The sequence below is a fragment of the Dipodomys merriami genome, unplaced genomic scaffold, assembly GCF_024711535.1.
Source record: "Dipodomys merriami isolate MVZ:Mamm:240054 unplaced genomic scaffold, mDipMer1.0.p SCAF_4, whole genome shotgun sequence".
Classification (NCBI taxonomy): Eukaryota; Metazoa; Chordata; class Mammalia; order Rodentia; family Heteromyidae; genus Dipodomys; species Dipodomys merriami.
In genome coordinates, this window is record NW_027205603.1 from 14,120,078 (window position 1) to 14,264,256 (window position 144,179).

General features: G+C 45.0%; 2 protein-coding genes across 3 annotated transcripts; one reads left to right on the forward strand and one right to left on the reverse strand.

Moving 5' to 3' along the window:
* The first annotated feature begins 7,401 nt into the window (after positions 1 to 7,401).
* On the forward strand, positions 7,402 to 35,971 carry Pitrm1 (pitrilysin metallopeptidase 1). Of its 2 annotated transcripts, none has more exons than XM_069990574.1 (27): positions 7,402 to 7,490; positions 9,296 to 9,398; positions 12,307 to 12,413; positions 12,691 to 12,842; positions 13,753 to 13,867; positions 13,950 to 14,046; positions 14,461 to 14,621; positions 17,204 to 17,330; positions 17,880 to 17,968; positions 18,710 to 18,838; positions 19,467 to 19,580; positions 19,794 to 19,890; positions 20,625 to 20,759; positions 21,972 to 22,110; positions 22,626 to 22,742; positions 24,977 to 25,109; positions 26,478 to 26,598; positions 26,716 to 26,792; positions 27,058 to 27,223; positions 27,545 to 27,645; positions 29,222 to 29,342; positions 30,426 to 30,497; positions 31,534 to 31,646; positions 33,063 to 33,188; positions 34,242 to 34,387; positions 35,232 to 35,334; positions 35,569 to 35,971. In XM_069990574.1, the coding sequence occupies exons 1-27, from the start codon at positions 7,435 to 7,437 to the stop codon at positions 35,660 to 35,662; spliced, it is 3,111 nt and encodes a 1,036-aa protein (XP_069846675.1). In that variant the 5' UTR covers positions 7,402 to 7,434; the 3' UTR covers positions 35,663 to 35,971. The 2 variants fall into 2 exon arrangements, with proteins under 2 accessions (XP_069846675.1, XP_069846676.1); XM_069990575.1 differs by having other exon boundaries at positions 9,299 to 9,398.
* Pfkp (phosphofructokinase, platelet) lies at positions 35,916 to 98,127 on the reverse strand. The gene is made up of 22 exons (XM_069990576.1): positions 97,942 to 98,127; positions 82,522 to 82,595; positions 72,468 to 72,545; positions 70,146 to 70,335; positions 68,033 to 68,198; positions 66,875 to 66,919; positions 66,541 to 66,649; positions 65,585 to 65,680; positions 63,512 to 63,604; positions 62,744 to 62,869; positions 61,201 to 61,265; positions 60,608 to 60,677; positions 60,255 to 60,401; positions 57,657 to 57,727; positions 56,461 to 56,548; positions 55,539 to 55,691; positions 44,937 to 45,101; positions 43,735 to 43,796; positions 42,939 to 43,050; positions 41,447 to 41,546; positions 38,926 to 39,028; positions 35,916 to 37,987 (listed from the first exon to the last, which is right to left on the reverse strand). Exons 1-22 carry the CDS (start codon positions 98,051 to 98,053, stop codon positions 37,831 to 37,833), a joined length of 2,382 nt encoding a protein of 793 aa, XP_069846677.1. The 5' UTR covers positions 98,054 to 98,127; the 3' UTR covers positions 35,916 to 37,830.
* Positions 98,128 to 144,179: the final 46,052 nt, after the last annotated feature.

Here is a 144,179-nt window from a genome sequence, read left to right on the forward strand (position 1 = left end):
GACTGTCCATCCCAGACTCCACATCCAGGACTTTTCCACTGTGGAGCACAGGCCCTGGGCGGTTTATTTACCTATGGGATGAGAGCAAGCAGTGAAGCCCAGCAGATGCTCCCGGTCTTTTAAAAACCCACCTTTTCTTTGCCATTTATTTACAGCGACATTTACTTTGTTTCACTTATCCCTTTCAAAGTGCCAGCCCAGCAGTCTGAAACGGTTGTAAGTCTGAATAGCTGTCATGAAAGCAATTTGGGGAAAAAATAAATCAGCTTCATAAAGGGCACAGAATGCCTGCCAAAGACATCCTAAAGAGCAAGAGGCAGCCATGCAGTGGTCCCACCCTTTTGTGTCACTGCTAAAAATAAATACAACTGCACTTAAAGGAAAATTATTTCCCCCAGTGAGAGGACAGGAAATGACTCAAGGATATACATACTTGCTCCTGTAATAAAAAGCTAAGATCTCACGGGAAATTCATCAATGGGATAAGTACACAGACAGTGCTTGGATTTTCTCAGCTCCTCCCTTCCAGGCTGAAGCTGAGATTTCTCCTGTGTCATTAGAAACATTTTCCTGCTGCTACATTTCACTAAACCTAGGTGTGCATGTGCTTAATTTACATTCATATGAGCCAATAATACTATTGGTTGGCCATCCAGCCATGTGAATACATTTTAATTATATAATCAACTGAAAATGTTTTAGGAAACAGGTGACATGTATGATACATGAACAGATTAGTTTTCCTTATGAATATTTCCACATAGAGATCTAGACTGTCTATATTAGATTTTTGTATAAACTGTCATTAGCGATAACAATATCTACAAATATTCACCAGTGAACTATGGCAAAAAAAAACCTCTTCAGAAAAGAGATAAAACAAACCTATCATACTTAGTTTTTTATGGGAAATAAAATATCATTCTGAACATAGAGAAGTATATATCATGTGATCAATATCAAGGTTGACTTGGCATTTATGTTTTTTAAAAGTATTAGATTACCAGGGCTCACGCCTGTCATCATAGAGGCTGAGATCTGAGGATCAAGGTTCAAAATCAGCCCAGGAGGCTGGGCATGTGGCTTAGTGGTAGAGTGCTTGCCTAGCATGCATGAAGCCCTAGGTTCAACTCCTCAGTACCACATACACAGAAAAAGCCTGAAGTGGTGCTGTGGCTCAAGTGGTAGAGTGTTAGCCTTGAGCAAAAGAAGGTCAGGGACAGCGTCCAGGCCCTGAGTTCAAGCCCTATGACCAACAAAGAGAGAGAAAGAGAAAGAGAGAGACAGAGACAGAGACAGAGACAGAGAGACAGAGACAGACAGAGACAGAGACAGAGAGAGACAGAGAGAGACAGAGAGACAGAGAGAGAAAGTGAGTGAGTGATCACAATTTCTCTCTGGCTCGCACCTATAATCCTAGCTACTCAAGAGGCTGAGATCTGAGGATCTCAGTTAAAAGCCAGCCCAGGCAGGAAAGGCCATGAAACTCTTTTCTCCAATTACCACCAGAAAACTGGAAGTGGAGCTGCGGCTCAAGTTGTAGAGCACTTGCCTTGAGGTAAAGAGCTGAGGGACAGTGCCAAGGCCCCACAACTGACAAAAAAAAAAAAAAAAAAAAAAAGGCCAGAAGTAGAACTATGGTTCAACTGGTAGAGCACTAGCCTTGAGTACAAAAGCTCAAGGGCAGAGCCCAGACCCTGAGTTCAAGCCCCAGGGCCTATACACACAAAAAGCAAAGAAAAAAGCATTAGATTCAATCTTTTGTTATCACTAGCATACATAGATTTCATCATAGAAGTAACTGGTGATTTTTACAGCTTAGTTTTGAACAACCTTCTACACTTTTCATTAAGTACACGAATGACCCAAGTTGATTGGGCCACCATGAGTTGGCACTAACCTTGCTGGCTGGTTCAATTTGCTCCCGCTGATGGCAGAGAATGAAGAGCCACTCAGCTAGGTCGGGGCAAAGGGGTCCATCATGAGACATGTGTGAAGCAAGGAAGAGATTGAATCTTGGGAACATTTTACAAAATCATAGGAGAGCCAGCCTTTATGAAAATTTAGTATACAGTGGTATAGCTAAGTTATCTCTGACAACCAGAAAGATAGATCCTAAGGCCCCATGATTAACAGATCCCAACTCCTCTATATTTTGGTATAAATTTACTCATTTCCTGAGCTCTGACTTTCTTTGATGTCCAAGAGAAATTACTGGAGAAGGTTTCTGCTTGGCTCAGCTAATAAGAACTTGTTAAAAAGTATTTGCACTGCTGGGTGCTGGTGGCTTACATCTGAAATCCTAGCCATCTGAGGATCACGGTTCAAAGCCAGCGCTGCCAGGAAAGACCATGAGACTCTTATCTCCAATTAACCACCAAAACGCCAGAAGGGGAACTGTGGCTCAAGTGGTAGAGTGATAGACTTGAGCACAAAAAAAAAGCCCGGGGACAGTGCCTGAGCCCTGAGTTCAAGCCCCAGAACCAGAGCACACACACACACACACACACACACACACACACACACACACACACACACACACACATACACAAGCCCCAGAACCAGAGCGCACACACACACACACACACACACACACACACACACACACACACACACACACACACACACACACACACACACACACAACTGGGCAGAGCTTATGAGATTCAACCAGATCACAGACTTCAGTGGTTCAGCAGCTTGTTTCTAACTCATTCTGAGCCAGAATGACTATGGTCCCAAGTTGGATATGGTTATTAACAAAGACTAGCCATGCCAGGAGAGACTGTGGTGTCTGTATTTTGGGAAAGGATTGAAGGCTGATGCACTAGAAACCATAATTGACTTGTCTAAGGTGCAGTGATTTAAGGAAGTGCATTTCAGCATCTGACCTTTCCTTATGGTAAACCAGAAAATGGAGTCAGTCCTATGCAGCCCAGAGGTGAGACACCTCTGTCCAATGACACAGGTACAGCTGGCCCCCACAGAGGGAGAGCCACTGACCTGTCCTCTTGTGTTTTCATTTACATTATGTATCTCATCACAGACCAGCTCCATTGAGTAAGAATAAATCGAATAAATCATAATGTTGAAACCCAGCCTCATCTCACAGAATGATTGATCATGGACAAGAAACTGCATCCTAAAAACCAGGTTTTCTAATTAAGTAAATGAATCTATAAATCCACCGTATATGCATCTGCAAGCTAAATTTCATACTGTACAATGAGTGAACCCTGTTGGAATTAATTCAGAGGAACATGGCCCTAATGAGGAAATTAATCAGATCACTAATTAGTTGGTCCAGATTAATTGCAATGACAATCAAGACAGCATCACTAGGTTTACTGATGGCATTGATGTTTCTCTTAAGGTTAGACTTACAGTTCCCTTGCACAGTTTTCTAAGGACTCATACACTCAAAATGTCTCCTAAAAACCAGGTGGAAATCTGGCTGCCAGTGTCTCATGCCCATAATTCTCACTACTCAGACTTCTAGTTCTTATTTCAGGATAAAAGCCTGAAAGGGATGTCAGAGTCTTCCAGCCAGAATGGAGAGACAATGTCATGCTCTCTTATAACTTAAGTCTCCTTTTATAAGGCAAATAGAGTGAAGATAGGCCAGGCAGTGGTCTGGGGTAGTTTGTCATGGGAGGGAGCATGGGATGGGAACAGAGGAAGGGGCTTTTGGTGCAAAGATGGAATCTTAACTTGAGTTATAGGGAAAGGGTTATTTACAGCATTTGTTTTTAGCCAATTTGTCAACAAAAGGTTTGGCTCTCAATTGACAGGTCATCTCTTGACAGCCTACAGTTGCAGGGTATGTTTGGGGAGGAGGAAGCGGAAATGATTCAGGGAGGTACAGCAAGAACAGCCTTAAGATATGGCTGTCATGGGGAAAAGGGAGTGTTTTTTAAAAGTCATTTTCCATCTCTCAGGAGGCTGAGATCATTGCTCAAAGCCAGCTGGGGCAGGAACAATGAGGAGACTCTTATCTTCAATTATCTATCCAAAAGCCAGAAGTAGGGCTGTGGCTCAAGTGGTAGAAAGCTAGCCTTGAGCAAAACAGCTAAGAGACTGTGACAAACCCTGAGTTCAAGACCTAGTATTGACACAAAAACAAAAGACTGAAATGAAGAGCTGGGAGAGTGACTCATGTCCACTCACATAGTAGGGCATTTGTCTCATTTGTAGCTAGGCCTTGGGTTCAATTCCCATACTGGAGAAGTAACAAAAATTGAGAAGTAACAAAAATGGTATTATTCCCATTGAGCTTTCTGTTCTATTAAAATGTTACTGCCTCTGGCTTGTTTCCACCGAAAAGACATTTTACTGATGAATATTATTCACTGGCACAGATAATAATGCACAAAAACAGTGAATAAATGCTATCATGGGTATTCCCTTCCTTCCAACATTCTCTGATTTGTTACCACTTATTCTTTCTATAACAGGCAGATGTCTGTTTCAAAGCTCAAAAAAATGTCAAAAAACTCAATTATACTGTTCATTTCCTTCTTTGTCAAGGACATCAACATTCCTCATTCCTACAAGTAAGGTAGAAAGTTGTAGAATGTCTTCCTGATGATACCAATAATTTGCAACAGAAACTTCACATTTAATCTATGCAGTAAAGATATAGAGAACTAAATGTAATCGAAGGAAGAAGTTTGGAAAGAATAACCTAAAGAGAAAAAATAAATATAAATGGTATATAAATGGACCTCAAAAGATGGCCTATCTTTTGAGGAATGCAAATCTGATCACTTCGTTCATGATAACAGTAGATTAGTAAGATATTAATTTTGTTATATGTACAATTACATATTTTAGATTTTGAAGATTGTTCTAGAATTTTATATGACTTTAACATTGTGGTAGACATAGAGTAGGTGCCCAAATATGTCTGTGTGTTGATCCTTTAAACTTGTGAGTAGGTAATGAGAAGCTATGAAAAGTTAAGATTGCAGATAGAGGGTTGTGGCAGCAGCTCAGTGGAGGAGCTCACACACTTTCCTGGCACATGCAAGGCCGTACACTCAATTTTCAGTACCACAAGGAAGTTGCAGGTGAAATTACAGTTGCTGATTAGATGACCTCAAAATATGATTCCCCTATTAAAGTAGCAGAAGCATTGTTAAACACATGTGAATAATGACAGAAGGCCAGAGGTCTTTTTTAGGCTTAAACTTCATCTGAACAAGGTTACTTGAAGATGAGGGTCCAAAGAAATGACTTGTTCTGAGGACATTCAAATCTTACAGTTGTTTGTTTGTTTTTCCTATAAAAAGAAGCAGAAACAACATTCAAACTGTGTATATTTAAGGCATGAGCAAGAACAGTAAAACTGCCCAGTGCCAGTGGCTCACACCTGTAATAGCTACTCAGGAAGTTAAGACCTAGAGGATTGTGGTTCCAAGTAAACCCAGATTGAAAAGACTGTGAGACTCTGTTTCCAATTAACCAGCACAATGTGGGACTGCAAGTGATGTGGTTCAGGTGGTAGAGCACCAGTCCCACTACACAAGGTCTTGAGTTGAAACACCATATCAGGAGGAAAAAAAAGAGTAAATGAGTCTGTTTTCTGTTGCTACATCAATATACCTAAGGCTATGAACTTCATGGAGAAAAGAGGTTTGTGTCACTCACAGTTCTAGAGGCTGAAACCCCAAGATAAGCTGGCCCCTCTGTTCTGCTCTAGTGAAAAACTGATTGGCTATGTCACAATGGGGAAGCAGGAAGGAAAATTGCCACATACAGAAGGGGTCACATGGTGAGAAAGGAAGATAAGAGAGTGGGAGAGGCAGCCTTCAAAACAAATTGTCTCTGCATCCAAATTCTCCTAATATTAGAGTAGAAGTCACCTGGATGACCTCATGTTAGCTTGATCACTTCTGTAAAAAAATCTCCAAACGCATTTACATTATGAAGTAGGGGAAATCAAGTCTCCAAAATCTTTTAGGGGAGATATCAAGCCCTAACACCTCAATAGTCACTTCATTACCTCTGTAAAGGCCAAATACCATCTAACCTGTTAAAAAAAAAAAAAGACATGTGCTAATCTTGCCAAAACAGTGATTTCTTTCATTACCACATAGGGATCTGCTCTCAGAACATAGCCAATCACCTTATTTCTGAGTTTTCACTTCTGAATTGAATTGTGTTAGCATACATTGAGATTATTTATAAACCTTAAAACGAGGTCAAGTGCTACTCAAGGTACTTATAAATTGTTGTTGTGTGTATCTAGTTTAACCATCAGTAAGACTGTACACTATGAGAACCTACCAGTAAGGGGTAATTACTGGGTTTATATGGCATCTATCATCTATTCTTCAGAGAGAGGGAGAAATACCGTGACATCCCCCACCCCAGTGCTTGATTTCCTGCTTTCTCAAAGTAGGTTTAATAACACCCAGCTGTCTCCCCAAGATCACAGAGATGTGATGAGACGTTTGCGTGTACTCCGAATCCTCTTTAGAACAAGGGCACTCGCGGACACGGAGCTTGTACGCCTTGCTTCGCACGATCGCCGGCCTTTCGGGTTCATTTGGATCCATCCATAGAAGGAACTCAGTGAACGACACATCCGACTCCACTGTGGGGACGTTTGGTGGCTCTTCCTTGGGATAGGGCCCCAAGTCTTTACATGGATTGCAAGCATCATTCGGCGGGAGGAGGAGGGCCACGTAGGTGGGCCTGTCCCACAGAAGGAAGACAGAGCAGAAACGGGCAGGGAAGGCACGAACGCCTGGAGAAACTGAGTCAGAAGGACAATCCCTGTGTCCCTCCAGGCCCAACCCCGGGGTGCTGGGGCCTCCTGGAGCCTCACCCCGGCCTCCAGCAGGGGGCCCAGAGCTACTCTGGAAGTCTTGCAGGCCACAGGTGCAGACAGCAGGCTCCCAGCCTGGCCTGATCATCACCTGGCGGGGTTGCAGGCCTCCTGCACAGCGCGCCCCGCCCCTCAGCTGCTACGCCCCGCCCCTTGCCGACACAGGCCACGCCCACCCGACGATGCTCCGCCCCTACCCACACAAGTCAGATCCTTCTTCCATGCCCTCACTTGTAAATGCATCCTGCACCTTCCTGTGGGATCCCTCGTCTCACCGCACCTCACCTTCTCGCCTCGGGCTCCGTATTCCTCTACAGGCCTTTCGTCCACCACTGCGACCGCTCCACGCAGAGCCCCGCCGCGGTCCAGCACTCGCCCACCGGCCCCGCCCCCCGCCCTCCAGCCCCGCCCCTTCAAGCCCTGTCCCTCCCGCGAGGCTGAGCTCCCAGCAGGGTAACCCGCCCTTTTCATCGCCAGCCAATCGGAGAGCAAGCTTCTGTTTCGGCTGACCAATGGGAGCTCTGGCTGTCGTGCTCCGCCCCCGCGCCGTGCGTCGCTTTAAGGACTGAACCCCTGGGTAGCCTAGCATTGACCACCAAGCCATGTGGCGCTGCGGCGGGAGACAGAGTCTTGGGGTGCTACGGAGGCTGAACGGCGGGTGAGACAGGCTGGCAGTGACTGGGGCGCTGGGACCGGGGAGGTGGGTGGCGGGGCGCGGCTCCCTGGGCCTGGGGGGACAGCTGCCAGGGCTGGGGGCTCCGGATCCCCTGGGCCCCTGTCGGGAATCCAGCACCGTGACACCGCTGTCTGAGACTTCTAGCCCAAACTCGTCCTTCGCCCTGTCCCCCCTCCCCCATGAAAATCCAGAACCTCAGATCTCAGCTTGAGGACCCCGGCAGGGCCTGCGGGGAGGGATGGCAGGGCGGTCCCCACCCCCGAGAGGTCTGTCCCACTTTCTAGGGTTGGGGTGCTGCCCCTGGAACCCTGTGATCTGAAGGGGAACCAGGCCTGAGGAGCTGGCCTGACCCACTTTCCCCGGGGCATCCCTGTGTGGGGGTGTCAGGGCTTTTTGAAGTGATGTGGATTTTCACATGTGTAATAAAAGTAATTAGAGTTTATGGCGCTCATTAATAGAGGGCCTCCAATTTCATTATTGAGGGGCGGCCGAGAGGCCCCAGGCTTCCACAGATGCTGCTTAATAACTTCGGACTACTATGAACTACTCCTGAACTTGAACTTCTTTTAAGTGACTCTGGTTATGGGAAAATAAAGACCATGAAGTCTTTGGTTTTCATATTGATGCACAAAATCTTCGTTTATAGTGCAGTTTAGCTAATCCCAACAGGTGTAGAAGTGTGGGGTATTAGTCAGAGGCGGGAGGGTCCCTAATGGAGGGCTTGAATTTGGCATTGGGAATGTTATTCAGGTGTGTAGGAGGGAAAAAAACACCTATGTTTCTCAGGGTTTTCATACATTTCGTACTCTTAATGATAAATACTTCAATTTGGAGTAGTTCATAATGTAGAATTTGCTAAATCAGTAAGGAAATGTGGGTGGATGTTAGCATACTTTGCTAAATTGCTAATAGCCAAATCTGTGGGGATTTTTCCCTGTACATGTAAAATATTAAAATAAACATTTCTGAATTACAATGTTAATTTTATAGAAAATCTTATAATTTAAAAGAATAATTATTTTAACATTAAGTTATAGCTCACCTGAGGATGGATTTTGGTTCAAATCCAATCCAGGCAGGAGGGTCTGTGAGATTATCTACAATTTGAAACACCAAAAAACTGAAAGTGGTAGCTGTGACATAAGTGGTAGAACACTAGCCTTGGAGCACAAAAGCTCAGGGACAGCACCCGGGCCCTGAATCTAAGCTCCGGGACTGGCACCAAAAAGAAAAAAAAAAAAGTTAAATCACCATCACTAATTGTTACCTATTTGAATTATATCTGTGCAGAATAATACTGTAAAAAGTAAAACATTGCCTTTTGTTGTTACTCAACATTAAGTGACCCACATTTTTTGTTTTATTTTGCTGGTGTCTGAGTTTGAACTCAGAGCCTTACCTCCCTGTAACTTGCTTCTGTGGCTGCTCACTACCCCTTGAGCACCACTTGGCTGTTTTTACTAGTTGTTTTAGAGACTGAATCTCATGGACTTTTCTGCCTGGGCTGACTTTGATTGTATAGATCTTAGCCTCCTGAGATACTTCAGATTATAGTCTTAAACCATTGATGCCCAGAAAACCCACATCTTACATAATATAATTGTAGGCCCCTTAAAAGGTTGAAATGGAAATTTTGCTGGGGCTTATTTCTGTAATGTCCACAGTTTTTGAAAATGCAAACTTTTTTTCTCCAATCATCTCTTCACACAGCAATAATTCCATGTGTTTCCTAATTACACGACCCTGTCTGAAAATCAACTCACTTTAATGACTTTTCTTAAATACAGCAGTGCACAACCCAGAATATGGAGAGAGAAGAGCATCAACGCTTGTGAGAAAGCGCTGCAATATAAAGTGGGGGAAAAGATCCACGGGTTCACCGTAAACCAGGTAGGGGCTGTCATGGTGTGCACTTTGTAACTCAAGGTAGGTAACACAGGGGCCTTCTACTGACATCAGAGGTCTCTTTAAAGCCAGGTTACAGTTCTGTATCCCCAGGCCCTGGCATAGTCCTGACTCATAGTTGATGCTTACCTGAGCAGAGTTTGCAAATAAAATGATCCCCAGGCCCTTTGCAGATCTCAGCTTCATTTTTGTAATCAAATACACTTATGTTCTGGCAGCCTAAACTGTGGCTTACTCTTAAATATGATCAGTAATATCTCAGTTCCCTGGTGAAATCCCTATTTTATTGTCAAATAGTTGGCTATAAATTTATGTAGGGGTGTGTGTGTGTATTTACCTCCCTGAGCAATTTGGGTTTCAGAATTATAGGTAAAAGATTACAGACTAGTTTTTACTTGGTTTATATGAAAATGGATTTTTGTTAGTTCTTAGTTTGGGTTTTTTTTGGGGGGGGCAGTAAAGAGGGGTTGTTGTAATTCTGTCTTTGCTTAAACCTTACACCTTGCTTTTAATTTACTGTGATAACTGGAAAGTATCCACTTTTCCGCTCTGTGCTGTGCTTGATGTTAGTAACAAATGCATTGTCACATAGTTGCCCTTCTAGACAGCCTGCTATGACAGCCTTCAGATGCTGCAGGCAAGGAAGGAGAGGAAGAGAGAGGAGGGCCGGTTGTTGCAGCTGGTAGTGGAAGAGGAAGTGAAGGTGGCATTTAAGAAAGCCATCTGGAGTGCACTGGTGGCTCATGCCTGTAATCTTATCTAGTCAGGCAGTTGAGATCTGAGCATCACGGTTCAAAGCCAGCTCAGGTAGGACTCTTAATTAACCAGTTAACCACCAAAAACCTGGAAGTGCATCTGTGGCTCAAAATGGTAGACCACTAGCCTTGAGCAAAAGAGCTCAGAGATAGCACCCAGGCCCTGAATTCAAGCCCCATGACTGCTTAAAAAAAAGAGAGAAAGAAAGAAAGCCACCTGCCTGGATGCCAGTAGCTCACATACTTAATCTTAGCTACTCAAGAGGCTGAGATCTAAGGACTGCAGTTCAAAGCCAGCTTGAGCAGGAAAATCAGTGGGACTCTTATCTCCATTTAGTCGCCCCAAAGCTAGAAGTGGAGCTGTAGCACAGGTAGTAGAGTGCTAGTCTTGAGCAAAAAAGCTCAGGGACAGCCCACAGGCCTTGAGTTCAAGCCCCAGGACAGGTACCAATGAAAGAAAGAAAGAGAGAGAGAAAGAGAGAGGAAGGGAGGAAGAAAGAAAGAAGAAAAGGAAGGAAGGAAGGGAGGGAGGGAAGGAGGGAGGGAGGGAGGGAGGGAGGGAAGAAGGAAGGAAGGAAGGGATAGAGGGAGGGAGGGAAAAAGGAAGGAAGGAAGGGATGGAGGGAGGGAGGGAAAAAGGAAGGAAGGAAGGAATGGAGGGAGGGAGGGAAGGAAGGAAGGAATGGAGGGAGGGAAAGAAGGAAGGAAGGAATGGAGGGAGGGAAGGAAGGAAGGAAGGAAGGAAAAAAGAGAGAAGGAAAGATAATTATCTCTCAATATGAGTATAAGAGCAAGGCCAATTACTTGAAGGAATTGCACTCAAGGTCTGGAAAGCATGAGTCACAAGAACAAGGCTATTTGCAAAGGTCTTCACAGGCCATGCTACATAGTTTGGATACATACACAAGTTGCTGCTAATGAGAATTCAGAATGGTGAATTCTTTCCCTTTACAAATTAAAAAAAAATTGATGATAGACTGATTGATAATGAAAAGGCAATTATTAGAGAGATCTCTCACGGGGTCCACTGATTTCAAACGTATTGATCCCCTATGTCGAGGATGGTTTGCTTGGAAAGCAAGGTGGCCGTTTTCCAGTGTATGGTATGTGTCCTTTGTGTGTCAGAGGCCCCTATATCAGGCTGAGACTCCTGTGATCACAGCTCTGCCAGTCACTTCCAGTGAGAAAATGTCCAAGTTGCTCTCACGGTCCCTGAGCAAAGGGGATGACGCTGAGAGGTTGCAGGAGAGCTGGCTAGGGTGCTTGGAAGACAGGACTCTGCTTTCATCAAACTAAAGAGAAGACAGCACCCACCCTTTTCTCTTGTCTGCCTCCCAGGGAAGTAAGGCTTCATTCTGTGGGGTGTGTGTGTGGGTGTGTGTGGGTGTGTGTGGGTATAGCAGAGGGTTGTTGAGACAGGGTCTTATTTGTAGCCTAGGTTGGCTTTAAATTCACAATCTTCCTTCCTGCCTCAGCTTTCAGAGGGCTGAGATTATAGGCATGCACCACCATGCCCAGACACTCTTTCATCAACCTTTATTGAGGCCATTTATATCTTCCTGGCCCTTCAGGGTGTGCGAGGCCCTGGCTGTGTATACAGTGACCCTCCTGCTAGCACAGCTGATAACAACCCTGGCTCCACTTAAGAAATGAAGCAAAGTTGATTCCTAGGGCGAAAGCCCCTTCCTGGGTTTGCCTTCCCTACAGGGCTATTCCAAGCTTCAATGCTGTGTGAAAGCTAGAGATGCAGCAGGTGTGCAGGGAATGTGACACTGAAGTGTGACACAGAGTCCTAGAAAGAGCGAGGCCTGGCTCTGTGAGCCAAGTAGTTTTCTTTTCATCTCCTTGAGGCTCAGCTCTCTTCATCCAGAAATGAGATTGAGTATATTTTCCACACAGGGACGCACCATGGCCCCTTTAGAAAATGCCTGGCAAATAGTAAACTTTTTTAAACTGTGTTGTCAAGAGCTTTGATTGGGTCTAAGTTTCCTGACTTATAAGATCAAGGGTTTGGGCAGGATGACCTGTGCCTTCCTGCTGTGTTGGGCTGGCTTCCAGGCGGTGGCTGATGGCAGGTAGAAAAGCCAGATCTCTTGTGTTAAAGGAAACCACTCTATCCTTTTTTCTTCCTGCCAAAGGTCACCTCCGTTCCCGAGCTCTTCCTCACTGCCGTGAAGCTCAGCCATGACACCACAGGAGCCAGATACCTGCACCTGGCACGGGAAGACACCAACAACCTGTTCAGGTATGTGGTGCACAGTTTCCATTCAGAACATCTATCCTGCCTTGAGTACTGTAAATGAATGTCTGTCTCATTCATATGTTATGTTTATGGATGGAATGCCCCGAAAAGATTGAGTAAAGAGCTCCTGAATATATTACAACTCCTGTAAGTAGGTTAACATGGTATAGTGTGAATCAGCGACTTCAGGTATTAGAACTTAGAGAAATCCCAGGTGGTCGAAGGCCCCAGAGCTGTGCGACAGTCTTCATTGTCTCATCCTTTCTCCCCTGTGCCTCAGTGTACAGTTTCGAACAACACCCATGGACAGCACCGGTGTCCCGCACATTCTAGAGCACACGGTCCTGTGTGGGTCTGAGAAGTATCCGTGTCGAGACCCGTTCTTCAAAATGCTGAATAGGTCGTTATCCACATTCATGAACGCCTTTACAGGTAAGAGTGACGTCCACCACCAGAATCACTGCGGGGCTCACCAGCCACCAGCACTTTCATTTTCTAAGGAAAAAGAGGAATCAGTGAAGGAGATACAAAGGCTTTACCAAGCCCTCACCTAGTGGACAGGTGCTGGAAATTCAATCATTTAAGAATGTCACATCAAGCCGGGTGCTGGTGGCTCACGCCTGTAATCCTAGCTACTCAAAAGGTTGAGATCTGAGGATCATGGTTCAAAGCCAGCCCGGGCAGGAAAGTCTATGAGACTCTTGTCTCCAGTAAACCACCAGAAAACCAGAAGTGGCGCTATGACACAAGTGGTAGAGTGCTAGCCTTGAGCTGAAGAGCTCAGGGACAGTGCCCTGTCCCAGAGTTCAAGACCCACAACCAACCAAAAAAAAAAGAATGTCACATCACAGCCAGGTCACAAAAACTGAAATTTAGAATAAAAAAAAAGGTTTTTTGTGACTTTTTTTTTCCCTCAAAAAAGTTCAGAGTGATTTTCTTTTGGGCCTATTGCCGCTCAAGGCATCTGTCACATTGTCACGCGAGTGGGTGTTGGATGTGAGTTTACTCCTGGTAAATGTGAGGATGGGGAGCAGGCTCCTGGCAAGAAGCGATCAGTTGGGAGGAAAGAGACAACAGGGTAGAGACCAGTGCTCACAGGACCCAGGTCCTCCTCCCAGGCTGCGGAGTTCATGTGAGAACTCCTCTGCATCACAGGAAGGTTGAGGCCTGGGGTAGTGAGCAGAGATGGGCAAGGAAGCATGGATCTGCAGCAGCGGTCATTGGTACCTCTGGTCCACTCGTAGTTTAAACCTTACTGTGGGAGGGAATCAAGGTGGGAAAGTAGTTCATTGCCATGGGAATCTCCCTAGTATTTAAAATCTCACGTCTCATTTGTCTGCAGCGAGTGACTACACCATGTACCCATTCTCCACCCAAAACCCCAAGGATTTTCAGAACCTCCTCTCCGTGTATTTGGATGCCACCTTTTTTCCATGCTTGCGGGAACTGGATTTCTGGTATGTAATGATCTGCTCACTGGTTTAGACGTTAGTTATGCGCTTGACCATCTTCTTCACTGATCTGTTTATCATGATGTAGGCAGGAAGGATGGCGACTAGAACACGAGAATCCGAGTGACCCCCAGACACCCCTGACCTTCAAAGGTGTCGTCTTTAATGAGATGAAGGGAGCATTTGTAAGTATTTCCGCCCTTGTGTTAAAATTAGCTGTGTCAAACTGTGGGATAGAGACACGTGTGGGAAAGAGATGGCACGTAGGTCTCATTGTACTCTTTCTCATCTTATGTAATGACTTCTTGAATCAGCAAGGGTCAGTGCTATGAGAAGTGGCCATCAGTGTTTGTAGACGGCCCAGGCCTGTACAAGGTCTCATCCTGTGTGCACTTGACCATGCAGGCCAACACACCTAGATGGTTTAGCCACTACATACCTAGATCATGTTCCTATATTCTGGGACCTTCGTTGTGTGTCATGTATACAGTCTGTGGTTGGCAGTAATATTTTTTAGTGTATGACTATATTTTATGTATTTTTTCTTTTTTTCTCTTTCTCTCTTCCTCTCTCTCTCTTTTTCTCTTCCAAAATTTAAGACAGATAATGAGAGGATATTCTCGCAGCACCTTCAGAACAAACTCCTCCCTGACCATACATACTCCGTGATCTCGGGGGGCGATCCCCTGTGCATCCCAGAGCTCTCTTGGGAACAACTGAAACAGTTCCATGCTACTCACTATCACCCAAGTAACGCCAGGTAATACTTTGGGTTAAAGGTGTCATGGCATATCAAGACCCACTTGCTTATATTCATACCCAAAAGGACCCAGCCTCTCTTGATTAAAATTCTTTGCTTTAGTTTGCCTCTCTAACTTCCCCTGACATTCACTTCAGACATGCTCGGTGGTAATAGTTGGTGCAGTATGCTGATGGCACACAGGTTGAGGGACTGTCCGGCTGGACAGTCCAGTCCCCGTCCCGGCCTGTGCCACAGCCGCATCATGTGGAACGGGAAGGCCAGCCACGGTCCAGTCTGTGGGACGAATTCACACGGCACCTGTGGCTTTGAGTCCATGTGGCACAGCTCCATGCTCCATAAATGGCATTCACCAATGCCACAGAGGAAACTTGGAGAGGCCTTGATGAGCTGCTGGTTTTTGTATGACTCATAATAAAACACAAATAATTACGTGTGAAAAAATCAATCCCAGTGTGAATTCACATCTTCAAGACTTAAATACAACACCTTTTAAATTGAGCTATGAAAATGTGTGAGAATATAGACAAGTAGAATGGAATCCTTAACCTCTGTGCACATATTTTTTTTTCTTTTTCGTTTCTTTTGTTGTTGTGCCAATCCTGGGGCTTGAACTCAGCGCCTAGCTGCTCTCCCTGAGCTTCATTTTGCTCAAGGCTAGATCTCTACCATTTGAGCCACAGCTCAGCTTTTATCTTTTTCAGAGTAGATCAATGGAGATCAAGGTCTCACAGGTTTTCCTGGCTGGGCCGGCTTTGAACCACCTCAGACTCCTGAGTAGCTAGGATTATAGACTTGAGTCACCAGGCCTGGATCTATACACATTTCTTTGCTGGTATTTTGTTTCAAGTAAATCATTCTGTACTGGCAGTTTTGGAGGTAAATTACAGACATGCTTTCTCACTTCCAGTTTTTGTGTGACCCTAAACCATGAAGAACATTTTCATATATAGATACTATTTATCAGACTTAATAATGTAAAGACAACTGTTTCTATTCTATATTCAAGTTCTGCATCTGTGCCTCAGATATTTGTCAGGCACCTTGTCATTCAATGTGTCCTGCATTCCTTCCCCTGGAGGACAATCTCAACAGAAGATCCACAGGCCAGATCTCCTCTGAGCCCTTTTACTTTCCAGCCAGTCTGACTGCTTTGTGGCCTTGATGGAAGTGTCCTTGGTTTTTCCAGAACTGTTGTGTATATCCAGAGACTTGGTTAGCGACAGATTAAAATTAATTTTTAACTGAGTCTGTCCTCAGTGATGCCCTGTATTCCCCGCCACATGCCCTCAGACCCTGGGATGTCTCTCCACACACCAGTAGGCATGCTAGAGTCAGAGGATCAGATGGGGACCACCAGCCTTGGCACTGACAGCTTCCAGCTTTGTCTATGGAACCTCAGGCCAGCTGTTTGGGATAAATCTCGTGGTACCTGATACCACGTGGTACCTGATGTTGATGGAGCTTACTTCTATAATGAATGTCATCGTACTTTGAGTTTGTGAAGTTATCTGATTCTGTGATTGCTTCTACCTTTACTTGCTGTGCTTCTGGTGAGGTAGGGGAGGGGGAAGACCTTGGGTCACTCTGAAATATAGTCTGGAAAAAGCAGGGACCAGTGTCTTCTCAAGTTTAGTGCAAGAATTGTGGCACAAACTTTTCTCTAGTGATGATAAAGGTGGTTATTTTTTTCTCTTCTCTCTCTTTCCTATCTTCTTTGATTTTTGCTTTTTAAAAAAAAATACCAGCATGATGTCATGGAAAGTATTAGTATGTATTTGTAGCTACACGATACAATGGAACCAAGGTATTTACGCTCACACCGTCTCAGCAGATCCCCTGCCATTTCTTGGTGTTCAAGGACTTCTTCAGTTTCCCCTCCTCCACTCCCCCTGCTCCTTCTTCCCCAGCCTAGTCTGGCTCAGATATTTAGTTGATTGTTTCCCAATAGAGTTCTGTACCTATGTACACAAAGCTAGATACTAGGGAAAATTGAATACCATTGTATTATCCACAGCAGTGCAGGGCAACATTCATCTCCAGGCCCTTGATGGAAACTTTCAAATGGATCTTTAAAAATCTAGGTCCCCAAATTCTAACCACCACTCACACAACTTTAAATATAGTGGAGAAAAGGCTCAACTCTGGCACTGAAACCTTTGTCCTCTGGTTGAATACGTGTTATCTTTGAAACCTCGAATCTGCAGTTTGTAGCCTAAGGTTGAGTTGTATGAAATTCTTTATTTGTTTTTTCCTCCCAGTTTTAGATGGATTATTGTTATTGCTGTCACTCATGGCAAAGAATGATTTTAAAATAGCTCATGGCTTTTTACTGAATTAGCATTTAACAAAGCCCTGCATACTTTGTGGTTGGTTTAAACCACTTGTCGCATTAACAAAGCAAACACTTCTCTCTGGTGTTTTTCATTAAAGCAAGTGCAAACAAGTGCGTTACTCTGTAAAGTGTGCTTCCCTGTGGGGGTGGTCTGGTGGACACTACCAGGTACCGCAGCCTCATTGTGTTTAAAAAGCCCTGATCATTTAAGCCAAAATAGTCTTACTATTTTCCTTCCTATTTTTAGGTTCTTCACTTATGGCAACTTCCCATTAGAACAGCATCTGAAACAAATTCACGAAGAGGCACTGAGTAGATTTCAGAAAATTGAGCCAAGCACGACAGTGCCAGCCCAGAAGCGCTGGGATCAGCCGGTGAGTGCCTCGTCCCAGTGCAACATCCTGTTCGAGCACTAGGTTGAACCGAGGTGTTGGTCGTGTCCTGCCAGTCATAGTTGGAAGTGTCCTTTGGGCCTAGGCAAGTGTGCGTGAGAGCTTACCAAGATTAAACACTGCCAGGTGAGAACGTTGAAATGATCAAGATGCCTTTGTAAGTCCTTTGTACAACTACTTAAAGTCATGTATAAAAAATTAAAAAAAACAGTGGGGCACCAGTGACTCATGCCTGTGATCCTGTAGCTACTGAGGAGGCTGACATCTGAGGATCACAGTTCAAAGCCAGCCTGGGCAGGAAAATCTTTGAGACTTTTATCTCCTATTAATCACCCACAAGCTGGAAGTAGGACTGTGGCTCAAGGTGGTAGAACACTAGCCAGGAGCAAAAGGAACTCAGGGACAGCACCCAGGCCATTTCATATGTTGGCCATTTCATATCTTGGGCCATTTCATAGATCCGAGTGACCTATGACCCCTTGCAGGCAGTCACAGTCTTCGCCTACATAAAGTATCTCGTCATTTTTGCAGAGGGAGTTCCACGTCACATGTGGCCCCGATTCCCTTGCCACCAATGCTGCTAAGCAAACAACAGTCAGCGTCAGCTTCCTCCTACCCGAGTGAGTATTTGGCATTCAAGTTCTGGCTAGCTGAAGACAGCAGGAAAGTATCCCCCTTAGGTGGTTGAAATAATGAATATACTGCTAGGATGCAGAGATCAAGCAGGTTTTAGGCACAGAGAACAAAAATGTCAGAATTTTAAACACACCAAAAATGGATGTGGAAGGAAGATCATTCTTTGTTGTCCTCCACAAGGAAAATCATTTGTTTAGTATACTTAAAATTTCCATGTCTCTGGAGAAAGGACTTTGTAGAAGAGCAGATGTTAAGAGTTGAGGTCCTTTGTGTGTGAGGCGAATACCATGAATACTGGTTTCAGAGGAAATCTGCCACACAGGAAACCTTGTCATTCTAGAGATGGGCTGGACAGCGTGGTACAGAAAGGGGGACCCAGGCTCTACCCACCCCACCCAGGAACTGGCTGTGACTTGAAGCTGTGCACCTCAGCTGCCATTTCTTTCTCACCAACTTTATGTTGTTGACATGACTCTCGGTCGTGTGACAGCATTTGCTACATAATGATATTTTATGATTTTGTGCCCCCTCCCCTTCCAAAAAAAAAATCCTAGTCTATAGGGAATAAAACAATCTTTTGCACCAGTAATTATTCAAATACATGTCAAATGCAAGCATTTCTAGAAGAACTTTTGGTGGTTTGGAGATAAAAGTGTGATCATTTAAAATGATTTATAACTAACAATTATGTTCCCATTTGCCTCCCCCTTTCTTCTCCGTTGAAGGATCACGGATACCTCTGAAGCCTTCGCGTTGAGTTTCCTGTCTTCCCTTTTGATTTCTGGGCCCAATTCCCCCTTCTACAAAGCTTTAATTGAGTCTGGATTGGGCACAGACTTTTCCCCTGATGTTGGGTATGTTTTATTGTCCGTTCAGATCAGTAGCTCTCAGTGGGGGTGGTTTGGTCCTGTGGGTACCCCTGTCCCTTTAATGACACTGGACAGTGTCTAGGACATTTTTGGTTGGGACATTTTTGGTTGTTCCATGGAGAAGAGCTGTTAGCATCTCAAAGTGCACCGGGCAGCTCTTAGTTAGATTATGGTTCCAGGATAAGCTATTTATGTCTCCTGAAGTCAGACTTTGGGCAAAGATAAGTGAATAAGTAAATTCACTTTTCTAAGATCTTAGGATGTCATTCTGCTTGCTGTCCTGTTTTAAAAATCACTTCCTGAAGTATTCTTTAAGGTTTAGAGATGTGGTAAAAACCCAGCAGTTCCCTACATCTAGAATACTTTTACTGTAACAGAAGCTGCATGTGTTATTGATTTTTAGTAACACATGTATGTAAAAAGACATGCTGTGCCTCTGACCATGTAGAAATGAGAAGGCAGTGTCTAGGAATGCTTTCAGTGAGCTTTCTTTAGTAGGAGCTGGGATTGGAAGTTCTTAGTCCAGATCTTTAAGTAAAGCACCTTACAGATAAATGGTGGGAGTGGGTGGATTTTAATGTATTGTGTGTGTGTGTTTGTGGTTGTATACTAGTTATAATGGCTACACAAAGGATGCCTACTTCAGCATCGGCCTTCAAGGAATTGAGGAGAAAGACATTCCGACAGTCAGAGACCTTGTGGACAAAACCATTGATGAAGTAGTGGAGTAAGTGTGGCCTGTGGTAAAGACATGCTTCCTTCCACCTGAATGGTCTGTGGGGGTCACAGGGGCGGGGCCTCCTCCACCCTGGGCCTTCTGTGTGTAGCAAAAGTGTGTCTAGTTCACTTTTGCCGCTTACATGTTACCTCAGCTACTTTGTGTTTCTTCAGAGAACTTCTATTTCTTTTCCACATTGCAATTATTCATTGTATTCTTTAGGAAAGGATTTGAAGATGACTGCATTGAAGCTTTGCTTCATAAATTGGAAATACAAATGAAGCACCAGTCTACCCGCTTCGGTCTTGACCTGACATCAGTATGTGGTTTATTTTTGGAGTTAGTCACACCTGATGCTGAAAATGTAGATTAATATTGGCAGTGCTTTTCATTTGGGCCCTGAAAGCTCACTGTTTGGGAGCTTTTATCTAAGTGCACTCATAATTTTATTTTTCCCTATCTTACTTAATTGGCTTTTAGATGTACTATTGTGTGAGCTAGATTTGCACAGCATGCTTTAAATGGATGGTGGGTTTCTGTATTTTTGTTTTTCTTTTCCTTTTTTTTTTTTTTTCTGGTCCTGAGGCTTGAACTTAGGGTCTGGGTGCAGTCCCTGAGCTCTTTTTGCTCAAGTCTAGTGCTCTACCACTTGAGCCACAGCTCCACTTCTGTCTTTTTCTGTGACTTAATTGAAAATAAGAGTCTTCCCAGGCTGGCTTTAAACCGTGATCCTCAGGTCTTAGCCTCCTGAGTAGCTAGGCTTATAGGCATGAGTCATTGGTGCCGGCTAAATGGTTAGTAATATACAGTAACCAGTATGCTATTGGTAATTGTTATATTTTCTGAAGATACTTTTAACTATACTTAAAAAAAAAATAGAGCATAGTAGTTTAAGATGAGATTTTCAACCAAATGACCAATTTTGTTCCTAATGCAGAAATTAGGGTCTTAGTAGAGTGCCATGGCTTTGGTGATTGCTGGGGTAACTGAGTGTTTGTGTGTGCAGTGGTATGTGATGTGGTCTGCAACTGGGTTTCCATTTCCTCATCCCAGTACATAGCGGCATGCTGGAACCATGACGGAGACCCCGTGGAGCTCCTGCAGATGGGCAATCAGCTGTCTAAGTTCAGACAGTGTCTCAAGGAAAATCCCAGATATTTGCAAGAAAAAATGAAGCAGTATTTTCAGGTAAGGAAACTGCAGCATGTATGTATGTCTGTACCTTCAAAGGCTGCCTTTCCAAATATCACACACGACCTCCAGCTCCTAACCTGTACCTGTAAGTCCATTTCTGTTCCTGAATGGATGAGCATTTTGTTTTTAGAGCCGAACTCTGTTTTCCACAATATAATCGAGGTGGTCGTCTTTGATTGGACGGAACGCACTTGGTGCTTGCTCATTCGCTTTGCTAGAATCCCAGGCGTCTGTGAGGGGTTGCGTGGCTCCTGCTTTTTCTTCATTAGTGCGGTGGAGCATTTTGAAAAATGTTCCTGCCAAATCACTGTTGCCTGTTTTAAAGGACAACTCTGTTCATGTGTGCTGCTAGATCAAACGTGGGCCATGGTTTAGTTCTGTGTGATTCACAGTTTCTCTGTTATAAGCTTTCGTATACTCTCAGACTCCGCACTCTCTTGGTACTATTACAAGTGAGCATTTTGTGCATGGCTTAACAGTCAAAATGATAAGAGAAGTAGGTAAAGCCCTCTAACATTTAGTTTTACACTAGATCAACATCCGTTTTGTCCAAGTAATAAAGTGGTCAATCACAAACTTAGTTTCAGCCTGTAAATATTTAATAGGTAATGAAAATGAGTTTGATTTTAAACTCATATCAGAAATTGATAATATTAGAGCCAGTCGCTGGTGGCTCATGCCTATATTTCTAGTTACTCAGGAGGCTAAGATCTGAGGATTGAAGTTCTAAGCCAGCCCAGGCAGGAAAGGCCTTGAGACTCTTATCTCCAATTAACTAACAAAAGCTGGAAGTAGAGCTGTGGCTCGAAGTGGTAGAGAGCTTAGCCTTCAGCAGAAGAGTTCAGGGACAGCATCCAGACCCTGAGTTCAAGCCCCAGAAGCAGCACACACAAAACAGAATTGTTAATATTAAAAAGTGGTATTTTACAACATTATATAAAGAAAATCCTGAATACTCGTAAATTTATAAGAGAGATAAGAACTTCAATGTGAGCTTATACTTATGACACAGTGGGTGTGGCTGTAAGGATTTTGTATGGCTTGAGGACTTTAATCTGCAAACCAGGACCTGAGAAATAAGGTTTTGTTTTGTTTTACTATTTTTAAAAGATAAAAACAGTGCACTAGCACCAAGAACACACCACCATAGGCTGATATAATATGTTAACATTTAATTGTCTCAACTTTTTGTTGTGGTGGTTGCAGAATAATCGGCATAAACTGACTTTGTCAATGAAGCCAGATGAGAAGTATTATGAGAAACAGACACAAATGGAAACAGAAAAACTCCAGCAGAAGGTCAAATCTCTCTCCCAGGAAGACAAAAAAAAGATCTATGAGAAAGGCAGGTACTTCTTTGGATACTTAGTAATTCACAATGCTCAGCCAGTCTTGGTGAACTTTTGAGTTAATGGTTGGTGGTAACAATAAGTATGACACAAGCTAGTGCATGGAGTGGTTACTTCTGGTTAGTAACTCTCAAAATGTGGACTTGAGTGTGAGAAGTCACAGTGAACGAGAGTACAATCAGAAGGTGAATATCAAGAGAAAAAAAAAGGCAAATGAGAGAATATTTTGAATCCTCCAAATTTTTGTCTTCTGTGTGTCTGGGAAGGAATATTGTCCTTACTGCTAGTAACTTGTGATTTGGGAAAAGAGAAAAGAAGACATTGGATATGTTCAGTGGTGACCATGATTAAGTTAGGGAAGGAGCAATGAGGGTGGCAGAGTGATTTCAGGATGCTTAGAAGTTGGCAGCTCCTTCCACCCATCAGTGACACCTGGCCACACCTGGGGTAATTTTGAATCTCAGACAAAGGACAGAAGAGATGAAGTGTGTTCTCCTTCTTTCCTCTCCAGGTTTAGAGTTGCTCAATCAGCAGAGTAACCCTACAGACACCTCCTGCCTCCCGGCCTTGAAAGTCTCTGACATCGAGCCCACCATGCCGTTCACTGAGCTGGAGGTGGCCACCGCAGGTCACTGTCTCTCTCATTTTGTGGGTGCCTTGGTTCCCTGAATGACTTAAAAATGCCAGCTTCATGCCAGGGTCATGTTTGGGATATTTCTCAAAAAAGTTCACGCATCTCCATAGCCTTGCAAATTTGTTTCATCATTTTTCCTATCAGCTCTATTAGACCCCAAGGACCAAGAAAGCCTGTTGGGTAAATATTCAGTCTGTACCAGATGATAGAAATCTAGAATTGGGAGCAGGGTTTCTTTCTTCCCTTCTTCTTGGTTCTACAAAGCTGTAGAAACTGGTTTCTTTAGTCTGAATGTGTTGTCCACCTATTTTCACCTCTCATGTGTTCCTGAGTTTCCTCTCAGCAGACACCATTCCTCCTGTGCTTTTGGTGAAGAAATGGTCTGCACTTCAACACTTGGTCAGCCCTAGGTTTCTTTCATTCAAATATACATATATATGTATATATAATATATATTATATAATATATATAATCACGAATTTACTGTACTGTTATTTAACCAGTAAAACTATTTCAGCTTCTTTGAAAAGCAATTTTCAATGTCTTTCTAGTAAATGAAACTGTTTTAGAAAATTTACATTTTTTTACATCTTCCACTAGAGTCATATTCTTAATGAGATGAAGGATGGACTAAAGGAAATTCTGTTTTTTAATCCTTTGTTTTAAGATCCCATTCCATCTGTTTCCATTATGGTGTTTTGGGATATCATGAATCCTACAAGTGATATATTAGCACTTAGACTTGTTTGCTCTGTAAGCACTTGTGTTTATTTTCTTGCGTGGAGGGATAAATGGGACTTCACAAAGCCTAGGTATCGATGAGTTCTGGATAATGGAGAGAGGTGGAAGGCTGTTCTTCACCCAGTGTCTGTTGTGTTTGGCTCTGTGCTCCAGTGGTGTGCTTGACTTCTCACAGTTGCTTCTTTTCCCGTTGGCTTTTGCGGGGATAGCAAAAGAGACTTTCTTGACTCTGGAGTATGGTGACACAGAAGTGGGGGACCTTAAACATTGGTGACTGCAGTCCATGGATCTGACCCTAGGATTTTCTGAGAACGGGTCGATTTGGTTTGATTTGATTTCAGAATCCAGTGACAGCCTTGAATACAATCTAGACCCTGAGCATCCCTATCCTTGGTTTTATGTTTTAACAGTACTTATTTATTCCTGCAGATTTTAATTAATTAATTACATTTTGTGTGTATGTGTCAATTTTGGGGCTTGAGCTCAGGGCCTGGATGCTGTCCATGAGCCAATTTGTGCTCAAGACCAGCACTCTCCCACTTGAGCCACAGCACCAACTTGTGGTTTTTTGAGTGGTTAATTGAAGATAAGAATTTCACGGGGACTTTTCTGCTGGGGCTGGCTTTGAACTGAGATGTTCAGCTCTCAGCCTGCTGAGAAGCTAGGATTACAGGCGTGAGTCACTGGTGACTGGTGCCCAGCTTACTCCTGCAGATTTGATTCTATAGACCTCTGTGAGTAAGTGAGTGACCGAGAGACTGATAGATGGGGAACAAGAGGATTTCTTCCTTCTGGGAATTAAGGATCATGTCCGTCCCAGTGATCATGTAATTCCTTATAGGTTTTACTTAATCTGTGAGTCCCATTAAAATAATTACTAAAAATTAATTAATAACTAAATTTATTAAAATAATTAGTTCAGCTAAATTTATCATCAGCACGTGCGTTAGTCCTGGTGTAGGGTGTTATGGTAGGGAAGACTTTGCAACAGAGTCGTCGTGCCTGCCCTGGAGAGACTCGAAGTGCCAAGCACATTCCAGAACATCTTGTTTGAGGCAACTGGGATACCCCTGGGCCCACAGCAGTAAGCCCTGCGCACCTGTGGAAGGGGCGGGACTCTGGTTGAGGCGTGGCATTGGAAGCAAGTAGAATGGATGCTGTAGAATGACCTGGTCAGGCCCACGGCCAGTAAAGTGAGGGCTTCAACTCAAAGTAGAGACGAGGCAGGACCGGCTGGAATGCTGATATATTTCTGAAACCAGAAGAACACGACTGTTCGTGTTGAAGACTCTTTCCATTGTCTCTCATAATGAACATCGCATCGGGGCATTTAGGTACAGCTTTTCACACACGAGTACTGGCTTTTGCTCATGCAAGTTGTAAAGTTCTAGCCTTGAGGAACAATCACATTATGTCTTACATATTAAACGTGATTACGTTTTTTGCTGGTTGAATTTTCATGTCAATCCACCCCTTTTGCGTTCTAGCTGGAGAGGTCCCCGTGCAGTACTGCGCCCAGCCCACCAATGGCATAGTGTACTTCCGGGCTTTCTCCAGCCTGAACACACTTCCCGAGGAGCTGCGGCCATACGTGCCTCTCTTCTGCAGCGTGCTCACCAAGTGAGTCTCAAGTTTGCCACAGATGCATCCATGCCATTCGGGTTATGAATAGAAGGTTCTGGGTATGTAACTGTGTTGTTTTAGCACATGAACAGCAGTCACCATTCAGTCAACCGTTTCAGCCTTAAAACCTTAGTGTTAGAAGATAACAAGTATCCAGTGCACAAGGTATTTATTTAGAACTGGCTTTCTTATGCAAACTATGTTTTCTTACTATGCCATTTTGTGTTACAATATTCACGAATCTGGAGAATGAGGTAATAACCTGTAGCTGTACATGTCTAAAGGATATCAATCCATGAACCTTTTGGAAAGGAATAGTGTTTGATCAGGAAGTGTAAACCTATTCGTGCCAGACTCGGGTCTCAGTGAACCAGTGAGCCCACTCCTTTCTTCCTCTGCTTCCCTGCCGAGCTAACGGCAGCTGTCCTCCACAGAGACATGTCTGCACACATTCGGAGCACACGCATGAGTGCACACACAGTGTATGTCCTCTCTCTGTTCCTTGTCAGTAGCTGAGGTAGCAGGATATGCAGTAGACAGGGCTACAGCCTTGCTTTTTCTAAAGAAATTGAGGGAACCCACACCATGGAACACACTGGGCAAGACCTGGGCCCAATCTAAAGTGCTCTTTGTAGAGTTGAAGTCCATCCACACTGGGCACTGGCGGAGTGGGGTCTACACCCTGGCTGAGCATTGAGTCACATGCAAAATGGTGTTTGCTTTTGGGAAGCTTCCTCCCTCCCTCCCTCCCTCCCTCCCTCCCTCCCTCCCTCCCTTCCTTCCTTCCTTCCTGCTTTCCTTCCCGTTTTCCTTCTTCTTTAAAAATTAAATAGCTTCCACTGCTTGTCCTTTCATAGCAGTTTTAGAGAACACTCCCATCACCCCCTTGGCTCAAGTCATTTCTTCTATCAGAAGCATCAGTGATGTTTCTCCCAGAGCATGAATACCAAGAGAGTATCTGCCTCACTTAAAAGAGACTTACAAAGTCTTATTTTTCCCCCTTCATGACCACCACACATTTGAGCAAAATGTAGTTGGTGTCAGAATATTTTCAAAGAAGGAAAGAAAGCATTTGTAAGCAAAGGCCTTTATTTAGTGCTAGTTGTTGGGTGTCTAAGTGTCTAGTGGCCTAGACATTGGAAGTGAGTTCGCTGGAGAGGAGACACTGACCTTGGGATTGGCGAGAGGGCTGGGGTCATCCACACTGTTTCTGCCTAAATACCTTTGGGCTCTGTAGCCTTTCAAGTATAGGGGAGGTTTGTAAGGCTAGAGCTGACAGTCTCTCATCATTCAAGATGCACAGTTTTACACACAATCTGGTAATTCAGGAGTTGTTTTTGTTTTTGTTTTTGTTTTCCATATCAGGCTGGGCTGTGGCATTCTTGACTACAGAAAGCAAGCTCAGCAAATAGAACTGAAAACCGGAGGCATGACCGTGTCTCCCCAGGTGCTCTGTGACGACTCACACCTGGACGCCTATGAGCAGGTAGTCAGTCCTGTCTTTTCTACAGCATGCTTACCATCACGCTGTTTTGACAGTGCCTTTGGTTTAGGTTAAACCATAATTAATTTCTTCTTTTGTATTATTTTTTTCATGATTCAGGGTGTTCTCTTTTCATCTCTCTGCCTGGATCGAAACCTACCGGACATGATGCATCTATGGAGTGAAATATTTAACAAGTAACTCGTTATAAAAAGATGTGCATCCGTGGCACCTGCCAGAGACTGAGCTCTAACTGTCCTGACACGTTTGAAGTAGAAGAGTTTAAATTTATTTGTCACGTGTTCACATCCTAGCCTGATTTTACTTGTAATTCTTATAGACTCATAACATTTCTGATGATGGTAAAAATACTCAGAAACCTTAGATGTGATGAGATGTCCGGGATAGTAGAAGAGGCACGTTTCATCTCCAGGAATTTATTGTGTTTTTCTTTTACCTTAGCCCGAACTTCGAAGAAGAAGAACACTTCAAAGTGTTAGTTAAGATGGCAGCGCAGGAGCTCTCCAATGGAATCCCGGACTCGGGCCATCAGTATGCATCCGTCCGAGCCAGCAGGACACTCACACCTGCCGGGGACTTAGAGGAGACCTTCAGCGGGATGGATCAGGTGGGGAGCAGGAGGAAAGGCTGCTGGTTCTGGTTTTGCAAGAACTTCCAGAGCTGGCAGTGTTCTCTGGTAATGTGCATCTTAAGTGTCAGAAAACAGAGCTTTCTAATCAGCCCTCTAATTTCCAGATGTTAAGGGGGAAATTGTGCCACTTGCCTTCCCCTTGTGCCAAACTCTTCCCCAGGCTGTGAGGGCACATGGGCACAAGCTGGGCACAGGTCCCGTTGCTCAAGCAGGATTCTGGGGTCCAGGATGCTTGATTTCGTAGCAGGAGGGTGGATGTGTGATCTCCTTCTCAGTGTGTGGATTCCTCTGGCTCAGGTGAAGCTGATGAAGAGAATCGCAGAGATGTCAGATATCAAGCCGGTCCTGAGAAAGCTGCCACGGATCAAGAAGCATCTGCTGACTTGTGATCATATGAGGTGGGCTCAGGCTTTGTGTCCACATAGAAGTTGTGCCATTCATTCCTGCCACTTGCAGTGTTTACATCTGTTTCATGTGACAGTAAACTTATGGAAATGTATCTTGTGGATGTAAATGAGGAATTGATTCTAGACTTGGCAGTGTTCAGTTACGCTAAAACTGTTTTCTATGGGAGGGGAAAAGAATAGCATTTTAAATTTAATAACGGTGGGGGGGGAGGTGAGGAGGAAAGCAAACTAGTACAATCCTAGAACTGTGAAGTAGATTTAGAACACAGGGTTAACATGGATATATTGCTTCCAAAATGAAAGTTTCATAAACATGTTCAAAGTCAGACTAAAAGTGCAGTTTCTTTCCAGAATGAAATTATATAAGGGCTAGAGCTATGGCTCTATGGCTACTCAAGAGACTGAGATCTGAGGACTGCAGTTTGAAACCCAAGGACAGGAAAGTCTGGGAAACTCTTCTCTCCAGTTAACCAGCAAAGTGCTGGACTTGAGTTGTGGCTCAAGTGGTAGAGCACCAGCAGTGAACAAGAAAGCCTCACGGAGTGCAAGGCCCTGTATTCAAGCCTTGGTACTGGCACAAGAAAATAGATAAATGATATAATAAAGCAGTTCAATCATATACATAAACTTGGCTTTACCACCTCAGATTTGTGCATTTACGTTTTTCTAAAATGATTAATCATCTTATTTATAAAAATCTGATTACTAGTAGCACTAGACTAGCATCTGCTGGTAGGTTTTGCAAAGAGAAGGCTGGTAATGAAGAATCAGTGGCAGATACCACAGCACAGTCTGGGTGGCGAGAATACGTCAGTGCTCCATCCGCGAGTCTGGCGGGCCTGGCTTGATCTCTCCCTAGTCCAGTACCTACCTCTGTACCCAAAGCATCCTGGGTAACTTAACTCCAGGAATCTTCTGCCTCCCTCACAAAATGCAAAGCAGTGAGTACAGGGCCTAAAGTATAGTTAGTATTAGCTTAATTGTGTCTCCTGTTAAAGTCAGGATTTAGGAACAGGGAGGGGGAGATACACTGTCAGTAATTAGAGTTGAAATAATTTTATATTCTAGTACTAGGTAGTAGGACTAGTTATAAAAGTGAGCAGGGTAAGTTTTGACATCCTCTAATATATCGACCTTAGCGATCAGTTGACATTTTTATCTTGTTGATCTCTGGGCAGCATTTTTGCCGCTGCTATTGTTGTTTGGTTTTGCCTTTAATTTTCAGTCTTCGCATGTTGGGAATCTGAAGGGATTGCTGGCAGTCCCTGGTAAGCCTCTCATTCCCTTTGTGCCTGGGAAGCCACAGCATGTAGACAAACACACCATCTGCCCATGCTGGCCATGTTTTCAGTGTTGACCAGCTGTGACACGGAATTAATGTGCAGACAATGGGAGCATTGGAAAGCACTGATTCCCACACCTGTTCACCGTTTCTTCTGAACATCTCAGAGGATTAGTTTATACAGAAACACTGCTATATTCACTTCTAAGTTTTGTGTCCTTGATACCATTGATAGTAGGATCGCTATGAGTTTTATTTTCACTCACGATGGCTTCCTTCATGCAGATGCTCAGTGAATGCCGCCCCTCAGCAGATGGCTCAGGCAGCGAAGGAGCTGGAAAACTTCCTCCAAAACGTGGGGCGAAGTAAGAAGGAGCGGAGGCCTGTGCGCCCCCATGTGGTCGAGGTAATAACAAGATGCAGGGCTGGTGGCTGAGCCCTGCCAAAACCAGCTCTGGTTCTCTCTCCAAAGGCATCAAAACCCCCAGTGGGGCAGCAGTAATCTCCCCGTTGTTAGAGATGGGGAACCCCTTTGTTAGAGTCACTAACCTGTGTGGAAGAGAATTCAGACCCCCTTTCGGCTTCAATTTTTGTTGTTTATCCTTCAAAATGATTAGTTTCTTGATAAGGAAACAGAGTTTGGTTTGGGATGTGGCACATGTTACATTCAGATTGTTTTCCAGTCTGAAATGATGATCCAAGGAGATCCATTTCCTGTTCTTTCAGGCTTTGGGAGACACGAGGTGTTTGTAAAATCTTTTTGCTGTGACTCACCAATGCATGGGTTCTTCACTAGAATAATATCCTAGGTGTATCCATTTGATTAACTTGAGACACTAGTTATCCTCAGGAGTGAATGCAAATTGGATCAATTGGATTGACTTAGGATATTAGTCTCACTCTCTACTTCCCTCTCACTGGAGAATGCTGACAGATTGCTGATTTGGGGAAATCTTTCTTTGTCTTCCCTACTGACATTTTCTTGCCCTTGCCTCATTGCTGGCCTGCTCTCCCAGTCTCCCAGCTATCTCTTCATCTCCTCACTTCCCCTGTGAGTCAGAAATGTGTGAAGGTGGCCTTCTGCCCTCTGACTAGAGTTGTTACATCATCTCCTGTTCTGGATGCAGTGTGTGTGTGTGTGTGTGTGTGTGTGTGTGTGTGTCTGTCTGTCTGTGTCTGTGTCTGTGTGCACATCAGCACCCTGGCTTGATACAGTTTTAAGATCAGAAAGTACCCAAGAAGTAAAGCTTGAAGTATTTTTCTTTATGTTGTACTACAAGCTCTTGTTTGGCTATCAGAAAATCTACTAAAAATTTTTACTTCTTTAAAGCACCAAAACATTCATTTTAAACAGTGAAGCAAATCTTCCCTAATAATATTTGAGCCAAAGTTTTCATAAAATCCATAATCCATACCTTGCTGGTGATTTAGAGGTGTGGGTTGGGGGTTTGGGTGTTTTCCTCATGTGTGCTGGCAATTTTGCTTTCAGAAGCCTGTGCCGGGTGGCTCTGTTGGAAGTTCTCGAGAAAACAGCTCCCCCATGATAAGGAAGCTGATCACGGTGAGTGACACGGGCACGGGGACCTGCCGTGTGTACGAGGTGGCTTCCTGCCTGCTCCTGTGCGGGTAGATTGCTGGCTCAGCCTCCTGCTGCCTGGAGCACTGACAACTCACTACAGCACTTGATTCTCACATTCTGTGACCGATTCATCTAGATGCAGTTTATGACTGGGCAGTGCAGAAGAGGGAAAGGGAGCCTAACCCTTGTCTAAGGTGGGGTAGTTGTATCTTGCAATGTACCCTGAGTCCTTTTGAGATGGTGCTGAGTAAGCACCCTGCTCTGATGATTAGGACATTTGTCACTGTAGCCTCGCCAGCTTGCAGTTGATTCTCATCTTAATTGTTTGAGTCAGGTCTCCTCAGATCACCTTGAATTAAGCAGTGGGATTAATTTTGGGGAGAGAGGAGGAGAAAAGGGAGAATCTCAGAGCCTGTACTTGTTAGGCAGGTACTCTCTCTTTTGAGCCATGCCTCCTTGCCCATGTTTGCTTTGGTTATTTTTTTATTTTGGCCAGTCCTGGGGCTTGAGCTCAGGGTCTGGGCACTGTCCCTGAGCTTCTTTTGCTCAAGGCTAGCACTTTACCACTTGAGCCACAGCCTTTTCTGTTTGTGTGGTATTAAAGAATCAAACTCAGAGCCTCATGCATGCTAGGCAAGCACTCTACCACTGAGCCACCTTCCCAGCTCTGCTTTGGTTATCTTTGAGGGGGGGTCCAGCCTCATGCTCAGGCTGCTGTCCTGCTTGGGCTTTCCTGTGTCACTGAGGATGATGGATGCGGGTCACTGCCTCCAGCCACCGCGTTTCCACCATCGCTGGGGTAGCAGGCACACTTCACCGTGCCCAGCCATTAGTTGAGATGGAGCCTCATGAACCTTTATGCTGGGAAGGTGTTGAACTCATATCCAGCCGTTAGAGAGGAGTGCCCAGCTAGTGACCCACAGGGGAGAGCCCGCAGGGAGCGCCCACCAGTTCTAGCACCTGGAAGCTGAGTCTGGTTCATGCAGCCTGGTGTGATCCATGCCCTTCCATGCCTCAGGACCCCACGTTCAAGCCGTGCCAGATGAAGACGCACTTCCAGCTACCCTTCCCCGTGAATTACGTCGCCGAATGTGTCAGGACCGTCCCCTACACAGACCCAGATCATGCCAGGTAGGAGGGGTGGCCAGCGACCTCTCTCCCAGCTCTCAGCCTCAATAAAAAATAAAGTTGATCCAGCATGCTACAAAGTAAAAAGCAGGCTGTGCGACCCGGAAAGGTTCTGTGTTCCCTTCGAGCACCAGCCACAGTGCCACTCAATGCCACTTTCACCGGCGGAGGTCTTCCTCTACCCAGACTGTACCCCACCAGCCAGACTCACATGGAAATGCTCAAAGCACACACCCTGGATAGCTATAGACAGCTAAGCCTTTGTGAGCAGAAAGCCCTCCACTATGCCGAGCTACTTGGTGTTTAACTGTATTTTTTTTTCCGGTTCCGGAGCTTGAACTCAGGACCTGTGTGCTGTCCCTAAGATCTTCTGCTCAAGGCTAGTGCTCGACCACTGTGAGCCACAGCACCACTTCCAATTTTTCAGTGGCTAATTGCAGATAAGAGTTTCATGGACTTTCCTTCCCGGTCTGGCTCTGAACTGCAATCCTCATACCTAAGCCTCCTCAGTAGCTAGGATTACAGGCATGAGCCACTAGTGCACAACTTAACTGTATTATTTTTATATATTTTTTTCCTATTCTGGTACTGGAGATCAAACATAGGACATTGCACTTGCTAGACAAGAGCTTTGTCACTCAGCTACATTCCAGCCCAGGAATAGCTACTTTCTAACCCTCATACAGTCCTGTGAGCCACACAGACCCTAGGAACCCAGAAAATGACACTTTATAGATGTGAATTTGCTTGCTTTGGAGTACTAGTGTTTTCTAAGAGAAAGATCAGTTCAGAGTTTCCGTATTTCTTTTGCCACATTCTGATGTGGAGCATTTAAATCAATACTCAGTGTACAAGCCCCTGTGGTGTAAATTAGCTATTGGAAAACTGTACTTTCTCACATTCTTTTCTTGGCTATTTTGGTTTTATTACCAAAAAAAGAGAAAGAAAAACTGACTATGAGATACAGTCATCATCCAGTATCCCTGGGGATTCTTTTTAGAGACTCCTGAAAATACCAAATCTGCAAATACTAAATTCCTTATGTACAGTGTCATAGTATATTCACAGAACCTATACACATGCCCCATTCATCTCTACACTACTTACAATTACAACTATTTGCACAGTCCTTATACTGTGACAGCATGTTGTTTTGACAAGGAAAAGTTCATACATGTTCATACCAGTGCATTTAACAATATTTTCAATTTGTGAATGGCTTTCGATCAAATATTTCTGATTGGTGATTGATTATGATGTTTGTTAGGGTATATTTAGTATTGATATGTTCCATGTTGATTTTATTTTCGTTTTCATTTCATTCTATTCACATGTTTCTTGGGATGATGTGATTTGCAGTGCTTTCTTATCAGCCATGTTGTTTTTGACTTCTTTTTTGTTTTTAATCCTTAATTTCAGTCTTAAGATCCTTGCGAGGTTGATGACTTCAAAGTTCTTGCACACAGAAATTCGAGAAAAAGGGGGCGCTTACGGTGGAGGTGCCAAACTCAGCTACAATGGGATTTTTACTCTCTACTCCTACAGGCAAGTTGTCTCTTCACTCTCTCACCTGTGGGAACACACAGCATCTCACCGTCACTGGCTGTATTAATTATCACAGGGCCATTTCCTATGTGGGGGGTGACGTGAGGAAAAGAGGAGACATTTCTCCTGCTTGCTGGTTTCACTTGAGCCCCTAGCCACACCCCCCGTCAGGACAGCACCATCGTGTTCAGGACTATTACTTGTTCTCAGTCCCAGCTGGTTTGGTACACACAGAGAGGGGTCTCAATAGGCCACTGCTTTGTTGCCGTTTCATAGGCCTAAGATGGTTACCATTCACTGTAGGGTGAATATTTATTTATTATTGTGGTACCAGGGGTTGAACTCAGAGCCCTTGCCCTTAGCACTCTGCCCTTTGATCTGCACCCCAGCACTGGAGTGAATCTTTAATTGGTTGAGACTCTTCTGCCTCACATACGTGCATCTAGCTGATGCTCTAGTGCGAGAGCTTGCCACTGAGGGAGTTCTCCTTGTCCCAAGTGCTTCCTGTTCCGTCATACCCACCCACCACCCTGGCTGTGCCTTCGACGAGGAGGACCAAGGAGACCACAGGTCCTCCTCGCACTGGCAGGAGCAGCATAGGCACAGCAGGCACACAGAGTTGGGTCTTCGCAAGGGATGTATGCAAGGGAAGGGCCTGAGAGGCTGGGTAATTTCCTGCCTATTCTGAGTGTGTCCTATAAGAATGAAGAGTCTTTGCTAACATCCTCGAACTCCTGACTCTCCTCTACCCATGTGGCTTCCACCCCTGAGGAAATCAGGGCGCGAGTCATGTATGGTGTCTGGCAGTTGGGGCCAGCACTGTAGACATACTTCTTCACAAGTGTAGAAAGTAAATCCTGAGGTTTCTGTGGTTTGTGATGTAATTTCTGCAGAGCGATTGCTTCTGTCTGCAGGCAGTTTGGAGTATGGAGTGTTCACTTTAGAGCTTCTAACAAACAGAATATGTTGCAGAGTTAAGTCAACATGTCAATGTTATAACTCCTTCTGTTGGTTACAAAAAAAAATGTTTCACCATTTCCTTGGATTTCCTAGGGATCCAAACTCAATAGAAACACTCCAGTCTTTTGGGAAGGCTGTGGACTGGGCTAAATCTGGAAAGTTCACACAGCAGGACATTGACGAAGCCAAACTGTCTGTGTTCTCCGTGGTGGATGGGCCTGTTGCTCCTTCTAACAAAGGTATCATGAGCCATGAAAAGCTCAGTACATGGTGTTCACAAACAGCTCCCCCACAGCTTTCTGAGTCGCTTGGTTCCTGGCTTCTATAGACCACAGATAGCAAGTTGGCCACTTTACTTTCTCCCATCTGTGTCCTTCTTGATAAGACTGTCACTGACAGCCTCAGCTCGGGCCTTAAAAACATGTTTCTTGACATGCAATCAAGAGCCTCTTGCTAGGCACCAGTGGCTCACGTCTGTAATCCTAGCTTCTCAGGAGGCTGAGATGCGAGGATCATGATTTAAAGCCAGCCCAGGAAGGGAAAAGTCCGTGTGACTTTTATCAACTAGCAAAAGGCTGGAAGTGGAGCCATAGCTCAAGTAGTAGAGGGCTAGCTTTGAGCAAAAAAAAAAAGCAAGGGATAGCACCCAGGCCCTGAGTTCAAGCCCAGGTACCCACACAAAAACAAAAAAATCTCCCAGTGTTTGCCTAACAAAGGAATTAAATCCTTTTATTTCAGAACCTGAATAATATAATTCCCAGCAAAGCCAGGCAGTGGTCCACAATAATGTACTCGCAGGGTAGAGATGAAGAGCTTTGTGATGTACCAGGACAGTGCCCCTGTCCCCAACACTGTTAGCCTTATGTGACCCTTACCTACTATTCTTGGCCATATACCAAAAATGGGAGTCTGGGGCAGGGGTCCACAGAGCCCAGTGCTAGGTGTTAGATTGGTGGTATATCTCTAGGCCATAAGAATGCTTTGACTGAAACATACCATGCCAACCATGTCCCCACTGTGTATGAGCGCAGAACCCAGAGCATCTCCCCACAATCTACTGTGCACCTGTGCTTTATCTTTTAGGAATGAATCACTTCTTGTTTGGTCTCTCTGATGAGATGAAGCAGGCACACAGGGAACAGCTCTTCGCCGTGAGCCACAACCAACTCACAGCCGTGAGCCAGAAGTGAGTGTGTGGGTGGCTTCCGGTGTTCAGTCAGGATAGAATTCAGAAATGGGAGGACTTCCTGTGGAGCTTTTCAAAATGCTTGGGGTTGGGGGTGTGGCTCAGGTCATAGTGCCAACCAATGAGCAAAAGCTAGCCTCAGACACCGAGTTCCAGCCCCAGTATTGGGAGGGGAATGAAAAGAAACAAAAAAGCTTCATGGGGGAACAGTCTAATTTGCCATTTCCCTTTCAGGTACCTTGGCGTTGGGAAGAGCACACATGGACTGGCCATTCTTGGACCAGAGAATGCGAAAATTTCCAAGGATCCATCGTGGCTAATAAGATAGCGGCCACAAGTATTTGTGACCCATCATGGTTAATAAGATAGCAGACCACTCAGGCTGGACTCAAACTCAGGACAGGTCTCCATTGCAAAGGAAGAAAACATAACTGCAGCACAATGTCATTCTTAAAATGTGGCCAAAGGTATCTGTGGACTGGCAAGTTAGACAAGAACTTTTAACAAAGGCAATATCATGACGCTGAAGAAATTAACGGACATGATCACGTCTTAAATGCCAAATATGAATAAATTATCAATTTAAAACTTTGTAATCTTAGAACATTTATTTTAAAAATAAAAGACAACTGCTGTACCTGTGCTTCAGTCACTATGTTTTACTAAATAAGTGATATATTTTTTTTGGGGGGGGGAAGGAGGGTTGGTCCTGAGGCTTGAAGTCTGGGCCCGAGTGCTATCCCTGAGCTCTTCAGCTCAAGGTAAGCGCTCTACCACTTGACCCATTAGTGCCACTTCCAGTTTTCAGGTGGATAATTGGAGATAAGTTTCATGGACTTTCCTGGCTAGGCTGGCTTTGAACTGCGATCCTCAGAGCTCAGCCTCCTGAGTAATTAGGGTTACAGGCGTGAGTGAAGCACCAGTACCCGGCTGGTAGCAAGTTCTTAAAAACTCCTTGATGTTTTTTAATGTGAAATTGGACTGGAATCAAGAGAGTATAAGATGCCTACTTTTGTGGTACTTGAGGTTCGAATATAGAGACCTGCACTTGCTGGGTTAAGTGCTCTACCACCTGTTCCATGCCTCGAGCCTGTTTTGTGACGGGTCTTGTTTTCCACCTGGGTGCACACCTGAGCCACAGTTATCCTACTTCAGCCTCAGTTAACTGGGACGTGTCTGGCTTCCCTCCCGTGGAAAGTCTGATTTTCTTCTCACACTGGCCTGGCCTGCAAGGCCTCCCAAGCTCTGCTCCCCTTTAGTTAAGATGGGGGACATGCACCACTGTACTCAGCTATGGGTTAAGAAAGGGTCTTGCAATTCTTCTGCCCAAGCGAGTCTAAAGCCTCAACCCTCCCAAGTAGCCAGGATGACAGGTGTGAACCGCTGGTACCTGGCTCACACTTTTTTCATGATTGAATTGTACGCCTTGTCTCACTTTTAGAAGCAGAGTATGGAGCCTTTGTGATCAATAACTATGTGCATGTGATCATATAAAATATTTACCGAAATGAGCTCCAGAAAATGGGATGAGGGGTTTTGTTGCTGTTTCGTTTTCCTTCCTTTGTTGTGGTTTTTGTTTACTGTACCTGTTGTCTTGCTTGTGAGCTTATCTGTTTGGGGGAGGATAAGGGGGAGCACAGAAATGGTGGGACAAAGAGTGAACAAATGCAGCAGTGATACTTTTTAGATATTTCACTGAAAATGAACTGGGGGCGGGGGATGAACTAGGAGGGAAAAACTGGGAGAGTGCCACTATTTAAAAAGAAATATACTCCTTACCTGACTTAGATAACTGTGACATCCCCCACCCCTGCACATCACCTGCATAATAACAAACAAATAAATAAATGGAGAGTGTGAGCCTGCAGTCCCATAAGCTCAGCCACCTGCATCATCAACAGTGTCACATGACCTGACCCAGGGCAAGTCTCCTCCTCCTCAGCTCTTACCAGGCCAGCCTGGAGTTCATGTCTGCCTACTGTCTGCCTGCTACAGTTGCTATTTTATCCAGCCACTGTCTTTTTTCCTCCTTTTATGAATTTGTACTTGCATACTTTGATGTTTTGCTGACCTCTGCCCACAAAACTGGTGAGAGGTCTTTCAGTGACCACCGAGAAGCAGCCTTGGAAGAATCACATTCCCTTAAAACAAAATCCCAGGTAGCGTGGGAGTTTTAGGCAAATGTTTAATTCCACTAGATACACACATTATAAAGCACGAGACAGTACACGGTAGGCGACCGACTCTGGATCGAGTGCGTGAAGGATGGGGTTTCCTCACGGGGCTGTGGCGGAGGTGTCAAGAATGACATTGGTGACGGGACTGGTGACCGGTGCTTTCTGGTTAGGTATTACTGCCGACGGTACATGGTCAACGATACTTGCATAAAGTGCTGATAAATAACTTAAACATTACAAAACAGGAATGGTCCCTGGAACGTTGCAGGCCGCCCAGATGCAATGCGTGTGGGGGTCCAGAGGTTGGTGCACGTGAAACTCAGATGGCCGCAGGCTCCCCGTGGCCGTGGCCGCTCCGGGGACGCAGGGGCTCGAGCTTGCCTGAGTCAGACACGTCATAGCTCGCTTCGTACTTGGCCAGGATCTTCATGACGGGCCGCAGTTTCAGCCACCACTGCTCTTTGGGGATTCTGTGCCTGGCAGGGAGAGAAGACGGCAGTAATGACCACACGGGCCACTTATAAACGTTGATTCCGAGTGTCCCGGGAACAACAGACTTCTTACTTGTGAAGCTGCCTGGATAAGGCAGTTCATTTTTAGTCAAGTGAAACTTTTTTTTTTTTTTTAACATCTGAAAACCCAAAAGGCTGGGTATGATGGTGCATGACTGTAATCCCAACCACACAGGAAGGTGAAATGAGAAGATTATGGTTTCATGGCCAGACCCAGCAAAAACTTAGCAAGACCTTATGTTAAAAGTGCTGGCTACGATGGTGCACCTCTGTAATGCTAGTGACATGGGAAGAGGAGATAGGAGCATTACTGTCTGGCTGGGCTCAGGAAGAAATGAGGCTCTTCCTCAAAAATAAGAGGGGAAAGGGCTGGGGCATGACTCAAGTGGTATAGCTCATAGCTACAGGAATGTGGTCCCGAATTCAAACCTCGGCACACGTACCACCAAAAAACAGAAAAAAAAATCCACCCCACATCTCCAAAGTGTAAAAGCGTACTATTTTTTATCCTCACTTGAAAAAAGTTAATGTATGTAGAATGGGAGCTTCTTTGTACAACTACTTAAAGATAATTTTAAAAAACTATAGTTACATGTTAGCTGTTCCTGGTATTTATATAGCCCTTTGGATAAGCCAATCAATCCTCCTGAGTGTTTTTATTTCTAATTAATAAACCTAGCCTCTAGATTTTCCATGATTCAATGAAACAAAACACTCAAAAAAAAAAAAAACCTCCAAATTCAGCCTTAAAAAAAAAAAAGAAAAAAAGTAAAAAGTTAATATATTCCTAAAAACAGGTGATTACGGTACTACCTACAGTACAGTAACTGAACCCACAACTCCTAGCGTTCTTTCCCTTTAATGGCAATGAGATGTGCACATGCAGCATCTCATGGACTTACTCAAAATCTGTCTTCTGCCGCAGCTCAGCCACAGGCTGGAAGACAAGGTTTCTTTTACATATTCCCAGCACACAAATGGAATCGTCACTAGTGAATTTCTTTCCTGCAAAACAGGAACAAAAGAAAGTCCTAAGAACCATGAAGTCTTCCATTGAGTGGGCAGATGAAAGGTCTAGGAAGTAAGGAACCACGAGAGAAAGAGAAGTTTGCTGACTTCAGGGTGCAAAGTGACAGGGTGAGGTAAGAATTCAGAGTCCTCAGCGCTCAGGGTGGAGTTCAGAAGGGGTGGCATAGCTTACACTGGAGGCAGCTCTATAGCCACTGGGGACACACACTATACTGTGACTAGGGTCCTTCCTGGTCTCCCTAGCACAGCTCTGCTGGCTCCACAGAGCATCCTCATAGACCCTCCAGGACTGGGAGGAGAGAGGCCCATAAAGGGATGGGCCTCTTTCACACGCCTGGAGAGGAGCCAGTCACCTAGCACCTCAGTACAAAGGCCAGCGCAGGGATGCGATTCCTGGAAAGCAGCTTTCTTTACAGTGGTGGGGAATAAAGGCTTCTTGAACCCTCTAGCAAGGAAATGGCCAACACTCAAAGATAAGCATTCATAGACTGAAAAGAAATCTAAAAAAAAGGAGGACATGAGATACAAAAGCAGGAATAAACAGCCAATAATGGAGTGAACAGCAACCAGAAATGTACCAGGCTTTCTGACAAGACAATGAAAGGTTTTACGTCAGGGGTTATGAATGTTTCAATGAGTTCAGTTTCCTACAAAGTGTAACTTTATAAGCATGATACAAATCTACTTAGTAAACAAATCTTCCCACAAAGCAAACTTAAAGGTCTGGTGGGCAACTTCACCAGGAGATGCGGCCAAATTTGCTTTTAAAAGGCAAAAAACACAGAAAGCCTACCCTTGACCCAGAGCCCCCAATATCAAACTAACCAACTGCCTGACAGGACAGAACTAAAGGGAAGATGCTGGCAAATATTCACAATCATTAAAACACAGTGACTATAGAAAACAGCTACAAATTTAATTCAGCAGTAAATAAATAATACACTGTAACCATGAAATTAAAGGTTGTTCTTAACACTGGAAGTCAGTAATTAGCATATCAACATGCCAACATATTAACAATAGCATAGAAATATAAATATATTGCTTCAGTTATTTAGCTTATTAACTGATGATATGGTTTGGTATAAGAACTTTATAAAGTACACTAACTTTTAATAATGAAAAATCTAGCAAGTGATGAATCATATTGACAACAAATGTTGAGTTACAGAGATACTTCATTACGATTATGAATTCTTGGCCTGGCTCGGTGCCGGTGGCTCACACCTGTCATCCTAGCTATTCAGGAGGCTGAGATCTGAGGATCACAGTCCAAAACCAGCCCAGGCAGGAAAGTCCGTGAGACTCTTTATCTCCAATAAACCACTAGAAAACCAGAAGTAGTGCTGTGGCTCAAGCGGTAGAGCGCTTGCCTTGAGCTGAAAAGCTGAGGGATAGTGCCCAAGCCCAAAGTTCAAGCCCCATGACTGACCAAAAAAACAAAAACAAAAAAAACAAAAATAAGAATTCTTGACCTGTTAACACTGAGCAAGAATGCTGCCATGGCCTGTATTCAGTTTATTGGAGTGAATAGCTGGTGATAACACACAAAGATTCATATGCAAACATAAAACCATAAATAATAATTAGCCTTCAGAATATACAAAAGTTGTTGATGGCCAAAATATTATTTTTGTATTTCTATACACTATAAAAATAGTAAATATTACTTGATATACCTTTAAAATAGGAACAAACCCACCAAAATAAAAGTGATGTTTTTATGGAGAAAAACAATGCTTTGACATAGGCAACCAAGGGCTTAAACTCCATGGAGAGAGAGGCAACATGCATTCATGAATTAGAAAGTTCAATACTGTATATAAAGTCAAGCTAAGTCCCCTCACTGGTTTTGAAGACATATTCCTGCACAATACAATTCTGAAAGAACTCAAGGTAAAGATTATCTCAAAAGTCTGAGGTTACTTCTGGTGGGGAGGGTGTACAATAATGGAGGACACATTTGGGTTTTGAAAAGAAGGAAAACTCTTGTTTCCTAGTTCATTTATTTTGGGGTCCCCTGCTTTCTCTCTCCCCCATCTCAAAAAAAAATATGAATCAACTGGTAAGTCTTAAAACAGCTTAAATGAAAGTCAGTTGTTCCATAAACCTTGTGCTTTATGGTGTTGCTAACAGAGTCCAGCCATCTGTCGCATCAGAATGCTACTAAACTATATGACCACCACCACTAAAAGCAGGAATAAAACATCCTATTTCGTTCATTAAACCTAATTATATTGCTAACTAGCTATACTCAGGGGACTAGCAGGAATACGATTTACCACAGGCAGTTCAATGGGAAGATGGAACGGGAAAAGGGCCTACTTCCTTCCCATCACCAACAATCCTTCCAAGGTAGCAGCCTGAGCCTTGGTGCTGCTCCTGTTTGCTCACCTTTGCCCGCAGACTCCTTCAATTTCACGGTGATCCACTCCATTGCTCTGGCAGAGATTTTGGTTCCAAAGTTTCTATCAAATGGAGAAGGTGATCCGCCCTGTTGGTGAAGTGATAGGGACTATTAATTACACAACTTTCTGCATTTTATTGAGCAAATAAAAAATTCCACTGTTAGGTTTTTAAAAAGAGGTAGCCGAGTAAGAACAGCACCACGCACGTGGTATTCAGGTAAGGGGTAGGTTTATTCAGTAGACCTGCTGGGACCAGGCAAGGTTGGCACTCCACACGGCTGGGAAAGGCCTGGGAATGAGAGAGCTGGGAAAGAGAGTGGAAAGAGAGAGAAAAGAGCTAGACAAGAGCAGAGAGAGCTAGAAAAGAGCAGAGAGAAAGCTAGAAAAGAGAAGGGAGCTGGGAAAGAGAAGAGAAGGAAAAAGCTGAGAGCTAGAAAAGAGCAGAGAGAGCAGAGAGAGCAGAGAGAGCATCTGGGCCTGGGCTAGGCCTTATCTAGGGTACGGGTGGAAAAAGGTGTGGCCACATCAAATTCAGATGTGACCTCAGCAGATGCAGATGTGACCTCTTCCAGGTGTCCCAGTTGCCTAGGTAATGCAGGTATTGGGTGGAGACTTTGCTGTGAAGAGGGTGGAGTCTGCTCACCATGCAGGAGTGGACCTTACATCCACCATCTTACAAGATCCTTAGATTTTTTTTAAGAGATGAAAACATGATTTGGTTTTGTACATTCCTAGCTTCTATAATGTTAGGACCAAGGAAAAAAAAGGGGGAGGAGGGCCTCATCTCTGCTAAGATGAAGATTTCTGTGAGTGGGACAAGTCGGCTTCATTGTTGAGAGATTTGCAAGTTTAATAAACAAACGAAGTTTGTGCAACTTGTTCTGAGATGGGATGTTTCGCCATTTCCTAGAAGCATGTGATAAGCTGAACCGTGAAAGTGTACATATGCCGACTACTAATTCGATCATATAACTTTAAGGCATTTGTGAATCGAAAATAAATGGGCAGACCCTTGTTAAAAGCTCACTGAAGCACAATGCATGGTCTGGGAGTATGTAACTAACTGGCTTGTCCTACTATATACCTGAGCTGCAGCTGCATCATTTGGAACGAACTTACAGTCACAAAAGGCAATTCCAAGCCATTCGCATTGTGTGTAAGTACCAGTGGTCTGAGACTCCACATTAAATCTTAAGCTCCATCTGTACTTGAACAGAGTATTTCATTTGAGTAGCCATTTCTAATGAAACAGTCTCCCAGTTAAATGCAAGTTGGTAGGCTTTTTCCAGAACAATCACCATTCACTCAACACAACTGAAAGAATCCTAAAGCTTCTTTTGTCCTAAAAGCTAGCATCCAAAAAGCTTCTTTTTGTCCTAAAACTCCGATGTTCTTAATTAACTAGAGATGGGTGCTCTTCCCCTCCCAAGATGGCTCAAAGTACAGCCGGGTAAGAGGGGTCTGGAGATGGGCCCCACCTGCTGCATGTGACCCAGCACATTCTTCCTACAGTCAAACACTCCTTTGCCTTCTTCTGAGTACAGCTGGTAGATGAAGTCCGTGGTGTAATTTACATTGCAGCTTTCGTTTCTGAAACAAATTCAGCACAGCTGGCGTTAGTCACCAAGTGATGGGCGTGGAGCTATGTGGGGTCATGCTGTACCTCGAACCGCCTGTGGAGGGCCCCAGAGTGCACAGCCACACCTCTGGCTGGCCTGGTGGGCCCTTAATTTCTACACGACTCTATTCATGATTTTCTCCTCTCTCCATAAAGAAGGGGCATAATTAAACAAGTAGTATGCCAGGCACCAGAGGCTCACAATCCTAGTTACTCAGGAGGCTGAAGTCTGAGGACTGAGGTTTGAAGCCAGCCAGGGCAAGAATGTCCACAAGACTCTTATCTCCAACTAACCACCAAAAAGTCAAAGGCCAAGCGCCAGTATTGAGTGAAAAAGCCATTTGGGCCTGAGTTCAAGCCTCAAGTACCAGCACCAAAAGCAAAAATGGAACAAAAATGTAGACATCCTGGGGGTAAAAACAGACTACAAAGCAATAATATATGTGTATGTGTGTATGTGTGTATACATATATTTTTTAATCACCTTTTATTTAAATGCAGGTGTGTTTTTAACAATTCAGTTTCTGTCCTATGATTCCTCAGTATCCAGACTAAAAGCCAGTAACAAAGGAACGTTGCTGGCTCCTTCTGGATAGAAAGATAGATTAGGTCAAGAAGCTAGGTTTAAAATGGAATACTGGAAGTATTTCCTGTACCTGAGCACAAGACCCCTCTGGATAGTGGTCTTCATTTTCTCTGTCAGGTGCTCCACGTTGGACTAGAAAAAGAAATGTCTTGTTAACTGATGAAACATAAACTCTTAAGGACCTACTACGTGCCGTACCTACTGTGTGCCACAAACTGTGAGGCTGCGAGCACTAGGGAAAGCCAGCCACTTGTATACCTTACTCCGAGAGGACAAGACACACTATCAGATGACGCTAAATGCAAATATAACAATAGGAAACTGTTGTAATACATGGGACTATTATTATACGTTTGCCAATGGAACTCAACTTCCCCCCCAAAAAAACTTCCTAGAATAAATTGGATGTTTCTGTTATTCCATGTTTGTCCAAATCTTGTACATTGTCTATTTTGTAACATATTTTCTTAAAGCTCTCAGATATATCTGCTTCCTGACTTTCTATACAATCTCAGACAGAGTTAGCCATCCATGGTCTCCATCCTAGCCACCCCAGTGGGCACTTTAAAGCTTTGCCTAACACAATTCAGTCTCTCACAGTGGACAACAGAGGGCTTCTTGTGAGGAGGCTACAGGCCTGGGAAACAACATTCCCTCAGCCCTGACAAAACTGCCCACCCTCCGATCCACAAAACAGCAGAGGTCTCAGACAGCGGTCAGTCCTATTTGAAAAGACCTGACAGAAGATGGATCCTTAAAGTATCAGATCCCACCAAGTAAGTACCACCATCAGACGCCTTCTGATCTATTGAATAGAGGCGATCATTTATGTGCAAGCTGTTTTCACACACCTAGCCACTCAGTCACCCACCAAAGAGCTCCTGATACTCAGGCACTCGAGTTGAATAAGGTGCTGCCTAAAGAGCACTCAACTTGCATTGTGCCGCTCCTGAGGCTTCAAACTCAGCCCCTGGGTGCTGTCCCTGAGCCTCTTTTGCTCAAGGCTAATGTTCTACCACTTTGAGCCACAGTACCACTTCTGGTTTGTAGTTAACTGAAGTTAAGAGTCTCACAGACCTTCCAGCCTGGGCTTGGCTTCAAAGTGCATTCCTCAGACCTCAGACCCCTGAGTTGCTAGGACTACAGGTAAGCCACCAGCACCTGGCTTCAACTTGCAGGGTTTAATAATACCAGGCTGACATAAAATACCATTACTCATTTGGCCAGGTTGAACAGAGTCCAAGGCGAGCAGGGACCAACCCCGTGACACACCTGCAGGTCTCGGATGTCGAAGGGTTCCTCGTAGATGTAGGCGGCGTCAGCTCCGGCTGCCAGGCCCCCCATGTTGGCCAGGTAGCCACAGAAGCCCCCCATGGTCTCGATGATGAACACACGGCGCTTGGTCCCGCTGGCCGACTGTTTGATCCGGTCACATGTCTGCTCACAGATAAGGAGATAAGCATTCCAACCAGGCCCTGGAATCTGGCCTGTGCTGGCCAGGCACTGGCCCAGAGCCTCCCCTCCCCTCCCCCACTCAACCCCTCCACCCCCACCCCCCCTCCACAGGCTGCAGCGAGTCCTGTCACCAAGCCTGAGCGCACAGAGCATGAGCAGAGAGCAGTGGGCAGGCCTGCCAGGACGCTGCTGAGAATTGGAATGGCCCCATGACTGCTACAATTACCCACCATGGGGCCCACTGCCCTTCTCCTAGGCACCCCAATGGTGATCATAAAGGTGGGCGGTCACTCAGGGCAGCCCACAGTCCCCTGTCCTCACTGAAACTTAGGCACAGCCCCCAGGGAATAACATTGGGCCAGTGCAAACTTAGATCCTAGGGCAATGTTGACTCTTCTTATAAAGAGCTTTCTGATTTTCTGATGCCACCAAGAGTTTACTCATCTTCAATTTATCCACGGATGTTTTCATCCTGAGCGGGGTACCTCTATCAGACCAACAGGAGCTTCTTCAACGAACGCATCAGGACGAACCTGGCTGACCCGCAGGTACCACACCTCATCAATGTCCTGTCTGTCCTCCATGAGGGCCTGGACTGAGGTAGGCAAGCCAACAGAGAAATCTACCTACCACCTTACCACTCATGGGTCCACCCTGGGCCCCGTTCGTCTCCTCAGGACTCTGCAGAGGCCTCGAGCTCAGCTCTTAGCATCTACTCAATCCACACAGAACAGATCGGTTAGTAAGAAAGCAAAGCTGGCTGGGCACCAGTGGCTCATGCTTATAATTCTGGCTACATGGAAGGAAGGCTGAGAACAAGAGGATCAAAGTTCAAAGCCAGCATGCACAGAAAAGTTAAGGGATCCTTCACTCTCTCCACAACGGCAAGCTGCGCACGTTTGAGCAATCCTGCTGTCCTAGCTACAATGGGAAGCTGAACACAGGCAAATGGCACCCAAGGAGATACATGCCGCAGGCGGAGACAAGTCTCAATCAATAATGATCAAGAGCAGGTGGGGCTCTGCCTATCAAGTATGAGATCATCAGTTCAAACCCTGATATGGGGTGGGGGGAAGTGCCTGCCTAGGCTCAAAATCTTCCACTAGCTACTTTGAGTACCCACAAAGCCTGGACATGGAATCCTTGGAGGGCTGCAGGACAGCTAATCCACAACCTGTGAATTCTTTTATGTGGCGATACATTTAATGATCGTAGGTAGGAGAGGGGTATCCTAGATTGTCCATGTAGGACCTGAATGCCATCACGGGAAGGCAAGGCATCAGGCAGGTGACTAGGCTCAAGAGCAAGATGCTGTGTGCCAGCCCGCAGGATGGAAGAGAGGCCAGGGAGCCTGCAAGAAATCCAGCTCTAGGACAACAAATGCCTCTCCTCTGGATCTTAGCTCCCCAACTTCTGCCCTTTCAGGGTTGGTGGAGAATAAGTCACCGAGTTTGTGTTCCCTTGTTAGGGCCACAGGGAAACACACAGGATCCTTCCTGCCTGCTCAGCTGTGACTCCATTAAAGGTCATTTCCTCAGGAAAACCACCTGCTGGCTAGGGCAACTTCCAAGAGGGGTCCTGGCTCTGTACATCCTTTCTTCATCCCAGCACATATACACTGGACAATGACTGTGTAGTGGTTTTGGGTAGGTCCTGTCCTGGATGCAAATCCCTCTGGGGTGGGAAGCCCTGGGCTGCTCAGCAGCCAGCTGTACCTCCCACACTGGAGGCACTCAGTACCTGCCGCTGACCGCCCTGCCCGAGCAGCTGGTCCACAGGACCACCTAGTCTTGGTGGTGCTGAGTGCAGTCACAATATAGAGGCAGATGCAGGCCTAGGCTTAAGACCGAAAGTCATGGATCCTTAGAAGACATGCCACGAAACTGTGCCCCAAAGTTAACAACTGGACATTTTCGCTGTGTACTTTGGATAATTTTTTTTTAATCTCTTGGACTTGACAGAGCAATTGTGAAACTGCTAAGTGAAACATCCTAAGCTAAAAAAAAAAACAAATAAGCAGACAAGATATATTATAAAAGCAATTAATACAGTGTCATGTGCATGAGATGTTTGCTTCAATTAAGGATAGAAATCTGTAAGTGCCATTGGATGACACTTTCTAATTGGTCCATGTTTTCCAATATTGTGAATTCTTTAAAAAAAGTTAAAAAAATTCAAAACTGATGTCCAGAATTAATATTATTTCTCTAGAAAACAGCCTTTATGCATACTAAAAGAGAATATGCAAGGGGCCCAGTTCTATTTTTTCATGCTACTACAAATTTAACACACTGTATATAAAAAATAATAAATATTGATATCTTATAGACCTATTATAATAAAATACAGGCTTATCATGAGAGAACTGTATGTTACTTCAAGGCCAAAGTACCAAAAAATACAGCAAGATTATAACATTACTTTAATTCTTAGTCATCTCATCATGAATACTACCATCATATTAATGACAAAGTATATATTTTCTTATAATATCAGCATGGTCTGAACATAGTTTGATGTTTAATTATTATGCTAAATTTGTCTACTTCTAAAACCTGCTAGCTATTAAGTGTGGACAGGGAACATTAAAACATGTTTCCCTAAGAACTGGTTTGTACTTCGAAATTTGTGCTATAATTTCATTCTATACGCTTATTTCAATAATCCTTTGGGGATTTAAAAAAATCACTTTGATTAACAAAGACAGGTTCTATTAAAATCATTCCAATGTGATTCTAATCTGGGTAGATTTTGGTAGGAGCTAATCTACCCAAAATAATTAGGTTATCTAGTCAACATTCATTATTTCTTGAGTAGGCAGCTTCAAGATCGATTAGGTTATTAATTCAAGAGTGGGCAGCTCTGCCCTCTAAAAGCTGCAAAGAAGAGTTCTGGCACTGTATTCATAGTGGTTATCTCTATTGCACGTTTGAGGATGTAAGGTCTTGCCCCTAGCCTGTCTAGGAGACTGGAGAGCAGATTTGGCTGTGCTGGGGGTGGGGCATATATATATACCAAGTTCCCAGAAGTGCAAACCCTACACACCACTCCAAAGAGAATTATTATCACAGATTCAAAGAATACCAGCAAGTCGTCAGAGATGAAATCACTGCTGGAAAAGCAGCTCAATGGTAAAGCCAATTGGTAAATACTGATCTAGACAAGCTTCAGTAAAAATATGAAGGAAACTATACACATGCCGGGTGGCATATGCCTGTAATCGCAGCTACTTGAAATGGCAGAGGTAGGAGGATTGCAGTCTATGGCCAGCCAAGGCAAAAATCATCAGACCCTGGCTGGAAAAAAACACAGTAACTAAAATCAAAAAGGACTGGGTTGTACATAGCTCGAGTTGCAGAGCACTTGCCTAGATTGAACTAGTTCAATCTCCAGTAGTGGAGGAAAAAATAAAATAAAATAAAAATAAACCCCTACTGACTAAACCTGACAACTGAGCAAAGGCCTAGATTTTCTGTGTGCTGTGGGTTACAGAAACAATGTCGGCTGGGCTGGAAACCATCTGTCTTTGCCTGAAGCTGGCACACGGCCTTCCTCATTACCTAGATCGTATCTGAAAGGCTTCAATTAGTTTCTTCTAAAATTAGCAGGCTGTACTAGCCACGTTCTGGGCTGTTATTAACCTAAGTAATGAGGAGGGAAGGATCGGCAGTGTGGATGCACACAGGGCCTCCCTGACTGCTGAGCGGGAGGAAGAATCCTGCGGGGACATTGACTCCTGTGCAGTATGGAGAGAAGAGGAGCGGTGAGCTGGGCCTGGTGCCCAAAGCCACCTGCTCTCCCTGCTCATTGGGCGGTGGTGCCCTTTTGCGGGCCGATCATCCCCGAAGATTCTTGGAAGACTCACACTGAAGGAACCACTTCGCCTGGTCAAAACTAAACTCAAACATGGAATCAGTAAAATGGTATTAAGAGAAACAAAAAAGCTGGGCACTGGGTGGCTCACATCTCTAATAATCCTAGTTACGTAGGAGGCTGAGAGATGAGGATCGAGATTCGATGCCAGTGTGGGCAGCAAACTTTGAGAGACTCTTCTCTCCAGTGAACCAACAGAAAATTGGAAGTGGAGCTGTGGCTCAAAGAGGTAGGGCACTGGTCTTGAGTAGAAAAACTCAGAGACACACCCAGGTCCTGAGTTCAAGCCCCATAACTGATATGAATGAACAATACCAATGAACCTGAACAGTTCAGGAGGGTGGGATTTTCCTGATTTTTCCATCAACGACTGCAGAATTCAGGTGACCAGATGGAGCAGGACCTGGGGCAGTAGGCAGGCAGTTGCTTAACAGGGGCTTCCAGGGAAACCCGAGGGAAGCTTTGCCCTGGTCAGGGACAGTGAGGCTGTCCTATGGGACATTCAAGCAAGCAGGTGCATCTAGGAAGTGACAGAAGAGAGGGCCAGCCTGCAGGGGGCCGGGGACTGTTGCTCAGGCTCCTCAGTGGGTCTCATTTAACACATGAACTGCAAGATCACCGGGGGCACCTGTGCATCTGGTTATGTGTCATGTGCTGAGAATCTAATGGAGAGGTAAGATGCTGGGCCTAATTGGAGACCCTCTGTTCTCTTTTTCCTGCCTTAGAAATTCAACTCAAAAGAAAGAACCTGCTTACTTTCTGAGGCTCTGTGCCAGCATGAAACAAGAAAGCTCCATCAGGTATGAGTTTCCATCGCAAACACTGGTGGCACCCCACACATGAAGGACTAAAGAGACCAGTGGCTGCCCCTCTAGGGGGCGCTGGGTGTAGTGAGACATCACCCCATCTACTCCACCACTGTCTAATTTTCTCTGGACGGGGTGTGGGCCCTGTGGCCCTGGAGCTTCTGCCACCTTTCCTATATTGATGACTTGGCCCAAGACCTGCTGCACAGCCTCTATCCAGAGGATGTGGGGTTCTCAGCCTGCCACGGCCTGACCTTGGCTCAGGGTGCAGGGCCTGAGCCTGAGGAGCTTGGCTCAAGTTCCTGAGTCTTCCTTGCCTCCGTCCTTGTCCTTGTCTCTCGTCCCTCAGGAAGGATGCGCTTCTAAGCACAGGCCCCAGGCTCTTCACATGGAACAGATGGGCACTGCTCTTGGAGGTGTCCATACTCACCAGGCATCCTGGTAATGCCCAAGACTGGCTCCTCAACCTAACTTCCTACCTTTGGCTATTCTACCTGGGACTGCTGCAGCAGGTCTGACAGAGGTCACGCCCACAGCTCACCTTGCCCCAGTGGTGTGGAAATAGTAGGCAGACGTCTGTATATAAGACTTTATTTTCAGTCAGTAAGGACAGGCTCTCCCAGGAGAAAACTAGGACACATTATCCTGTTTTCCCAAGCATGGGACAAAGTTAAGCTAACAGGAAATAAGAAAAGGGGCGGGGGGAGGGGATTTGGCTCACTGGATCTCAAAGACTGAGTGGATTGCCCATTTTGAGTTCTACTTGGCATTGGCCAGGTACAGGATCCAGAGGCCAGGAGAGAGTCTGTCATGCCAGCAGGCAGCTATTGGGGGTAGAACCAGCAGATCGGAAAACAAAACCAAGCAAGCGTAAGACACATTTCTCTTACCTCAGCAATCACATTGGTGGAAGTATGACAACCAATACTTAGCTCTATGCCTGGGACATTGTTGCTAATAGAGGCAGGCAGGATGCAGACCGGGATGCAAACCTCCTTGTGGCTGCCTCAAGTGTCAGCAGGGCCACGGCAGTGAGGGGGTTACAGGCATACCACCTGCCCATCACTGGGCCTGTGTGGGCTGTGGCTATGAAGGGTGGGGGGGTCGGACAGGGGGGAACTGAGTCTCCTCCAGTGGGCAGGTGTCTCATGTGCCAGCCTAATGCATAAGGGGAAGCCCCCGTGCCCTTGTCCCCCTCATCCTGGTCCCTCAGGAGGAAGCCACAAGCAGTGGGTGCGAAGCAGGCTGCGAAACAGGCGTCAGGCAGAAGGGACAGAGGCGGTATCAATGCGTTAGTCATTAGGAGGAACAGGTGCTCATTTCTTGGCATCTCAGAGGGGGGTGGGCATAGCCAATTCGGTTGGGAAGTTTAAGTGCCCTGCCAGACCTGTACGTTCTGCAGGAGGGGAGAGCACACGGCCGTAAAGACGGCATCCCATGACTGGCATCACCAGTACTGGGCAGGGCTGCCTGCCCAGGACAGATATGGAAGGAGGCATGCAAATACGTTACCCGCAGGCCCACTCGTCCCGAGGCCCCGTGGCTTCCATGTCTCTCAGGTCCCCAGAAAGAGAACCCGCTGCCCTCTCCGGGCACACGGCAATGCTCATGCGAAAGATCGCCAAGAACCAGGCCGATGGCTTTGGGGCTCCAATGAACATGACTTGGCTCCGCCGCCCAAAAGAGGTGAGAGGTTTTGAACCGCCTCGGGTGTTAGCCGGGTTAGTGATAGGCTACACAGGTCCACTCATCCACCATTCCTGAATCCACGCAGGTAACCACAGAGCGTGGTGGCCCAATGACCTATGCATCAGCTTCTCTCAATGGAAACATTAGCGCAGCCCGGTGGGCAGGAGTCGCACAGGTGGGGACAGCAGATTGTGGACTTGTGGGAGTTAGTCCATGGGTGCGGGGGTGGGGTTAGTCAGGTCAGATAGGACAGTCAGCACTGGGTGATGGTAAGGTGCACTGTCATGGGGTATTCCCCCCACACGCACTGCAGCCAGCTCCCTGACTCCACGTGAGCTTGGCACCCGGCCCCTTGGCTGGGATCATCCGGTTCTGCCTTATGAACTCAGATTGTGGCTTTTCTTGAAGATCTTTCTTCCAAAGGCCAAATCCCAGGCTGGGGAATGAATCTATACTGGAATGAATCTCAGCACTGGCTACTCTCAGGGGAAAGGCTGAGCTCAGCATTGTGACAGATACCCCTCTGGGAATCGGCTGTCTTTGGTGAAGCTCCTGCTGGGAGTTTGGGGGCACGGGAGATGAGCCGTGGGGACCAGAGGGTGCTGCCTGTGCCAGATGGAGCATGGAGGGGGGGGGTGTGGAGGAGGGCAGGTGGAAGTCGGGAGGGATGGTTAGTGCCCTAACTCTACTCTGACATCTCTCGTGAAAGTTGCTTTGCTGCAAGAACCATCTACCTTTTGGATGTTTCTCTTTTGTTTCCTTCCATTTCTAAGCAAATGGGAAGGAAAGTCTGGCTGATGAGCACTGCCCAGGAAAGGGGGAAGACAATGATAAAGACTCCACACATCCTGACTCATCGTCCTGCAGGGGGCAAATCACTTGACCTGCTCTTGGCTCCTCTGGTGGACATCGAATGCATGCACCACCAAGTTACCTGGACACTTGTTGCTGTCCACACTGAGAAAAGCAATGGCACAGGCTATTAGAAGGATAATGGCAGCTAATTCAGAGCTCGGGTCATTCTGGTGAATGTGGATTTCACTGGCAGCTCACCCTACTCAGCGTGCCTTGGTTATGGTTTTGGCTAGAACCAAGTACTGTTGCCAAAAGAAGCCAAAGTCCTACAGGTACATCACGAGACTTTACTAATAAACATCAGCTCAGAGAAACGGTATAGGTTTTCCTCTGACTCACTTCCTCTATATTGTACCTCTATTGGGGCCAACTTTGGGGGTGCACCTGCCAGAGAAGCCCTTCTACTGGCAAGAACAAAATGGGTAGTGCAGACGATGAATAAACAGGCAAATGCTGATGACTGATGAGACTAGTTCAAGGTTTCTCAACCTCAACAGTGTTGATATTCTGAGCCAGAGGAATTCCTCATGGTGGAAACAGTCCTGGTATGTGGCAGCCCGTGGATCTGCATCCTACGTAATGCCAGGAGCACCCCAAAAAATGTCCCTCAACATTGTCAATGTGCCTTAATCGTACAATTGCCTCCCCGTTAAGAAGCACCAAAGAAGCCACTGGGTACTGCAAGAAGCCCAGGGGCTGTAAATGTAACAGATTCTACCCAGGACCATGCAGGGAGCTGCCCATCACCACACCCAGAGCATCTGGCCATGAGAGCAGGCAGGGCGCGGGTGACCGGCTCCTCTAAGCGACCGATACCACCACCCTGCCAGAGTCACCCAGAAGGCTTTGGTGACCTCCAGGACAACACAGGCGGTCCAGCCTGGCCTGCAGAGTTGCCTCATGCCTCATCTCCTCCAGTCCATGCCAGCTTTGTTCAGACACAAGCTCAAACTACTAAAGAGACATCACTTCGCATGCGTCGCTTGAGATAAAAGAGAACCGTGGACACAACGGATACCTTGGTCATCATTTGGTCCTGTTATGTTCAGGATGCACACGCAGTTAGAAATCGCAGCATTCACTGAGGCTAGGCCGTGGGGCTGAGCTTCCTTACCCACCTTGAGACAGGCAGAGGCAAAGGAGACCCACTTCTCAGAGAGCCTCGGGAGCACGGTATGGAGGGGAGGGCACGTGCACACCTGCACGCACCCCGTGCCAGTGTGCCCACCGCCTGTGGGAGCGGCAGGCCGCCTGCTCCACACCACCACTGCACAACCACCCTTTGAAACTCAAATGAGTAACAGACCAGATTTAAGAGAACTCACAAGATCCTGGGAAGAGAAGTTAAAGGGGAGAGGGGATTGACAGCTTGGGTCCTCTCCTATTTTGGTCTTCAAATCTTCAACTACACACACAATACACACACATATATATATATATATATATATATTTATATTTATATACACATGTAACTATATACCTGTATATATACACACATACATATGTATAGACGTGTGGGCATCAATGTGTATATGCACATATACTTACATATATTTAATTTATATATCATATATACTCTATATGATATATGTGCACACATTACATACGTATGCAGGTATTTATGAACTTAAAACTTGAAAGACAATCATCCTTTATAGCAGATGAGCTTGGAATTGTAACGCAGAAGACTCTTTCCTCTATGACCATGGAAATTATCCACCAGTAAGCACCACCCTTTGGCTAGCTCCTGCAAAAGCTTCCACGAACTGGAAATGAGTTCCAGGCCTTTCCCACCCACCTTTCTTTCCCTAAACGTGTGTTCTAATTACTGACAGTGAATCAAACACAAGCTCTGATTGCTGAGGCAGATAAGAGGAGGAAAACAAACATTGTAAACTATCTTGAAGTAGGCTCTGAGGTTTAAGTCCACAAAACGAAAACCCATCAAGTGACCCCAGGGGCAGCCAAGGCAGCAACAGCAGTCTCCATGCAAGAGGAAGATGTGCGTGAGAGCGACAGCGAACAGCGTGTGGTTTTGCTAGAGAAAGTGGAGGAAGCGTGAGCAGCCTGGAAAAGCCGTGAGTCAGTGCGAAGCTTTACTTACCATTTGTGTTTTACTGTGAGAAAGCGTTTGGGCTTTTATTTACCAGTGCGAGAAAGAAACTTGAGGTGCCAACAGTTCAGGGGAAACAAAAATCTTAGAGAAAATGCAAGTACTAGGTGTCCAGGGGAAAATGACTTGAACATTTTTGAAGTAACAGTGGAATGCAGTCTTAGATACCGGTGTCCAAACTCTCATAGAAATTAGCAAGTGTAATCTATAAATAAAATGTTAATACATGTCTATGTTATGTTATTGCCTTTTGGCAAACGCCAACACAGAACGGAAACCTGCCAGGTGCTAGCAGGTCATACCTATAATCCTAGCTACTCAGGAGGCTGAGATCTGAGGATTGAGGTTCAGAGCCAGCCTGGGTTGATAAATCTGTGAGTCTCTTATCTCCAGTTAACAAAGTAGTAAAGTATCAGCCATGAGCAAAAAAAAAAACCAAACTGCCAAGCCAAGAGAGAGGCCCTAGATTTAAGCCCAAGTACTGGTGCCTACACACACACACAAACCCACAATCTTCAATATTTTTAGATGTAATCAGTATCACCAAATACAAAGGGAGAAATAATATTAGTGGCCATTGCCAAAACTATAGTTAATGTGCACAGTGGGTTTGGATTAACAAGTGAAACTACAAAATACTGACTTTAAATTCTACCCTAAAACATTAAGCGGAGAAACTTGGACCCAGGCTAAGACTGCAATAAATAGATGCAGCCAAAGGCTGACTAAACAAACAAACAAACGCATGATGTCATTCTGCTGGAGCTATGGAAGCCACTGCCACTTCTCGGGTCTTGGCAGTGTGACACATCACAGGAAAGAGATGGGGAAAAATTTTGGGGAGGGGGGAACTAAATGAAGGGTCTCCTGAGACTGGAGGTCTTTTTAATATACTTTTCTTAGGTGGGGGGAATGAGAAACAACAACAAGAAGAACAATAAAAGAGAGAACGAATATAAGGATGCCATGTACATATTTGTGAGCGGCTGGCAGAGACCTCTTTCTAGCACACTGGTAGATAAAAGGGGCCGGGCGTCAGGTTAGCATGGGTCGCGCTTGCTTTGCTGGCGCACGCGCACTTACGTCTGTGATAGTGTTCAGGGCCGTGTCTGCCCCGATGCTGAAATCAGAACCCGGCACATTGTTGGAGACAGTAGCAGGAACCATGACCATAGGGACACAGAACTCCTCGTAGTGCTCCCGGGCAGCTGCCAGCTCTAGGAGTCCCAGGTAGGCCTGTCAGATAAGTGTGTGTGATTGTGGGCCGGGGAGGGGGCAGGAGGGGCACGGAGAGGTGTCGCTGGGAGTGAGGGTGCACAGGAGGGCCTCAGGGTGCCACTTGTACCACAGCGCACGGGGTAAACAGTGGGAACCGGGGACCACTAAAAAAATCAACACAGAGATGCATTAAGACCACAGACAAGGAGAAGCAGTTCCTTAAGACAGGAGAAAACAGTATGGGACATGATCATTTAGAAGAAGGAAGACTTGTGTTCTTTTCAGGGCCAGAAGCTAGCTACTGGAGGTCCTTACAGCTTTCAGAACGATGAGAGGTATTCATAGGACTGGTATTTATGAAATGTAAGATGTTTATTATTAGATATAAAATACTAAGGAGGGCATAATGAAGAACGACAGTCCAACATCTGATTTTGTTTTACATGTAAAAAGAAAATCTAAGTACCTAATTTCAAGAACCCAAGAGATGGAATTATTTCTGGGGTGTAGAAACGAATCAGGGCTGTCAAGAGTTGAGTCTCACCTAAGGACTCCAGTGGTTGCTTCCCTAGTCATTTACTTAATCAGAACTGGGTCAGTTTTCGCCATCTCTTGCCACCCTGTGCTGTTCTGCATTACAATGAGCCAGGGCCTTGGGACTGGAAAATCTAAAATCCCAGCTCCTGAAGAGTAGCCAACAGCTACTGGGCTCGTGTGAAGCTAGCACGGGTTGCCACTTGTGGCTCAAGACTAAATAAACACATTAAATAGAGAATCGACAATGTACCTCAAACCCCCCAATGACCAGGAGGGCGTTGATATTGTGGTTCTTCATCTGTTCGGCGATCTGTTCCAAATACTTTCCGGGCAGGATACTGGAAACAAGACAGACCAAGAAACCAAGTCAGACAGGGACTAGCTTTTCAAGTTCCAGGAACCATCACCCCACCTCCTAAGCAAACCCCTTAGGAGACCCCCTCTGCCCCCAGGCCTCCTCTTCCACCTCCTGTCCATGGACAAACTCAGTGGCATGTAGGAGCGGTGGGCAGTGCCTTCGTGGTGAGCAGAGAGCATTTTTCAAAAGTAAGTAGTAGTTATAAGTATTCCAGCTCATTTGCATTATTCAAATTAACTTCATTGAAAACCCAAATTGGCTAGCTCTGTCCATTGCTGTCGCCTGTTTCAAATGACTAGGTCAACCAGCACTACCGGAAGTGAATGGGATGTGCTTGTGTCCTTTCTCAAAAGTCCATCCAACAGCCACCCCTCACCTTTCGTTTGCCCAAACAGGAGAAAATGGTACTTCCGCTCCTGGTAAGATTAGTAAGTAGTTACAGGGGAAAAATGCTCAAGCATATAGCTAATCGGATCAAACAAGAGGACATTTCTAACAGCAAAATTTTGTCTTTAAGAAGGGTTGGTTTTGAGACAGCCTCTTGCTATACGGGACAGACTGCCCAAGACCTCAGACCATCCTGCCCCCACATCTGGAGTGCTGAGTTTATAGATGTGCAACACCCTGCTTGGCTTCAGAATGCGTCCAAGGTTGTCAAGTCATTTCCCCCCTAACTACTCGAGAGACACACCCAATACGTGTACGCTAGCTGCTGGCGCTCTCACCAACTTCAAGCTCCGTCCGTGTGCTTCTGTGAGCAACACGGTAACTAGGGTCCAGAAAGCACCACTCATCTTCAGACCAAAACAAGACAGAGGCTTTATGCACACTGTTTTGCTTTCAAATACACTGAGGAATTATTGGAGAAAAGGGTCTTCTCTTTGCAAAACAAGCTCTAGGAATTATCCTTAATGTCCTAAAACTTGGCTGGGGTTCTGGGGTGACGATAGGTCTGTGTCCATTCACCTCTTCCTTTAGGAATTCCTCTGGATTACAGAAGGCATCTACACTTGGCTACTCTCTTCTAGAATATAGCCCTTTGTCCTTCCATAAGTTAGGTCAAAGAATTAGAAGATTTTTGAAATTACCGTTTTGTCCCGAGAATGGACCCTCCTTGGCCAGTCCAACCTCCGACATCTGACCAGCCGATTTTTTTGATCTAATGTGGAAACACACCGAGAAACAGCTCAAATGAGGGAGAAAGGAGAATTAGAAAACTCTAAACTGATTGTTCCAAATTTTTGGATTTCATCTGGCCCAGTCAGCACTTAAGATCTGGGAAACTTTACTGGACTGTTCATTCATAGCGACATTGAATGGGGTAGGGATATGGAATGTATTCCTTAGATAAGCTATTTATAAGAAGCCTCAATAAAACAATTCTCTCTCAGTCCAGGGACCTCTGTACCCTACCACCAGACAGGTGTTCTAGAAAGACACTTCAGCTGGCCAAGTTCTGTCCCTGGGAAAGAAAAAAATAAGTTTTATACTTTGGGGTGTTTTGTTTTTAGTCCTTCCTTCCTTCCTTCCTTCCTTCCTTCCTTCCTTCCTTCCTTCCTTCCTTCCATTGAGCCCAGAACATCTGAACCATGGTTCTGGCCATTTTGTTTGCTAGTTTGTTCATTTATTCATCCGTCCATACACTTTTTGTGGCAGGACTGGCTTGTGCACTCCAGGCCTCACACTGCTTAGGAAAGTAATCTACCACTAGAGTCACTCTGCCAGCCCGTCTTTGCATTGATTATTTTTCAGATGTGGTCACCTCTTAATGCAGGGGCCAGCCTGGGCCATGACCCTCCGGCTTGTGCTTCCACCCATGGCTTGGATGACAGGCATGTGCCATCATACCCAGCCCCTACACATGCTTCCCCTGTAGCTTGGGGCCACAGGTACGGTACATCCGTCTAGATGCAATCTCCTCTTCTGGGTCCCATTCTTCACAGGAAGCCCTGAGGGCTCAGAGTCAGACACTTTTTTCTCTACAGTCTCCACTGGAGTCCTCTGAAGAGCTTCCCAAGCTCCACGATTCTCTCTATCCACCTTGAAGAGGCCAGGCTACAGTATCCACCTGCCTGGGACATCTTTCCTCAGACATCCAACAAACAACCTCAACACAGCGCCTCACCTTTCCCACATCTGGCACTTGTAATTCTAGTCCCTCCACTGGCTCAGGCTAGACCAGGACTGACGCCTGACTCTCATACCTGTGACCATTTAGCGAATGAACACTGTAGTCCTTACTTTTACCTGTAAGACCCCCCCACTGTCTCAGCTGACAGGTGAGCTGACCAAGTGCCAGCCTCCGAGTTCTGCCACTGATGGACACCAGAAGGGCCTTGCAAAAAGCCAGCACTAGGTGTCACATCCCTGCTCAAGACCAAACTCCTTACTGCTGACTACAGATGACCTTTCCCCTCTATCCCATCCTTTCCTTCCTCTTTCTTCCTCCCCTACCACAGTAGCCTAGTCCTCACCATCCTGGCCCATCAGCAATACCTACCTGAGGGCCTTTACACTGGCCTTTCCTCCACCCAGAACTAATATCACCCATGTCCACAAAGAGCCATGTACTCTGGGACCTGCGATCCTCGGGCATGAGAATAGCTCCTCTGTCTCTCCCCCACTTGCCTGTGTAATAACTTATGAGACCCACTGCCACTGTTCCTACTGACATCTCACAGAGGGGCTCCATGCATCTAATGACAGGCATAAGAACTTCACAAAGTAAATTAGCTGCTGACTATTTAAATGGACGAGAGCATGGATGAATGAATGAATCTGGTAGTCAAGCACAGGATTCACAGCCCCACAATTCTGTTTCGGACAGTGCATCATGTGAATAGGATCAAGTTAATGTCACTGGGTCTCATCAGAAAACTGCGAATAAAACTATGAGCCAGTGGCTCCCGCTTGTAATTCCAGCTATTCAAGAGTCTGAGATCTGAGAATTGTGATTCAAAGCAAGCCCTGGCAGCAAAGTCTGCAAACTCTTTATCTCTGATTAACCAGCAAAAAGCTAGAAGGGGAGCTGTGGCTTAAGAGTCAGAGCACCAGTAAGAGGCAGCACCCAAACTATGAATTCAAGGTGCATACACAAGAAAAAAAAAAAAAGGAAGGAAGGAGGCAGGGAAGGAGGGAATCAGAGAAGGAAGGAAGGAAGGAAGGAAGGAAGGAAGGAAGGAAGGAAGGAAGGAAGGACTTGGACATAATATTACATCTAGTGTAAGCTATAAATAGGTTAATAGACGTAAATTCCACAGAGTAATGAGATATAATAAGCACTCAACGGTTGTTACTGTCTCATTTTTGTGGTACTATGGACAGAACTCAGGGCCTTGAGCAGGGTGGACAAGCATAGTAGGGTTTAAATACAGTGAGTCTTGCATTTGTCAGGTCCTTTGTACTTTGCATACAGTTCCCCTTCATGCATGACCACAGTGCATGAGGCTTGAGGACATCACGCATCACCGTATCCTGGTGCCTTCTTAGGAAAACTTTAAAAAAAACAAAAACCTCAGATATCTTCAAGGCTCAGAGTCTAACCTAGGGCAGGATGCTAGACCTGAAGGGTGCCCTGAACTGCTGTGATCACAATCACACAGACGAGTGAATCTTAAGTACTGAGAGGGATGGGGCGGCTGGCCTGAGCATGTGTGGTGATGTTCCCGCTCTCCTGGGAGCCTTACCTGGCCTTTGGCAAAGCCATCAAAGCCATCGTAGATGGCGAACATCTTGTGGCCATCTGAGATCCCCACGCGTACCGCGGAGCGCACGGCTGCATTCATCCCAGCTGCAGGCGCCCCGACGTTGATGATAGCCACGTTGCAATTGCTCTGAAAACAGGAAGTAGGGAGGCTTTGGGTTACCAGGCATGCACCACCGTTGCCTGCTGCACGCCCTGTCAGTGGCCTGCACCATGACCTCATTTGACAGTGGCATGGAGGTCAAGATGGAAAAGGGTCAGTTGGAGAGGTTGGGGGCCACGCCTGACCTAGAACCTGGGTCCCTGTGGGCAGAGGCACGGATGCCGGCTACTTACCTTGGTGATCTGGTCATCTGGCAACTTGATGGCCAGTCGCTTGTAAGTTTTCAGGTTGCCCTCAAAGCTCCTAAAGAAAAGGGGTTGGGTGGAGGTTGTACCAATGTTAAACTAGTGGGCCACAGGAGAAAACTCATTGCATCTGGGGCAGGAGACAGATCGGGCAGGAGACAGATCTAACAGTTTCTGCATGTATTCTGCAGATGCTCAAGGAGTCTTTGGCTACTGTGGAAGAGACCCTTCCATTACAGACATCCCAAGAGCCCTCACTGGTGTCTTTCTAATCTGTTATCAGGCTTAAGAAATATGGTATTTTCTTGCTCTTCTTAAGTCTCTTTTTTAAATGTTGGCTGTGTGTCACCTTGTACCTTAATTTTAGTAAGCTCTGAACAGCCCTCACTCATCCAGCAAAAATCAAAGGAGAAAGCTCTATTTCTCCTTGTCTAACTCCTAGGCCTTCAGCCTCACTGCACAAATACTACTTGACCTATTGCTTGAGTTTTTCTGTTTTGGCTCTTGAGAGAGAAAAGAAAAATCACAGCCATCACAGGCCCAAGGAAGAGACGTTCGTTCTTTGATTCCAAAATGCTCACCTCCCCCGGAGCTGCACCGCGTCTTTGAATCTTCTCTCATCCATCGCCTTCTGCACATCCTGGGTCTTTAAAATAAAACCAGGAGAGCAAAGAAAGAATCAGGACTTGTTATGTCCACGGGTGGACCGTGGGTGGGGAACCCCATCAGACTGGCTGTGGCCGGACCTCCCTTACAGTTTGGCCCTTGGCTGGTGTGCAGCCCCCACAGCATAGCAAAGACCCCTGGCTGCCCTCTGCTCGGAACACTGGTTGGCAGCCAGCCTACCACAGTCCAGCTGTGAGGCTGGAGTCCCAGGCTCCACCCAGTCCTTGCTTGCAAGGAAAAGGAAGGAGTCCTTGCCAATCATGGCCATGAAATTATAAGGATTTCTCCACAAAGGCAAAGCTAGGGGAAATGGGTCTGTCAGGGAAGGGTTTGTGAAAAGCTCTCAATCTAACTCTGGTAAAATTAACCAAACACAGACCACTGCCTCTCTGGGGGCTCCCAGAAGGTGAAGGAAGAAGAAGGGAGCCACCCCAGAACCAAAGGGCTCGGGGCCGATGTGCCCTTGTTAGCCCCAACTAACTTCAGGATCTCAGGCAAGTAACTTGTCTCTCCAATCTAAGCTAAAGAAAATACCCCAATTTCCAGGTTCAAGACATGAGACCTTTAGGAAAACATCTGATGAACTGTAGGTGACCAATGATTAGCTCACTGTGGACTTTTCTCAATGAAACCTCGAAGGGGCTGCATGCAGAACAAGCTACCCTAAATCATCTCTGGGTGGAGAGAGAAAGCAGGCATGGGAAACAGACTTGAAATAAGTGAACTGCGCTCAGTTCAGCACTGTGAGCCCCTGCCACCTCTCACACAGTTCCTTTGCTTCCTGTCTTCCTGTCCCTGAGGACACACACACACACACACACACACACACACACACACACACACACACACACACACACACACACACACAAACACACCTACAATACAAACAGCACACAGGGCAGACATTCTTCACTCAGTACGTCTGGTGCAATTGGGATTTTTACAGGCTACTCTCAATGAATCCGTTGACTTAAATTACTTCTCCACTTCTCCCTATCCCTTACAAATGGCATGCACAGCAGGGCCATTAGAGAGAGCAGGTCAAGTCACAGATACAAATGCATTTTGGAAAAATTATAAGATACTAACAGTTTCTAATGAAACCAGGCCATCGCTCCTTCTCCCCATGGAATGAAGGCAACATTACCAATCCCTGCACCATTGTTGTGCAGTATCTGAGGCCTAGGTAAATCCTCTTTGACTGTTGATGGTCCTGACGGACCAGACTTGTCTATAGGAGAGGTCACTACGCATGATGGTAGCCAGGAAAGCAAGGACACCGATGAGATCGGCTTTACATGGTTGGCAGTGACAGCAGGCAAGAAAGTTCTGTCGGCAAGCAAAGGCCAGCTCATCCTGGCTTCAGAAAGTCCAGTACACCCAGCATGCATGGACTGCGCGGCAGACACACGCCATCTGTCCCCGCCCGCCCAGTGCCCACACCAGGCCCGAGCTCACCATCTGCACACACTCCACCAGGGGCAGGCGCACGGCTTGGTTCCCGCTCAGTGACACAACACAGGCCGGGGTGTCGGGCGTGGCCTCCAGCAGGGCGATAACTGCTTCCACCCCCATGCGGCTGGCCTGGGGATGACATTGGAAACCATCCACGAGGGGCCTCCGTGCTGGGCCAACCACGGAGCCCCTGGCTACCCAGAGCACCATAGACCCCACTTCCCACCTACTTCCTGTGCTCCAGAACACATCTGGAATGGGTACTGTCACCAGATCCTCACACTGGGCAGCTTCCCCCAGTCTTTCTTCAGACACAGATGGGTACAATCGATCAAGTTGTTACTCACCCCTCTAACACAGCCTGCCTCTCTGTGAGGATGAGACAGCAAGTCTGGGAGAACTAGCGGGAGGGGCAGGAACAGGGGTAGCTAGGGACATGGGGACAGCCCTAAGAACGAAGGATTCAGAGTCAAACTTCCAGCTGACCCCTGGGGTCAGTTGCCGGAGACTTAGGCTCGGAACCCGACCTTGTTAGATCCCGACTCCCCCGTCCTCCTCATGATTGGAGACGGGGGTCTCCCAGCCTCTCTGTGACCGAGGCTGGCTGTGTTTGGAAGCCTTCAAGGATCTTCCCAACTGAGGACATGCACAGATCGCACCTCTGGGGTTGAGTGTGCTGAGCTTCATGAAGAAGTGGCTCATTTGAATGTCCAGAAATAGCCCTTTCTCCTGAGATCTGGTGAAAGCGCCCAGCGCCCCATCCTCCATTACCAAAATCCTGTCGAATGCGGAAGGAGTCCCTCCTCTCTGCACATGTCCAAGAATGGTCACGCGGGTGTCGTATCCCAGCTGCTTCACTACAAGCTGCAAGAGAGATCTCCATCAGGAAAAACAGGACCATGTGGAGACGCACAGCGTGGGCACAACTCTCAGCTCCTACCGGGAACTCTGCCCAGAGCAAGGGTTCCACTATTCTGCCTTCAGACACAAGCCACACAAATTGTCACATCTAAGCTTCCGTTCCTAAAGCATGGTTCCGTGGAACTGCCCATTAAAATGTGTTTTATTTATTCATTTGTTGTTCCATGTGTTCTTGAGAGAGAATATCTGTATATAACCCAGGCTGGCTTAGAACACATTCTTGAAGCAGCCCCAGGTGGTCATGAACTTGTGATCCTCCTACTTCAATCTAAGTGTTGAGATCAAGGCATATGGCTAAGAAATTTTAAGACTGTACTTCTATAGTTTAAATAAAGTCTTTGTCTCCCAACAAGCAAAGGATAATAATGACTTGCTTCCTTATAAAAAGGTATCAAATCTGGCACCTGTGGCTCAGGCTTTTAATACTAGCTACACAAGAGACTCAAACCTGAGAATTTCTGGTTGAAGCCAGCCTGGGAAGAAAATTCTTGGAGCCTCTTAACTCTAAATCACCAACAAAAATCTGGAAGTGGAGCTGTGGCTCAAGTGAGTGGTACAGTGCCAGTCCTGAGTAAAAAAGCTGTATGATTGGGCCCTGCCCGAGTTCAAGCCCCAGTACTGGCATACACTCATGTAGTCACACACGCACGCACACACACACACAAACACAATTCTCCAGTTTAAAGTAGCATTACCTATGTTCTATGGAGATATAAAGACTTAAATTTTTATCACTCCGAGAGTGTGACCTGGCAGACTCAGCCTCCACTGGGTGGGAACGGCAGCTGGTGACTTGGAGGACTCAGCAAATCTCCCTGTGACTCAGTTTATTCCTTGATACCAACAGTGGGAACAGTGAAACTGATTCATGGCCACTTACTGTTCAATGTTCCATGACTTAATCTCAACTTCAAAAAAGTGAGAAGGAAAAGTTTTGCCCTGGTTTTCTTGTTTGCTGCTGGTAAACATTGTCAAAATGTTTTTCTTGAGTTCCAGTCATTGGACTATTTTAATGTTGATGGGTGTGGCTAGTTCTGAGATCAGTAAGAAATGAAATTTGCTCCGTAAGTGAAGATAATCATGAAAAAGAAATCAACTTGTAAACGCAGGTAATGCCTGTGGCCCTGACCCACAGATCCATCGAGAATCGTGACTACCAACAATGTCTGCCTGAAAACACTGGAATTCTGTGAATCCCGGTGAGCACCAGGAGAGGTGAGCCCATCCAGCTAGGCCCTGCCCGTCCTCACAGCACGAGGAAACAGTAACTTTCTTAGTGAGAATGTGCTTAAGAAATGAGCCTGCCATTTTGGCTTGAACTCGGTCAGGGCCTTACGCTCTTCTGCTTTTTCTCACTCAAGGCTAACACTCTACCACTTGAGGCACATCTCCATTTCTAGATTTTGTGTGTGTATGTGCCAATCTTATGGCTTGAACTCAAAACCTGGGCATTGTCCCTGGGCTTTTTTGTTTTGCTATTTTATTTTTTATTTGCTCTACCACTGTAGCCACAGCTCCACTCCCAGCTATTTGTCTGGCAGTTAACTGAAAATAAGGGTCTCACAGACTTTCTGGCCTGAACTGGCTTTGAACTGTAATCCCTGATCTCAGCCTCCTGAGTAGCTAGGATTACAGGTGTGAGCCACCAGCGCCCAGTCACTTCTGGCTTTTTGCTTGTTAACTAGAGATAAGATTCTCATGGAATTTTCTGCCTGGGATGGGTTTGAACCGCTATCTTCAAACCTCAACTTTCTATACAGTAGCCAGGATTACAGGCAAGGGCCACCTGCACTTTGCCCAAGTAAAATATTTAATACAATGCAATGTTCCAAATCAATATTTGCCTCCTATTTCTAGTTGGCAACAGAGGGGGGAAAAAGTGAGATCACACACACACACACACACACACACACACACACTTACGTCCTTGATTGTCTCTGAGCTGATAGGTTTATTTTGTCTGTCAATTGCTCCTTCAGCCACAATGATAATGTTCAGCCTTTTTTTCCGAGCACGGTTCTAAGAGAAGAGAAAATCGAATCTCTCACATTCTTAATCTGTTTCTGATGACGGCAATCACAAAACCATATAAGTCTGTCCCAATGTGTTGTACTGGCTTCTTTCCAAACAGAAAGTTTTGCTTAATATGGAAGGGAGAGCTTGTTAGCAGCTTCCAAAGGAGGAGAGAGGGACTCTGACAGGGCTCCGGCCAAACAGTGGGAGGTCTGGGGGGCACTGCTACTACAGAGGAGATCCCTGCCACAGAGGGCAATTCAGGCTGGATCCTCTCTGTGAGCACACATAAAGCCTTTCTGCTACATGCCTGTCCACTGCCCCAGGAACATCCATCCACACTTCTCTGTGAATCTAAGACATCTCCGCCATTATGATTAGAGGGCATTGGGCCCAATGGACAGATACAACACAGGAACGCTCTTGTTGGGATCTGGAATGTTCCCTGTGTCCCAGGCGTGGCTCCCTCATCCATGGGGTTACATGGGTTTGGAGGCCTATAAAATGGGCCATGCTTCAGAGAATTTGTTCATCTCAAGCATTTTCTTAAAGCACAGAGTGATCCATGATCTGGTCATTGCTGTCAGAAGCAGACGTATGGGTTTGCCTCCATCCATAAAACACTGCAGAGGTTATGAGCAATGCAGCTCTGGCAGTTTCTCTATGGCATTATTCTTTGGAATTTCAGGAACCGACAAGACACGTCAACAGACAGGGCAAAAGAAAAAAAAAGTCTGCAAGAGGCTGGACCTCATTTCACATCAGCAAGTCCTCACTTGCTTACTAAGTTGGACAAACTGGCAGCTCCAGAGACCCTGTGAACTGTAACTACAGCTATTCGGCCCAATCCCTGGAATCCCAGTTACCTCTGAGAGCTTGACACACATGCTCTCTTCCCAGCCTTCTTCAGGCGGCGACTCTGGGAGGAACACCCAGTCCGCCCCGCAGGCCAAGGCACTCACCAAGGCCAAGTACCTGCACGGAAAGAGTGCCATGTCAATGCAACACAAAGCACTTTCCCTGCAAGGCTACTGCAACACCCACGCTTAGGGACAAATGCAAGCAGAATGACACTGCAGACAACAAATGCTATGGCCTCTCTGTCCACAGAGCCACAGGTATCTGCAACGCAGGGAGCAGAATACTGAAGGAGAGGGTGCGGAGAGTCTTTCCCACCCGATCACATGTGTAGGTACATACCCACAGTGTCTCCCCATCACCTCCAGGACAAAGGTCCTCTGATGGCTGGAGAAAATAAAAAAAGGGTACATTCAGTCATTGTCACTGAGAACGCAGGAAAGGCAGACAGAAAAAGTGCCCTCAGAGCCCAGTGAGACAGAAAGTCTGCCTCATAATTACAGGCAAGGAGTTGCCAAAAAATGACTAGTTTCCTACAAAAGGCAAATATTACCACAAAGGTGTTTCAGGGATGGGGAGCTGAGGGGAATCCGAGGTGACTGTGTTTGTACGGACTGTGTTAGGTACAGATTTTACAACTTCTATCACATACACCCCAAGGCTTCCTTAGACTCCTAGTTGCTTTGTCATGCTCTTTCTGAGTTCATGACTGTACTTCCATCTAGAACACCATGGGCTGGGTACACTCCACAGAAGCACATGAGCATGAGTGTCACAATTAGCTCCATTAATATCCAAGGACCAGGGTCTTTCCATCAATGGAAAAACTCCACTGTTCTGAGCCATCCTGTCAACACCGGGGATGCGGTTTCCAGTAACCACTAAGCTCACAGCCACAGACTAAGATGGCTGTGCACGGCACAACTAAACCAAGGTAATCATGAGGCCCTACTCTCAGAGTTCTTATTCAATGTTCTGAGTCTCAAGCTACTTATTTTAAAAAAGGGAAACTAACTGGTAACCCAAACCTGCAATCCTAGTTAGTCAGGAGCTTGAGATCTGAGGATCACAGTTCGAAGCCAGCTCAGGCAGAGACTTGTCAAAGCAAGAAGGTGAAATCCCAGTCAAGTAAAGAGATTGGGTCTATGTTGCTCTAGGTAAGTTCCCCTTGATTTCCCCTGATTGTTTCCCTAAATGGTTTGTTTTGACTTTACTCTTCTATTAGGTTTAAGAGTTCTCATCTAGTTTGCTTTGCTTCTGTACAAGACTTTTGTTAGGTTTAATTCCACACACCTTACACGGTCTTGGCCTGTATAAGCTTTGTGCTAACTGCCCACAAGCAGCCCTCTGGCTCGCCAATACTGGCAAGTTGGCCTCTGACATGGTGGCTTCTCTGTCTCTCACAAGTGAGTTTCCATACAACACCAGTACCAGCTTCTAATACTCCAGTTAGCCACCCTTCAGCAGAGCTGCCCTCCTGGTTTCACTAAGTCCTTTTACCTCTGGGCTGTGGTCATGATGGCATCGACGACTTCGATGATCCTGTGCAAAGCAGAGTCAGTGCCAATGGTCATGTCTGTGCCACAGAAATCGTTGTCGATGGAGCCCACCATACCGACCACATTGAGGTGAGCGTACTTCTGCACGGCCTCGTTATCTATTTCCCCTGCGTGAGAAGCAAGCACACACTCCATCACCCATGAGAGATGAGAACTCCCTTACGTCCCATTTGGTGGGAGACCAAGTAAGGCATGTTACAGTAAAGAGAGCCATTACTCCAAACTCTTTCTCTTCATTATTTCACTGGAACTATTTGCAACTGAGTGTGTACACTTAAAAAGAAAGACAGACAAAGGCAGAAGTAAATTATTCAAAATATGAGTTGTCACTTGGCACTTAGCAAGAACAGCAAGTTTTGTTTGTTTTGTGTGTTGCCGGTTGTGGGGCCTGAGCTCTGGGCCTGGGTGTTATCCCTTAGCTCTTCAGCTCAAGGGTAGCACTCAACCACTTGAGCCACAGCCACCACTTCTGGCTTTTTCTGCTTATGTGGTACTGAGGAAATCAAACCCAGGGACATGCATTCAAAGCAAGCACTCTACCACTGAGCCACCTTCCCAGTCCCAAGAACAGCAAGTTATTTTTAAAAAGAAAGGGAAAAAAAGAAAAGAAAATCATCTATATGTTGCATTCAATACATTAAGGAAAAAAAAAACCTAGAGGCATTGGTGGCTCACACCTGTAATCTTACCTAATCAGGAGGCTGAGATCAGAGATGTAAGGTTCAAAACCAGCTTAAGCAGGAAAGTCTGTGAGACTCTTATCTCCAATTAACCACCAGAAAACTGGAATTGGAGCTGTGGTTCAAAGTGGTAGAGTACTAACCTTGAGCACAAGGTTTAAGGACAGTGCCCAGGCAAGTTCAAGCCCCATGAGCAACAAAACAAACAAAAAAGCCTCAATTTTGCCTAGCAATGGCTTTGAAGAATTCATGGTTCTGGATAAGGATACATCACAATTTCATAATTAAGCACCTTAGTAATGTTGGTCATCTTCATAGAGATTTCTTATTCCAGAAATCAAAATAATAGCTTTAAAGAGATCAAAACTAAAGTACATAATAGACTTCTCAGAAATCCTTTCTGTAGCAGCATAAAAGATTACATAATAGCAGATCATTAGTGCCTAAATTACAATCTTTCAACCATGTGGATACATTTGTATATGTCCTGCTGGGAATCAAACCATGACTGTGTGCGCGCTAGACAAAGTATCTTACCACTGAGTTACTCTCTAACCCAGCAACTGAGATGTAAAAAACCTCAGCCTACCTGGAGTAATAGGGTGGGGATGGTTACAAATGTGGGCACTGAATGCTGAGGGCCAGTGTAGACCAAGGTGGACTCACAGCTCTGTGGCTGCCTGCCCCCACACACTCCTCACCTATAAAACAGGGATGGACAATGCCCCCATTGCACAGGGCTGGAACAAACACTCTATGAGACCCTGTGTATACTGTGGAATGTTACTTGACATGTCGTAAGGCTTTTTATTATCATTACTGAGATGACTTTATAGATGCAAATTGAAATTCCGAGATAACAAACAACAACTGCTACTACTACTGTGAAAGGCAAAAATCAACTAGGCACTGGTGGCTCACACCTGTTATCCTAGCTACTTGAAAGGTTGAGATGGAGAGAACTGAAGTTCAAGACTAACCTGGACAAGAAGACATCTTAATGAACATCTGGAGATGGTGGTACACACTAGTTATCCTAGCTACAACGGCCAGCCTACCATAGATAGATCATACCCAGGGGAGTTCACCTAGGCAGGAAGTGAGACCAAGATCCTATTGGAAAATTAGAAAACAAGACTGCTGGCATGGCTCAGAAGTAATATATACATATTACACACACACACACACACACACACACACACACACACACACACACACACACACACACACACACACACACACACACACACACACACTTGTTGAGAGTGGATTATAAATAAAGCTTAAAAAGGAGAACGTAAGATTTCCAAAGCATGAGAAGGCAAATGTGGAAACAAAGTCCCGGGACCAGCAGGCACAGAAGCAGAAGCCTACCATTCTCAGCCAGCTCCTCCAGAAGTCCACTCCACTCCTTCCGGAAGAGGTTGGCCCCCGTGAGGCTTCCGTCCCCTCCGATCACGCACAGGTTGGTGATGCCCAGCCGAACCAAGTTACAGGCAGCTTTCAGACGACCTTCGCGGGTGCGGAAGACTTGACAACGGGCGCTGCCGATAATCGTCCCTCCCTGGAAAGAAATATACAAGGATGATTATTCATCTCCTTTCAGCTGGACAGAAGGCTAGATGGATGAGAAGAGGCTCAGGTTAACACATACCTACAGGACCTGGCTTGTTTATGCCTTCCTTAGTTCCATTGTCCACTGTCAAAGTTTGTCATTTTTTTTCCCACTTTGAGTCCCACACTGGACTCAAATACTCAATACTGGAACTTAATACTGTTCTAACTTCTTGCAAAAATGGCTCTACCTAATCCTTGGTTTTCAAAATTTCCTTCCTTCTTTCCAAACATAGCAAAGGGATGAAGTCTCCCAGTGCTAACTCAAGCTTTGAGTTGTATTAAAATGCACACCCTATGAGCTGAATTGTTCAGGGACAGCTCCCAGGCCTAGAGCTCAAGCCCCACGACTGACAGGAAAAAAAAGAGAGAGATCTTTCATGCGATTGTTTCTAACATATTTATAAGATTATGTCTTGTTGCCTTGTATGTCCCTCCCCCATGGTATAACCCCTACTTTCACTATATATGATGTTGGTATATGTGGAGGGGAAGGGAAAAAACAAATTGTTAAAACAGGGATACAGGAGGACCCATTGCAACAATGAGATGTACAAGTCGTTATGTCGAAAAATGAACTTTACAACTTTGGTGGGGGGGGTGGGGGGAGATACGAAGGGATGGGAAGGGGAAACAAAGCAGGAGGCTACAATGCTTGACAAGAAATGTGCTCATTTCTTACCCATGTAATTGCAACCCCTCTGTACAGTATTTTCACAATAAAAATATATTTTAAAAAATGCACACCCTAAGGCTAGGCACAGGTAGCTCACACCTGTCATCCTAGCTACTCAGGAAACTGAGATATAAAAATTGCAGTTTGGGGCTATGAATGTGGCTTAGTGGTAGAATACTTGCCTAGTGTGCATGAAGCCCTGGGTTCGATTCCTCAGTACCATATAAACAGAAAATGTCAGAAGTGGTGCTGTGGCTCATGTGGTAGAGTGCTAGCCTTGGGCAAAAGAAGCTCTGGAACAGTGCCCAGGGCCTGAGTTCAAGCCCAGGGCTGGAAATAAATAAATAAATTTATTTTAAAAAATTGCAGTTTGAAGCTAGCCTAAGCAGGAAAGATCATGAGAATATTATCTCCAATTAACCACCAAAAATCTGGAAATGCAGCTGTGGCTCAAGTGGTGGAACACCAGCCATGAACAAAAATACAAGAGACAGTGTCCAGACCCTGGGTTCAAACCCCAGTACTCACAGTGAAAAAAAAAAAGTTAAATAAAATAAAATGCAAACCCTGCTAGCATACATGCCAATTTAGCTCCTACTAAAAAACACTCAAAGTGAATCACAGATTAATTATAAATGAACTAGTTACTCTATACATAATTGTAACTTAATTAACTAGTTAATTACTCTATACATTTTAAGCATTCAAACTACAAATAAAGAGCTTTTCATGAAGTCTTTTCTTTCCACATAATCTCTTCATTCCATAACTAATAAAGGAGCCTTCACTAAGTATTCCATGAATGTATGAAGTGCAAAAGTCCTTGGGCAGATTACTCTCAAATTCAATGTAAGCACGTCTTAGCTTACAATGGCAATTACTTCTTCATTGTATCCAACAGGGAAATTAGCCCTGTCTGCTTCAGTCCAGAACAAGGACACAGTGTCCCCATGAAATCCACAGCCCTTGGCGGCTGTCAGACAGAATCTTTCCCAGGCTTTGTGATGCTCAACCACCAAGCGATACACAAATGCCCAAATGGGCACAGAGATTTGCCACTGAAAATCCAGCATCAACAAACCGAATGGCTTCAATAACTTCAATGTGGCCTAAAAACCAACAGCAAAAGTCTTCCAATACACGTACCACAATGAACACTAGCTGGGACACACGACTCTGTATTGCGCAGATACTTCCTGGGTTGCACCAGTCAGGGGCTTTCAAATTTATTATGTAATCAAGGAACAAAGGCAGGATGTTTTCTTTCCATGAGAATAGTTTTGACTTCCTAAAGCCACTCTGGGGTACTCGGGTGCTTTACATGTTACTGCAGCAGAAGATTCAGTAAAAAGTTTCAACAAAAGCAGTTACTTGAACTTAAGAGAAATAACAAACATGGTACTTACCACTTGTAGAATGCTTGAGACGCTCTCCCAGTCGGCTTCCTGAATATTAGAGCCTCCATCCACCATGCCTTGGTAACCCTGAGGGAGAAAACAAACCATGTAAAAATGGGTTGGAATCTTTTCTGTACAAATGATATAAAATAAAAACACAGGCAAGTTCCCAAGAACCCAACAGTTTGAAGACAGTATAAGACGGGTATTCAATCAGTAAGAAACAGTGTTATGGTTAAAGCCTTTTAAATTTAACCTCTACCCAGAAGTTAAACTTAATCCCTTCCCACCCAAAGAGATCAATGGAAGACAATGTGGTCAGCCTGTTTTCCCTTGGTTCCAGGGAGTGGTGAGGGAATGGGAGTGGGAATGATGCTTGTAATTTAGCACAACCTCACAATGTTCGTACTACATGCATGATCGTGTCTGGCTCTCCACTGGCCAAGGCCATCCACTTAGTTTTTGAAACAAACTAAATAGTTTTCAAAAGATGAATTAGAATTCCGTCCATACTGTCTTTCAATTAGTGACGTTTTTATTGTTTGGACGAGCAACCTTTAGTAAACTAGAAAAATCAGTACATTCCTTTGCCTAAAATCCTTTTGGACAATTAACTATCAACTCAATACCCCTCACTTTTTTTCCCTCAGAAATATACCATATCGTAAAATGGATAAGTGTCCATTTTCATCTTTATTTACATCAATTCCTTGTCAGAACCTTAATCTTAAAAAGGAATAGTCTTCAGAAACGTCTGAAATCCAACAGTCATTTACAACTATTATTGATGTGGATTCAAAAACCCTATCTAAAGAAAGATGAAAGAATGGGAAAAGGAAATGGAAAAAAAGATTTTTAAAAAAGAACCAGGTGCACATTTATCCTTCCAGATACTCAAAAAGTTGAAGACTGAGGACTGAGGTTCAAAACCAGCCTGGGCAACAATATCTCTAAGGCTCTAATTTCCCAATTAACCAATAAAAAGGACAGATGTGGAGTGTGGCTCAAGTGGTAGAGCACCAGCCTTGAGTGAAAAAGCTAAGGGACAACACCCAGGCCCTGAGTTCAAGCCCCAGTACTAGCACATAAGAAAAAACAAAAAAGAAATCAACTGATTAAATATGGAGCCTGGTACATAAGTTAATCAACATCTTTATATAACCATCTTTATAATTGGTCAGTCTGTAAACTCGTATGAGTTTAATATATATTAAATATATATATATATATACAATATAATTAAAATGTAATATAAACTAGCTAGGTGTGGTGCACACACCTATAATCCCAGAACTTGGGAGGCTGAGGCCAGAGGTTAGAGTTCGGAGCCAGCCTGGGCCATCAAGTGAGACCCTGCCTATAGATAAATACTTGTTATCTAGGGTCATATGTGCAACAAGTGAGAAATGAAACAATAATATAGAACAAAAGAATACCAAGAAAAGCTAGAGCATAGAGCAAGCAAACATCTGACCACACATCTGCATGTTACTGATCTGTCCTAAACCCAAGACTACCACTCTCACCAAGAAGCTGGTATTAGGATGCAGTTAACTACAGCCTGTTCTCTTCATGATACAACGTTGGGTCTTCCTCCAAACAGCCCAATCTAAGCTTAAGGATCAGTTGAATTAATTTACTGTGTTATTATTATTGCCATCAAACTTGCCAAATTTCATTTAATGTCCAGGGTCTAATTATAGTTGTCTCTGTGAGGGCTGAGGATAATAAGCACGAATGAGGTCCGATCAAGGCTCAGCTCTGCAAAGGGCACCCTCGACAGAGGCACGAAAGACATCTGTCTATGCATGTGACAGAACCAGGCGCTGGTTATATGTGCAAGAGCACACCCTTCTCCTCACCTGAAGCAACTCCCAGGGGTCTTATTTATGCAGAAGAGTAAGAAGAGGTGGATAGATAGATAGATGGAAAAAAAAATTAGCCATCTGGTCATCTTCTTACTTACCTCTAACGGTCCTAAACTGCCAGCTTTTGTCTAAGAAGTAAACTTAATTGCACAACCCATACCTGTGATAAGAGAACAATACCAACTTCTCTGGGTTTGTTTCTATGAAGCCTGAGAGGCACAGATACAAGAAGTAGCCATGTAGCCTGGGCCCAAGCGTCAGACGCTACTCCATGGTCCTGAAATGGACCTTCCCTCCCCACAATGCTGACATCACACACAGTGACCCTTGAGAGAAGGTATTACACGTGAAGATGCCAGCACAGCAGACCCATGGCAGACCGCCTGTGAGCAGGGCGGGGTGTAGACTCACACTCACCATGGGGCTTTAGCCAAATGGAAAAAGAAGATCTACCAGATTTCCCACAGGAAGATCTACTGAAGCTTTAATCGACAGGAAAATAAAAAGGCTAAGAAGGGTAAAAACCCAGTCCCGGCCACCACACGAAAGAGGAAGTACAAAGATGTTCTGAGATGTATGTCTGAAAGCATTCATTTCCACATTGTTCTCGAGGTCTTGCTATTTACACAAACTGCTCTCCGGTCAGTTCCTCTATGCCATTTTCAAACTGAATGTGGCCTGAGGTGAACAGAAGATTTCCCTTTTCTCTTATTTTCTGAATTTAGATATTGCTTTAAGAAGACTTTAGCTTTGAAACAAATTCCTTTATTGGTGAAGAAGAAACATGGGCAAGTGCCCTACAAAAGTACAGCCATATATTTTGGTCAGTAAAGTGTTTTCCAATACACGAGTTTGATCATTCCATACACCATGGGTGTGTTTGGTACGGGAAGCAATGGAAAAATAAGAAAGGATGATTTCATTTGCTCTACAGTCAATGCTCTCTACACTTGTGGCGAGTTGCTAGGAAGTGACTCATTCTTTAACTTGCAAAGTCATTCTGCCCTGGAACATTTCAAAACTGACTGCCAACTGCAGCTTCATGCTTTTACTAATAAGAAGTTGGTACCAAATTAGGAGGAGGGATTTTACTCAAGTGTATTAGAATGTTAAGAGTTCAGAAAAGGGTTTTTTTTTTTTTCTTATTGAAGTAGAAGCAGGCTGAATACTCATTTCAATACAGCCAAAATATTTTTCTAAAATTCCCTTTTGGAATGTGCCTTCAAAGCCAGTTTTATGATTCAGCTAAGAAAAACAAACCGTAAAGCAGTACAACTGTGCTTACTTTTTAACCAAGGAAATACTATCAAGTCTTTTTGACCCTAATTCCTAAAGTGAATCTAAAAGCCCCTGAGCCACTGAAAAATCCATCATCTAGCTGCTGATCACTTGTTAACATCTCTAAGAACATGCAATGGACTGAAGTCATTCATTTTACTTTCTTGTGTAAAATCACTTGGAGCAATGTCAGAATAAGGACTCTGCTAGTTGATATTTGTAGACAACAGAACTTTACTTAGGGGAAATTTTGACCAGTAGCATTAGTCAATTGTTGGGCCTACCATAAATAGACAGATAATAGTCAGCTTGTGGGTAGTTTTCTGTTTTAAGAAATCTAATGTCTTTTTTCTCTTCCTGGGAGGCAGCGGGAGGAGTATCTTTTGTGGGGGTTGGGCATTGTTCCTGAGCTTTCCCTCAAAGCTACTGCTCTATCACTGAGTCACATTATCACTTCCTGTTTCCTGGAGGTTAACTGGAGACAAAGTCCCATGGACTCTCCTGCCCATGATCCTAGCTGGGAAGGTGGCTCAGTGGTAGAGTGCTTGCCTTGCATGCATGAGGTCCTGGGTTCGATTCCTCAGCACCACATAAGCAAAAAGAAAAAAGCCGGAAGTGGCACTGTGGCTCAAATGGTAGAACGCTAGCCTTGAGCTGAAGAGCTGAGGGACAGCGCCCAGGCCCAGAGTTCAGGCCCCATGACCGGACCCCCCCCCCCGCCCCCGCCCCCGCAAAAAAAAGAATCCCCAGACAAAAAGAAAACCAGGCCTGCCCATGATCCTCAGATCTCAGCCTCCTGAGTATCACACCAGAGCCTGGATTAAAAAGAAATTAAGATTCAAGGCCCAGAGGGAAAGTACAGTCACATGTTGTGATGAAGTTAAGCATTTTTCTCACCAATCTTGTTTGATGAGCTGTGCACCAATGGGTCACTCTTGTAATTTTAGCTAATCAAGAGGCTGAGATCTGAGTTTGAAGTTCAAGGCCAACTTAGGCAGGAAAGTCCAGCAAAAAGTTGGACGTGGAGGTAGGGTAGAGCACACTAGCCTTAAGTAAAAAGGTTAAACAAGTGCATGAGGCCCTGAGTTCAAGCTCCAGCACAGGAAAAGGAAACAAAACTTTCGTTTGACAGATCTGTATGTCTTCTTACCCAGAAGGCGCTTTCTTCCAATTCAATTTCTTAAATTTTTCAGTTACAGAACTTGAGAGGAAGTAAGCAGAGAAAGCTCAACAGGCATCTGGTCCTACATTTAGTTAATACCACTGCTCAAAGCCAGGTGCTCAAGAAAAAGGAGCAGAACAAAGCTCTCCATGCCAGCAGTTTTCTTTGAGGTGCAGGGGTGTGACTCTTATTCCCCCCCACAGGAAATCCACTGCAGAATCTGAGAGCACAGAGTTCCTCCCCTGCACACTGATCACCACCAGGGTCCAAAGCCAGGCTCTCAGCCAGAGAACCTAACAGTCAGCCTGTAACAACGTGCTTGCTGATTCCCTTGCTCCATGGAAAAATCCCCATAGGAAAAGGTGCCTTCAGACTTGCCCTTGTCTAACCTATGTTAGACCAAATCCGCTCTAACACAGGTTACAACACCACCGATCACTGTATGGTCCTGTACTTGGTGCTTTGGCACACTAATAATACACCTATTTAGCCCTCTGGCATTACTAGATTTAAGCCAAAGCTAACAGCCCTATGTATGCACAATTTCAGGGAAGTGATTATAAAGCCAACAGACACAGGAAGAACGATGAAGCTCAGCATTCCTCCACAGCCATGGAGTCCTTGACTGTACAAGGTTGACGAGCTCGCTTCAATGTCATCAGTGGAGGTCACTAGTCCCATTGAGACAATCATGAGAGCAGAAGTAACAAAGGCCCGGGAAAGAGCTCAAACCCTTTTGCAGTGTGTGTGTGTGTGTGTGTGTGTGTGTGTGTGCGCGCGCGCGCGCACGTATGTTTCAGTGCCGGGGCTTGAACTTAAGGTCTAAGCCCAGTGGGCAAGGTAGCGACTCAAGGTCTAAGCCCAGTGGGCAAGGTAGCACTCTACCACTTGGGCAAAAGCTCCACTTCCAGCCTTTTGGTGGTTAACTGGAGATAAGAGTCTCACAGTCTTTCCTGCCTGGGCTGGCTTTGAACCACAACCCTCAGATCTCAGCTTCTTAAGAAGCTAGAATTACAGGCATGAGCCATTGCACCTGCCCTCTTTTATAACTTGACCTGACTTGTAACTAGACTGTCTGAAGTTCTATGTCTAACATGGGTAGTGCTGAAGATCGCCACAGACACCTGAAGAAAACAGCCTACGAACTGGCCTAAGTCAAGCATTCAATAAAAGGCAATGCTCCTATCTATACTTACCATTTCTCAAGAAATATACCAGTCAGTGCACAGCGAAAAGCCAGGGTGTGCGGGGGAGGGTTGGGGAGACCTAGGTCACATGACCTGACCTCAACTGTGAATCCATTTAACAGTGGATGTGAAGTAGTTAGGGCTGTGGACACGGCAGTTGGGTGGTAAACAGAGGCACAGGAGACGTGTTCTGTTAACCACTCAAGTACTACGACAACTATTTTTATTCAGACATAGTTTCATAGTTTTGACTTTAAGGAAGTTCAAATACACAAAATAGGATGTTTGGAACCTCAGAGATGTGCCTGAATCAGAGGCACGGGGTCACACCAAGAGCCTACCCGGGGTAAAGTGGAAATCCAAGCCAGGAACAGGAGGGGTGGATGCAAGGGAAGAAAGAGAGGGAGGAAGGGAGGAAGGGAGGGCCGGAGGTGGGGTGAGGGAGGAGCACATGTGTCAATGGAAGCCAGCACCGCTGCGCAATGCTGTCCTGTCTGACAATCTCACTGGGCTCCACATCCTCCCCAAGCTGTGGACCCAGCCCAGGGCACGCAGGGTGGCAAGGGGAACGGATGCCACCAGTTCTGAGCACAAAGGCAGAGGTTGGGAAGGGCTTTTGGATTTGCCATCTGCTTGGCGCTTGTCACTTTTCAACATTGGAAGGAGAAGGAGGTGTTGTGTGTGTCTTATCCAAAAACAAAATAATGATTGTGCTGGTAGAGGAAGGGAATCTGTTAAGAAGGGGGAAGTGATGCCAATAAATCAGTGACTCCAAAGTATTCATTGTTAGTATTTTATGGCCAGCCCTAACACTGGGACCCAACACAAGAAAACCAGCCTGGGCCAGATGCGGACCACCGAAGCACGGAGAAGGGCAAAGACCCCCCCCCCCCAGGCCGCTGGAGCTGCAGGGAACAGTGTCTCGGCACTAACTACTGACACTGTCTTTGTGACCCACATTCTTCCACAACACATCTAATGGACCCACAATCTGAGGGTTATGGCACTGAGATGAGCTGCCGAAAGGATCAGAATTATCCCTAGCTTTTTTCCAGGGTTTAGAAGATGAAAGATGAGCTAATATTTACAAATGGTTGGGGTGGATCAGTTCCAAACTGTTTTAAGTTCCTTAAAGATGAAAGATGGCTTTAAGTTAATCCTGTGTATGTAAAAAGCAGTGAGAATGGTTCTTTTAAAACACTGCAGCGTAACCTTCAATAGTAGGATATTAAACCCAACTAAAAACAACGAGACATTTACGGGCAGCCATGGCAGTGGTGCCAGGCTGACTTAGTGACTCTTCTACCTGCCCTGGGCTAGATCCATCTGGAATCCAGACAAACTGCCCTGGACACAGGCTTTCTACAAGGCATTTTCTGTTCTTCTACTCAACTTCCAAGAAGGCAACGTCTTGGTAGGCTTTCAAGGAAACAAAATCTACTTTAAGATAAATAAAGAAAAAAGAAACAAACAACTGGTCTATGAGGTAGGATGGAAGAGTGTATTCCAGCAGCCTTTTGCATCTCTCACCAGAACGGAGCCCGGGGCTCAGCACGTACCACACGTAGCCCTGGCCCAGATTTAAAACTCTACAGCCAGATGACTCAGAGCATCTCAGCCTCAAGTGCCAGGCTTGTACCAGAAATGCCAGTGTCCTCTAGAGAAAACAACAATAGTAACAAAAACCTTTATGTAAATAATGAATATTTTTAAAACAGGTTTTGGTCTGTGGGTGACATGGAAAACTCTAGGTAAACTTCAAAGACTGGACTCCCTATGCTATTGCTTCTGTTTCTCTGGAGAACTCTAATGCAATAATGTAGAGAACAAATCTGGTTTACCTCAAAAGAAAGACAGAATGTTCTCCAGTGTGGGAGATATGCTCCTTATCAATAACATGAAGTCTAGTAGACATAGATCTGGTGACATCTAAGTGTCATAGGACATAATGAACAGTAACAAAAGGACAGACAACCAAATGCAAAACACTGAAATCTGAAATAAGCACTTAATTATGTCAAAGACGAAATCTTCACTTATTATCTAACTCAGCCCCTCCTCAACAATTTCAAATTTAATAAAAGTTGGCCCTTGGAGCCAGGAACTATAATCCTAAACACTCAGAAGGCTGAGATCTAAGGATTGTGGTTCAAAGCCAGCCTGGGCAGGGAAAGTCCATGAGACTCTTATCTCCAATAAACTACTCAGAAAAAGCTAAAGTGGTGCTGTGGCTCATGTGGTAGAGTGCTAGCTTTGAGCCAAAGCAGCTCAGGGACAGAGCCCAAGCCCTGAGTTCAAGCCTGAAGACTAGTACACACACACACACACACACACACACACACACACACACACACACACACACACACACACACACACACACACACACACACACACACACACACACACACACACACACACACACACACCCTTGGGGTTGATACAAGGTTTGCTAAGCTTGGTACTGCCGATGTATGCGGCCAGTGGGCTCTGTGGGAGGGCCTTCCTTGTCCATCATCAGGTACAAGGTGGCAGCCTGGCTTTACCTACTAGATATCAGAAACCATTCCCCATTCAACAAGGAGATCACCAAAAGTATCTCCAAACACTCTGTCCCTGCCAGTGAGTCTCTCTCTCACCCAGGACGGTGAATCAGAGGACCGAGCACTCCTCAGACCCCTGCAGATGGGAAGTTGTAGCATGGAGAAAGTAAGCAGTCTACTAAGACATGGTATCTCTGTTGAGGAATAACTGAAATAACTCCTTCCTTCCCTTCCTACGCCCCAGAGCCAGTGCCACCATCGAGTCCATGACTCACAAAGCAGCTCCAATAGGTGCGTGCGGCTGCACACAAGACAAGCAGACAAGACGAGGGTCCAGAGCCATGACAGCCGCACCCTCCGGGAAAGACCAAGGCTTAATGAATTGGAAAGTACTGCTAATCTTCCACTTTGTGAGGTTTTTTTTCTTTTTCTTTTTTTGCTACTCCAACTGACAGTGAGAGACAGACAGACCTACAGAGCTTCACACCACCCATGTATGCAGAAAAGAGCAGCAAGAAAGTACCAAGCATGTTCAGATGGAAGATCCTGTGTGCAGACTTGAAGGTAACAAGGGGAGAAGGGAAGGGGAAGAAGGAGTATGCACATCCATGCTAATGCGTTCATTCTAAATCAGTAAGCAATGGGATGAAAGCCATCAGGGCCACAGCCCAGGAATGGAAATTCACAAGTGCAATTTGACCTTAACAGGAGCCAAAACTACAGATTGGCAGTGGTTTGAAACCATTATCCTCCGAACCATGAGTCTGAATGGTTTAGAACCGTTGTTTTAAAATTATCCCAATCAGATTAATTCAACCAGGCATCATATAACCACGGTTTAATTAAATGAAGCAAAGCCAAACATGGGAGAAGGCTTCTTTCCAACAAGGGGTAAAGCAAATGGTTACATGACAATGAGCAAAGAATGAGTCGCTTTGCAGGAGGGAATGGTGACTTAGCAAATAGACAGGGACACAGCCAGCAGGGAGAGCAGAGAGAGCTCTGGCAGGGACAGAGTTGGGGGTGGAGGGTGGGTGGAAGAAGTTCCAGAAATCACTTTGACCACCCACATCCCCTGCAATGACCATGAGCCAGTGCTATGCCTTGGGATCACAGCAGGGTGATGATGGTTGAAAAATGGAGACTAATCTAAATTTTCCCAGGATGTAAGAACCACAGAATCCAAACTAGTCATAACTGCAGGGGGAAAAACATAAACATGTTTTGTATGTATGTGCATGTGTGCATGTGTGTGTGCTGTTTCTGTGTTTTCTGGTTTTTGAGACAAGGTCTTACTATGTAGACCTTGATCTCAGATCCTCCTACCTCCTGCAGCGATTACAGGTGTGTATCCCCATACTCAGATGATTACAATTTTTATAATGTTTATGTTTCCTTCTAGTCTTTTTCAGACACAAAGCTGAGAGGAATCAGATCTGAATACTAGCACTTATTCAGGAAGTATATTTTACAAATGAAATAATACCTATTGTTAAAGCTAGCTCTATTAACATTTTAGATATGGAAAAAAATTAAATCCTGAATTTGCCGGTTCTTGAAATAAAGCAAGGGGTTAAACTATATGAACACCTTCTTTCTCTCCAGAGATTACTTATTTCTAAGCTGCCAGGACCTCAGTAGCTGGACACAAAGCCACAGTCTTCATTGTCAAGCTAAGGATTGAGCAGATAAGAGAGTAGGGAAGTGGTTTGCATTTTCTACTAATGGTGGCTGTTTCTCCCCCATTTCTCTTAGTATTGACTCAAAATCAGCCCGTTCCACATGGTCACACCCCTTTCACAGAAATGAGAATTATCTGCAGTGACTGTCCCTGTAAATCAGAAGCAAGAAGTCTGATAGCAGAGTGACTTTTGTGCCCTTATCTCCTTTGCTCCCCCTCACTTCCTGTGCTCCAGCTGGTACAGGAAGGCTTCTCGTGAAGACAGGCTTGCAAGCCCCAGGGTCCCAGCAAGTGGGAGGCAGGCATGGCTGAGTCAAAGAAACCCCAAGTGGGAAGCAGACACTGACCTCATATATAAAGTACACTTTGGCTCCCACGTATATCCCCATGCGCACCACAGCGCGGACAGCAGCATTCATACCTGCGAATGGAAAAGAACAAAGGTTACTGAGAAGCACAGGGCTCGTGCTGGGTCGGCCATTAATTAACCAAGACCTGGGTCAGCTGTGGAACCTCCTATTTCCTAGCGTGAAGAATGATGAGGACACATGCCTTTAGTATTAATTCGAGCATTAAGAATTATATGCCAGACACTGGTGGCTCACGCCTGTCATTCTACCTACTCAGGAGGCTGAGATCTGAGGATTGAGTTTTGAAGTCAGTCCTGGCAGGAAAGTCTGTGTGAAATTATTATCTTCAATAAACAACTAAGAAAGGCAGAAGTGGAACTGGGGCTCAAGTGGTAGAACACTAGCCTTGAGCACAAAAGTTCAGTGACAATGCCCAGGCACTGAGTTCAAGCTCCAAGACCAGCACCAGAAAATAAAAAGAAAAATATTTTTTAAAAAACCTACAGCACATAGAAAGCAGGGTCCCTAGTCATCCCAGGGTTCACAGCTGGGGTAAGGGAGGGTACGGTGGAGGGGAAGAGATACCCTATGAAAGAACCACAACAGCCTCAGTTCATATTACTGCTTCTGACTTCTGACTGGTACAGATTTTAGATAACTCCAATCAGCCAGAACAAAACAGTAAGCCAGCTGGTTGTAAATCACACCTATAATCTCAGAAGTCTGAGATTGAAGGATAGGAAGGAAGGCAGGAAAACAAATCCCATATTCTTATCTCCAATTAATGAGCAAAATGATGGAAGGAAGAATGGATGGATAGATAGTTAGATAGCTAGATAGATAAAGACAGACAGAAAGGTGTGTATGTGGGGGGGGGGGGGAAGAAAATGGGTAGCCAAATTAAAAGAAATTGATACCAAAAAGGGCAGTTGGTCTTTGATTGAAGACATATAAAACTAATCATTTTATCACCAGCTACCAGCAGTAAAATAAATAAATAAATAAATAAATAAATAAATAAATAAATAAAATTAGGTAATTGCTTAAAATACATAACAAGTCATGTCATTTTATTGGAAGACAGACAAAACCAGCCCATAAATAATCATGTCTATTTTTTTTTTATCATCCAGTGTGTTTACTTGTAGATTTACAGGCATATTCTAGTTACCACAAATGAGGGAAACCATGCAACCTATGTTTCTTTGGGTCTGGCTTACTTCACTTAATATAATCTTTCCATTTCTTTATGAATGGTCCAGTATCATTTTTCTGATGGGGGAGAATAGCATTGTGAATGTAAACCACATTTTCTTGATCTGTTCATCCAATTCAAGGCACCTAAGTTGATTCCATATGTTGTCTATGGTGAACAATGCTGCAATGAACATGGTTGTGCTGGTAACTTTAGTGTGTAGTTGTCTGTGTTCTATTGGATAAATGGCAAGGAGTGGAACTGCTGGATCATGGAAGTCTTTAGACCTTCACACAGTGACTCCAAAGGAGGATATTCAAAGGAGCAGATCACAAGGCTCAATACCTATGCGTGTATGATTGTATAAAATAATACTTATCAAAATAAACTCCAAGAAATGGAAAAAAGAGTTTTGTTGGTGGTGGTGCGGTTTTTGTTGACTTTTTCTTCTGTCTTGTTCGTTAGTTTATTTGTCTTTGGGAGGATAAGAGGAGACAGAAAAGATAGGGCAAAGGGTATATAAATACATCAGTGAAACTCACTAGACACTGTATGGAAAATGAACTATATACAACTTGTGAGTGGGAATGGGAGGGAAAAACTGGGAGCGAGTGAGGGAAGGGGTGACATGATTCAAAAAGAAATATACTCATTACCTTATTTGTGTAACCGTAATCCATCTGTACATTACCTTTACAATAACAATTAAATTTATTACCAAAAAAAATCATGACTAATCAAGATAAATCCAGGATATTTTCTACACTAAAGAAAGTAAGAGCAAGGGCTAGGAATGTGGCTTAGTGGTAGAGTACCTGCCTAGCATGCATGAAGCCCTGGGTTCCATTCCTCAATACCACCTAGACAGAAAAGGCCAGAAGTAGCGCTGTGGCTCAAGTGATAGAGTGTTAGTCTTGAGCAAAAGAAGCTCAGGGACAGTGCCCAGGCCCTGAGTTCAAGAACCAAGACTGGCAAAAAAAAAAAAAAAAAAAAAGAAAGAAAGAAAGAAAAGAAGCAGCAGTATGTAATGTCTTACCATATAATCATTAGACTCAATTTTGCTTTCCAGATGCAAACTTATTTGAACATCACCCTCTCTCTGTTGGCGGCACAGAACCTGAAGGAGAAATCCTGAATCCTGGAAGTAACAGACTGAGGACAGGGTCCAAAGAGGTGTGGAATTGGGGCCTCCGGAATGCACCTGGCCTTTCCATATCTGCCTCCTCTATAGATTTAAACTCCAGAAGGAAACAAGAGCCAGAACTAGAGCTGCTGTAGGATGTGGCATTAAAGTCACCGTTTTTGCTAAGTAAGTGCACAAACAGAAGGACTCTGGTTCTCTAAGAATATCCAAATTTGGGTAAACTTGAGTGAATGGGCTGAGAAGATTGTTTAAAAATTCCTGAATAACTTGTGTCCATGTGCTCCAGGTTGGAACAAGACAGTTGCTACAGAAAACCTATGCTGTTCAGTGACAGTATTTATTTGGCTGAGAAACTGCAGATAAACCCACGTTCATACCAACAGTTAAGGCCTATTACATATGCACACAGACATGCAGCAATTTACTGCAATAAGTCTCATCAGCCATCTCTTAAGAAGATCAGACTCAGTATTTTTAAAATGCAATGAATCCTACAGATCATTTTCTCTTCCCTCCATACTCTCTCACTGGGCAGTACCGTTTTCTTTTGTCACTCAAGCTGGATACAACTAAACCCCTCAGCAGCTCCTGTTCATTAAAATGAATACTTTTCCTAACAGCAGGTGCTAGCTTGCCGTAAGTAAGGGAAGGAAAAATGAAACCTAAAATGTAATTCAACTTCCCGACTCATAGACAATCTCAACCCTGTAGACTGGGCCTGAAATCTCTCACAAGCAATCTCAGTAAGGACTAAAAACCCAAAGGCTAGCTGTGTGGTGCTCACCACTTTCTTCCTGTCTACCGAAAGCATATTTGGAAACGGTCAGTCCATGAATCAACCAAAAGCAGAAGAAAAGCCTGGCAGGTTTGCCTCCATTTCACGTGTGTTACTGTTCTAAAACTGTTCTCTCTCAGTCACTTTACGATCATCTTGGGCTCCAGGAAGGACAGGACAGGATAATATCATTTATGATGAGAGCTAAAACTACACCTAAGGAACAACAGAGCCTTGAGGGACACACTACCCCCTAAATGAGGATAATTACCTATAATGACCAGACTGGAGAAAGAGAAGTCATCTCCAGGAAGCTAGATTGCTCCCCTCAGGTGGTAGATAACAGACATTCATAACTTCTCTGGAACTGGGAAAAACAGAACAGAGATAATGGCCAGCCAAGCCCTCACTGGAACTCTTAAACTCTTTTGCCTCCTGCCCCCAATATCTCTTCTATTAAACCTAATGTCGAGTCTATTCCCAGAAGATGGCTTACTGACCACTAAATGAATCTGAAGTGCTATCTTCCCATGGCATGTTTAGGCCAAGAACTCTTTGCCTTTGCCTTCTTTCCCAACAAACCTATTATTTTCACTATGTTTGTGCCATGCCTAAATCCTTCTTCTCACACAAGAGAATCGTGGTTGATTAGCTGCGCTAAATTTCCAGTAACAACATTTCTTCTTGGATCTCAACAAATCTCTCTGACAGCTGTACCAGGTGCTAGACAGAATAATTCAAGCCACTTTTTTTTCTCTTGCCTGAGTTTTCACAACTGACATAGCTATCTTCTTTATTCCTGAAGACAAATTGAGGATAAGATAAAAGCGACAAAATACTCTGTCTACTACTTGAAGAACTTCCTGTATGTCGTTTCCTACTTGTCCCTGAGCTCCGTATTGCAACCTTTCCATGAGTCAGAGTCAAAACGGGACATACTTAATCCCTAGCTTCCAAGCCAATGCATCGACTTTGTTACCAGAGCATTTAGGGCAGCTAAAAACCTCATTTCCTTGAGTCTGACAAGAGAAGAACTCAGGCAAGAGGTGAACATAAAGGTGCTAGGAGAGTATATGAGAAAAAAAAAAAGCACTGCAGAGAAAACATAAGGAGGCATATCCATGCCAGGAAAAGACAGCACTTCAGCCTGTCTCTGCCATCTTGATTAGACTTCTTCATTCAAGAGTTTGGCCTTGGGTAACACAGCGACAGTTCGATGGTTTTCTGATTGGTGGATCTCCTTTCTGTTCCCTGGAAAACTGTGACACCAAAGATTTATTATCCTGTCCTAATTTCCTCATTCTTTTGTCCTGGCTTTCCTCACTCTTTTATAGACAGCTTCGCTTCCTCCATGTGTGTGGTTGTCGGGCAGGTTCTGGTCTTTCATTCTCCAGCCACCTGCAGCCTGTCCTAGCCTGAATTCCCTGATTGGCTGCATCCGTATCATCTGTATGTTTGGGACATATTCCCTATCAATAAGGATGTTTTGTTCTGCGAGCATGCATACCTGCTCCTTGCCTGGATTCCCAGGGTTTGTGGAAGAAACGTCGGTGGGGAGTTTTGTGCCACTGAGGAGGGGGATGTTTTCTCTACTTGACCCTCAGCATCCACCCTGCCCGCACTCCTCCCCGGAGAGGATTCCTCCTCCCCTAGACTCCTGTACCCCACTTCCATCTTTCTCCCTAATCAGACTCTCTTTTATCCTTCACAGACAGAACTCTCTCAGATGGGTGGGGGGGGCCTCTACTCTTTATTGCTGTGTGTGTGTGTGTGTGTGTGTGTGTGTGAGAGAGAGAGAGAGAGAGAGAGAGAGAGAGAGAGAGAGAGAGAGAGAGAGAGAGAGAGAGAGGGAGAGAGAGAGAGGGAGAGAGAACAAACTAAGACTTGAACTCAGGGCCTGGCTGCTGTCCTTTTAGCTTTTTCACTTGGCTTTCTTTGCTCAACTTGAGCCATAGTTCCACTTTTGACTTTTTCTGGTTAGTTGGAGATCAGTCTCATGGACATTCCTGCCTGGGCTGGCTTTGAACCATGGTCCTCAGATCTCAGCCTCCTGAGCAGCTGGGATTACGGGACAGAGTTTTTCATTTGAACATATAGAAGCATCCCTTCACAATTACGCTATAGCCAGTAATGGCTAAGTTAACCAGCAGATCTGTATATATAATGTGCCAACACAGGGCACCAAGCTGGTAAAGGAGCCACCCACTCCATGTCCATAGCTCTTATGCTCCTCTTCTCTCTGAAATCCTCATCTGCACTGGATCTCTCATAAAAATAAGTAAACAACCTTAAATATTTAGAACAGGTACATGGGGAAAAAATGACAGAAGGAATGAAAACACTAACAGCTGGACATGAAAGAAAAGGCAGGCCCCAGGAGACACTGGTGCAGAACAAAACTGTGTTCCCACTCCAATCTGCATCCTATTAATTCTGAACCCTTTCTGGGTCACCCAGCCTGACCTGGGGGGAGAGCAGTAGGATCATCTCAAATCATTCACCTAGAACCTGCAGCAGATCTGACTGGCTCCAGGCAGGACATCTCTAGGGCTTTCCAAGTGGGCTCTGAGAGGTCACAATTCTAAGGGGCTCTTGATTATCGTGCAAGCCACACTTTGAAAGACCAGCTCCAAACCCCAGAAGGCCCGCATCAACTCACAAAGCTAGCATGATAATCAAACCCCCTAAACCAGCACCTTTTCCCGCCTTTTGGTAGCATTGGGATTGTGGCCCAGCCCCACACCACCTCACTCCTAGCCAAAGTGCTGTGGCCCAGAGCATGTCTGAAACCTCAGGAAAAGCCCTGGTACCTTCCTGGGGGTGGGAGGTAGGGGAGAGGGAGGGAATGAGACAACTGGGGGGCTCTGAGAGGATAAACTGCTTAGAAGAAGTTAACAAAATGAACATAGGGCCAAAGCTGCAGTTCAAAGCCCAGTCCTATTTTAACTTTTAAGGCGTCTCCATGTCCTCCCTCACAATGACTAGGCTTGGCAATCAGCAAAGGAAACTCTGCAGAAAGAAGGCTTGCTGGGGCCACATTTCTGTTTAATTGGTAGGGGGTCTGAGGAGGGGGAACTGTCTAGCTTTTAGGCCTTTGAATTTGGGTACATCCTGGTCTCATAGGTTGTGGTCCAGAAAGCAGAGCCTTTTCTGAGAAAACTCATAAGGGGTATGCAGAGTGCTGGGCCCTAGAAAGATAGGAAGCAAAGAAGAAATAAACCACTGATCGAGACACAGACTCTTACAAAAGTCAGGTTTTAAGGTTTCTGGTATGAGAGTTTTCTGTCTTCATTTTATCTAGGGCTGTCCATGAACTCAGCCACCAGGTCATTTGGAACTAAGGGCAGTTTCTGGATTTTCCACTGAACATTCAAGCTACTGTGTTTCATAGGAACAATTCTGGCATGGTTGGGGTAATTTCTTCACTTCTGTTTTGGTTTTGGTAGAGCGATCTGGGAACAGAAACAATGTTCATAAGGTTTTAGTAGGAAACATGTAATCTTCCTAGCCAGGGAGAATCTTAATAGCTGGAAATTATCTTCCACGTTGTTTGCCAAAATCGAATCCCCAGTCCTGAGGGAAGGTACAGTCTTGTTATGGGAAATAAGAACGAACGTTAGAGACAGGGAAGGAGTAGGAAAGTGGAAAATACATGACAGTCAAGAGCAGTAGAAAGGTCAAGCTATTCAATTATTTTTCTGGATATTCCATATCTACTTATAAATCTTTAATAAGTTCTATAAGATCATTTTCTCTTTCTGGTTACAGTCTTGCATGTGTCTGGTTAAGAAAGTGGTAAGTAAATCCCGTATTTACTGTATAATACAATTCAGATCTAGTACCAGTAAATGGCGTATTTATCACCTATGCCAAGGTGGCCTTTCCTTCCAAATGGGATTCTGTTCTGATAATGTTTAAATTGTATTTTAACATGTTTAACACTTGAGGAGACAAAATGGCTGGTTACCTAGATTTGAACCTAATATTGTACACATGTATAGAACACCTCCCACAAGTTAAACATCAACATCATATACCATTTACAAAATGAAATTAAAATACAAGGAACTACTGACCAACGAAATGATTTGGGCTCAGCATTTCACCATCCATATCCTGTAAAGAGTGTAAACCCTGAAGACAGGATCTATCAGCACAGATTTACTATGGTCAATAATTAAAATTCCTTTCTGAGCAATAAAGTCAGGTCACTCATGCCTTCTACTGGTTTCTCAAGAAATACACTAAAAACATGACCTACACAAGTCCAGGCAAACTGGACTTGTGCATAATATTTAAATAATGCAGGTCTGGAAGCGGGAGATATCCCAAGGGGATTTCAAGCTCCCTTATAGCTCACAACTACCGAGCTGGAAGTCACTCTAGCCTCTCTGACTGCCCAATACACCAAACCATCGGTTCAAGTCAGGGAGAACTTTAGATGAGACAAACCTGTAAAGGGTCTTCCTTGTTCTATCCATGGAATACACACAGACAAGGGTCTATACCTTCACTGACCTAATGGGAAGACTTGACCTTGGTAGAGCTTGCTACAGTCAGGAGAGACCAATCAAAAGACACTGAACAGCCAGGCACCGGTGGCTCACGCCTCTGATCCTAGCTATTCCGGAGGCTGAGATCTGAGGATCATGGCTCCCAGTAAGCCCAGGCAGGAAAATCTGTAAGACTCCTACCTCCAATTAACCATTAAAAGGCTGGAAGGGGAACTGTGTGTCAAGTGGTATGGAAGAGGGTTATATAGCTTTGAATGGAAAATGACAGTGCCTGGGCCTTCTAGCAGAACAAAAATAAAATAAACAGGATAAGCAGACAAATGATACCCACCAGAGGGAGAGCTAGCTCAGTGGTAAAGTGCTAGCTTATCCACCCATGGCAGAGCCCTGGGTATAAATAAATCACACTCATGGGTTAAAAGGACATTTATACTAAGGAGAAAAATGACAAGCCAAGTAGGGCTGGGGGCCTGAGGATGTGGAGATCATCAACCGAGAAGCTGGAGCGGTGATGTGTGAGGCAGGAACGGAAGAAGGTGAGGGAAGTTGGCCAAAGGGAAATCTCCAGGGCTTGAGGCAAGAGCTTGCCTGGAGAACACTGTGTTCCACTGACCAGGGCAAATGCCATGACCTCTGCCAGCTGCCTCCTGCATGTTCTCAGAGCACTGGCAGAAATGCTCACAGAGGCATCGTTTACATCTAGGTGGAAAACCACCTGAGACCCCCTTCCATCAGGGCAGCTTTTGGTCATGGGTGTCTGGTCCAAACGGAGAAGGGCTGTATATGTCAGTACTCACTAGAGTTGGCATGGAAAAAATTTTTAAACATCATATTAATAATTAATGCATCAACTGATTATGTGTTGAAGTCACAGGCCAGAGAAGTAGCTTTGAGATCAACTGACATTACCAGCAGTGGCTCACGCCTGTAATTGTATCTGCTCAAGAGGCTGAGATCTGAGGATCATTGTTTGAAGCCAACTTAGACAGCCAAAGTACATGAAACTCTTTATTTCCAACTACCAAAAAGCTAAAAGTAGAGCTGTGGCTCAAGTGGTAGAGTGCCAGCCTTGAGCAAAAACTATTCAGGAACCCAGACTCTGAGTTCAAACTCAAGGACCAGCACAAAAGGATTTTTAAAAAAATGACTGGCTACTCAAAGGGCAAGAGGAATAAGAGTTTGAAGCCCGGCCTGGCAATGTTAGAAGACTATGTATCTCAAACACCACAGGGCAGGGCCATGTTTCGAGAGGAAAAGTCATTGTTTAGCATTGCAACCAATACAGGCCTGGACAGAGGAAGCCTGGAACCTACTCTGTTGTACCTGATGCACCATGTACAACTTGCAACCCCAATCAACACTCCACTACAGGCCATGCTTTCCTATGGATGCATGGTTTACGGTTGTTTTCCCGATTTTTTTTTTTTTTTGCTACTATAACCATTGCTGTAAAAAGGGCCTTCGGGAGCTGGGCACCAGTGACTCATGCCTGTAATCCTAGCTACTCAGGAGGCAGAGATCTGAGGATGTCCTTGAGACTCTTATCTCCAATCAACTACCAAAGAGCCAGAAGTGGGAAGTATAGCTTAGGTAGCAGAGTACCAGCCTAGAGTGAAAGAAGACAGTGCCTAAGGCTGAATTCAACTCAGTACTTGCATGCACACACACACACACACACACACACACACACACACACACACACACACACACACACACACACACACACACACACACACACACACACACACACAATTACCTTCCTACCAACCTAAAATCCTTAGGAGTCCCTAAGCTCAAGCTCAGGCCTGCTGTCTCCACTCCATTCCAGAAAGCCTTTATCAGAGGTTGCCAGTGATCTGTACACAGCCAGCATCTCGGTTCACACAAGGTAAATCCAAAGGTCTCACCCCGTACCACTTCCTCCCAATCCTGAAGGATCTTACACCCTGGGCTTCACCTCATTCCCCAGCACTCCGCTCCCACGTGAAGTTTCCTGGGACTTGTCCTAGAAACAGCAGCCCTTTGCCCTAGGCCCAGCTTCCTTCCTAGGTGGTTATAAAAGGTTGGAGAAGGTGACTAATGAAGCCTCAGGGGTAAGAAATGACAGAGTTCCAACTGCTTCATTTTGCCAAAGCAAAGAGACCCTATCACTGATGGCAGAAAGCAGAGCCAGGCCCCAGGACATAAATAAATATCTGGCATGTCTGTATTTTGCTCTGCCATGCTCTGTTTCCTCTCTGATCTAGACAAGCACAATTACAGGAATTCGAAGAAAGTACAAGATGGCAGGAATGTGTTGCAGACTAGATGATGTGGGACCTGAGCCTCCTGGCAGATATTCTGTAACAAGTAAAAATACACCAGACAAAAGCTTGCTGGAAAGAGTACTAAAAAAAAAAAATAAAAATGACTCAACTCTTTCCTTAAGAGAGCCATCTGCTCTCTATGTGGAGAAACACTTTCACCACCATCCTAACTGGCAGTGGCTGTACCCTTTCTATCTCCATGTCTGACTTGCTGCCTTAACTTCAGAGTTCTAACCTGAATGGCATCTGACAACCCTGGCCCTTAATATGGTACAGCCCATTTTTATAACCCTCATTGCTCCCAAAATGGTTTGATTTCTCTATCAAAAGCTTTCAGAGCCACTGGTGGTGACTCACATCGGTAATCCCGGCTTCTCAGAAGGGAGGATTACAGTTTGAGGCCAGTACTTGGCAAGGCCCTGCATGCGAACACCAGAAGGCCAACCCCTCAAAAGCTTTCATTTTTCTGTAACCACAGGGAAAACAGGCTTCCTCTTCCTTTTCTTTTTTTTTAAGTAAGATGACAAGATGTCTAGCACCTCAAGATCTTCTGAATGTTATGTAAAAAGAGTTGTGTTCTAGGAAGTCACGCAAGTTATACTAAGGCGCTCACTCAGCAGAGGGGTTGCTCTGGAATTCTCCCATGCTGCCTCCTAGATACTCCATACATTTTGGCTGCATTATTTCCCACTAGAGCATAGGTGTGAAGAGTTCCAGGATAGCAGAACGGGGCCTGGTGCTTTGTGAGGCCTACTGGCATCTGTATCCCCTTCTGCCTTCCGGGGCGCTCAGGCAAGCACAGCCCAAACAGAACCCCGCTGTCATGATCACCCCGTGCCATCCCAGAGGAACTGGTTTCAGGAAATCGACCTCGTCATACTCAAAACCTGATGCTCAAGTCACTCCTATAAAATGAGGTGGTGTTTTGCTATAGACTTTTTACACCGCTGGGTGGTTGAAATCATTTGAAATAATCTCTACATTATTTGTATCTATGATACTGTTGTGTAAACTGTTGATATGCTGTATTAACTAGGAAATGATGACAGGGGGTTGCCTGATGCCATATTATTTTTTTAATGCCTGTCTTGGGGCTTGAACTCAGGACCCTGCCTGTAAGCTTTTGTGCTCAAAACTAGCATTCTACCACTGGAGCCACAGCTCCATTTCTGGCTAGCTTAGTAGGTTTTATTGGAGATAAGAGTCTCATGGACTTTCCTATCTTGGTTAGCTTCGAACTGAGATGATCAGATCCCAGCCTCCTCAGTAGCTAGAATTACAGGCACAAGCCCTTCGTGCCCAGCTTGCTGCCATTTTGAGTTGCGATTATAAAGGTAATAGACAGAGGGGCTACAGTTTCCTAAGTCAGGTAATGAGTCCATGGCCTTTTGGACAATGTCACCCCTTCCTTCACTCTCTCTCCTTTGATGCCATTTTTTTTTTTTAAAAATAGTATTTTCAATCTGTGTTTGACTTGACTGGACTTATTCAGACACACGAAGGTGTAAAGTGAACGACTTAGTGCCTGGCTCAGGTCTACAGTCCTAGACAATTCTGATGACAGTTTCAAAATTTCTCTCCTTAAAAAGCATTGGGTGCCCCACGTACATAGGGCTTTGTGATGATTACAAGGTACTTCTAATTAGCAAGGCGTGCATCTACCTAAATGACCCCATGAAATAAAAATGACAGCTGGGCCTCTAGTCCCCTGCCATTCTCCAGTGGTGATCCAGGAGGGGACAGGCAATGAAAGTTTGACTGTTTGGCACCTGCCACGTGCTGGGCTGGACAAGGAGGCTTCAGTCCCACTGCGGAACGCTTCTGAAGGGAGAGGATATTCTGTATCTGTCTCCAGCCTGCCACCTCCTCCATTCAGCCACAGGACCTGTGCTGTGGGACCTCAGGGAAGCTTGACTCGCTAATGAGAATAAGCTAGCACCAGGAAGCACTTCATGCCGGCCACATACCAAGCAGTTATTCTCACTGCAGCCTCAGTCTGTGTGGACTTTCAGTAAATACTGCACTAATGCTGATAGTGCCATGGGCAACCCCAAAGAATGCACATGAGCTTTCGCCATGCACCAGGCTGCAAGAAGCTGCAGCCGTGTTGACGGCCACAAATCCTGTTTGCTTGTGACACAAATGCTGATTGAAGGTGGGTACTTAGTCAGGAGCAGCCTATCCTGCTACATGGACCTTCAAGGGAAGGTAATTTGATTCTGCAGCCATTCCTTGTAACCACAGAACATATGGGGAAAGTCTGTCTTAGAAACACTCTTCCGCCCTGGTGTCAGTCTCCTACCTCCTTGGAAGGCTGAGATTGGAGGATGGTGGTCCTGGGCCATCCTGGGCAGAAAAAGTCCCCTCTCCACAGAAGGAAGGTGAACACTGGGGCACATGCCTGTAATCCCAGCCACTATGAGAAGCTTAAAATTGGGCAGATCACATGAAAGGACAGAGGATGAATGAATGCAGCAATAGGACTCACTAACACTATGTTGAACGTGAACTATACAACTGCGGCTGGGGCTGGGAAAGAAAATCTGAGAGCAAGGGGAGGGATGACATGGTCCAGAAAGAAATGTATTCTTTACCCGACTTATGTAACTGTAACCCCTCTGTACATCAGCTTGATTCATAAAAAGCCTAAAAAAATTGGACAGGCCAAACCACTGTACCAGGGCAGGAGGTGAGACTCAACCCTAAATTTCACCAGTGAAAAGTAAGGCTGGAGATGTAGCTCAGCAGTATGGTGTCTCCCTAGCACACAAAAGGCCCTGAGTTCAAACCCCAGTAACACCAATAAAGGAATAAACTTCTTGTACATCAAATGTACAGAATACATGGTAGGCACAGGGATCCCAGTATGGAACTGTAATATAATTTTCACATCTGATTAGAAGACTGCCCTTAAAAATAAGATTTGAACATTTATTTCTTAATCTCTAACCTATGAGCAAACTTTTCTCTCAGGGGAAAAAAAATTAAGTTCTGATAGAGTCAAGATGAAATGTTGAAAGAAAATTCATTTCAAAGCCTAACCCACACGAAGGACCTGGGAATGGCCTACTCTTAAGTCATGTGTATCTCAAGACAGATAGAAATGCATGCCAAACTCTCAAACTCCAAGATGAGGCTATGACTGTTTGCATGGAGTCTTCCACCCTGGCTAGGGAGAACGTCCACACAACTGGCTATGGCTGGCTTTCCCACGGACAGCCCACATGTGGCGGGTAAGAACAGGAGACCTTCTTGGATTGCATCTGCAAAGCTGGGAGTGGCCTTGCGCCATTAACCTGAGGCACGGGTCTGTACGTTTGGTTTTGCAGGGATCTTTTCCCAATGAGGAGAAGAGGCATGGACCTGAGCTTATATTTCTAACTCCGGAGGAGTGGCAGCTCTGGATAAATATCAGAGAACACAGTGTTTCTGTCAATGACACCAATGCCCCCCCCAGGCTCCTACAGACCTATCAAGTATTTTTTAATATAATTTTTATTGTAAAGATACTGTGCGGAGGGGTTACAGTTACACGAGTAAGGCCATGAGTCCATTTCCTATCGAGCTATCGAGCATTTTAACAAACATCTGGACAGGGGTTTCAAAACAGATGATCAGTACGTTTTGGGTTTTGTTTGGTTGGGGTTCCTCCCCCCTCCTGGAACGGAATCTTAACTGTAAATTAACCTTGAAATGGTGACCTTGCAACAACCAGATTGGGCTCCAAGCTCCCCCAGGTTCCTGTTCCTTTGGAGGTAGAGCTAAGTGCTTCTTGACTCTCCTCCCCCGTCACCCCCCACGCGCGAGGTCTCTCTCTGGACCCACGCAAGTGCTTTGGGGTTCCCTCAAGATCCCAGCCGGAGTGCAGATGCAACCCACCCACCTCCTCGCTAAAGCCCACAGTTCAGGCGTTTACCGGAGAAACCCCCGAGGGATCTGCGTCGTGATCTCCCTCCCATGTCTTTCTGTCTGTCCACCCCCAGCCTTGGCTGTCACATGTCCTTTCTGAAAACCCGCCTGGCATCGGGACGAGCTAGGCTGGCGCGGGGATCCCCTTCCTGACAACAACACCCTAACTCCCCACACCGACGCCTCCACCGCACCACGCTCGGCCGCCGAGCCGCGTGCGTGCGCGTGGGCGCCGGGGACCCGGGCGGGGCGCACGGGCGGGCGGCGACGGGCCGGGCATCACGTAGGCGCCCGCGGTGGGAGGGGCGGGGCCCTCGGAGGCTCCCCAACCTGAAGCACCCGTGCCGGCCCGGCCCCGCCCCGCTCAAGGGCAAGTTGAAGGTCACCTCGGGGCGGATGGGCGGCAGCACCGGGGCCCGACCCCGAGCTTCCCGCCACCTCGTGCGGCCCGGGCGGGAGCGGAAATACGGCGGGGGCCGGCTCGGGAGCACGATCCACTCCCAACCCCACCCCACCCCACCCCGTGGGCGGCTCCACTCCGGTCCTGGGGGTTGAACCTGGAGCCGGAAACCGCGACGCCGCCGCCGTCCCCACGTGGACCCGGAACGTGGGCTCGGCCGAGCCCCGGAGCTGCCCTCGCGTTTACCGTGACATTACTCTTCACGGATCGCATCCAAGGGCCCCGGATCTCAGGTCCTTTCCACCCTGAAATCGGCCTCAAGGTTGGGGGGGGGGGAGGGAGGAAGAAAGGCGTCCCGAAGGCGGGTCGCGCCTTCCTGGTGTCCCACCCTCCCCAGCCAGGGGAAGCGGGCAGCGAGGGCCCAGGGACCCATTTCAGTTTTCAACTGTGACACAAGCCGGAAGAGCACTGAAGATCAGAGCGGAGGAAAGCCATTTAACAACAATAACAACAACAATAATAATAACAATAATAATAAGCTCCTAGCGGGAAACGCGAGGCACGGCCGGGACCCCCTGCGCGCGACCCCGCCGTGTCCCGCAATGCAGCAGCAGCCGCTGCTCCGCCTGCCGCACGCGGGGGGCGCGCGGGGGACGCGCGGGGCGGGAAGCCCCGTGGGGGACCCCGCTGGGATGGGGGGGTTCCCCGACGCTGCGGGGGTTCGGAGCGGGAGCAGGAAAAGATCGAGCTTGGCGGTGGTGGTGGTGTTTGGGAAGGGATCCTCCCTCGCCCCTCCGACTCAGCAGCTGCCCAAGCTACCAGGGGGATGCCAGGAGACCCCCTCCTCCCCCGCCCATCTCCATTAACGAAACAAGCCTAGAGGCGGAAACGATCGGAGGGCGGAGGACCCCGCAGCTCCATCCCTGTATCCTCCGCGCCCCGGCCCCGCGGCCCCGCAGCCAGGCGTTTTCCCCGGCTCGCGTCACCACTGACGCGCCCAGGTGCCCGGTCTCCTTCCCACCCCCCCTTCCCCGCCCTCGGCCGATCCGACCGCTTCTCTCCCCGGATTCCCCGCTTCCCCGCCACCCACCCTCCGCAGCCCTTTCCACCTCCGCCACCCTCCTCCCCTCCGGGGGGTGGGGAGGGAGGAGACGGCGGGCGAGCCAGCGCGCACCTTGGGCATCCCCGCCGCTGGTCAGCACACCGATGGCCCGGCCAGCCCCGGAGAGGTGCTCCAGGTACTTCCCGAGGGAGCTGCTCGAGGACTCGGAAGTCACGTCGCCCATGGCGAAGAGACCGGTGGGGCGGACGCCGGATCGCTCCGGCGCGCAGCAGGCAGTGAGGACCTGACCCACGCGCGTCCGCCTCCGAACCGCCGCCCCGCCTGCTCCGGGCAGGGACCGCCCCCTGCCCCGCCCCGCTCCCCTCCGGAGGGCCAATGGGCGGCGGGGGGGGCGGGGTCAGGTGGGCGGGGCGGGCGCGGAGGGTGGAGAGGAGCGCGCGCACGCGGGAGCCTGGGACGCGGAGGGTCACCGCGCGCAGGTGGCGCAGCAGGTGGCGGCTGCCGCGGGCGGGAGGTCGCGGGTGGTCGCGCCGCCCGCGGAGCCCCCCGCCTCGGCCAGCGCGGCTCGCGGCGGGCCGGGGCTGCTCTGGCTGTTGGGGTGGCGGTTTTGAAAGGGTCGCGGCACGCCCCGATCTCCGCCGGATTCTCCCTGGGGGCGGCGCTCGCAGCGGAGGCATGACCCCTCCCCCACACACACCCCGATGTTGTTTTCCCGGGGGTGGGGGGCCTGTCTGCCTCCTGCCCCTGAATTTCGTCTTCAGCCTGAAATCTGGACGGGGACACGTGGGTGGGGTTCCCCGGGAGTCCGGGCGTCCGTCCGGGGGACGCGCCCTGGCGCTGGAGCGGGGATCTGGCGGAGGAGGGCGAGGAGGGCGCGATCGGACACCCGCGGGCGCAGGCCGGACACGCCCGGTGCGGCGGGGCAGCGGAGCCACCCCTAGCCATGCTGAGACAGCATGATCGATGATCGTGTGCGGTCGATCGCGTCATTTCTTAGGAAGCTCCAGGCTGCTCCGGAGCGGCTTTCTCCATCGCTGATGATGCAGAAGCGAGATCCTCAGATGACGGACTGAGAAATGGAAAAGACTGGGCGAAGGCTATAAAATCAACATAAGCTTTAAAAAAAAATAAATAGGGCAGTCCTGAAAATTTTTTTTAAAAATATGGGATGTTTACCTCGCCCACTGGCTTATGTAAGCATCAATATTTTAGTATGACAAAAAGGAAAGAAAAACAAAACTGCTGAGGATGAGGATGGGTGAGGTCCGAATGGATGGAACCATCGCGGAAACCCGAATGGACTTGACAAGAAAGAGCCTGGCTGAGGGAGGCCCCAGAGGCTCCTGCCCCCTTTTCCAGTCCAATTTTCTGGGAATGCAGCCAGGGAATATGTATTTTTAACAAGATGTCTAGGTTTTCCTGTGGAGTGCAAAGTTGGAGAGAAGCTGCCCTAATGAATGGGAATAATTCCTGTAAAAAAAAAAAAAAAAAAAAGAAAGAAAGAAAGAAAAAGAAAGAAAACGCCCAGATCCCGGATGTTCTGAAGATGTTTCGGGTACCACTGACTTTCAGGCTCTAAGCACCCAGCCACAGGGACTTCTGTGGATGGAAAGTGAGGATCTCTGCTCTAGAACTGGCGTGCTGATCATTCATGCTTTCCCTAAAGCAGATAATACTCCAAAAAATTTTTAAAAAAAGATGGTGCACCCTGGATTTTATCTTAGCCAAACACTCTTTATCTTCTTGCTGGTGTGGAACTCACAATCGTGCTGCCCTCCCCTCCCCCTTTCAGGAGATAACAAACATGGGCCAGCTTGTCTGTCATCAGGCTATTCCTTTCCGGCTGCTCTCTTTCTCTCTGAGCTTAGGCAACAGTGGTGAAGTGCAGATCACTTTTGTCCCTTGGTAGATCCCTAAGGTCCATTTCTAAGGGGGCCATCTCCTTTCTGCTCATCCCTCACAGGCTGCAGTCCCTACAGACATCTTGACCTATTGAACTGGCTTCCCATCCAGCCTCGGGTGATGGATGGGTACAGGATGGAGGTTGGGCATCACAGGAGCTAACCTCAGCCTGAGTGGATGGGAAGGGCCTTGCTGGTGAGGCCTAGTACTGATCCAAAGGAGGGGCTCCAGTGTGCAGCCAGAAGATGGGGAGGGGAAGAGAAAGGAAGAGAAGATCAAAGGTGGGAGGGCATGGGCAGCCAGATGAAGGGAAGACAGCTTGAGACAGAGCAAAGAACTACCTGGCATACCTAAACTGGCTCTCCACTCAAGTTCCCATACTATTTCTGTGTTTCCAACACAAAAATATATTGAGATTGTGGACTCTTCTTTCTTCCGAGTTGTCTTTCTCATGTAAGGTTTTTTTGTTTGTTTTTGGTCAGTAGTGGGGCTTGAACTCTGGGCCTGGGCGCTGTCCCTGCACTTTTCAGCTCAAGGATAACACTCTTCCACTTGAGCCACAGTGCCACTTCCGGCTTTCTAGTGGTTTATTGGAGATAAGAGTCTCACGGACTTCCTGCCCCAGCTGGCTTTGAATGGAGATCCTCAGATCTCAGCCTCCTGAGTATTGGATTACAGGCATGAGCCACAAGCACCCAGCTTCTCACGTAGTTTTACTTAATCTTCGCCTCAAATCTACCTTCTGTACTATAACTTCTCAGATTTCTACCAAATAGCTTTTCAAATAACCAACGGGGAAAAAAGCTTTCCAAAAAAATGCAGTTTTTTTTAAAAAGCATTCAAAAGGCTGGGCAAGGGTGGCTCATGCCTATAATCCTACTACTCAGGAGGCTGAGATCTGAGAATCATGATTCAACCCCAGGCCAGGAAAGGAAAGTCTGTGAGACTCTTTCTCTCCAGTTAAACACCAAAAAGTCAGAAATGGAGGTGTCCCTAGCTTTGAGCAAAGACGCTCAGGGACAGCACTCAAGCCCAAGTTCGAGCCCCAGGATCAGCACACACACAAAAGTTTTAAAAATAATTCATTTGTACTTATGTCTGAGTTTCTCTGAAATATGTGGCACTATTTCCTAATACTACTCTCTAAAACCCTTCCCTCAGTTGTATTTTGTCTGGGTGCATTTTTTCCAAAAATTTACATGAGGTAAGGTGTAAAATTTAATTTTCCATATAAATAAAATACCAAAGATGTGTGCACGTTCTAGCACTAGTTATAGGCACTAGATGGCTTTCTCCTGACCATTGATTACCCATTAGACACATTTTCGGATTCCCTTTCTTCTTAGCTCTTAGCTTGCTTGACTTCATGGAAAATAAAATGCTAAATAATAGGGATAAATTCTAGGTTTCTCTTTCCACCTAAATATTCTGTTTCTTTTTCTGCTCTGGGATGCTGAGCTCTACTGCCTACAACCCAGAGATTTCTGGAAGAAAATCCAATTAGGAAACACGGTTGGGTTAATTCTATGGCAGCCTCAATTATCAGGGTTCAGGAGACATCAGCAAGAAAACAGATCTTCATGCTCTGCTGCTCACTTGCTGGGGGGGGGGGGGAGGCTTTCTTGAGTTACATCTTTCATTGTCCTTGGACTCAATCAATTCAGTGCTCAGACACACATTAGGTCTCACGTGCTAAATTCCGGTGGGATAAATCAGTAGTTGCTGCCAGTTGGTGGCATGAATATAAACAGGTGACACCGAAGAGTTCTCAGAGAAGTGAGAGGCATGCCTCATAGACACAGCCTGGGAAGATTCCAGAGGCCTGTGAAGAATATACACAGTACCCAGGTAATGGAATCTTATTAGGTAGGTTATTAGGATTGTTTTCATTTTGCCTTGATCTTTGCCGTTAAACTGTGCTCCGTAGGCTCAATTTCTGCCTTTCGTACTAGCAAATACGATTTCAGAGCCTCTTACCAAGTTGCTTTGTTATTTTAATTCATTACTATTATTACTATTATAATTTGTGCCAGTACAAGGGCTTGAACTCAGGCACTTGCACCTTCAGCTTTTTTGCTCGTGGCTGGCACTCTACCACTTGAGTCACGCCTCCAGCAGTTTTGCTAATTTGAGATGGACTCGTGCAGACTTTGCTTCCCCAATAGTTTCAACCTGTGATCCTCAGATCTCCACCTCCTGAGTAACTAGGATTTTAGGTATGAGTCTTTGGAGCCAGGCTATGGTAATTATTAATGTTACCACTGATTTTCATTATGTATTTGTTAAGAAAATGAAAGCAAGGAGGGCTTCTCACTCTCCTGAGAGGTTGGCATGGTAGTTGGGGACCACAACTGACTTTCTTTTCAGATGCAGCCCCCCCCCCCCGGGAAATCCAGTGATCAGACAAACCCTATTCCACCTTAATGTTTTGTTTCTTTACTGGAGCTCTCCACCAGAATATCAAGGAGATTTGTGGGGTGCCTCCTCCTCCACACCCCCGCCCAACCCCCCCCCCCCCCCCCCGTGCTGTGCTGTGTCTGAGTTCCATATATCTGAGCTGGCAGCTCCCAGATGCACCTCAACACAGAATCCCAGCCTCCTCCAGGCAGATGCCTTTGCTAAGTAGAAGCCAGTTTGGCCTAGACTGCCAGAGTCTGCAGCCTCCTCCCAGCCTGGTGTCTGCAGGGCTGGGTGGAGTCACCCCGGTGATCCCACACTGGCACCCGAGCCACCCTGGCATTGCCTCTCTGCTTGTCTTCCTTTCTGCACACACACCTGCTCTGGTTTGCTTGTCTCCACTTTGGCAAAATGCCTGGCCATAGTACACCATGATTGGGATTTGGGTTGTGTTTTTTTTTCTTTTTGCTGGTTTTTGGTTTTTTGAGACAAGGGCTCAGCTGTGTAGCATAGGCTAGCTCACACTCTTTCTGCCTTAGCAGAAGAGAATACAGGCATGCACAGCATGCCTAACTTAAATTCCTCTTTTTTAATAGCACAAACCAAGCACACACACACACACACACACACACACACACACACACACACACACACACACACACACACAATCTTATGAACTATGGGTAAGGTGAAAAGACCTAGGATTTTGGTATTAAGGCCTGTGTTTAAAACTGGTCCTGTTGTGGACTCCCTGACCAGAGCTAGAGCCTTTCCTCATTTATTATATTAAAAAAAAAAGAGATTAATACACACTCTCCCCAACTCTGGAGAGGATTAGACTAATCAGCTTAGGTTGCCATAACAAAATACCACAGGCTGAGACACTGGAACCACAGACATGCGTTTCTCACAGCGCTAGAGGCTCAAGTCCAAGTTCTGAGATGAAGGGCTGATGGGTTCAGGGTATTGGGGGGGGTGTCTCTTTTTCTGGTTGGCAGGTGGCATGTGTGTGTGTATGTGTGTGTGTGTGTGTGTGTGTGTGCTCGAGCATGCATATGCACAAGAGACAGATCTCCTAATAAGGACATCAATCTTATTAGATTAGACCCACTGTGATGACCTCATTTAACCTTACTTACCTTTTCACTTTTTTTTTCCTGCTATGAACTGAGCAGCTCAGAGGTTAGGGATCCAACAGGAAGTTGAGGGAGGGGGATGGGAGGTAGGGAAACTGGAGGGGTGATTATATCATCCCTCTGGTCCAAAGCACCAGGGCCTGCTCACCAGAGTTTCAAGAGGCTTTGGTGGACTTGGCCCTGGAGCTCTGTGTTTGAGAAGATGGCTGTTCTGTCTCCTGGCTGCTCTGGTTTGGAAACAGAGCTTGTTTTCATAGCTTGAGCATCCTGCTGACATTCCCGGAATGACTTGGATTTCTTCCGCAAATTGCTTCCTTCCCAACTCTCTCCCTCTGGAGATGGTTCCTTCTAGATTGTGTTTTCTGATTCCTGAGATTTGCATCCAAAATTAATATATTGATTCTTTTTCGACTTTTTTTTTCTTTTTAAATTCTGGTTGTGAGGCTTAAACTCAGGGCTTTGGCACTGTCCCTTAGCTACTTTTGCTCAAGACTGTCTATCACTCTACCACTTGAGCCACAGCTGCACTTCTGGTGTTTTGCTGGTTAATTGGAAATGAAGAGTCTCATGGATTTTCCTACCCGGGGCCAGTTCTGAACCATGACCCTCAGATCTCAGCCTCCAGAGAAGTTACAAATGTAGGTGTGAGCCACCAGTACCTACTCCCCCTCTCTTTGAAGGTAGGGTCTTCCTGTCTAGCTTAGCTTTGCCTTGGGCTTGTGACAATCCTGTCTCTCCCTGTCTAGTGCTGGTGGGACGGGCCTGAGCTTCCACACTTTCCTCCGGGCCTTTTATGAGCATTCACCATTATTTCTTGGGAGTCTCCTTTGCTAGAACGCCTGGCTTCGCAGCATGGACCCATGGGCAGTGGTGACCTCAGCCACCTTGAGTGACTCCAGCAACCAGTTAGGTGCCAGCCAATTTTCCAGCCCAGCCTGGTGAAGTGGCCTCTTGTGTTGGTGCTCTACCTTCTCTGCCCCTTTGCCAGGGGTCCAGCCGGGGTTAAAGGTCCAAGGGGACCTCCAGGGTTAAAGCGGGCTTCCTGGAAGTGGTGGTGAGGGGATTGGAGAGGAATTGCAAGTGAGGGACCTGCTTTTAGAAGACTCTGGAAAGCAGAAGATGTGTGGAGAGAAGGCAAAGTTACTATGGATGAGTGCTAGGGAGGGCTGGAAGGAAAGGCTTGAGGGGTGGCCAGGGAGAGGGGAGAGAGAGGGGTGGGGGGGAAGGAGGGAGAGAGGAAGGAAGAAAGGAGAGAGGAAGGGAAGGAAGGAAGGAAGGAAGGAAGGAAGGAAGGAAGGAAGGAAGGAAGGAGGGAGGGAGAAGGGGCTGGAGAACACGCTGGTCTCGGGTGGGTGTCCATCAGAAATGATCTGTGAGTTTCCTTTGGGGACACATGGGAGCCACCCCAAAAGCATGCAGAGGGCCCGGGGGGGGGGGTTGGAGGTTGGGGTTGGGTTGTGCTCACTCTCCAGGCCCTGGGGTTGGAGACTGTCTCCACTCCCCGCTCCCCCGAGGTTGGACAGCGTGGTCCCCACAGGCCCAGGCGGGCCAAGCTCACTTCTGGGCCGGGCTGAGGCGCCCCAGTCTGGGGCGGGCGGAAAGCAGCCCGCATCCCCGTGGCAATGGAAGGGATGGAAGCCCTTTCCCACGAGCCTGTGCCCTGGCCGCCCCGCTCTCAGGTTTGGCTTTTCACTTGGGTAAACATAGTTTGACAGACTCCTGTGTGCTTTCAGAAAATGTGAAAATGTCATATCGAAACTTTCTTCCATCTAGCAAAGACGGATCTCTTTTCCTTCCTTCCTTCCTTCCTTCCTTCCTTCCTTCCTTCCTTCCTTCCTTCCTTCCTTCCTTCCTTTCTTCCTTTACTTCTTCCCTTCCTTCCCTTCCTTTCCCATCACTCTCCCTCCCCTCTTCCTCCCCTTCCCCTTCTTCCCCTTCCCCTTCCCCTTCCCTTCCCTTTCCCATCCCTTTCCTTTCCCATCCCGTCTTCTTCTTTCCCTTTGTAATTGAGTTTGAAACTCAGGGGCTTATCCTTGCAGGCAGGTGCTCTACCACTTGAGCCATCCTCCAGTGCTTTTTGTTCTGGTTGTTTTTGTGTTTTTTGTGGTCTTTTTTTTCAGGTCAGCCTGGACCATGGTTGTTCTATTTGTGCTTTGCACTGTAGCAGAGATCACACACACACACACACACACACACACACACACACACACACACACACACACACACACACACACCTCTATGCCTAACTTTTACTGTTGAAACAGGGTCTCAGGGAACCTTTTTTGCCTGGGCTTGTCTCAAATTGTGATCTTTCAGATTTCAGCCTCCCAGAGCTAAAGATTACAGGCGTGAGCTGCCTCAGCTGGCTTAGTATGTCTGTTTTCTCCCTGTCTGTCTGTCTGTCGTCTGTCTGTCTGTCTTTCTGTCTGTCTGTCTGTCTGATGCCTCTTTTGCTCTTGGTGCTTGTGTCACTTCTCCTCTCCCTGGCCCGCCCTCCCTTCTTGTCCAGCTAGGACATTTCCCTGAGAACAGTAAGAAATAGCAGGGTGGACAAGGTGTGGTGTTTCTAAGAGAAAACACCAGGTTCATCTGTAAAGTGGAGAACTCCACCACCACCACAGACTTTGCCTCCCCCCCCCCCCCCCCCCCGCAAAGGACAGCAGCTCTTCTGGAGACTCCCAGCCTCACACCTTACATCTGTTAATTGACATTTCCATTTTCATTGCCTAGGAACTAGTCCACTCATTGTGCCTTTGCTATATTCCGTAGTTAAAACTGGAATTTAATAATCAGCTACTTGCTAACAACTACATTTTACAGCAGTGTGGCTTTGACAACACAAAATCCCACCCAAGAAGACTTGAGAATTCATGAGCCCTGGGCGCTTTTCTCTGGGGTGCTCTCTGTCACGTGACCTGGCTGGATGCAGCTGGGCTATCTCAGCGTCTCTGCCCTGGTCATTACATAACTTCTCCAGCCTGCCTCACACCTGAGCAGGCTTTCTTTCTCTAGGGTGTGCAGCTGTGCAGTTGACATTGTGTTTCTCCTCATGACCACACGATGGCGCCAGAACTCTTTGAATGTGTACAAGCTCAGAGGCTCAAGCTGCTCTTTCAGTGATGGCCGATTCTCAGAAATAAAGATTGAATGACCAAAAAGAACAGTTACCTTAAAGAATAGGCCGGTTTTCCCCCAGAAATGTTCTACTTCTGTTGGAGTTTACAGGCCATTAGGTAATGTGGACTTTTATATATCAAAACAATGCGCCTTCTCAAATGTTGTATAGATTTAATCATATTAGTAAACAATAACTTATTAGTCAAGAATTATAGCAAATAATTCATTCTCTGAGCTGGGGATGTAGCTCAGTAGTTTGCCTAGCATGGATGTTTGGACTCAGTCCTTGTCACTGAAGCAGAAAGAAAGAGGGGGAGCAAGAGGAGGAGGAGGAAGAGGAGGAGGAGGAGGAGGAAGAGGAAGAGAAGGAGGAAGAGGAGTAGGAGGAAGAGGAGGAGGAAGAGGAGGAAAAGGAAGAGAAGGAGGAAGAGAAGGAGGAAGAGGAGGAGGAGAGGAAGAGGAGGAGGAGGAGGAGGAGGAGGAGGAGGAGGAGGAGGAGGAGGAGGAGGAGGAGGAGGAGGAGGAGGAGGTTGTTCACTAAAACACCAAGATACAGTTTCATAATGGAGCTGTATTAGAAGTCAGTTTTTTAGAGTGAAAACTTCCAGTCTTATTACATAACTCAGAGGCATAAATAAGACAAAAAAGTAATAGTTACTAGTAGGCTTCCCCCTCTGGCCTCACGGCTTTATTTTGACATACCTGATGTAGAATAAACTGCACACAGTTAGAACTTTCAAATTGATGAGCTCCAAGAAACATAAACACTAATGAAACTTAGGCCAGATTCAAAAAAAATCCATGTTTTACTTCCAAAAGGCTCCCTGGGCCCTGTCTCCTTTGTCTTCTCACCAAGGAGCTCTGTGTCCTGTCACTGTGGGTTTGTCTGCGTTTCTCTAGACTTAGGGAATAGAATACACAGGTGTAGCGTGTGTCAGTAGTCCACTCCTTTTGATGGTGAAGTTGGGCATTCTTCCACTGCGTGGCTACATCAGGGTGTTTACCCATTGGTGGATGGACATTGGGTGTTTGCCAGTGCTGGTGGTCACAAATAAAGATGTAGTGATTTGAATGTGCAAACGTAATGGTTAGACTCAAAGGCATGGAGAATCAACAGAAAGGTCTCAGCACCTGCGTGGACATATTTAGGAGATAACCCTGGGAATGGGAGCCTCCAGCCAACGCTCGGGATGCACTGCTACTTCCAGCCTAGGGGTTTGTGGGAAGGCCAGAGTTGGCTCCTTGGTGGTTCTCAACCCAATCAAGTTGATAATCAAGATGAACCTCAGCACCACCCTTGGAGGAGCCCCACCCCCTCTCCGGGCTGGGGGCGTGAATACAACTCCTCCTGGGAGCAAAACACCTACCTGTCACTCCACCGAGGCAGGGAACACGCTATCAGCCATGGCTGCTAGCCTCTCACGCTTCCGCCACAGCTGTCCATCGGCCGGCACCTCTCCGCCAGGTACCAGACCATCAGCAACACCCCTATGCCCCGACCCGCCAGCTACTCACGGCCACCCAGCACAACACCTGTGGCTGTGACTTCCTGGGGGAAAGTGACCAGATTTGTCCTTCCTTCCTTCTGCCCCTCCCCTCCCCCAGTGGATTCTAGAACTTCTTCATGTGACATCTTTCCAACGGTAGGCACTTCCTGATCTAGGGGTGTCCCCTATCCAAATGGTAATAAAACATATTTTTTTTGTTGTTGGTTGTGGGGCTTGAACTCTGGGCCTGGGCTCTGTCCCTCAGCTCTTCAGCTCAAGGCAAGCGCTCTACCACTTGAGCCACAGCGCCACTTCTGATTTTCTGGTGGTTTATTGAAGATGAACCATGATACTCAGATCTCAGCCTCCTGAGTAGTTAGGATTACAGGCGTGAGCCACCTGCACCCAGTGAAACATTCTTGTTAAGATGCTTCTCTCACAGAGATTCCTTTTCTCATAAAGGATACATGTACAAACAAAAATTACTATGTACATGTAATATGTATATATGTAGTAAATTTATATATAGATGTTACATATACACATATATAGTGTTGTAACTGTATATATACTAATGTAAGTATAAGTTTATATCTAGTTTATTGAAAGTATATATACGATTTTATACATATACTACAGTAAATATATATTCTATAATAAGCATATATACTACAGTGATTATATATGCATTCTATATACACATGTGTGTTGGGTGTTATATATGCTATATATACTATCTATAGCACCCTCTATGATGTGAAGCATATAGAGCTTTATATTCCCACAGGAATGTGGAAAGTTAAAAGCTATACAACTGCATCTTCAGCTCCATGATATTTTCTTTGTGAATAAAGTGGCTCATCGTTGCTTAAGCACTCATAAGATAATGGTGTTTTGGTCAGCAATGCACCACTCCCGTGATAGCAGTGAGGGCCCTGTAATCTCGTACAGGAGCTGAAATTCTGATCACCGGGGTAAAAGATAGTGAGATTCCATTACACAAAGGAGCTGGGCATGATGAGTTGCCCCTGCAGTTCCAGCTACTGGGAAGGTGGAAGAATGCAAACTGCATTCCAGGCCCAACAGGGCAAAAGCATGAGACCTTAGATAAAAGAGAAAAAATGAAGCCAAAGGACTGGGGGTGCGGCTCGAGTATTAGGGTTCTAGCAGCACTTTCACGGACCTCATGATTACTAAGCATCTTAATGTAGTCATTGACACCTGGCACTTGATCTCATGTTGTGTTGTTTATGATCATGCCCCTGGGACCTATATTTATACATGCATATATATGCATTGCATATATGCATATGCAATATGCATGCATATAAGATATAGCATAAGTGTGCTGTGGGCTCTGCTCTTTACATAGTACACCATGAAGAAATCTAAAAACACATTTCTCACATTAAACAACACATGACTGCATAGTTTCTTTAGTGGGAAATAACATTCACAGATATCTCACTTGGTTATATGAAGCACAGCATCAGGTAGTTGTAGATGTAGAACAACAATGTCCTTTTCTTTTCTGCTCAGCACCTTTAATCTCAAATGTGCTAGAAAACCTCCATGATTCTGAAGTGGACCATTTTCTAGCACAGATGGTGTTGTACTGTTGAAACTAGAGTGGTTATCTATCATGGTCTGGGCTGAAACTCTCTTCTATCATGCTGGCAATGATGTTGTAGAATGACTGCCATTACACATCTGGTCAAGTCAATAGATGATGATAATCATGGAGGCTTAGATGTTTGATAATCATAATTAACCCACATGACATTGAGCCCAGAATGGTTGGACAGTAATGTGCCTGAGCAGTACTGAAGTACGTGTGTGTGTGTGTGTATGTGTGTGTATGTGTGTGTGTGTGTGTGTGTGTGTGAACATGTGTAAAAGAATAAGCGAGACATAAACACAGATACATGTATAGAAAGAAATCGAGACAAACACATACTGCTCAAAGGAGTGACTCATTTTTTAAGTTCCTTTTCTAGGCAGTAGGTGATTTTCCAAGAAAAGCCAACATTAAACCCACCCTGGATGATACAACAGAGATGAAAAGAAAACATGCTCTGAATGAGGGCTAGCCAGGTCCCAAATATTCTAAAACGTATGAGAGAATTTGTTCAGCAGACATTTGAACCTCAAGCTGACTAGGCTGGCTTGGTTGGTTGATCTACCAGTTACTTAAGCCATGCCTCCAGCCCAGCTTTTTGCTGGCTCTTTGAAGATAAGTTTTTCTGGGTTTTTCTGCCTAAGCTGGCTTGGAACTGTGATCTTCTAGATCTCAATCTTGAGATCTGGGATTACAGGCATAAGCCAATGGTATCCACCTTTCTTGAAGAACTTTTTAAGCAGAAACAAGACTTCAAAAGGAGAAGTAGGCCTTTGAGAGGGAATGAAAAAGAAGCAGGACCCAGGGAAAAGCAATCATCTGAGCCAGTAGAGGGCGCATGTTTCTGGTGTCCTGAAGGATCTGGTTGTCAGGGATTCTTTACCCTCCCCCCAATATTTCTTTATTGAGATCAAGTGACTATATATATTTCACAGTACTGTGGCATACTTGTACTTAGCTAAGGTCACAAACACATTTTAACCTGCACCGTGATCATCATCATTTTAATCTACAAAGCTTATGAATTCTATGAGCTTTAACAATAAGACAATTTTCTTCCCAATCAGGTGATACGTTCATTTCTTTCCTCTTGCTTAGTGTCAGCTGTTCCCTCTTTCTCTCTCCTTCCCTCCCTCCCATTGCTGCCCTTGAGTTGCTTAGTTCACTTTCATCAATATCCAGTGCAGCTGATGGGCCCCTCTGTTATATACTTTTTTCACCCACTTTCCACTGTCAAGGATTCTTTATTGAAGACTGAGTGCACAGAGTTGGTCTATGTAACATCTTGATAGCTCCACTTCTATTGGGTCTTATAAAGAATCATTGTTTCTTTGTTTTAGTGAGGCTCTGCTTAAATGAATTGCTCGGCATGTGTTGCATTGACTTTACCTGGCAGTGAAGAATCTGCTGCTGAAGAATGTAAGTTAAAAGCCTTGTTGTTACCATAAGTCCTTAAGAAGATAATGTCTCCTAACGAATGTGATGGTATGTAAGGACACACATTATTTTTCTTAACCATCATTACCCAGTCCCAAAGGCTTCTCTTGATCTGCTGAAGACAAAATACCCAACAGAAATAAATTGGTTATTGTCCAGCCATTTTTTTAATTGTGAAAATACTGTACAGAGGAATTACAATTACATGGGCAAGGTAATGAGTACATTTCTTATCAAGCATTGTTGCCTCCTCCTTTGTTTCCCCTTCCTAGCTCTTCCCATCCCCCACCCCGTCTCCCCCCATCCCCCCCACCGCCAAAGTTGTAAAGTTCGTTTTTCAACATAACGACTTGTACATCTCATTGTTGCAATGGGTCCACCTGTATCCCTATTTAAATGATTTGTTTTTTCCCTTCCCCTCCACAAATTATACCAACATCAAATACAGTGAAAGCAGGGGTTATACTGTGGGGGAGGGACATACAAAGAAACAAAGAAATCATCTTATAAATATGTTAGAAACAATCGCATGAAAGAAAAAACATTTGAATGCTTATCTTGGGGTTCATTTCGCCTAACATCAACTTATCTGACCTTTTCTACTTGTCTCAGACATATACTAGTTATTGCAAATAAGGGAAACCATGGGACCTATGTTTCTTTGGGCCTGGCTTACTTCACTTAATATAATTTTTTCCAGGTCTTTCCATTTCCTAACAAATGGGGCAATGTCATTCTTTCTTGATCCATTCATTTACTGAGGGACATCTGTGTTGATTCCATTTCTTAGCTATGGTAAATAATGCTGTAATAAACATAGTTGTGCTAGTAGCTTTAGTATGGTCTTGTTTGTGATCATTTGGGTAAATGCCCAAAAGTGGGATTGCTGGGTCATAGGGGAGCTCTATGTGGAGTCTTTTGAGGAACCTCCATACTACTTTCCAAAGTGGTTGAACAAGTTTACACTCCCACCAACAATGCAGTAGGGTTCCCTTCTGTCCACATCCCCTCCAGCATCTGTTGTTATTAGAGTTATTGATTATAGCCATTCTAACTGGAGTGAGGTGGTAATCTCAATCTTGTTTTGATTTGCATTTCTTTTATGGCTAGAGAGGTTGAGCATTTCTTCATGTGTCTATTGGCCATCCTTCTTTCCTCTTCAGAGAAGTTTCTCTTTAAGTCTTTAGCCCACTTATTTATTGGGCAGTTGTTTCTTTGAGGATTTGTTGTTGGGGGATTTAATTTTTTGAGTTCAAGGTATATTTTAGATATGAGACCCTTTACCCAGCCGTTTTTTTTTTTTTTTTTTTTTTTTTTTTTTTTTTTTTTTTGTCAGTCACGGGGCTTGAACTCTGGGCCTGGGTGCTGCAGCTCATCAGCTCAAGGCTAGCACTTTATCACTTGAGCTACTGCACCACTTCCGGTTTTCTAGTGGTTTATTGGAGATAAGAGTCTCACCATCTTTCCTTTGCGGGCTGTCTTTGAATCCTGATCCTCAGATCTCAGCCTCCTGAGTAGCTAGGATGACAGGCGTGACCACCGGCGCCAGGCTAGTTATTTTAATTTTTAAGAGAGGGAAGTTCGGATGGCAACAATTATTTAAATAGCACCTCATGTCAGTAGTGGCTAGTTTAACCATGGCTAGGAAAGAGAATTCAGTGGAATGAAACCATTTGTGAAATCGTCTTCACTGTTTGTTTTTTTCTGAAAGATGGCTTTCCAAGGTCATCTTGAACCATTTGACTCCTTCAGGCTCCTTACATTGTCTCATTAAAACATTCAGATGCCAACGTGATCTATAATCATAATATCCTTACAATGTTGTTTACCTTAAAGATGCTTCATCTGGCAAGTACTAGATCATAGTCATCTGATCTCAATTTAACTATCACCTTTTGTATTTTCTCATACTATTTTTTTTTATTTGTATGTGCTGTTTGTACGAATTGAGGGGTTTCAGTGTGGGATTTACATACATGCATACATACATGCCCACCTCTACTGGTCTTTTGTACTTTGTCCCCAATTTTTGATTTTTTTCTATATGTTGTATGATATTCCAGATCCTATGAGAAGCGTTTTATTTCTATTCATCTGGTCTTCCTGAGCGCCTCATGCAGGAAGTCTTCCTAGGGCCCTTACTTACCAGACAGGGACATGAGACAGCATCTGGCAATGTGTGGGTCATTTAATTCAGGATACGGCGGCGGAACCTCAGCACCAGGGACGCATGCGCCTGTGCGCTTACCACGCGTGTGCTGCTTCTGTCCGGGCGAGGGGGGTCCTCCAGCTATGAAATCCATTTCCTATTTGTAACTATAGGAGAAAGTAACTTCTGGATAAAAGGCTTGGAATTCCCAGTGTGATTTTTTGGGTAGTTGAATCCATTCCCTTACTAGCTTTGGGAACCTCAGAAACATACCCACGTTCTTTTGTTTCTCTGTCTTCTTGTCTATGATGGGAAAATAAATCAAGTGTAGAAGTATAGAAATTTGGAAATCACATCCCAGCTGGAAATAAATATCATTTTGTTTTCTAATCACACCAGTCTCAAAATATGCATAATAATATTTCTAGGCATCAGATAAGACACATGGTAATGAGTCTTTGTATTGTCTTTACTCTTCCTTCTCCAAATATACAATTCTCTTGCCTTCAAGTGTTGCTCAAATTCGAATTCTTTCCAAGATATTTGTGGCAAAATAATCTATTTATTAGTCAGGAAGTATATTTTCCCTCTTCCAGGGTGAGGATAGAGTGGTATATTCCTCTAAGTCCTTCTAAGGGCAGCTCTTGATAAAAATAAACTTTTCTTTTTGCACTGAGGAATGAACACAGGACTTTACACATGTGAAGTGCTCTCTTTACCACTGAACTACACTCTGGTCTCTTAGCTTCCCCTCCTCCTCCCCCCTTAGCAATGGGGCTTGAACCCAGGGCCTCAAGGATGCTAAGCCTGTGTTTACCATGAAGGAATTACCCCTAGTTTTCTTTATTTTTCTTAATGGATATTTAAGTAGTTACTACTTGTTTATTCTCATAACCAGTGCATCATTGAATACTTACATATGTCTCTTTGTATACATGTACATTTCTTTCCTTTAAAAAATATTTTTGCTATCTTTAAGTAGTTGTATAAAGGAGTCTTCATTCAACAAAGCAGTTATACAATGTTACCACAAAGCAGAATACAATATATCTTGGTCAACATCACCACTTCCAACCTTCTTGCACATCCATCTCAACCCACCTCTTAGCTTACTTTTCTTAATTTTGTAGGATATACATTAACATTTTTACTTCATTCTCCTGTCACTTCTCTTCATTCATCTACTCCCTCCACTTGCCCCCACCCTACTTCTTTCAAGTACACATTTCCTGTGTTTATTTTATTGACCTTTCTCAGGAATTACATTATCTGAGTTCTTCCCTGAATCTGCCCTATTTCCATTAATACATTCATGTACACTTGTAAACCACCTGGAGCATTGACTTACATGTTCATAAACTAACTCTAGCTTCCATATATGAGAGAAAACGTGCTTCGTTTGTTCCTCTGGGCCTGACTTACTTCACGTAACACAATTTTCCCTGAGTCTTTCCATTTATTTACAAGTGGTATAATATCATTGTTTCTAATGGATAAATAAAATTCCATGGTGTATATGTACCACATTTTCTTGATCTATTGGTCCATTGAGGCATCTGGGCTGATTCTATACCTTGGCTATGGTGAGTAGTGCTGCAGTGAACAAGGTTGTGTTGGTGGCTTTACTATAATCCTGGTCCATCATCTTTTGGATAAATGCCCAGGAGTGGGATTGCTGTACATTTTTTTCTGATATGCATATTGAGATAGAAATTCCGAGGTCAATAAGTATATTACTGTATGTATTTTTTGGTAGATTGTATAGCAAGTAAAGAAGCAACGTAACCTGGATCTCTCCTTTTCTTAATCTGTACTCAAATCTAAATTTATAATATTGCTAGAAAAGTACTCCAAATATGTATTTAAAATAGAACATTCATTGAAATGAAGTATTGTATAGTATGTGGGTATGAAAAATGGTCTCAGAAAAGAAAAAATGTGGATTATTAGACAAAACTGATACAGCAAATTGTGTGTAAGCATATGGCCACTTTTCATTAAGAAAATGAAACATTCTAGCTAAGAAGGAAAAGTAAGATCAGCTCTCCCAGAATCAGGGGAATTGGAAATGAAACCCGGGAACCAAGGGACCCTAAGAGAAATTGCAACATCACTGGTTGTAACTTGCCGAAACATAATGTCCCTCTGAGAGCGCAGTAATGGGAATAAAGTATGAGAAGCTGGCAAATACAATTTCGCTTTATTTTAATGTGTTCTGCCCTGAAAGGTGAATGTTTTATTTGTAAGGCAAAGATGTGCATGACCTTCGGGACACCCAAGTCCCTCCTCTCCCCCTCTTTCTTCACTTGCCACATCTAGAAAATTGCCTCTCATTTCTAAGTGTTTTTTTTTTTAATTAATTTTCTTTGTCACTCTGCTTCTTGGAGCAATAAACATGGCACCTCTCATTGTAATCACACTTGGCAATGAACTAGTCTACCTTTACTGCTAGGTGTAATTATTACTGGATGGACATAAATGGCCACAGGCTGTTCATGACAATGACTTAAATTGGAGACTGCCAGCCATCAATGCAACCTGTTAATGTGTCGCTTTTGAGTATTTTAGTTTTCTACACACATTTGCTGATGGTGTATGCTGTGGAATGGGTGTCCAGTATCATCCCAATTTCTTTTTTGCTAGCACTTTATTTAGAAGATAGATGTCCCATATTTGAGTCCTGCCAAACACAGTCTCTTCTCATACCTCCAGGATCTGAGGCCCTGTGAGGGCTTTGAACTTGACCTTGAGTGTGCTTTCTGTGTCAAAGTGGATGAAGAGTGGCTACAATTACCACCCAAGACATAGCAGCACAACTCAAGCACAATAATCCATCTGTTTGGGAACTCTGGGTATTGTTCTGGGGGGCACTAAGGGTAAAGGAAGGAACGGAGCAAGGCCAAGGACAGAATCAGAAGAGCTGATTGATCCATTTCCATTGCCATGGTCTTGAAAATTGCAGCCAGGAAGATCAAGAAATGGTGTTTTCTTCTAAGCATCCAGTGGGTATAGCCAGAACTCTTTCCCCCTCTGTGACAGAGGAAAGAAAATGAATATCTTAATTTACAGCACAGGGAATATACTCCTTTATGTTTAAGACCGAGGGTTGTTCTGGTCCCAATTTTAAGAGGAAAAGAGAATATGTTCCAACTAGGGTGTAGGAGTCAATGGGGGATTTGTTACAAAACAGCGTTGACAAGAAATGCTGGGTCAAGAATGCCAAATGCAAATCATTTCCATGTGGTTTTTTTTTGAAATATAGAAAAATGTCAGAATTTTGCATAAGGTTTTATGAACCTGTGATCTTAAAAATAATTTTATTATGAGAGAAAGGAAAACACAGTGAATGTGTGCACTGCGTAACTCCTGGGCATACCGCCAAGTGTCAAGAACTACATGTTGGCCATGGTGCTGAGCAGTCACATGAGTCTATTGGCCCTCTCCTCCCAGTGCAAACCTTCCTTTGATAATACCTTCCCTCTGTCCTCATGCATGTTCTATGTCTTTAAAAAATAGTCACGTCATCCATATATGCTCTTTTTCTTTATATACTCTCCTCCCTTGAGCTACATCTCCAGCTATTTTTATTTTTCATTATTATTTTTTTGGGGGGTCGGGTCATAGGGCCTGAATCTGGGCCTGGGCGCTGTCCCTCAGCTCTTCAGCTCAAGGCTAGCGCTCTACCACTTGAGCCACAGTCCCACTTCTGGCTTTTTTCTTTTTGCTTATGTGGTGCTGAGGAATCGAACCCAGGGCCTTATGCATGCAAGGCAAGCACTCTACCACTGAGCCACCTTCCCCGCCCCTCATTATTTTTTCTGGATAAGGATCTCACATTTCTGCCCAGGCTGGCTTTGGACTGCTATCCTCCTATTTCAGTCTCCTGAGCAGCTGTGGTTAAAGAGCACAAGTCCTCAATACAATTGGGTATTTGAGAACGAGCAGGCACCAGGAACCTGGATGATTGCTCCCATCAGACATGTGTCCCCTTCCAGCCTGACGTGAAATGAGCTGTGAGAGGTGAGAGGTTACACACGTCAGCCGGGCCCAGGAAGTCCTCAGTGCAAGTGACTCCATGTGAGGAACCATTCATGCAGCCTATCGCGTGATGCTAGGCTCTCTGAATTACGCAAACATTTCCACTGAATGGGAACGTCCGTTGTCAATCATGTTCTATGAGTAACAACCTGGCTTCCACACACACGGGGTGTGCATACGTTCCCCACCATCCTGCAACTGTGTTCACCGTGCCTAAGAGTCGGCTTCTGTAAAGTGAAATCAAGCCAGACCGGTGCACTGCATCGTGCAAAAAGACCTGTCCTGTTCAGTCTGCCTCACGGGGTGTGAGCAGGCGGTGGGGCCCAGCCGCTGAGGATGACGGTCTTCACTGAAATTGTGGCTCTGCCACCTGCTGTCTTATTAATAGTTCCACCTGCTGGGGAAATGGGAAAATGCCAGCGTGCCCCTCAGGGTGAGCATTTGATGGTAAGGTTAGAACGCGGGACAGCCTTGACCTAGAGCAAAGCCAGGCATGGGCAGTGCATGGCACATTGATTCAACGTGGGAAACAAAGTCAGGGGTACCATTTATAATCGCAGCCTGATCGAAGTCGACTCTTGTTTTGTAAATCACCCAACTGGGAGGGTTTTTCCTCCCAATGTCTCAGCCTCTCTAATGTCTCCTTAGGAAAAGATGCTTGTAAAAGCAAAAGGCCACTAGAGGGCGCCGGGATGCTTTGCGCTCCGTCGTCCTAGCAGGTGGCTGGCGTCTGGGTCGCTTCTGTCCACTCTCCACCCCAAGCATGGCTCAGTGTTAAATGGCTCACAACAAGAAATGAAGACGAATCACGAATAAACCAAGGCCGGCAGCGTTGTGAGGCCTCAGGAACAGATGCACAGACACCGTTGGACACGCAGCAGTTTGCTTCGCTTTGGTGAAGTGAGCCACGAGAGGACACAGGCCCTCATCTCTGAAAGGAGCAAGCATGACAAGTGCCAAGGAGTTAGGATTGAAACCTGGCAAAAACCTCAGCTGCACACAGCCACCAACCACGGCTCGCTCGTTGTACTCACCCTGCCGAAGCTGTGTCACGCAATCAGCGTGCTTCCTGCCTGGGATCTGCATATTTCTGACTTTTCTCATGAGAATGTATCCAAAAGACAGCAGCATGTGGTTCTCCTCACAGTGGGAGAAGGTAAAAACCCCAGACCTCTTGCTAAGCTCCCCTCCCTCAAGCAAAGGTGCAGGCAGATGGCTCCTACCGGTTGCCTGCTTACCACCCTCCCCCAGCTTCTCTACCCTGTTCTGTGTCTCCCTACACTAGGGTTTGCCTAGTATGGTACGGGCATCCTGCAGTCTGGGTCTGTGTGGCTGCGGATTGAACACATTTGTCATTTCCACAACGTGCCAGGGAGTCCTCAGAGCACATTGCATGAAGAGACTCCCTCGATCTCACATGAAAAATGTTTACAAATGGTGGATTCTCTATTGCAGATGCTGAAACTGAGGCCTGGAGAGGCCGAGCATGGGAGTCTGGTGTCACACAGCGTGCAAATGGCAGAACTCACTATCTGATTTTGTCAGTTCTACATGTGCAGCCTTGCAGATGATGATGATGATGGTGATGATAGTGATGATGATGATGATGATGGTGATCTCTTGGTCATGTTCTTGGGATTGAGTCAGATGACTCACGTGGATATGATATTCATTATGATCTCAAAAAGAAAACATACAAGAAAATAAGACAATAGATAGGATGGCCCACAGTTTCCCTTTCCACATACTCCTCAAAGTCCCATGTCTAGCCAGCCTACTCCTCTCCACCAGGAGACAACGCATGGATTCCTGACAAGTAGATCCTGCTTCGTGTGTGTGTGTGTGTGTGTGTGTGTGTGTGTGTGTGTGTGTGTGTGTGTGTGTGTGTGTGTGTGTGTGAATGCGTATCCACAAAGCAGGTTCTGAAGCATAGAGACTTAGCTCTGGCTGTGCGGTGCTATCCTTGGTACCTGCTGCTTCATCGGCCTCTGAGTGGTTTTGCTGATGACATTGGGGTGCTGGTCTCTGTGTCCCTGGGATATGTGCTGCATCCAGCATTGCATGCTGGAGTAATAAATACTCACAGCCAGAGCCGTGCCTCAGTGCTGCCTCTGTCTCTCCTGTCTCCTGCCTCTGTCTTCTGCCGTTTCTCTTCCATCCTCACTGGGAGACCCGGCCACAGGTGATGGATGGATGTCTGTCTCACTGGGTGGACATCCTCATTGGAAGCCAACTCCTTGGACCCCAACTTTCCTCTAAGGAACATTTCAAAGCTCACTTGTCAGCCTGCTTTTATGGTCACTTAAGCAGATTCAAGAGTCTGCTCTTTTGGAAGGAGGAAGGGTAAACTGAGTACTGAACTTGGGACCTGGTACTTGCTAGGCAGTCTCCAACCCTTTGGGTTTTGATCTTTTCCAGACAGGGTCTTAAGATAACCTTCCTTGAGCTGACCTTGACCTTTGATCCTCCCACCTCTTCCTCCTAAGTACCTGGAATTACAAGTGTGCATTCCTAGAGCCTGAAGTCTTCTTTCTTTGGGTCTCTGTGGACCCTTGGCATTTTGTATGGTCTTAGCCATATTCTTCTCCATTGCATCCTATACCATTTTATGTCTTCTACTCCATTCTTTCTTTGTTATTCATGTTGAACTCAGGGCCTGAGTGTCATCCCTGAGCTTGTTTTGGTCAAGGCTAGCACTCTTCACTTTGAGGCCTAGGGGCACTCACAGTGTTCGAGTGGTTAATTGGAGGTAAGAGTCTCCAAGGGACTCTTCTGCCTGGGCTGGCTTCAAATCCCAAGATTCTCAGATCTTAGCCTCCTGAGTAGCTAGGATTACAGTGGCAAGCCACCGGTGTCCAGCTTTTAATGTATATAATCATTTGACTCAAAGATTTTTTTTCTGGCTCTGGGGCTTGAACACTGGGCCTGGGCTCTGTCCCTGAGCTTCTTTTTGCTCAAGGCTAGTGCCGTCTACCACTTGAGCCACTTCCTCTTCTGCTCAGTTCTTTTAGACATTGTGAACTCTCTCGACAGGCAGATGTTCTTTCTTCTTCTTGTTCATTGATGGTGGATGCACATTGTTTTCAGACTGGAGTGATTTGGGTGTGTTAATGGAGGCTTGCACATATATCTTCAATGTACAGTCGTGTTGTTAAGCTTTTTTGTTTCTTCTCCAAAGGAAGCTGCACAATTTTCAGCCAGTGGAACACGTACAATGAGAAGGTGATTATCCTGTTGCGTTGATTATTATATAGTGTGCAATTAGAGCACCCAAGGCCAAAGAATGCCCACTTCATACATCACACGCCTCACTGAGTCTTCCGGAAGTAACACACCCTTCAAAGCCCATTAATCTTGTAGTTTTTTTTTTAATTGGGTGAGGTGGGTTGAATATAAATTAAGAATGTGCAACATGAGAATATCAGGAATAATGAGAGGGATTCAAAATAGCAGAATAGTAGGTTTTTGTTTTTTTTTTTAAAGAAGTTAATGCAAGGACAAGAGACAGAGTAGCACTCATCACAAACCGATGAAAATAGGACCATATCCACGCATGATTTTACAGCCACGGTCCTTTACCTTTTTCTGGAAAAACTGGTTGGAGGTTACATTTACTTCCACCTATTGATTAGCTTTACTCTAATACCTCATAATCACAATGGATACTATTCCTCTTAGACTGGGATAACCAGCAGAAGGGTTTAGTGAGATCGAAAGGAGGGAAATGCCACCTTGATTTTGATGAGGGGAGACCATTTGGAGAGGTGGGCTCGAGCAAGAGAAGCAAGAAGCTGCAGATGCGGCTTGTGGAGGAGAGAGCATGCTTTCATGGGGTCAAGGAGTAGTCACGTGTTGGATAAAGGCTGCCCCTCGAAAGGTGATTATTTGCACAAAAGAGATACTAAGTGTCAGAAAATCTACACGCCAGCTAGGAGGTGGATGTTGCCTGAGTGTGGTGTGGGGTCACCACGGAGCTCAGCTATTATGGTCACACATTGCCTAAGGGGCTGAGAGGGAGACTCATTTCCTGGAGTCCACTGGGGCTGTGATGTCACACCAGGAAGGACAATGTTCTTCTCTTTCACCCAGTCACATCCTGTGCAATACTAAGGGCCACAGGCATGGCCTCGGCCCCATGACACACTTGATTTGCAGACCAAGGTAACGAGTAGAGACATGCCTTGACATTAGACAACAGATTCTCCTCTACTCAGAAAGAAAGGTTATGTTCCCATAAGCCCACTGTAAGTTGGAGATTCTGTACATTGAAAAGGTAATTGATAACATCCAATCAGTTAGCCACCAAAGCTGTGCTTTGGTGGGTGTATGTACGTATGTATGTACATACGTATGTATGTATGTATGTATGTATGTATGTATGTATGTATGTATGTATGTATGCATGTAGCTAGCTAGCTATCATCTATCAATCATCTATCTATCATCTTTCTATCTTGCCATCCTAACCTTTCCCCCGGTCTACCTTCAGTGTGCTCAGAACAGTTACATTAGCACGCAGTTAGTTGGGCAAAGTCTTTGGTTGTGACAGTGTCCCTAGATGTCTCCTCTATAAATACTTTTGTCTTTTGTAACAAGTAATTTGTAGGTGATTATCCTGTGATTTTGTAAAAGTTCTGCTTCTTAATAATTTTTCCTGTACTGGGTTTAGGACAGTTGTTTGGTTTAGTGACCTGCTCAGATTATTTCCCTCTAATCCAGAGCTGGTGTGTGTGTGCATGCATACTCATGCATGCACGTGTGTGTATGTATGTGTGTGTATGTGTGAAATTCTAATTTTATTTATTTATTTATTTTTTTGTCAGTCGTGAGGCCTGAACTCTGAGCCTGGGTACTGTCCCTCAGTTCTTCAGCTCAAGGCTAGGGCTCTACCACCTGAGCCACAGTACCGCTTCCAGCTTTGTCTGCTTATGTGGTGGTGAAGAATCGAACCCAGGGCCTCATGCATGCAAGGCAAGTGCTCTACCACTGAGCCACCTTCCCAGCCTGAAATTCTAATTTTTTATTGAGCAAATCCTCCATTCTGGTTTATGTGGTGACAACTTGAGCTAAGACTGTAGATGATCTGCTTGAACCGTTGAGCATTATAACTGTCTACTGTCTTTTTGTAAAAATTTTATTTGATAGTACTTGGGTTTGAACTCAGGGCCTTGAGTTAGCTAGGCTGGGATTCATCTAGCCTATTTTGGGGACTGTCTATGAAAGTCAAAATACTAACCACTTCACGTGTGTGTGCTTGTGTTTATGTCCCACAGGACCCTTGCAGGAAATAGACTTCACCTCTGTTTTCTCGATGAGCCAAGCAGAGCCCAGAGGTAAAATCCATTCTAGTGTTCTCCAGGCCTGGGAGTGGTGGTATTGAACATTCATCAGCATGGTAGACTGATTCAAGATCTGCTTCTCTTCCCAAACCATGGCTGCCCTCTCAGGAGTCCACCCTAGAAGTGACCAGCCATCTTGCCAACAATAGAAAGGACATAAAGAAGTTCATTTTGACCCAAAGCAAATGAAGCAGCTGAGGAATTTTCCAGAAAGACTGATAGAATTACACAGAGAATGCAATCAGAAAAGAACTGAGAACGACTCAGTCCTATATTTCACATGACATATTTTACCAAAGTATTTCTTGACTTTTGCCCTTGATTATCTTTGTGCTGTTTAGGCATTGGGGATTAATAGATTTTTGGCAGCCCTTATGCTGACCTGCGTACATGGGCATTAAATCAAACATTTTTCTTCTAAACATTGGTGGTCTAAAATACTAGACCAATTAGTGTATTTTAAATATACATCAAGAAAATTTGATTAGGACTACAGAAAAGCTTTCATTTTGGTTCAATATTGTACCTTTCGAACATTCTTTGACTTACTTTTAATTTCTTAGCTAATACTTACAATTTAGCCCTTTGAAACCAGGTATGCAGAATAAACCATCAACAAGTAAAGTGGTGCTATGCATGTGCCATTCCGAGTGAGATCAGTAAATAGGACTTTGAATTTAAAAGCATATGAAACACAAGCTTACAGACACATATTCTATACATCTATTCTTTTTTTTTTTTTTTTTTTTTTTTTTTTTTTGTCGGTCGTGGGGCTTGAACTCTGGGCCTGGGCGCTGTCCCTCAGCTCTTCAGCTCAAGGCAAGCGCTCTACCACTTGAGCTACAGCGCCACTTCCGGTTTTCTGGTGATTTATTGGAGATAGGAGTCTCACAGTCTCTCCTGCCCGGGCTGGCTTTGAACTGCGATCCTCAGATCTCAGCCTCCTGAGTAGCAAGGATTACAGGCGTGAGCCACCAGCGCCCAGCTATACATCTATTCTTATCCCAAGGGAGCACAGAAGACAGGGTAATACCACTTGAGAGATTTAAGAAATAATTCCCCACATTAAAAAAAAAAGAGTGTGTGTTTGGTAAATGATAAAAATTGAAGCCCATCAGAATAGACTGTAAAAAGCTCCCAATGATTGACAGAGTTGTTCAAGAATGGAAAATTTGTTTCAGTTCAGTAATAGATATGTAGGGTGCTATTAGAACCATAACAATACAGCGTGTCTTCAATCACTTTTGTGTGTGTGTGTTTGTGCAAGTGAGAGAGCCAGGGGCTCAGGAAGAGCCTCTTATGCATGGGGGCATTTACTGTTCTCAAAGGCGAGACTCTATGACATATTGAACAATTCCTCACGAGGCCACCAGGCAGCCTCGGAGTCAGAGGACACATAGATTTCAGAAAGCACTGGCAAGCATATTTTGTATGGGAATGGCTTGAACTGTCAGATCGAAGACTGGTGATCTAAAATAAACCTTAGTGTTTGCTTAAATGCAATTTTCCAGAATGAGATTATACACCTTACATCGTTTCTGATTTCTTCTGGGAAATCAGCAAGCCAGTAGAAGAAGAAATGGTACCACATATTTTTAGACCAGTGGAAAATAAAAGAGGGTTGCGTTTTGCTTTTTTGGGGGAAAGATCAAATTTCTTTTCTCTGGCATGCATATAGATATACTGGTTTAAAAATGTTGAGATTCCATTCATTTTTGTGCTTGATATCTTTGTTCAGTAAACATCACATTTCCTTGTGATAGTGATGTTCCATATATGTGGATTGTAATGAGAGCAACATGCAGCATTAAAAATTATTTTCTTGTAAAGATGCTGTACAGAGGGGTTACAGTTACATGAGTAAGGTAACGAGTACATTTCTTATTGAACATTGTTACTCCATCCTTTTTCTCCTGACCCTTCCTTCCCCCACCACTCCCTCTCTTCCATCCCACAAAGTTGTAAAGTTCATTTCCAACATAGTGTCTACATATAGCATTTTTTTTTTTTTTTGGTCCAATCGTGGGGCCTGAACTCTGGGCCTGGGCGCTGTCCCTCAGCTCTTCAGCTCAAGGCTATTGCTCTACCACTTGAGCCACAGCACCACTTCCAGCTTTTTTCTTTTTGCTTATGTGGTGCTGAGGAGTCAAACCCAGGGCCTCATGCATGCAAGGCAAGCGCTCTACCACTGAGCCAACTTCCCAGCCTCCATATAGCATTTTTATAGATTCACATCTCTATGTCATTCATTGTCTACATTTGTGGTTGACCAGTTTGATTATAGAATCTTAAAGAAATGACATCTTTATTTATTTATTTTGCCAGTCTTGAGTTCGAACCCAGGGCCTAGGTGCTGTCCCTGGGCTTTTGTGCTAGTGCTCTATCACTTGAACCACAGCTTCACGTCCAGCTTTTTGTTGCTTGATTAGAGATAAGAGTCTTATGGACTTTCCTGCCTGGGTTGGCTTTGAACCACCATCCTCAGATCTCATATTTCTGAGTAGCTAGGATTACAGGTGTGAGCCACCGGTGCCTGGAGACAGCCTTTATTTAATTATTTATTTGTAAAAAGCATTAGTTATATTTACATATTTTATTTTTCTTTCTTTTTTTTTTTAAATGTCGGTTGTGGAGCCTCAGGGCCTGGGCACTGTCCCTAAGCTTTCCTACACATTTTCTGAATGATTTCAAATTACACAGCTTTGAAATAAAATGTATCATCCATTCCTTAGGTTGTGTATTTTGGTTTTTACTGTAAAGAAGCTGGCGTATGTGTAAAATATTCTAGACGTGTAATGAAATATATTGAAATATGACTTATTTTTTACAATTGTGAAACATGATTATAAGAAGCTGTGGCTTCTGTAGTTACTTCCTTTTATGTAACTCTTGACTACATGCAGTTAGACAGAGTCTGTCACCATCAAAGACACACTGTGTTCCATCCCCAGTATGTAGAAAAAACACATTGGGAAAGGATTCAGGAAGACTGAAGATGGCTTTGCCTCCGGATTAATGAATAAAGACCTCCTTACTAAATACAGTATAAACCAGGGAAATACGAGCTCCATTGCTGTTTGCTTGTTGGAGTCAGATAACTGGAAAAATCCAGAGCAGTCCTTAAGGGAGCTTCACCGGTCCTGGCGGAGACAGAAGCAGTGGCAGAGTGAGGTGTGTATTTCCTGACCTACAATGGTTTCAACTTGGACTTAGGAGGCTGGTGAAGGCTTTGACTGAACTTTTTCCAAAGGAATGGCTATCACTTAGAAGACTGGTGTTAAGGAAGGAAGGAAAAAGCCCAGGAAGAGTGTAGTGCTATGGAGCTAAAAGACAGCCATCAAATGCTACGGGGAGGGATGGGATGGCTTAAGGGGGTGGAATCCTGGGGTGGTGGTGGTGAGAAAGGCAGCACTCAGCCAAACCTCATGAGGCAAAATATGGATTGGAGCTGAAATCTTGATGGGAGCAAGGGTGAAAACAAATGGACAGAACTCTAAGGACTAGAATGGAAGGAATGGAAGCTGTATGCAAAAGAGGGCTTGGCAGGAAGTGTCCACCAGCCTCTGCTGACACAGGATTTAGAGGCTGAGCCGGGAGACAGGAGACCCCGCCCCCCCCAGCATGACTCTGTATCTGAAAGCCTGTTCTCACTCAAGAGCAGTCAAGAACACTGAACCTTACAGATGGAAAACCCCAAACGGGGCTGGGAATGTAGCTTAGAGGTAGAGTGCGTGCCTAGCATGCATGAAGCCCTGGGTTCCATTCCACACTACCACATACACAGAAAAAGCCGGAAGTGAGGCTGTGGCTCAAGTGGTAGAGTGCTAGCCTTGATTAAAAGAAGCTCAAGGACAGTGCCCAGGACCAGAGTCCAAGTTCCAGGACTGGCAAAAGAAGAAAAGAAAACCCCAAAGGATCAAAAATGAAGGAAAATAAAGAGAAATGGAGGAAGGGAAAGGAAGATAGAAGGAAAGAGAAAAAGAAGGAAGGTATGAGAAGGAAAAAAGAAAGAGGAGGAAAGAAAGAAAGGGAGGGAGGAAGTCAATAAAAAAGGAAAGAAAGAAGAGAGGGAAGGAAGGGACAAAAGAGCTGGAAGGTGGAAGGAAAAAGGGAAGAGAAAGAAGGAAGGCAGGAAAGAAAGGAGGGAACAGAAAAAGGAAGTAAATTAACAAGTAAGTGAAGGAAGGAAAAGAGGAAGGAAGGAAGGAAGGAAAGGAGGGGGAAAGAAGGAAAAAGAAAAGATGGCAGAGAAGAAAAGGAAGGAAGGGAAGGGGAGGGAACGCAGGACAGAAAGAAAAAAGAAAGGGACAAAGAGAAGGATGTGGGAAGCAGGAGGGAGGAGAGGAGCCTGACTCCCCAGTCTCCAGCCTCTCACTTCTCTAGTAACTGCTCAAAATGGGGGCACAGGAAAGGAACTGCCCTTGGGAATCCATTTGCTCACTGCCCAGTAATTTTCAAATCATCATCTGGGCACAGAAAGACCCAGAGGAATATACGCTAAATATGGCGACCATGTGAAACGGAACTGTGGGAACTGTGGGGGGATGTCCCTTTTTTGCGGGTCTTTGTGAACTAAAGAATTACAGTCATCGAAGCCTTCGTGGTACTCAGGATCTTCCCAAACTGGGACAGATTGAACTGCCATTTAACCAACCATCGGTCTTCCAGGTCTGAAGGGAGTTACCCTTATGAGCACAGATGAGTGGCACAGGAGGGGACACAATGCTGGGCCACTAAAGAAAATTACACTGCCCAGAGGTGAGACCTATGGAAAATGGAGGAGAAGCAGCAGGTGACTCTGGTGTTGGGTAAATGGAGCTTCTCACAATTCTGTTCGCATTTCCCAAGAACAAGCCAAATAGGAGAAACTGATGTCAGAATTGAGTGATGAAGATGAACCTGGGGATATCCAGAGGTCTTATCTGTTACATTGCATGGCCTGATCAGCTTCCTCCTCTTATGTAACTTTTACATTTCCATTTCCCTTAAAAGCACACTGAGATCATTAGAAATGTGAAGTGGTTCTTTGTTAATATTTACAATGTAAGTTGGATCTTGGTGAACGTTCCAAGCAAAAATGGGGGAGGTGGAAGAAATGGGAAAGGTGGACATTTAGAGAGTAGCTCAGCTTTCCAACTGGACGTATACTTATATTCAAAGAAGGATGGAGACCATGACCAAAAGAAAGGGTAAAAGGTCAGGGGGCATAGAACTTAGAAACTTTTGAAGAGAATCTGGGAGAAAGAAACATTCCAGAATGTCAGTCCCTGAGCTGATACTTCACAGACAACCGGCAATAACAGCATGTCTGTATTCTTCTACCCATCACACCCATGTGGAGACTAAGGCATGGAAAGGTTCAGTCACCTGTCACATGTGACACATGGAGTAAGCGTGTGAGGCAGAATCACACTCCAGCCTCCAGTGGCTGTAGCAGATATTGCTTCCGGGTCATGGAAGATGAACAAGGACCAATGTGGGGTAGTGGAGTCTAGTCTGGTGCCCTGCGGTCCAGCTCATTATTTACATTCTCTGTGCCCCAGTTTTTGCATGCAACCATTCGGGGGAAACATAACTCCTACTTTCCAGAATTCTCTGGGAGAAAGAATCAATGAGTTAAAGTACAAAGGCAGCTAAAAGGAGCGCGACTCTTGGCAGCCTATTTGCCGGTAGAGGTGATGACTGTATGAAAGTCCCAGCTACTGAGTGGAAGATGGAAATGGGGTGGGATGTGTGTTACTCTCACCATGATGGAAGCTACAGGAGTCCTGAGTTTTACAGGGCCAGGTCTGGCTTGCACACTGGCAGCATTTGGGCTCAGATGGGTAACTGGAGTGGGCGGAATTGCTATGCATCCTCTCTAATACCCGTGCTCTGTCTGCCAGCGCAGCCCTCAGAGCTCCCACCAGAGAAATGGACTGATTTCACAGAACACATACATTTTCTGTTGAGAAACACTCCTGAGACCACCAGAGGCCACTCCCCCTTGTTTGACCTCCACACCTGCTCTGGAAATCTGATACTTTCTTCTGACCTTCTATTACTCAACAGAAAATCTGAGGATGGGATTACAAGGGGATGGACACCAGGCTTTTATTTTTATTTATTTATATATTTTTGCAACAACCCTTCTGAGTCATAGAGGTCTCAGACTTCTGCCAAAGGGAAGACAAAGTGTGACCCTCCTCTGTGGTGAGGGTTGTGCAAATGTCCGTCAACAACTGTTCATGCTACCATTGTCTGGTGAGAAGACAAATCAAGTAAAATAAACCCCTTTCATTTCAAACAGCAGTGCTTTGGTGCCAGGTTCACTCATGGGCTCACATCCCGACAAGCGGAGAAGCTGGAAATTACACAGCAATAAATAATAAAGTTCCAGGATTAAAACTCCTCCTCATTAGTCCAAATTGATTTAAAAAACAAAATGTGAGTTATTATTTATATAACGATGGGGGAAGACAAAATTCATTAAATGTCTCTGAATCTTTGAATTCGCTCTTTTCTACCACTGAAATTTTTTAAATGTTTTTTTTCCAACTGAATTTTTGAATGTTTGCAAACACACCTAGGGAAATTGTTTAAGCGAAATGCATCGTTCGATTTTAGAAACCCATCTCCCAGGCTTGTCTCAACTGGCCACAGAAGTGGATGCCGATGATTGGCATGGATTTGTCCTCTGAGTTTGGCCCTTTTTCAGTCATAAATGGGGTGCAAGGATCTCTTGTACATTTGGCTGAGAAATCTGTTCATTGCACCAGTTCCATTGAAGGGTTTAGGAGGGAGAAAACCCAAAGAGATTCAAGAGAGAATCACCAGCTTTACTATGGCCACCCATTAACATTGTAACAAATGTATTGGTACTCCTTTCCATGAAAGTAATACAATAACTAAAAGTAGATTAAATCCTCCAATCCTCCCCTTACTCCTCTCCTCCTCTTCCTCCTCCTCTTCCTCCTCCTCCTCCTCCTCCTCTTCCTCCTCCTCCTCCTCCTCCTCCTCCTCCTCCTCCTCCTCCTCCTCCTCCTCCTCCTCCTCTCTTCCTCTTCCTCCTCCTTCTTTTTGTACAGGAAAGTTTTTAGTTCTAACATTGCCCCATTTGTTAGGAAATGGAAAGACTTGGAAAAAATTATATTAAGTGAAGTAAGCCAGGCCCAAAGAAACATAGGTCCCATGGTTTCCCTTATTTGCAATAATTAGTATATGTTTGAGTCAAGCAGAAAAGGTCAGATAAGTTGATGTTAGGGGAATGAACCCAAAGATAAGTATTCAAATGTTTTTTTTTTTTTGTTTTCCTTTCATGCAATTGTTTCTATCATATTTATAAGATGATTTCTATGTTGCTTTGTATGTCCCTCCCCCATGGTATAACCCATACTTTCACTGTATTTGATGTTGGTATAATTTGTGGAGGGGAAGGGAAAAAACAGGTGGATACAGGTGGACCCATTGCAACAATGAGATGTACAAGTTGTTATGTCGAAAAATGAACTTTACAACTTTGGTGGGGGAGGGAGGATTGGGTTAGGGGGACATGGGGAGAGTATGGGAAGGGATGGGAAGGGGAAACAAGAGGAGGCAACAATGTTTGATAAGAAATGTCTCGTTATCTTGCCCATGTAACTATAACTCCTCTGTACAGTATTCTCACAATAAAAAAATAAATAAAATAAAAAAAGAGATCCCTGTCTGTCGCTCACTGGCTATGCAAATCTAGGCCAACTCAACTCTCTAGCCTCTCTGTGCTTCTGACTTCTCCCTCTGAAGTAGAGAATCAGATAGCTCTGACAGCATGTTTTGTTGTAACGATTAAATGAGGGGAAGTGCATGCAGATGACATACAGCTCATATCTCAGTGTCTCCGGTGAGGATAAGGGTCAGTTTTTCTCCTAGAAGACAGAAGATAAGCCCGGATACTTGGCCATTTGTCTTGTTCTTCCATTAATCTGTTGCTGAAACAAAGGATATATGCGAACAATTTCTAGGATTTTCAACACTAGGGAAAAAAAAGTACCTGAACTGTTTGGAAAATGCTGTTCTGTTAGGATAACTTGTCTTCCATGTTCAGTACAACTTGTTAAAAGATGACTCCTGAAATCTTAGGGGCAGATGGAAGCTTAGACAATTACTAAGGAAGATGGATCGACTTCAAGTTGTAGCTGGCAAACAGCGATGGCTTTGTTTAATCCTAATGGTTCTGACACGTAAGTCAACTTCTATACTGCCATCTAGAAAGCTCTGAAGTGACTTAGTATTTGCTGTGCTTGCTTTCACCTTGCACTTTTCTAATTCTTCCCCATTTAGTAACAATCTAGGTTTATCAATTAGGGATCAAAATGAGTAGGGAAAATTTTGGCTCAACTTATAAGAATCAACAAATAAACAAAATCAAGTTCTCTCAACTCTGTCCCCCCTCCAAATGATCCAACCAACCATTGAAATAAAAAAGAATCAAGTCTTTATGTTGAAAATTTCAACAAAGTTATAATAATGTATCAGTGGGCAAAAACGAAGAAGTTGACTTGGTTAGATTTATGAAGATTGTTTCTTCACCTACTTTCCCAGTACAATTTAAATCACTTTGGGATAAATTCAGTCTGTAAAGATGTAATCTAAGATGCACAGTTATTGTACCTTTGTGAATTTTCTTCTTGGTTATAATTAGAATTAAAGTTGACTATGGTTGGGAACTTTCACAATCATGAGTGTGAAAAGGTTTGAGACACCAAGCTGCATTTAGCACTTTAGACCCTAGAGGAAAGCACTGAACAGAGTAGAAGCTCTCTCTCTCTCTCTCTCTCTCTCTCTCTCTCTCTCTCTCTCTCTCTCTCTCTCTCTCTCGAGAGAGAGAGAGAGAGAGAGAGAGAGAGAGAGAGAGAGAGCAAGGAGACCTACAGACACATGCACACAGACACAGTGAGACAGACAGACAGACAGACAGACAGACCGACAGGCCAACCAGAGAGATGAGAGGCAGAGAGAAAGTGAACTCCCAAGGTTTAATTCTTCTCTGTGATAATATCCCTTTTTTCTTTTTCCCTCATTTTCTCCTCCTTTATCTCCCTTGCCTTTCTTCCTATTCTTCTTACTTTTCTTACCTTCTACATAAAAGTTTTTAAAAAATCAGAATTTTATGCATCCAGGAAACAAGGCAACCACATGTGTTCTAGCCAAAGTGGTCACAGTTGTAGTTGGCAGTCACAGCTGGAGTTTGTGATCTTGAACACAATGGGAACATTTACTAGGTTAAAAGAAAAATACCAAACACGTACTAGATTAGTTAAATCAATTATTAGGTACATGCTTCCTTTATCTTATATCCTTCATGATTATAACTAGTGTTATTAATATGTTATATTTTTAATTTTATGAGTACAATGTTTCTCTGCAGAGTTGTAGGAAGGCACAAACCAGACTAGAACTCAGCCTTTTGTAGGAACCTTTACAGATGCTGGACCAAACTATAAGATGTACATGGTCCAGCAAGGCCTGGGGAGGCAGTGACCTCTGCTGGCCTCCTGGGGAAGTGTGCTCCCCAGAGTCTGCAGGCCAGCTCTGTATAATGGGGAGAGTTAAGCAAAGTAATTATCTCAGCCTTTTAAAAACAAGTAGTTTACTTATTGTATAACGGCACATTTGATGATCACATTTACCTGGCAAATAAGCGCTTCAATTTTATCATTATTACCAATTTTACTTACTTTTTTTTTTTCTGTCGGTTGTGGGGCTTGAACTCTGGGCCTGGGTGCTGTCCCTCAGCTCTTCAGCTCAAGTCAAGTGCTCTACCACTTGAGCCACAGCGCCACTTCCAGCTTTCTGGTGGTTTATTGGAGATAAGAGTCTCTCGGACTTTCCTATGGAGGCTGGCTTTGAACCTCAGTCCTCAGTTCTCAGCCACCTGGGTAGCTAGGATTACAGGTATGAGCCACTAGCACTCAGCTTAATTACCTCTAAATCTTTATTTTTTAAAAAAAATTAACAATAGGCTAGAATTGTTGTAAGTGATTTTTTAGTTTTTCCTCCTCAATCATATAAGCCTCCTGAATCTCAAGAATGAACAGTTTTTATTGTTGGACACTCCTCCCCTTGTTTTATTTATTAATATCAATTTTATTTTATATTTTTTTGGTCCGTTGTGGGGCTTGAACTCTGGGCCTGGGCACTGTCTCTGTGCTCTTCAGCTCAAGGCGAGCACTCTACCACTTGAGCCACAGCGCCACTTCCGGTTTTCTAGTGATTTTTACTGGAGATAAGAGTCTCAGGGACTTTCCTGCCCAGGCTGGCTTTGAACCTCGACCCTCAGATCTCAGCCTCCTAAGTAGCTAAGATTACAGGCGTGAGTCACCGGTGCCTGGCTTAATATCAATTTTTAACATCAAGGGAGTTTCTTTTCTTTTCTTTTTTCTTTCTTTTTTTTTGTCAGTCCTGAGGCTTGAACTCAAGGCCTGGGTTCTGTCCCTGACCCTCTTTGTGCTCAGGGCTAGTACTCTACCACTTGAGCCACAGTGCCACTTCCAATTTTTTTCTGAATAGTTTAGTGGAGATAAGAGTCTCTCAGACTTTTCTGCATAGGCTGACTTCAAACTGTGATCTTCAGATCCAGCGTCCTGAGTAGCTAGGGTTACAGGTGTGAGCCACGGATGCCCAGCTCAAGGGAGTTTCCTTTTAACATGTCCTGTATGTATAAAATGTCTCTTGATCCTGATCATCCCCTCATTATGCTCCTTCCTTACTCCTCCCCTTCCCAGTCCAGTCTCTTCCAGTTTCCTTGCTACATCTCACACATGCACAGAAGATATTTCAACTGTACTTACTTCCTTCCCCCTCTTTGTACGTCTAGCCCTTCCCACTTACACCAGCACCCCAGCAAAGACGTCTCAATTTTCTAATTCTCTTTGTGTTCACATGAATACATCATACTTTGGTTGTATATGTACACCCATGATCTTCTATGTAGAGCAATGATTCTTATTTGACCAAATCGAAATGGAGAAGACTAAGAAACACTCCTGACAACACGTAAGTCCCATAGAATTGCTCCAGTTTCATCTCCTGAACAGCCAGTAGAATAATGCTATATCACAGGACACATCTTAGGGAGTCCAGATATTCCAATGTGGGTGGCCACTGAACATTTGAAATGAGGTTCCCCCAAGTTAAGATAAACTACTAGTAGTAGCAAAAACATACTGGATTTTAGGTGGAGTTGGAAGAGACAGAGAGAATGATGGAAAGTGACATTGATCAAGGTGTACTGTACTTATCAACTGAGAAGTTGAACTGAAACATATTGTACAACTACTTAAAGGTAACAATAAAAAAGTCACACTGAGTTTTAATGCAGTCAAAAATCCAACATATATTCTACAAAATTAAGAAGAGTGAGGGGAGGGGAGGGGAGAGAAAGGGTGAGTAAGAATGTTGAAATTGTGACGTTGGCCAAGGTATCTTGCATTCATCAACTGCTTTGTTAAATGGCAACTCCTTTGTACATCTATTTAAAGATGATAAAAAAAGAAAGGAAAGAAAACAAAGTTGATCAAATGAACTGGACAATTTTCATTTTAAATCCCAAGGGTCTCAAGGCTTAGTTTAGTATGGCCAACAAGAATGCATCCCAATATTAGCTGTATCAGTCACAAATCAGTAATCATTCAGATGTATTGGTCAATATGTGCATTGTTTAAATTACATTTATCTGTTTCTTCAAACTGTTTAGTGCACTGTAGTAAAAGTAAAATCACCCGCGTGACTTCCATTGTATTTCTCTTGGGCAGTGCTCTTGAAATTTGTACTGAGAGAAAATGCGAAGTGTCACTTCTGCTATGTTATTATTTAGAGAAGTAAAACCACTCAGAGAAAAAATATGTTCAAGTATTCAAAGGACACCCGCCAGCAATTCCTCAAGCATTCTTTCTCATGTTTTCTATTTTTTTCCTGTCAGTTTAGTGACCTCTGAATAATTTGTCTTTGCTGAAATGTGACAAATAAAACCTTTTCCTTGCTTTGCTTTTGTGAGAAGCTCGAGTCTTAATGTGAATTATCAGTAAATCCATCACATTTGAACAAAGGAGGATGGATGCCAGATTCCATCTGTACATCCGCGTCCCACCCGCCCCCCCCCCCATCTGATTGCATGGTAAGCCATTGGTGGTGCGCATGTGCAGGCTCCCGAGAAAGACACCCGGTGGCTTCTTCATGTTTATGGCCCATTTTCTCCAGCGACCTAACCAAGATCCAGGTCCCTGCAAAGTCATTTATTCTTTAAGGAAATACATTTCACTGCAAGCTGAGGAACACTGCCACCTGTTTTTTTTCCTGCCCTTGGAAATGTCAAGAAGTGTTTATAGTTCAGAAAAACCCACTGTCCTATCACAAAAATTTTCTTTCCCATCTCCAGGATGATCACATGGCGGCGAGAAAGGATGATATCCTATATTTTTCTCTCATATAGATCACCTTTTCATTGTTTGGAGCCGGAAGTGTTGCCACCACATCCAGCTTGTTGGTAGCGATGCCATCTTGCTAGCTTTGAATCCAGGTTGTCCTTGAACCATTCCCATCTCCATCTCTTGGGTAGCTGAGATTACAGGTATATACCACCTGGCACAGGTGCTCTTACCATTATAATATATATCACTCAGAGTTATTTTCTATGCCCTGAAAATCCTTTGTTTCTCTCCTGATTCATTTCTCAGTTATCTGAATATTTGCAGTCCTAAATTTCTTAGTTTGACATTTTTCTTCCCGAATCCTGAAGGTACTTTTGTCATCATGATTTTGCTCTGCTAGTTACTGTCAGCAAACGAACTAAAGTTATACAAATGAATTCTTAAACATTTTTATTTGCTCATAGGCATTCTTTGACAAAGTGAACAGCATGCTTGCTGTGGGAAAACACATTGTGACCACCCTGGTGAGGGTCATGGACCATGGTGAGGGTCATGGTTTCTGGCAGTGGGATGGTGGAATTCAACACACAATTTTGAAGATCGCAGTATTATGAACGGCCTAACTTGATCTTATAGTAAATTCTACTTTCCAGAAAGAAAAATAAATGTCTTCAAGCCACTGTGGACTGTAGAATTGCTCAAGCAATGGGTGGTTTGAAATCATATCTGGACATTTTCCAGGTTGCCTGAGAGGTTGAGGCACTTCAAGTCCAGGATTCTACACAGAACTGGATGTTGTATGTGACTCTCAAAAATACCGTTGGTAGTGGAAAACTTTAACCATTGTGGCTTTAGGTTGGAAGGAAAGTAGCACATAAACAATGATTACATTTATTGTCTGGGAAGTGTTTCAGGCTAGCTTTTGATGATATCTTTCTACAGTACACAGCAGCCCTCCCTCCCTCCTTTAAATGATGCTCAAGATGATTCTGTAGAGCCTTCTTTTCTTTTCTCCATCTGTCTTCACATGAATTAAAAGTTCTGATTTATTTCCAAGGCCTTTACCAAAAGCTCCCTGAAAAGCAAATACTATTTGTAGTGGTGACAGGCAATTAGCAAAGCATTTAGATTTATTATAAAGCACTCGTGGAAGTGGTGTTTTATTTTTTCCTCTACAGGAGTTTTGAAAGTTTGCTTGGAGATAATGGAATGAGATTATTGCTTTCCTAAGGTCCAGTCCTGGTTCTAAGGGGAGGGGGGCATGAGGGGGGAAGAGGACAAACTCCAGGTCACCCGACTTGCACACACTGCCCTAATAAAATTGCTTATTAGATTTCACACCTTGATTTCATTTACTCCTTTAAATTCCCCAAATGTATAAAATGGATTTCAAATGAATAGTCCCTGTTCTTCCTCAATGACCACTGAGAATTTTCTATCTAAATAATGTCTGCTAAACTGCTTCTTATATTAAGAAGCAAGATACAGAGACAAGCGATGTGGCTTAATGGTAGACTGCCTGCTCCACCAGCCTGAGACCCAGAGTTCTGATATTTTACTATAGCATTTGTAAAGAATTTGGTGTGTTTGGTGGTGGAGAAGGAAAATTAAAAATATATTTGCTGAAATGTGCTGCTATAGATGCACTGCGGATGTTCATATGCTTTTAGGATTTTAAAAGGAATTTTACAGACTCGAATGGCTCTGGAACATGTGGAGCTTATAAAATTCTGTAAACCAGAGGCTACTCAGTTTATAAGTAGCAGCATCACCTTGAATATGTTAGAATATAAATCTATGCTTTACTTTCTCTTTTCTTTATAAAACAGGACTGGAAAAAATACCAGCATGATAAGAATCATTTAATAGCTATTATCTGTGGGTCTTGCATGATGGTTATCTTCTCTTACATTTCTGCACATTTTCAACATTTTCTACAATCAGCACGTCATTATTTTACAATTAAACACACATTTTCAATTTTGACAAAAGATCGTAAAGGTTATTACATAGTGTTTTACCACACCTCTTATCAGTCAGAATGTTCTGGAAGGTACAGTGGCCTCAATTAAAGCCCTTCTTATGTTGGTATTTGGACTCAGTGCCTTGCAGATCTGGAAAGGAATCTCACAGTGTAGCTGGCTGCAGCTTTATCAAAAATCTCCACTGTCTATTTCAATTCTAGTTGAAGACTATTGTTAAGACACTGGCAGGGAATTTTCTCTTGATGTGATTTTTCATGACCATTAATTTCCCACTTGCCTCAAATTTTCCTTTGACTTTAGGAAATTTGATTTTTATTGTCGTTCTGGGAGGCTTGAGGGCGTGCGGTATGAACACCCTAGCATTTCCCCCGCAGACTCTTATTTAAATTTAGATTATGACCCCATGAAAAAATTTGTCGAGAAAAGTCATCAACAAGGCCATATGTTAGAGTTCCAAAAATCTCCCTCATTTCCATTTAACTCACACCATAAAAATCACCCTCCCATTCCATCGGACTATTAGAAGATGTTATGGATGACTGATGAGTGAAAGCCTGTGAAAGCCGAGCTAATCAGAAGGCCTTGATCGTCCTGAGAGCTATTAATCTTTGTCTTCTACACACCTCTTTTCCTCTTACACACACACACACACACACACTGGTACACACACACACACACACACACACACACATTCTCATGCTCTTTGCCCAAAGCAAAACCATAAAGAAGGAAGCTCTTCAGGGTCCATAAAAGTACGAAGAAGACTTTAAATTCTATTTTTATTTACTAGAAATTTAAGGAACAGGTGCAGAGGCACAGCTGTGATTCACAGCCGGTGTCTCTACATGCCTCGTTTCTTTCCCAGGGCTCTGATGTGCCCACATCCTGTATGGTTCAGTGTACCCCCAAGAAAGAACTGGAGCTCCCAGGGTGAGCAGTGTTCTTTCTGCTGTCTCTGAGGTCCATTGACCAACAGGCAACTTCACAGCTCTTATTTCTAACATGTACAGTCATTATATTGAACAACTCTTCATACAATCCGCCCAGGTCTGCTAAAGAAAGGGTGCTTCATTACTGCTTAGATAATTACGAGATGCAATTCATTTCACATGCCCAGTGAGTCATGTTGATTTTTATTAATATTACCATCAGATTTGAATGCCCTGTGTGTGGCATTGGGGTTGCTCATTGCATGATAGGAATACAATAATTCAGCATGACTGGTATTTGAACCCAGGACCTCTCCCTTACAAGGCTGTTGCCATACCACTGAGCCATACCTGGGCACACGCCTGAGCCGTGATCCACCTACTTGTAGGATTTTTGTCATTGCTGGATGGTCATGCCTAGTTTTCCTTCTATGGAGGAAGGTCTGTGTCTCAAATGCTGAATCACTCATCACCCTCATCTCAGCCTCTCCTGCGGAATTTCTGCTCTTCTGCCAAATTCCAGTAGGGCCCAGACATTTGGCCATAGAAATTAGGTGAAATCTGACTTTCTGTGGCAAGTATATGTATATTTCCCAAACATGGTGGGATTTTTATTGCTATAATTATTACTTGCAGCCAACATGGAGAATCCTCATCCCAATAAGGAAATAAAAAGTATTTCATTTCTTTTCAAGAGATGATCTACTGAGTTCAAAAATAAAACATGTAGTACTGAGGACAGCCTTTAGTTTTAAGTAAAGAAAAAAAATCTCCTTTTTCTTTTAGAGCCATTAGAGAACATTTAGAAACCCATACCAATAAATTAGGGGTTTGTAGAATATTGGTGTGTCATTTTCTGAAGATCCCACGTGTGTACATGGTATTTAGAGACATTAAAATAAATCACACGCATGTTCTGGGCATTTGTTAATTCACAGCTCCATGTGAAATCATCAAGGATATCTGCTTTTCTATTTAAAGCCTGCCGTAATAATGGAACTACAAAGTGATCTGGGATTTACATAGTATTGCCATCTTTTCTTTTCTGAATAAAATACAAATTAAGATAAAAATAGTCCTGGAACATCTTTCAACTAAACTAGCCGCTTGTGCGCAAACCTACCATTAAGACACTTTCAAACCCCTCACCATGCGTTTTGTTACCACCTAATGTTTTACTAATATTTAGAAATACTCTCACAGTAGGGATTTGCAAATGTTCTCCCCAGAACTTGCGTAAACGGTATTAACATAATTCCAACTCTGATTGCTTTTCTGTGGTAAAGGATAAAAACCAGTGCTGTTATTTTGCAGCCATGCATTAGAGAAGGCGGAAGGAACTTTGAGAAAACCCAGAAAGATATTTAAAAAGCAATGATGGGCCAGCAGATGAATTTCCATACAGTGTAGCATGAGCTGGTCATAACTGACAACGGCCGGGCTGGGAAGGTGGCTCAGTGGTAGAGCGCATGCCTTGCATGCCAGAGGCCCTGGGTTCGATTCCTCAGCACCACATAAACAAAAAGAAAAAAGCTGGAAGTGGTGCTGTGGCTCAGTGGTAGAGCTCATGCCTTGAGCTGAAGAGCTGAGGGACAGCGCCCAGGCCCAGAGTTCAGGCCCCACGACCGGACCCAAAAAATAAATAAATAAATAAACTGACAAGGGCCCACAGCAGTGCCCAGTAACCTTTCTTACAGACACAACTATGGGACACCCTTGTACAAACTCATCATCAATTTTCAACAAACACCAAGGTGAGACATTTGCTCCATTCTCTTACGGAGCTGAAGAAAATTCTCCTAAAAAGCCATTTCACCCACTCCGTGCTTAACTATGCATCTTCAAACAATATGGACATGTCTGTACAATGCCATCATCATACATAACCCAGCAAAGAATGCTTTTTTGATATTATCTGATGTTCAGTCTTCAATTACCCCAACAGCTAATTTCTGTGAATTAGTTGAATTAGTACTTATTGATAGGTGTGCTAGATATCTCTAGGTCTCTTCTCTCCTCATATCTGCTTCCTTCCTTGCCACTGACATGAAGAATGCCCCAGGTGGGCATTAATCTTATATGTCACCTTGATTGGGCTATGGTGCCCAGATATGTGGTCAAACTTTAATGTAGATGTTCTGAGATTGTTTTCTAGATGAGGTTAGGATGTAAGTTTGTGGACATCAAGTAAATTATATTGATCTCTCTGATGTAGTCTGAATAGAACAAAGATTGACTATCTGGCACAGGGTAGAGGTTTTTAAGTATTTTATTTTCTTTTTTTGTGTGATGTGAGGGGTTTGGATATAGAACCTTATGCCTCCTTGGCAGATGCTCTATCATTCATGTCACATCTTCAGCAATTTTTGCTTTTGTTATTATTTTAATAGGTTGTCACTTATTGTCTGGGCTGGCCTGGATAACAATCTACCTAATAGCTGGGAACACAGGTGTGTAACATGGAGCCCAGATTTTTTTTGGGGGGGTCCGGTCGTGAGGACTGAACTCTGGGCCTGGGCGCTGTCCCTCAGCTCTTCAGCTCAAGGCTAGCGCTCTACCACTTGAGCCATAGCGCCACTTCTGGCTTTTTTCTTTTTTGCTTATGTGGTGCTGAGGAATTGAACCCAGGACCTCATGCATGCAAGGCAAGCACTCTACCACTGAGCCACCTTCCCAGCCCAAGAAGCCCAGATTTTTATTAGTTGAGATTCAGTCTTATGAACTTTTTCCCAGACTGGCCTCAAACCATGATCTGTGCCTCCTCAGTAGCTAGGATTACAGGGATGAGCCACTGTGCCTGTCTTATAAGGTGTTCTGCAGATGGTTTTTACCACTCATCTGTAGCATGGATTCTTCTCCAAAGAAGAAACTGGACCAGGACTTTACAGGCCTCATCACTACATGAACCAATTCCTTCCTTCCCACCAGCCCTCCCTCCCTCCCTTCCTTCTTTCTTTCTTTCCTTCCTATTTTTCTTTTGCCAGTCTTGGGGCTTGAACTCAGGGCATGGGCACTGTCCCTGAGCTTTTGTGCTCAAGGCTGGCATTCTACCACTGGTGCTACAGCTCTATTTCTGGCTTTTTTTGGCATTTAAAAGAATATCATGGGCTTTTCTGCCTGGGCTGGCTTTGAACTAAGATCTGAACATTCCAACCTCCAGAGTAGTTAGGATTACAGGCGTATGTAACTGCACCCAGTGGAACCAAATTCTTTTAAAAAAAAGAAAAAGATACCCAAATTTGTTGTTTTTTCCCCTAGGAAATTCTAACAGCAACCTCCCAAATTTGTCTTTTAGTTTCTTTCTGACATCTCTTTATGACCTCTCTTTGTGACATCTCACCATACTTGCTACAGAGGGAAGCTGGCCGTGCTATCCAAAGTGGGAGTCTCCAGCCACAGGTCTATTCTACATTCAAAGAAATTACATGCACTAAGAATCTGCTTCTCCTGTGGCAGTGGCCACGTCTCTGGTGCCCTGCAGCTGTGCCTGTCTGGTGGCTGTGCTAGTGGAGCATGCAGGCATGGGATTCTCATCACCATGCAGAGTTCTGGAGCTTTCTCAGCATCCTGGTCACGCTCAGGTCCAGTGTCTCACAGCTGGTTCATGCATTGGACTGTTATATGTTCCCCCTTCTTTCCCCTCTGTGTTTCTCCCTCGAGCCTTGCCTGAGCTCCAGCTTCTCTCAAGCCGCCTGGTATATTCTTACACGGGGGCATCTGACACCCCTTTCACCTCTGACCCTGGTCATTGGCCCTGGCATTTCTTGGGAGTGGTGTCTTTCCTCTCTCACCATCCCACACTTCAGGTCTGATTCACTCCAGACCTTATCAGTGTCTGGCTCCATGTCTGATCTCTTTACCTCTTCAAATGTTCTTCTTTTGACTTCATAACATCATTGGGAGCAAAGGGGGCATAAAGGTGACACACGGTCCTCCTGCCTGGAATGGAGCATCCATGGGGTGTTTCTTGCCTAATCCAAACAAAGACCACCTGTTTGTGGAATAGTCTATCCAACTGGTATTTTACTGTCTATATTAGATGCCTCTAGTCAGCTGAGGGGCATCTGTGTTCTGCAAGAGAGTGAGATGGGTGCATTCTTGTCACTGCTGGCTTTGCTGAATGGGCCATGTTAACTTCCAGAGCAGCGTGGCAATTTCCCCGATCACTCTCAGGTTCAGTGGTTAATTCCTGAAAGATGACATCCACTCTGAGATGAGCTTCTCTCCCTTTCCTCTTACTGAGTTCTTGCCTTTGGCAAAATTTGTGGAGAGAATGGTGCTTTTGGTTACAAGGAACCATGTACTGTAGTCTTACCTGCAAGCAATGCCCAATGGCATGGGATTCATTTATCACCCCATTGCTGATGGTTTCATATTTGAGTAGGACACTCACATGCTTGCTTTCTGTTTCACTGTCTGTCTATCTGTCTCTCTCACATACAGACACACATCTGTAATCTAGTTTCCCATGTAGGCAGCATTAACCTTTAAGCACAACAGTATAGTCATTACTCCAAATTTCTGTAACTTCTAAATTGAATACCCTAGTTTATAATAATCTTCCATTTTCCAATTGCAGCATTATTTGCCATAGCTAAGATATGGAACTAACCCAGATGCCCCTCAGTAGATGAATGGATCAAGAAAATGTGATAGGGTTGGGAAGGTGGCTCAGTGGTAGAGTGCTTGCCTTGCATGCATGAGGCCCTGGGTTCAATTCCTCAGCATCACATAAGCAAAAAGAAAAAAGCCGGAAGTGGCGCTGTGGCTCAAGTGGTAGAACGCTAGCCTTGAGCTGAAGAGCTGAGGGACAGCGCCCAGCCCAGAGTTCAGGCCCCATGACATACATACACACACACACACACACACACACACACACACACACACACACACACACACACACACACAGTGGAATTCTATGCCTCCATCAGAAAGAATGACATCGCTCCATTTGTTAGGAAATGGAAAGACTTGGAAAAAATTATATTAAATGAAGTAATCCAGGCCAAAGAAACATAGGTCCCATGGTTTCCCTTATTTGCAATAACTAGTACAAGTATAGGACAAGCAGAAAAGGCCAAAAGCTTTGTACATATGACCCTATAAGATGATATTAACCGAAATGAACCCCAAGATAGGGACACAAATATCTTTTTTCTTCCTTGCTAGTGTATCTAATGAATTCCCAAACTATTTTCTATAAAATACTTTGCTTTGTTTTCCAGTGTTTTTGTGACTGCTCAACCCCCCTACCCCAAATCCACCATGAGTAAAACCTGGGCAGCTTAGGACAACAGAGATGCATTCTCTCATGTAGTGGAGAGCCTGAGTTCCAAATGAATTTATTGTCCAGGCTGGCTCCATCTGGAGGCTGGTGGGGGGGGGGGGGTGGGCGGGGTGGGCATTCCCATTGCCAGCCTCAGCTGCTGGCTGTTGTCAAGGCTGGCTCCATCTGGAGGCTGGGGCTGGGTGGGCATTCAGCCTCAGCTGCTGGCTGGTCATCATTGACATGTCCTGGCATCTGCACTTGGTATCATCACTTGTATCCTCACCCTCACCTGACTTTCTCCTATGCATCTGTCTGTATTCAAATTTTATAGTCTTATAAAGATTGCAGTCAGATTGGACATGATGAATAATTCCACGTGTCAATCTGACTGGGTTATGAGATACGGAGACACTTGGTAAGACATGGTTTCTGGGTGTTTCTGGAAGAGATTAACATCAGACTTGTTGACGGAGTGAAGATCTGCCATCTCCCATCTGGGCATTGTCTCATCTGTCAACAGCCCATATCGAATAAGAAGGTGGAGGCAAGGTGAATTCTCTTTCTCCAGGCTAGAATATCTTTGTCTAGTTAGTAACCTCATTCACATTGCTTCTAGACAAGCTTGATTAATAATCTGTGGCCTTAACTTTTCCACTGCTGAATTCACACATGCTTCCCTGTCACGTCATTAAGCTTCTACTGGATTCACTTCCTATTGAAACACCCAGTGGTGGACAGGCATATTAGAGCATGCCTGTAATCCCAGTTTAGGAGGGAGAGAGAGGCATGAGGATTGAGCAGTCTAAGACAGTATGGGCTGCATAGCAAGTTCCAGGCAAGATTGAGCTGTAAGGGACAGTCTCCCTGAAGGGTCCTGGGAAGAACTAACTCTAATGACACCTTGCTTTGGACTCCTGGGTTTCCAGAAATAACAGACATTTATTTCTGTTATTTTGAGCCACTCAGTATATGGTAATTTGTTCCAACAGCTCTAAAGAGACCAATACAGTGGCTTAAACAAATGTTCTTTCTGTTCCCTACCACAGCCAAGGCCTTCCAGATCACTGAGTACCATTTCCCCTTTGTTAATTTATAAAGGATTAGACTAAATAAATGGTCCAGGAAACCTTTTTTTCCCCTCATGGGCCATGCGTCAT

Bases quoted from the DNA above. Each gene is read 5' to 3' on its own strand.
- Pitrm1 (XM_069990574.1), top strand. From the start codon at position 7,435: ATGTGGCGCTGCGGCGGGAGACAGAGTCTTGGGGTGCTACGGAGGCTG. The intron at 26,793-27,057 runs GTAACTCGTTAT...CTTTTACCTTAG, and splicing joins TGGAGTGAAATATTTAACAA to CCCGAACTTCGAAGAAGAAG. The intron at 30,498-31,533 runs GTGAGTGACACG...TCCATGCCTCAG, and splicing joins TGATAAGGAAGCTGATCACG to GACCCCACGTTCAAGCCGTG.
- Pfkp (XM_069990576.1), bottom strand. From the start codon at position 98,053: ATGGGCGACGTGACTTCCGAGTCCTCGAGCAGCTCCCTCGGGAAGTAC. The intron at 55,692-56,460 runs GTACATTGTCGA...CTTATCTGACAG, and splicing joins TGGTCATTGGGGGGTTTGAG to GCCTACCTGGGACTCCTAGA. The intron at 41,547-42,938 runs GTGGGGCCCATC...CTTCACCAACAG, and splicing joins TGCTGGGTCACATGCAGCAG to GGCGGATCACCTTCTCCATT.